At 43.3% G+C, this 144,179-nt stretch overlaps 1 protein-coding gene across 3 annotated transcripts; it reads left to right on the top strand.

Moving 5' to 3' along the window:
• The first annotated feature begins 49,036 nt into the window (after positions 1-49,036).
• Positions 49,037-113,352, top strand: TUBGCP5 (tubulin gamma complex component 5). 3 transcript variants are annotated; one of them, XM_075852570.1, is made up of 23 exons: positions 49,037-49,271; positions 51,976-52,029; positions 52,102-52,210; positions 54,922-55,015; positions 57,161-57,237; positions 57,467-57,599; positions 61,650-61,767; positions 62,013-62,102; positions 66,172-66,265; positions 66,853-67,099; positions 67,200-67,402; positions 79,854-79,969; positions 80,172-80,431; positions 91,736-91,934; positions 92,520-92,708; positions 94,472-94,654; positions 94,961-95,045; positions 100,123-100,243; positions 101,123-101,301; positions 101,752-101,877; positions 103,665-103,753; positions 112,073-112,173; positions 112,868-113,352. In XM_075852570.1, the coding sequence occupies exons 1-23, from the start codon at positions 49,138-49,140 to the stop codon at positions 112,912-112,914; spliced, it is 3,048 nt and encodes a 1,015-aa protein (XP_075708685.1). In that variant the 5' UTR covers positions 49,037-49,137; the 3' UTR covers positions 112,915-113,352. The 3 variants fall into 3 exon arrangements, with proteins under 3 accessions (XP_075708685.1, XP_075708686.1, XP_075708687.1); XM_075852572.1 differs by having other exon boundaries at positions 49,125-49,271; positions 51,976-51,994; XM_075852571.1 differs by lacking the exon at positions 51,976-52,029.
• The last annotated feature ends 30,827 nt before the right edge of the window (positions 113,353-144,179 follow it).

Below are 144,179 nucleotides of genomic sequence, written 5' to 3'. Positions count from 1 at the left end.
TGGAGGAGATCAGCTCCTTTGCGAGTGAGGTCCGTAAGAGGCTTAGCGATGACCGAGAAGTTAGCAATAAATCTCCTGTAATAATTAGCGAACCCCAAAAAACACTAACGCCTTCAGGGAGGCAGGTTGGACCCATTCCGCCACAGCCTGAACCTTGGCGGGGTCCATGCGGAATTCATGAGGAGTGAGGATTTGACCCAAAAATGGTATTTCCTGTACCCCAAACACACATTTTTCGGTTTTGGCAAACAGTTTGTTTTCCCGAAGGACCTGGAGCACCTTCCTGACATGCTCAATGTGGGAGGACCAGTCCTAGGAAAACACCAGTATATCATCAAGGTACACTACAAGAAATATCCCCAGGTAATTTCTCAAAATCTCATTTATGAAATTCTGGAAGACCGCAGGGGCATTACACAACCCAAAGGGCATGACGAGGTATTCGAAATGGCCTTCGGGCGTGTTAAACGCAGTCTTCCACTCATCCCCCTCTTTGATGCGGATAAGGTTATACGCCCCCCGTAGATCCAACTTAGAGAACCATTGGGCCCCCTGAACCTGATTGAAGAGATCAGGATTCAAAGGAAGGGGATACTGGTTCCTTACCGTGACCTTATTCAGGCTACGGTAGTCAATGCATGGCCTAAGACCACCATCCTTCTTCCCTACGAAGAAGAAGCCAGCACCTACCGGAGAAGTAGAGGGACGAATGTAAACCTTGGCCAGGCATTCCTGGATATACTCTCTCATGGCTTCACGTTCGGGACAAGAAAGATTAAATATCCTACCCGTAGGAAGCTTAGCTCCTGGTACCAATTCGATAGCGCAATCGTATTCTCTATGAGGAGTTAACACTTCGGAGGCCTCCTTAGAGAAAACATCAGCGAAGTCCTGAACAAACTCGGGTAGCGTGTTCGCCTCCTCAGGGGGAGAAATAGAATTAACAGAAAAACATGACGTAAAACATTCATTACCCCATTTGGTTAGCTCCCCAGTATTCCAGTCAAACGTGGGATTATGCAACTGCAACCAGGGAAGGCCTAGAACCAAATCGTACGATAATCCCTGCATCAACAGTACAGAGCACTGCTCCAAATGTATGGAGCCAACAAGGAGTTCAAAAACAGGGGTATGCTGTGTAAAATAACCATTAGCAAGAGGAGTGGAGTCGATACCCACTACCGGGACAGGTTTAGGCAAATCAATCAGAGGCATACCGATTGTTTCAGGCATCAACAATTTAACACAGAATGTGAGTACATATATAGATCAGGTGCTGCGTCCGTTTGTACTGGGTCTCACATCATATGTACGTAACACCATGGATGTTCTGAAACAAATTGAAGGTATTACTTTGGAGCATAACACACTATTGGCTAGTTTGGACGTAGAGGCATTGTACTCGTCTATTCCACATAAACTTGGTTGTGAAGCGGTAGAGTACTTCCTTAGATCCAGAGGTACTCAGTTTGTGGCCCATAACCAATTGGTTTTACAGTTATTACATTTTGTGTTGGAAAAAAATATATTTATCTTCGAAGACACGATCTTTCACCAGCAATGCGGTACAGCCATGGGGAGTCCCACTGCTCCCACCTATGCAAATTTATTTCTTGGCTGGTGGGAAGAGACAATTGTCTTTGGGGACAAGTTTGCCAAATGGACCTCATCAATAGGAATATGGATAAGATATATTGATGACGTGTTGTTGTTCTGGAACTCAACAGTTGAGGAGTTCAATAGTTTTGTAGCAGCCCTTAACAAAAATGATCTAGGGCTGAGGTTCACCAGCAAAATTAGTGACAAAGAACTATCGTTTCTAGATCTGAAAATCACAAAAACAATGGAGGGCACAATTAGTACAAAAGTACACCGGAAGGAAACAGCAACCAACAGTTTCCTACAATGGAACAGCTGCCATCCCTATCCCCTTAAACGTGGTATTCCCAAAGGCCAGTTCATGAGAATACGCCGTAATTGTAGCTCCATGGATGATTTTGAGAGACAAGCAAAGGAGCTCAAAAATAGATTGAAGGATAGGGGTTTTCCCATGGGAGTAGTGAGGAAGGCCTACGAGGGAGCGAGAGATGCGGATAGGCAGAGTCTTCTTGTCCCTAAAAAACGTAAAGAAGAAAAAGTTACGAGACTCATAGGCACTTACGACTCTAAACAGGGCGAAATTATGCAAATCCTCAAAAGGTACTGGCGTATCCTTAGCACTGACACAGACTTAGCAGATCAGATCACACCATGGCCTTCAGTCACGTTTAGGAGAGGAAAAAACATTAGGGATAGAGTTATGCACAGCTGTTTTGAGCCTATCACATCTAAGGGCACATGGCTGGATAGACAAATACCAGGCACATATAGATGCGGTAGCTGTAAGGCTTGTGACTTCATTTTAAGGGGAAACAAGTTCAGGAGTGTCGTCACAAAAGAGGAGTACGACATTCGTGATTTTGTCAACTGCAAAACAGCAGGGGTGGTCTATCTGATCACATGCCCATGCCCCTTAAACTATGTGGGCAAAACGATGCGACAATTTCGGCGCCGGATAAGGGAGCATGTCGGAGATATTGTCCATACAAGGGATACTCCGATATCTAAACATGTACATGCCAAACACCAGGGTCATGCAGAATGTTTAAAGCTTCAAGCAATTGAACTTATAAGACCTCCCAAACGGGGAGGCGATTGGGACAATCTCATTCTACGCAAAGAAGCCCAATGGATTTACAGATTGGCATGTACACAACCAGCGGGTTTAAATGAACAGACAAACTATACGTGCTTTATATGAACATACAGTTATATCATCCATTATCGGGCAGCCAAGTCCATATGGCTGTTTTTCTTCGAAAGGTGGCTTTCAAGCGAATTGATATGGCCAGTGGGTCATCTTGTGTGTTATCAATACTTTATAATGTGAGGGACATCGCACTTATCCTTTCAATATGTACTTACAGTGGAAGAGTTGTTTTTAAAGGCAGTCTTTTTGCGGTTTGGAACTGATCCGTAAAACCAATATCCTATATTCCATATCGTTATACTCCTTCCTTTTTCGCTGGTTCTGGCAGCATGGGCGATACGTCCGTGGCTTCCACTGCGCCTGCGTGTTCTTCTTGATGCGGTCGATGATGGTTCCGGGTTGTCAGCTGACGGCCGGGAGTCACATGGACAGGCGTCACGAATTCGGGGGACGCATGTGATTGGCTGGTTCGGTTAGCGCTGCCGAGAACAGGGGGTGGAGCTAGGTGTTTAAAGCAACTCATAGCCCCGTTACGAAGTATGCCGCGGACATCAATGCGAGCATCCTTCCGTGATGTACAGCAGAATATCTGCTGCTGAAAATATATATCGCTGGCAATCGGGCCAGAGTGACCAAGACACAGACCCCTGAGGATAAGTATTTGAAACGCGTAGGGTCTTTTTGATTAAGGGATTTTTTGCATAGGGAACGATAGCATTGTGTTATACCCAGCACTGGGAGCTTCCGGGGTGTCTATCTCGGACTCTGGTGTGTACCTGGGATTCAAACTATTGTTGTGCCCAATATTAATGCTGATCCCGAATGCATATCTGCAAAAACACTGTGCTATGTTCATGAAACTTAACAGTGTTTTATGTTTAATACGTTTTTAATACACACGGTGGGGCTTTTCACAGTGGTGATTTACCCCTGTTTTTAGTGAGTTACAAATAAAAGGTATTTTTTACTCTATTGTCACTTCAGTGAATTTACTGGAATTCCTATATTGTGGGAGCACAATTATATTTATCTAAATTAATACAGTGAAGTGCATAGCAAGAGACATAGCAAATTCCACAGACATGATATTAGTAGAGGACCCTGAATCCACGAAGGCACTGCCGGTAGCAGACCTACCACCAAAAGAGACCTGAAAGGGAAGCAAGATCTTAGTACGTTTCCTATTTACGGGAAATACCTGTGCGCCCAAGTGACCTCCCCGATGATCACTTAGGCGCGGAAGTTCTCTGGCTACATTCTTACGCTTAGGACAGTTGTTCACTTGATGCTTGTCATCCCCACAGTAGAAGCAGAGACCATTCTTCCTGCGGAATTCTCTACGTTGTTGGGGGGACACGGAGGCCCCGAGTTGCATAGGTATCTCTGAGTCTTTTGGGGAGGAACGAAGCAACGGAACTTCGGGAGGCATCATGGGGGAGTCGGAGGAGAAAACACATAAACGTTCACGTTGTCGTTCCCTGAGACGTCGGTCAAGTCGTACCGCTAAAGCCATAACCTGGTCTAGGGAGTCAGAAGAGGGATAGCTAACTAGCAGGTCTTTCAGGGCATTCGACAGACCCAACCTAAACTGGCACCTTAAGGCAGGGTCATTCCACCGAGAAGCTACGCACCACTTCCTAAAGTCAGAACAATACTCCTCAACAGGTCTCTTACCCTGACGTAAGGTCACCAGCTGACTCTCGGCAAAGGCAGTCCTGTCAGTCTCGTCATAAATAAGTCCGAGAGCAGAAAAGAAACAATCAACGGAGGAAAGTTCAGGGGCGTCAGGAGCCAAGGAGAAAGCCCACTCTTGGGGCCCTTCCTGGAGCCGGGACATAATTATACCCACCCGCTGGTTCTCAGAACCTGAGGAATGAGGCTTTAAACGAAAGTAAAGCCTACAACTCTCCCGAAAGGAGAGAAAAGCCCTCCGGTCCCCTGAGAACCGGTCGGGCAACTTGAGGTGGGGTTCAAGAGGTGAGGTGAGGGGAACTACCAAGGTAGCATCAGGCTGGTTGACCCTCTGAGCCAGGGCCTGGACCTGTAGGGAGACACCCTGCATTTGCTGAGCCAGGGTCTCACGGGGGTCCATAGTGGTGTCAGGGACCAGGGTAGACTAGGTATGGGCTTGTGATTATGTAATGACGGGGGGTAGGGAAACGGACAATTGAGCCCTAGTCTACCCGCCACTCTGTCCCTGCCTACTTGCAACGACCCGCCCTAGGCGACGGGGTACAACTGGGCGGCGGTCCCTGCGCTCAGTAAGTGCACGACAAACACGACAAACATACAAGGGAATACAAGCAAGGGAAAGGGGCAGTTGCCCACGGCAACACCGTGAACAACCAGAGTGGTGAACGAGCCGAGTCAAGCCAGGAGTGTGCGAGGTACCAAACGAAGAGCAGAAGAGTAGTCAGTAAGCCAGGGTCTGTATGGAGCAGGATCAAAATAGAAGGAGCTGTAGCTGGGCCAGGAAACCACACGAAAAGAATCACAAGCACCGAGGGACAGGAAGGGCAGGCTTAAATAGACCGAGGGCGGGAGCTAGCTGAGTCTGGCCAGGTTGCGATAGGCTCTCCCACTCCTAAGCCTGCCAGCCTGAGTGGTGGAAGCTGGAGTCAGTCTCAGGGATGTAGATTCAGGTGCTGACTGATTAATTATGGGCGTTAACCCCGAAGCTGTGCCTGGCAGATCCTTTACAATTATACTGTGTAGCAGCTATGGAGGCATTATACAGTGTAGCAGCTATGGAGGCATTATACGGTGTCGCAGCTATGGATGCATTATACTGTGTAGGACAGCTTTGGGGGCATTATACTGTGTCACAGCTATGGGGGCATTATACTGTGTCACAGCTATGGGGGCATTATACTGTGTCGCAGCTATGGGGACATTATACTGTGTCGCAGCTATGGGGGCATTATACTGTGTCACAGCTATGGGGGCATTATACTGTGTAGCAGCTATGGAGGCATTATACTGTGTCGCAGCTATGCGGGCATTATACTGTGTAGCAGCTATGGGGGCATTATACTGTGTCGCAGCTATGGGGGCATTATACTGTGTCGCAGCTATGGGGGCATTATACGGTGTCACAGCTATGGGGGCATTATACGGTGTCACAGCTATGGGGGCATTATACTGTGTAGCAGCTATGGGGGCATTATACTGTGTCGCAGCTATGGGGGCATTATACTGTGTCGCAGCTATGGGGGGCATTATACTGTGTCACAGCTATGGGGGCATTATACTGTGTAGCAGCTATGGAGGCATTATACTGTGTCGCAGCTATGGGGGCATTATACTGTGTCGCAGCTATGGGGGCATTATACTGTGTCGAAGCTATGGGGGCATTATACTGTGTCGCAGCTATGGGGCATTATACTATGTCGCAGCTATGGGGGCATTATACGGTGTCACAGCTATGGGGACATTATACTGTGTAGCAGCTATGGGGGCATTATACTGTGTAGCAGCTATGGGGGCATTATACTGTGTAGCAGCTATGGGGGCATTATACGGTGTCACAGCTATGGGGGCATTATACGGTGTCACAGCTATGGGGGCATTATACGGTGTAGCAGCTATGGGGGCATTATACTGTGTCGCAGCTATGGGGGCATTATACTGTGTAGCAGCTATTGGGGGCATTATACTGTGTCACAGCTATGGTTGCATTATACTGTGTCGCAGCTATGGGGACATTATACTGTGTCGCAGCTATGGGGGCATTATACTGTGTCACAGCTATGGGGGCATTATACTGTGTCACAGCTATGGGGGCATTATACTGTGTAGCAGCTATGGAGGCATTATACTGTGTCGCAGCTATGGGGGCATTATACTGTGTCGCAGCTATGGGGGCATTATACTGTGTCGAAGCTATGGGGGCATTATACTGTGTCGCAGCTATGGGGCATTATACTATGTCGCAGCTATGGGGGCATTATACGGTGTCACAGCTATGGGGGCATTATACTGTGTAGCAGCTATGGGGGCATTATACTGTGTCGCAGCTATGGGGGCATTATACTGTGTCGCAGCTATGGGGGCATTATACTATGTCGCAGCTATGGGGGCATTATACGGTGTCACAGCTATGGGGGCATTATACGGTGTCACAGCTATGGGGGCATTATACTGTGTAGCAGCTATGGGGGCATTATACTGTGTCGCAGCTATGGGGGCATTATACTGTGTAGCAGCTATGGGGGCATTATACTGTGTCACAGCTATGGGGGCATTATACTGTGTAGCAGCTATGGGGCATTATACTGTGTCGCAGCTATGGGGCATTATACTGTGTCACAGCTATGGGGGCATTATACTGTAATGGTGTCAAACGCCAAATTATCTCCCAAATTATATATTCCTGTAACTATTGTCTCAGGAGAAAGATCGCACACCTCCTCTGCCTATCTGGATTCTGGAGAGGCTGCAAATTTTATCCAGCAGGATCTAGTGGATCGCCTGCAGCTACCCATGGTTCCTCTGGAGAAACCTCTGGCTGTTGCCTCTGTGAATGTCTACCATTGCCCAATCATATTGTGCCCATCACTGAACTATTGACACTACAGGTCGGAGTTCTTCACTCGGAACAGATTGCCTTTCTCATCTTGCCTAAAGCTATCAACCCTATTCTGCTGAGCCTGCCTTGGCTTCGTTTACATGCTCCGGTTCTCGACTGGAGTTCCGTAAAAGTCTTCCAATAGGGATCCAAGTGCCTTCATCACTGTCTGCCACAGGTTCGTCCTGTTTTGCCTCCATAGCCTCAGTCACTCTTCGCTCTGCCCTCTCATTATGCCAATTTTGCGGACATCTATAGTAAGAAGGAAGCAGAGACTCTTCCTCCCCATCGCATCATGGAAGAGTCTATCCTCTCTCTCTGCCGGAGACCCTGGTCATGTCTGCTTATGTTAAGGAGAACCTTGAGAGAGGGTTCATCCGGAAGTCTTTCTCCCTGGCCGGAGCCGGATTTGTCTTTGTGAAGAAGAAAGATGGTGCTCTTCGTCCATGTATTGACTACCAAGGTTTGAACCAAAATCACGGTCAAAAATAAATACCCCTTGCTGCTCATCTCAGAACTCTTCAATAGGATTCGGGGGGGGGGGCAAAGTGATCACAAAGCAGGATCTGCGCGGGGCTTATAACGTGATCCGTATCTGCAAAGGTGACGAGTGGAAAACCGCATTTAACACCCGAGACGGTCACTGCGAATATCTCGTGATGCCTTTTGGACTGTGTAACGACCCAACCAAGTTCCAGGAGTTTGTAAATGACATCTTCTGGGATCTGCAGTATGTCTGTGTGGTGGTCTATTTGGACGACATCCTGATTTACTCACCCGATTTGGCGACGCATAGGAAGTACGCTCGACAAGTTCTGTTGCGGTTAAGGGGGAATCACCTATATTCTAAACTCGAGAAGTGTGTGTTCGAGAGGAACTCTCTGCCCTTCCTGGGCTATATTGTCTCTGACCGCGGACTCCAGATGGATCCAGAAAAGGTGAAGTCCGTCTTAGAGTGGCCATGTCCACAGGGTCTTCAGTCTATACAGCGATTCTTGTGATTTGCAAACTTCTACCGGCATTTTATCCCAAACTTCTAGTCTCTGACTGCTTCAATCTCTGCCCTCACCAAGAAGGGGGTGAACGCCAAGGTTTAGCCTCCGGATGAAGATGCAGCATTAACCAACCTCAAGAGTGACTTCACTTTAGCCTCAGTTCTCCATCACCCTGATGCATCTCGGCAGTTCTTTCTGGAGGTGGATGCGTCTTCTGTTGGTGCTGGAGCACTACTATGTCAAAGAAACTCTAAAGGCAAGTCGGTGGCCTGTGGCTCCTTTTCAAAATTATTCTCTCCTGCAGAGCGCAACTATTCCATCGGGGATCGGGAGTTGCTGGCCATCAAGTTGGCCATAGAGGAGTGGGGGCACTTGCTGGAGGGTGCTATTTATCCTATTATCATCTATACAGATCACAAGAATCTCACGTACCTACAGTCAGCACAACGACCACCAGACGCTGTTCTTCGCCCGATTTCAATTCTCTCTTCACTTCCGTCCTGCAGACAAGCACGTGAAGGCTGATGCTCTGTCTCGCTCGTTTGAAACAATGACTGAGGAAATTCCTCAATATATCATAGATCCTTCTAGGATTATTGCCGCTAACCCTCTGCCAATTTTGTTTGTCTTGCAGACAGGAAGAGAATCCTCTGCTGGGGACACAACTCTAAACTGGCTGGGCACTCTGGTGTCCGTAAGACACAGGACTTGATAGCTCGTCACTACTGGTGGCCCATTCTGCCTAGAGATGTTGCGGACTATGTCTCCTCACGTACAAACTGTGCCTCAAACAAGTCTACCCGCTCCAAACCTGCTGGTCTGCTCCTACCCTAATGCCCCTTGGCAAAATTTCGCTATGGACTTTTTTACAGACCTTAGTCCCTCAGATGGATGTATTGCGGTCTGGGCAGTAGTGGATCGTTTCTCTAAAATTGCATTTTATTCCATTGACTGACCTTCCGTCTGCTCCTCGCATTACAAATCTGTCTATTCTGCATATATTCCGTCTGCACGGACTTCCTCTGCATGTTGTCTCGGATCGGGGTGTACAGTTTACATCCAAGTTCTGGAGAGCCCTGTGCAACCTGTTAGATGTAAAGCTGGACTTCTCTTCTGCCTATCGCCTACAGTCCAATGGTCAAGTGGAGAGGACCAATCAAATTTTAGAGAATTATCTTCGTTATTTCGTTTCCGTCCAACATGACAATTGGGTACAACTTTTGTCTTGGGCGGAATTCTCTTACAACAATCACACAAGTGAGTCTACTGCCTCATCTCCTTTCTACATTGTGTACAGCCAGCATCCTCAAGTTCCTCTTCCTGTGCCAGCCATGACTCAAGTACAAGCAGCAAATTCTTCATTTGGAACTTTCATTAATATCTGGCAGCAAACCAAATCCGCGATCCTCCAGACAGTGGACTGCGTGAAAAGACATGCAGATAAGAAGAGAACAGCTCCTCCTCAATTCTCTCCTGTAGCTAAGGTCTGGCTGTTCTCTAGAAACATTCGTCTCAAGATGCCTTCGCATAAATTCCCTCCCAAGTTCCTCGGCCCTTTCGAAGTCTTGCAACGTATAAACTCTGTGTCCTATAAACTTCAAGCTGCCTCCTACTCTCAGAATCCCCAACTCGTTCTACGTGTCCCTCCTCAAGCCTGTGGTTCTGAACTGCTAAAGTAAGTCTACTAGTTCTGCAGTGTCTCCCAGCAGTGTTTTTGAGGTGAAGGAGATTCTGGACTTCAAGAGAGTAGGAGGAAGGACTTTCTATCTAGTGGAGTGGAAAGGGTTTGGTCCTCAGGAGAGATCCTGGGAGCCAGAAGAGAATCTTAATGCTTCTACCCACATTAAAAAATTCCTCTTACGCTCTGGACCCAAGAAGAAGGGGCATAAGGGGGTACTGTTATGGCTGCGGCCGCGGACCGCCGACGCTTTCCTCTGTCAGAGGTTCGTGACCTCAAACCCCAGGCCGCCTGCCAGCATCTCCCTTTTAGGAGACGCTGGCTCGTGCGGCCGTCCTGCCCTGTACTGTCTGTTATGGTGCGCGCTCGTCCACGGCCTCAAAGGGCCAGCGCGCGCTTACTAAAAATTCTCTATCCAATCCCCAGATCACCCTGGACTATAAAAAGGGCTCTGCCCTTCTATACCTTGCCTGAGCGTTGTTGTTTACCCATGTTAGTTCTGCAAACGGTCTTTTAGTTGTATCCTGCTCCCAGTGTTCCCATGCCCTGCTACCTGTATCCTGTATCTCGTGCCGTGTTTGTTCTTGTGCCTTATCTAGTATTGGAGTCGTGTTGTGTCATCTGCCACGCCTGCTGTCATACACTACGGCTAGCGCCACCTACCACATCAAGCTCCATCTGTGCCAAAGCCTCCACTACTGTCTGTACCCTTACAGGTAATGTAGCGTCCATGGCCACGGGCCGTCGGGTCTACTCACTTCCTGATGCCCGCAGTCATGGATCTGTGAGCGCTGGTCCCCACCTCCTTCCTAGGAGACGCCAGCGCTCACTTCCGCTCCGGTCCGCTGTGTCCCGTAACACACATGATTTCCTGGACTATAAGAGGGCCCCAGCCCATCTGATCCTTGTCTGAGCGTTGTTAGTTATCCCAAGTCTGTCTTGCAAATGGTCCCTTAGTGTTTCCCGTTCAATTTGTTACCCGTGCCCTGTTACCTGTTCCTGTATCCCGTGCTGTGTTCATGTTCCTATGCCTACCAGTTGGAGTCGTGTCTACTGCACCTGCTGTTTGCTACCTTCTGTATCATCCGCCACGTCCTGTGTCATCTGATACGTCCAGAGGGATTTGCCACGTCTGGCGCAACCTGCGGCACCTGCTGTCATCCGCCATGTCTGGCGTTACCTGCTGCACCCATCTCCATCCGTGCCAGAGCTGCGGCCACTGTCTTGTGCGGGACTTTGTATTGCTGGGGTTCCCTGTTTGGCCAGCTGCCTCCCTGCTACGGTGGTGCGGCCTAGTGGGTCCACATACCCACAAACCGTGACAGGTACCCTTGTGCTAAGGACTTTGCATTGACTTTGTATAGACTGTGATTTGGCCAGCTGCCACTCGGCTATGGCGGAGAGGCCTAGTGGGTCAACATACCCCGAGATCGTGACACAGCCGATGTGATCTGCCCTTTCAGTAATACATGCTGGATGTGAGGTCTTTGACACCAGGATGCTGCTGACTTCACTAGCTCTCATGTATCAGCACAGCTCTATACACTGACAGCCTGTGGGATTCCGGATATTCTCTACTTTCTGACAGCCTGTATTTTCCCATCCTTTTAATACATTTTGGATGATATCTCTGTGCATCCAGGATGCTGCTGCCTTCACTAGCTTTCATGTATCAGCACATAATTCTCTCTACACTAGCCTGTGGGATTCCCCATTTGCTTTCCTTCCTATTCACACTCTGACAGCCTGTATGATCTGCCCTCCCAATAATACATGTGAGGTTATAGACTCCAGGATGTTGCTGCCTTCATTAGGTTATTTTATCAGAGTTCAGTGTTGGATAAGAGGTGCAATGAAGGCAATACTAGAACAGGTAACAAGACAGCCAAAGGTTGAACAGAAAGTCTAAATCACAAAGCTAGCGTATTTCAGGAATAGCAGAGGTCGGTACCAGCCGGGAGCAGAAACCCCAAATCCGTAAGCAAAGGGTAATCCAGAGACAAGCCGAGGTCCAGTTCCAAAAAGTCCAAATAGTCAAAGGTACAGGGTTTAGTCAGAAGCTTGATCAAACACATGCAGCAAGGAAATTCAGAAACAAAGAACAAAGAAGCAAACCAGGTTTAAGTACTCCAACCTTACACCTGATAGGAAGAAAAACAGAGAACAGGGATAGGCTGAACAACTAAAACCAGAATCGCCCAGAAGCTAGACTAGTAGTCAAGGTAATCTTAAAGGGACGGACGTTTCCTAACGTCCTCACTATCTACACTAATACTGACAACCTGCGTGAAATGCTCTCCCTGAACACTTGGATATTTTCTACCCTCTCCACACTCTGATCTGCTGTGTACAACCTCCTCCGCCATCCCAACTTGTCACGATGGGTGTGTGGACCCACTGGGCCGTACTGCCATATAGCAGCTGGCCAAACAGGATACCAAGGCAAAGTCAATAGTTCAAATAAGGGTACCTGTGGCAATACAGACAGTAGCGATGGCAGACTCGGATGGGACTTTTGCAGCAGGCAGACACCAGGCGTGGTGAAATACAGCAGGCGTAGTATACGACACAGCACGACTCAAACTCTCTATGGCTCAGGTACAAGGTAGCACTGGATACAGGATACAGGTAGCAGGAACGGGGACACTGGGAACTGGAAAACACTAAGGGACCATTTGCAAAGACTAACACGGGTAAACACAACAATGCGCAGGCAATGAGTGAAGGGGCAGGGCCCTTCTTATTGTCCAGGGTGATCTGGGAGCAATCAGTCAAATCTAAAACATGTGTGTGCTATGGACCTTTAAGGCCGGGAATGAGCTTGAGCGCGCACCCTAGTGGTCACTGCAGGACAGGATGGCCGCATGTGCTGGCCTCTCTGGGGAGGAAGACATCTGCAGGATGATAGGAGTCTGCGGTCTGCGACCGCGGACGTTACACTGCTGCAGTCACTGAGAGAAGGAAGTGGGAGAACAGATTACATCAGCCAGTCAGGAGAAGTGGACTGATAGATTTGAGTTAGAAGCAGCAGTACAGACCGTTATCTACAGGTGCTGTACAAAATCTACAGCAGCAAAATGCTAGGACATTTTTAATGAAGATTATTTAGAAACAACAATCTAAAATAAAGGTATGACAAACATTTAGAGGGAGCAGTAGCCATCCCCCTTCATTTAGGGCCATGATCCCCCAGGTGTCGGATGTATCCTCTTTCCCAGGGTTGTAACTAGGAAAGACTGGGCCCCATAGCAAATTCTTGACCAGCGCCCCCCCCCCGGGCGCCACAAGCAGCCCCCCTTATAGATAGTGCCCCCTGTAGAATGTGCCATACAGCCCCCTTGTAGACAGTGCTATATAGCCTTGCCTATAGACAGTGTCACACCCCATTTGTAGATAGCGCCCCCACCTCCCCCTTGTATAGTGCCTTACAGCCCCCCTGTAGATATTGCGATAAAGCCCCCTGTATATAGCTCTATAGAGCTCCCACTGTATATAGTGCCACACAGCGCCCCCTTCCTTGTATATAGTGCCATACAGCCCCCCTTAGTAGATAGTTCAGCACAGCCCCCCCCCTTAGTAGATAGTGCCACACACAGATCCCTGTAGATTGCGCCACACTCAGCCCCCTGTAGATAGAGCCACAGCCCTCCCCCTTGTAAATAGTGCCATACAGTTCCCCCATGTGTATAGTGCCACACAGCTCCCCTTTGTGTATAGTGCCACACAGCCCCCACCTGTTGTATAGTGCCACACAGCTCCCCCTTGTTTATAGTGCCACAAGGCAATGACGCATCCGAGAAAGTTGTATCAGCCATGGAGATGTCAATCAAACATGGAAATGTGGGTTTGGAGGCAGGACTATGTGACTCTTCAGAATAGCGGCACCGCCCCATGACCGTTTAATGAGTAATTAGCATATAGTGTGCGCCGTTTTAAAAGTGAATTTTAAAGATTTTGCTGCATCTGAAAAAAACATACAAGGAAATGTTTGGAAATATTGTCAGGTCATGTATTACTGCATGGTGGCGGTTCAAGGGGTTAAAACTACCAGACAGATTTCCATGAAATATACAATGAATTGAGAACAATTCCATCTGCGCTACAATTTTGTTATTATAAATATATTCTAGATAATTACAGCTCCAGAACCAAGCTCTGACATATATACAGTACCACAACCAAGCTCAGTACATAAATACAGCACTAGAACGAAGCTCTGACATATATACAGCACCAGAACAAAGCTCAGTACATATATACAGCACTAGAACCAAGCTCAGTACAAAAATACAGCACTAGAACCAAGTCCATACATATATACAGCAACAGAACCAACCCCAGTACATAAATACAGCACCAGAACCAACCTCAGTACATAAATACAGCAAGAGAACCAACCTCAGTACATAAATACAGCACCAGAACCAACCTCAGTACATAAATACAATACCAGAACCAAGCTCAATACATATATACAGCACCAGAACAAAGCTCAGTACATAAATATATCCCCAGAACCAAGCTCAGTACATAAATATATTGCCAGAACCAAGCTCAGTACATATTGTAAGGGGGCAGCCCTCCGGATCGCTGTCTCCTGGGGTAGACAGGCACTTTTGGCACAGTAAGAACAGACTTCAGTCCAGTCACAGTGTGGTACTACTGGCCTCAGCCAGTTTTATTAGGTAAAAAAGCCGTAGCAGAAAACAAATGAATACATACAGTAAATCCTAGGCCGTCTGGCCACTAACTAAACATGCAGTTCCTAACTACCAAGAGCTGAGCCTAGAGCTCCAACTCCCAAACACAACACCACAGTTGCTTTACTCACATCCAGCTTTCCCAGGAGCAGAGAGAGAGACTGTGAACTCTGCCTCTGTTTTAAAGCACACCTCAGCTGTGCAGGTAATTAGCCACAATGCAATACCTGAAGTGGCTAGTGGAATAGGAACCCTCCCAACTCTCCCTATTCCAACAACCAGGCCCTTTTACACAGGTTTTCCAGAAAACCCTTGAGCAAGGAAAACAAATTTTCCTTCTAGCTCAATTCCCTGGCTGTTTTAAAATGTATATGACAGGAACCTGGGTGAGATGTACACTCCATCCACTACTTTTCCCCTGGTCCTGTCACAATATATACAGCAGCAAAACCAATCTCATATGCATATACAGCACCAGACGATAGCTCAGTACATATATACAACACCAGAACAAGAACAGCTAAATTTAGTACAACCCCTGCCGTATAGGTTTGTACGGCGTAAAACTACAGCTCCCAGCATGGCCCGAACAATGGTAAGGATATGCTGGAAGCTGCTGTTTCACCCCCCCAAAAAAAAATCATACCACCCATCATCTCGCTGCAGATCATACAGTGACTACAGTGCTGATTAGAGGCAGAATAAACATTTACATTAAGTGACTCACCGGTGACGTCTCAGATTCTGGTTCTGTTCTTCTCCCTCTGGTCCAGACATCTATGATGGATTTCTCCCGGCCATGACCCATTTCTGCAGTTTTCCGCTCAGATGTCTTCACTTCTCACTTTTAAAACATTTCTGCACATATAAACGAAGTTAAAATTCTCAACACCTCTAAACATAATAAAGCGCCATACACTGCACCTCTAACTTTAATAGCGCCATACAATGTGTCCCTGATTATAATAGTACTATACACAGTGTCCCACACACACACCGTGCCCCCTGTAGATAGTGCCCCCATAGCCACCTATAGATAGTGACCCCACAGAGCCTCTGTAGATAGTGTCCTACATAGAAGCCCCTGTAGTTAGTGTCCCACATACAGCCCTCTGTAGATAGTGCCCACATATGGACTCCAGGGCTGCAAGACAATAGTGCTAACCACTGAGCCACCATGCTGCCCTACATATAGCTTCCCCTATAGATAGTGCTCCACGTATAGCCCACCTCTGTAGATAGTGTCTCTCATATAGCTCCCCCTGTATATAGTGTCCCACATATAGCCCACCACTGTAGACAGTGCTCTACATATAGCCCACCCCTGTATATAGTGTCTCACAAATAGCTCCCCCACATATAGACCCCCCTGTTTATAGTGGCCCACATCCTCACATATAGACCTCCCTGTACATAGTGCCCCACATATATACCCCCCTCTGTATATAATGCCCCACATCCCCACATATAGACCCCCCTGTATACAGTGGCCCACATACACACATATAGACGACCCCCCCCCCCCGTGTAGATAATGCCACTCACAGTTTTATTAGAAAAAAAACAAACATTTTACATACTCACATAATCCCGTTCCTGCGCCGTCTGGTGGCAATGCAGATCTGCTCTCTGCTGAGCAGGTCTGCTGGAGCTGAACGACGCGTCGTTCAAAGGCGCTGATTGCCAGGGCATAATGACTTGCCCTATCAATTAGCGCCTTTCAAGCACGTAAGCGGCGCGGTGATGTCATCGCACCGCTAGCGTCGCTGAAAGGCGCTGATTGGCGGGGCAAGTAATTTTGCCCCGCCAATCAGCGTCATTGTAAGACGCTGAATGGTCGGGCACGGAACATGGCCACCTGCATGCTATAGACGCAGGTACAATTACTGAAAGACGGGGTGGCTGTCGCTAGCACCGGGGCCCCCTCCGGTGCTAGCGATGCCTACGGACATGAGAGGGCCTGTGTCGCCTGGCCCATACATCTTAGAGGCTCGGCAGCACGGGCCCTGTAGTAGCGGCGCTACCGCTGTTGCAGCCATAATGTCGGCATATGGGGGTGTGTGTCGGCTGGTGGCACGGTTCCCCTCAAGCCGCGGGCACCGTAGCAGCCGCTGTGGCTGCTACCGCGGTAGTTACGCCACTGCTCTTTCCCTACCAGAGACTGAAATTATGTCAGCCTCAATTAAAGAGAATCTGGAGGGAGTCTTTTGCTGCAGCGACAGGATTTTTATTTTTATTTTTTTAAAAGGATAAAGATCTTTGAGTCCTTGTATTGACTACTGTGGGTTGAAAATTATCACTGTAAAGATTAGATACCCACTTCCGCTAATCTCGGAATTGCTTGATCACATTGGGAGCCTGTTACTTATCTAAATTAAATCTGCGGGAAGCCTACTATCTAATTCTGATTAAAGAGTGAGATTAGTGGAAGACGGCATTCAACACTGCTGTCTTCCAACATTTTGTTAACAATATTTTTCATTTTGGGATGTTCCTTACCAAGATGTCCACCTAGACAATATCCTTATCTATGACAAGGATCTGAAGGCCCATCCACTGCATGTCCGCTCCGTGTTGCTACGGCTTCATGAGAATTCCCTATACGATTTGTTGGAGAAGTGACCTGCAAGCCACTCCACCTTCCTTAGGAGCCTGCGGTTCAGTGACTAGCGAAACTGCTCAGCTGCAAGCAGTACTCAATTGTATTTGCATCCTTCAGCTGCTTCTGCTGGCGGCAGCTGCATACAGAAGAACTGCTATGGACTTCAATAGAGAGAGCCTCCCACTACTCTATTTGGTCACTTCCTGCATATGGCCAATATCAGCCATCAGCTTGCAGAACAGGAGTCAGGGCATTCGTGTTTACCAGTTAGGCAGGGTTCCAGAAACGAAACCCCCACTTATTAGACATGGATGGCAAATCCTGTCATACATTTTGGACAAATCTATCTTTCCATCTTCTATGATAGAATGTATATTAGCTCTTTGGCACATGTGTGTGGCCCTTAAAAAGGCCTTTGAGTCCTTAAAGAGGCTCTGTCACCACATTATAAGTGCCCTGTCTCCTACATAAGGAGATCGGCGCTGTAATGTAGGTGACAGTAATGCTTTTTATTTAAAAAAACGATCTTTTTTCACAAAGTTAGGAGCGATTTAAGTTTATGCTAATGAGCTTTCTTAATGCCCAAGTGGGCGTACTTTTACTTTCGACCAAGTGGGCGTTGTACAGAGGAGTGCATGACGCTGACCAATCGGCATCATGCACTCCTCTCCATTCATTTACACTGCACTAGCGATATAGTTATATCACTATGTGCAGCCACATACACAAACCCTAACATTACTAGTGTCCTGATAATGAATACACATGAAATCCAGCCTGGACGTCATGTGTACTCAGAATCCTGACACTTCTGACTCTTTTTTGTGAGATTCCAGCAACGGATACGAAATCTCGCGAGATCTCGGAGCTAAACGAGATTTGGTTTCACTTGCCGGAATCTCACAAAAAAAAAGAGTCAGAAGTGTCAGGATTCTGAGTACACATGACGTCCAGGCTGGATTTCATGTGTATTCATTATCAGGCCACTAGTAATGTTAGGGCTTGTGTATGAGGCTGCACATAGCGATATATCTATATCGCTAGTGCAGTGTAAATGAATGGAGAGGAGTGCATGATGCTGATTGGTAAGCGTCATGCACTCCTCTGTACAACGCCCACTTGGTCGAAAGTAAAAGTACGCCCACTTGGGCATTAAGAAAGCTCATTAGCATAAACTTAAATCGCTCCTAACTTTGTGAAAAAAGATCGTTTTTTTAAATAAAAAGCATTACTGTCACCTACATTACAGCGCCGATCTCCTTATGTAGGAGACAGGGCACTTATAATGTGGTGACAGAGTCTCTTTAAGGTAGGTATGGAGGTTTTTGTAGTTTCTTGATGTACCAGCACGGCTTGGCCGGGATCTTGGGCACGTGTGAACATGCGCTAGGGAGAAAGGCAACTGTATGCCCCAAAGTTTGCAATTTATATCTGTTTCCTGGCGAAAACCTGGTTGTTGTACTTGTATAGATAGCTGGAAGATTATTATTTTTTTGCCTCTGCTCATTCTTAGCTATTACAGCCATAATTGTCTTAATTTCACGTTGATATAGCGCTATGAGGTCCTGTTTTTTATAAGATGAGCTGTATTTTTTTAGGCAACACACATTTTGCAATACACATAAGCGTTTAATTTATATTAATTTTTATTATGCAAAAAATAAAGCAATTGCACAATTTTTGTTTACAACATTTACTGATAACCATAAATGTGTTCGCTGTATTGTATGAGTTTTTACATTTACGGGGATAATAATTATATCTATGTAATTTACTGTTTTGTGATGTTTAATAAAGTGTATTAAAAAAAATGTGTTTATTATAATTGTTTTTGGCTGTTATTTTTCAGTAACTCTACTGAAAAAACTGTTCATAACAGTCTATTTTCCACACTGCTATGTGCCTATGTTCTTTTCTGTGCCCTAAAGACAACATAATTGCCCTTGTACTTTTATGTTTATGCACTTTGGGTTAATTTCCATTATTTTTGTTTTTTAGCTCCACTATATCTCTCTCTTGTTAGCAGTACTATTGTTGCACTAACTGTAACATGCACATCAATAAATGCAGTTAATGGTTAGTTGTGTTTGAAACCCAGATTGAAACAAGGTATTTCAGCAATGGTACTTGTGGTCTTTTTGATGACAAATGGACATATAAAAGGGTTATGTGGGGACCAAAAATTCTTGGCAGTGTACTCACTGCAATATGTGAGTACACTCGTTGATATACAATCCGGTCCCCCGTCGTGCTGATTCTGAGATTTTCATAGATTTTTATAGCGCTGCTGGGGGACCAGAAGTCTAGTTGCAGAGTCTGCCTTCATGACAACACGACTCTTCGTCATGGGACTGGCCCCACTCTACTCTAAATACAAGCAAGACACCTCCAATGGTGAAGTACCACAAGGCCAAGAAATCTTTACAGAAGACTTGTACTACTCACAAAAATCAGTAGGCCAAGCGTAAACTCGGGGTTTATTCTGCCTGACCCAAGTTTCGCTGTCTTGGATTCTGCAGGGGTTTGGGGACGACCTACTTTTTATAAGTCCCTTGCTGCATGTCTATCATGTAATTTTGACTATTACATGGATATTTTTTTTATCTAAGAACATCAATAAACAAAAGAGACATGGATACCCAAAGGTGCAAGATTGCCCAGGGCAAAAATAATATTCTATGGTTACTTATGCTCTATGAACAAACTAATTGTTAAAAAATTATCAATTGAGAGCATATATCGGCATGTGCAGACAAAATAGGAAAGACATAGTCACAGCTGTTTATTCCGAAACTTCATTTGTTTGGAGATGTTGGGTACTTTAGCATGCGGTAGCCTACTGTTCTATTTTATTTAAAAAAAAGGCAATTAAAATTAAAAGAATCATAATGGTATGCAGTGACAAGTTTCACAGTTTTTCCATACAGTGTGTGAATGGTATGTAGTGCTAAAACTAGCATCTGTGAAGAACCTCAACTAGTGATTATTTACAATGAGGAAAACGATTTTTTAGAACCTGTATTCCTTCTTTTATCCCTCAATTTATTTCGTAGCCATTAATAACTTTATCCAAAAGAAACAGACTTTTTGTCCAATGTCATTTATCTTTTCTTTTTCCCTTTTTCTTATTATTTTCATATCATACACATACATGATAAACAAAGAACAAAAAAAAAATGAAACTCGGTGTCCTATTCCCTTCCAACCAGAAACGCCCCAGCCTTTGGCCTCATGCACACGAACGTATTTTTTTCCTCCCGTAAATACTGGCGTAAATACGGGTCCTTGGTCATACGTATTCGACCCGTATTGCACCAGTATTTACGGACCCGTGCCCGTAAATACGGGTCCGGTGTCACCAGTATTCCACCCGTATTTACGGGCACGTTTTCGCTGCAAAATTGCACTGCACTAATCGGCAGCCCCTTCTCTCTCTCAGTGCAGGATAAAGAGAAGGGGCAGCCCTTTCCGTAGTAAAAGTAGAAGAATACTTACCTGGCGATTGTCTTGGTGACGCGTCCCTCTTTCGACATCCAGCCCGACCTCCCTGGATGACACGGCAGTCCATGTGATCGCTGCAGCCTGTGATTGGCTGCAGCGGTCACATGGGCTGAAACGTCATCCCGGGAAGCCGAACTGAAGGAAGAAGCAGGGAGTTCTGGGTAAGTATGAACTTCTTTTTTTTTTACACGTTGATCTATATTGTGATCTGTAGTCACTGTCCAGGGTGCTGAAGGAGTTACTGCTGATCGTTTAACTCTTTCAGGACCCTGGACAGTGACTATCCCCTGACGTTGCCTAGCAACGCTCCCGTAATTGCGTGTGCACACACGTAGTCACCCGTAATTACGGGAGCCCCATAGACTTCTATGGGCCTGCCTGTGCCATTATTACGGCCTGAAATAGGACATGTTCTATATTTTTCAACGGCACGGGCACCTTCCCGTAAGCATACGGGGAGGTACCCGTGGCCAATAAAAGTCTATGGGCCCGTAATTACGGGCCGTGATTACGGGCATTTTTACGCTCGTGTGCATGGGGCCTTTGGAAGCAAAAAAAAAAAAGGGGGAACTGACTTGAGCTAGAGGTTAAAGAAGATGAAAACAAAAAAGGCATCTTTAATCCAAACATTTAGTTCTTCACAAAATGTTGACCTTTTCATAGAGTAGTGTCCTACATTTTGTACCCTTATTTATTAGCTGGAGCAGCTACAAAGAGCATCTCTCACTCTGGAGGACCTGTCACCTCTGTGCACTAGATGGACAGCCCATTGGTTCCAAAAGGAATTGTGTAATGCTTCGGTGCACCTGTGGTGGAAATGCAGGGAAATTAATAATTTGCTGACGGGTTCTCCACAGATTGTAGTTAATCGCTGGGTGCCCCAGCAGTAGGGCACCCTGTGATCAGCTTATTGTCAGAGGAAACTACTAACCATAAGAAATTGTGCAAAGTAGATAACTGCTGTTATGCCTGCGGCTGCTGACCAATGGAATTCCCCTTCTTACAGGCAGCCACAGGACTGTTCATCCCCGCCAGTGTCTCCGTTCCCAGGGACGCCGGCGCGATCTGCTCTCTGCCTCCTTATTCCCCAGGCATCGTCCGTAGGGTGCGCGTGAGCTAGTACTTTTTCTGAAAGGGCCAGCAGGTACACTAGTAAAAGTGTCCCCAGCCTATCCCTCGAAACCCTGGTCTATTTAATGAAGTCTACCCACTAACCCATGCCTGAGCAATGCTGTTACTAACACAGAGTTAGTCTGCGAAGGTTCCGTATCCCGTTTCCTGAAACCTGTGTCCGTGACAATCCTGTATACTGAGTACAGTGTCTGTGACCATTCCTATATCCATGTCAAAGTCCTGTATCCTGAGTCCAGTGTCCGTGACCAGTCTTGCTTCCATTAATCCAGCACAAGCCTGCTTCCAGTAATCCAGCTCAAGCCTACTTCCAGTAATCCCGCACAAATCTGCTTTCCGTAATCCGGTACAAATCTGGTCCAGTAATCCAGTACAAGCCTGCTTCCAGTGATCCGGCACCAGCCTGCTTCCAGTAATCCGGCACCAGCTTGCTTCCAGTAACCCAGCACCAGCCTGCTTACGCTGCCTGCAATTGGACTGTGTCCAGCCTGCCACCAAGGTACCATCTACCTGTAACTGTCCTATATCTGTCTGGGCCAGCAGCTACTCCATTAAGGTGAAGTAGTCCAGTGGGTTCACATCCCCAGTGGACGTTATAACTCCTTTAACCAAATTAAATCCAAGTTTAGGTTAAGTATTCCCAGTTCTAGATGAAGTGAAAATCATATAAATCAAAATATAAATGCAAATATCTCAATGCAAATTTTGCAGAACCTGCAAAGGATCAAGTAAAAGTTTGCTGATTGGCCATTTAGTGGTTAGCACTATTGCCTGCAGCGCTGTGGTCCTGGGTTCAAATCCCACCAAGGTCAACATCTGCATGGAATTTGTATGTTCTCCTTGTGTTTGCATGCGTTTTTTCCAGGTACACTGGTTTCCTCCCACACCCCTAAAAACATACAGATTGGGAATTTAGATTGTGAGCCCCAATGGGGTACACTGTGACTTGTAAGTAGGTCAGGAGGACTGGTTACATTAAGCGTATATATTGCATTATACATCACACAATAACCCATATTTCTCCATATCTCATTCAACACCATTCTCCTATTATCCAACCACTCCTACTTTTGTCAAAAAGATCAAGTCAAAGTGCAATACTACACACCAGAGCTACCTCTAGTGGTCAGCGTGAGGAACTACCTTCAAATTAGGAGACCTCCTTCTGGTGACATGATTCAATTGGACTACAATTATAAGCCTCCTCCTTATCTACTCCTGAGGCCTGGGTGATGGAGCAATATATGAATGAGAACCTAGAGAAGGGATTTATGTGTCCCTCCAGGTCCCAAGCTGTTGCTAGGTTCTTTTCTCTGGCCATGGATGATGCCAACGTCCAAAAGTAGTAATCCAAAAGGTAGTTTGTAAAGAAAAGAGATTTAATAACATAACATGAGTGGCTACGCGTTACAACACTAAAAATAGGGTGCCGTTAAATACAGAGTAAACCATTCAAGAAAAGCGCCAAAACCACTTAAAATGACGTCATGAGTGTCAACAAAAAGAAAACACTCTAAGGCCCCATGCACATGTCCTTAAAAATCGTCCGTAATTGCGGACCGCAATTTCGGTCCGCAACTAACGACCCATTCACTTCTAAACTTCACGTTTATTTACGGGATGGGGTCCGGGCCGTAAACGTGTACCGCAAAAGATAGGACATGTCCTATCTTTTGCTTTTTACAGGGCCGTGCTTTGTTTGGGAGTACAGGCCAAAAAAACTGACGGCTGCCAGTGGCCGGCCATGCCCGTAAACGCGGCATGTGATTACAGACACGGCCGTGTGAATGAGGCCTAACTGACAGTTGAGATAACCAATAGAAACAGCAGCTAGAACGGTTTGGTCATAAATATATAAATAAACAATGCATGGGTAAAGAAAAGCGGTAGTGTACCTTAAAATGAAACATATAACTTATAATGAACCATCATCAGAACAGTTAGGCCCCATGCACACGATCGTATTTTTCATATGTAATTACGGACTGTAATTACGGACCCATTCATTTTTATGAGCTACAGACTCCTTTCCGTATTTTTACAGATGGGTGTCCGCTTCGTAGAAATGATCCGTAAAATATAGAACATGTCCTACTCTTGTCCGTAATTACAGCACAGACTCCCCAAAGAAGTCTATCGGCGCTTCCGTAATTACGGACAGCTACAGATATGCACCCACAGCCATCCATAATTACGGAAGTGTTGCTAGGCAATGCCAGGTTTGCAGATATTGCACATAATTTGTGGTATTCTTCTTTTTGCGGATCCGTATATACGGATCCATTACAGGTGCACTACGGACCATATTTGCGGACGTAAGTTGCGGATGACTGTATTTACAGATAGTACTTACGGATGGATGTAAATACAGTCATCTACATGGGGCCTTAGGCCTCATGCACACGACCGTAGCCATGTGCACGGCCGTGATTTTCAAGGTCGGCCGGCTGCGGACTGTCAGTAGCAAGCCGCCCGCAAATCACGGGCCATGCACATTATTTTCAATGAGCCCGGACCGCAGAAGACGGCCGTAATAAGGCATGTCCGTTGTTTCTGCGGTTCGGGCTCCCGGGCCATGCATGGACCGTAAAAACTACGGTCGTGTGCATGGCCCCATAGAAATGAATGGGGCCGCAATTCTCTCGTGGATTTTCGGGGGAATTGCGGCCGCAAAAGCATGTTTGTGTGCATGGGGCCTAACAGTGTAGCAGAAATAATCACTAGAAAGATACTGCTAATAAAACACAAGATTGTCATTGAATTAATATAAAAGTGAAAGTAAGAACCATCCGCAGAATAGTAATGCCCGTTGCACACGACCGAGTGCCACTCAGGCCGTTTTTCATGACATCCGAGTGGCACCCGATAGTTTTCACGGACCCATTCACTTTAGCGGGTGAGTCTGATCGGGGACATGTCCTATCTTTCCGCGGATCACTGGCGGGACCCGGCCTGCGCACATGGTCGTGGGCTTCAGGTATTACAGTTTAAACTGGGAAATGGCAGATACATACAGAAGTATACTACTATAATAAAAGCACGAACAGCCATTGCATATATAACAAGTCATAATACAAGACAAGCAACTGCTAATTGAGCAACAGCGAATTGAGTGACATCGGACAAGAGAAAAATTAAAAAATATTGGTGGTGATCTTTGTCCCTCTATAGATTGCAGGGAACAGAATAAGAATATCACCATACGTAACACATTACCCTCTTCCCCTCATCTCTGAATTATTTGACCAGTTTAAGATAGCAGTAATATTCTCTAAAATCGATCTGAGGGGAACCTATAATCTCATTAGGATTCGGAAGGGTTATGAATCGAAGACAGCCTTTAACATGCATACAGGGCATTATGAATACCTGGTAATGCCCCGAACAACATTGTTCCCATGTTAAAAGAGTTCTGTCCACCAAGCGAGCAGTGCGTGAACTCATAGATTTTATTAAGCCCGTACACCGCTCCAAGGAAAGCCGATCAGAAACTAAGCAGCAGAGCCCTCACTCGAGCACTTCTGCCTCCTTGTTTTAGTGATTGGTGGGGGTCACAGTGTTCGGAACCCAACGATCAAAACTTCTGACATGTCACTAGGACATATCAAAAGTTTTTTAAAAGTTTAGTTAGAACGGAGTAACTACCTTCCTTCAAGTTTAACATGTGTGGTACTTAAAATATTTGATGGTATTCTAAGAGATGAACTGCAAAAGTATACAGCAGTGAATAATCTAATAACTGATAGCCAGCGCAGATTCATGAAAAACAGGTCATGCCTAAATAACATGCTCGGTTTCTATAAGGAGGTAAGTGAAAATCTGGATGTTGGTCATGTAACTGATGTAATATATTTGGATTTTGCAAAAGCAAGTGATAATATAGTACACAACACTATTGGAAGTGCACTGTATTAGAACGCCAATCAAACAGTTGGACCTTCAAGTCCCCTAGTGGGACTAAAATAAAGCGTAAAAAAAGTTGTAAAAAATTCAATAAATATTTCACGTAATAAAACAAAAGACAATCGCCCTTTTTCCTTTATCAAGTCCTTTATTATGTCCATAACGGCCTGAACTATAAAAATATTATGTTATTTATCCCCCGCGGTGAACGCCGTAAAACCCCCCTAAAAACCAATGCCAGAATTGCTGTTTTTCGGTCACTTTGACTTCCAAAAATTTGAATAAAAAGCGATTAAAAAGTTGCATCTATCCAAAAATTATACCTATAAAAACTATAGCTTGTCTCACAAAAAACAAGCCCTCATACAGCTCCATCGACAAAAATATTAAATGTTATGGTTCTCACAACATGGCGATACATTCTTTTTACAAAAGTAGTTTTATTGTGCAAAAAGTTGTAAAACATAAAAAAGTGTTATAAATTTGGTATCAAGGGAATCGTACTAACCCGCAGAATAAAGATAGGCCCCATGCACACGACAGTATTTTCATCTATCCCGAAATACTGTCCCCAAATACAGATCCGTAGGCATTCGTATTTCATCCGTATATACGGAAGGGTGTCCGTAAATACGGTCTGTATTGTATCCGTATTCCATCCGTATATACGGATCCGTACAAAAAGAGGGAGGTTGCAAATGATGTCATAAACATGTTGCCTAGCAATGCTTCCATAAATACGGACGATTTACGAATGCACATCAGTAGCCGTTCGTATTTATGGAAGCTCCCATAGACTTCTATGGGAGAGTCCTTGCCGTAATTACTGACAAGAATAGGACAGGTTCTATGATTTTTTCAGCACGGACACCCATCAGTAAAAATACTGTAAGGTGTCCAAGGCCAATAGCAATGGATGGGTCCGTAATAACTGTCCATAATTACTGATGAAAAATACTGTGGTGTGCATGGGGCCTTAACATGTAATTTATAACGCATGGTGAATGCTGTATTAAAAAAAACTATGCCAGAATTGCTGTTTTTTGGTATATCTAGGGAAAAATTGCAATTTTTACTTTGCACCATCCGCAGCGCAATCATTTATGGAAAGGACCTGTGGGGTGAAAATGCTCACTACACCCCTTAATAAATGCCTTGAGGGGTGCAGTTTCCAAAATGGGGTAACTTCTCAGGGTTTTTTTTTATTATTTCAGATCAGAGCCTTTGCAATTGTGAACCAATACTTTGTAAGTCGCCAAATTAGGCCTCAATTTCACATGGCTCTCTTTCACTCCAGAGCCCTGTCGATCTTCCAGGCAATAGATTAGGGCCACATGTAGGGTGTTTTTAAAACTGGGAAACACAGCATAATAATTAGAGAGCTGTCTTTTTATGGCGGCACAAGCTGGGCGTCACATATTGGCACATCTATGGAACAATTGCCATTTTCACTCAACATCGAGTGTACACTAATTTCTGGAAAACACATGCGGGGTTAACAAGCTCACAACAGCCCTAGGTCAATAACTTGAGGGGTGTAGTTTCAAAAATGAGGTAACTTCTGGTGGGTTTCCACTGTTTTGGTTCCACAGGGGCTCTGCAAATGTGACATAGCGTCCAGAAACCAATCCAGCAAAATCTATGATCCAAGAGCCAAATGGCGCTCCTTCCCTTCTGAGCCCTGCCATGTGCCCAAACAGCCGTTTATGACCACATATGGGGTATTTACATATTCTAGAGAAGATTTTTTTAGCTAAAACAACATCTTATTGAAACAATTTAATTTTTTTTATTTTCGCGTCCAAATTCTAATAAAATCTATGAAACACCTGTGGGGTGAAAATGCTTACTACACCCCTAGATAAATTCCTTGTGGGGTATAGTTACCAAAATTGGCTCTTTTTTGGGGAGTTTTCTTTGTTTTGGCATCACAAGACCTCACATGGTGCCTAAAATATAAATTTACAAATTTCTTTTTTTTCTGTAACACAGAAGGTTTTGCCATAAAAATTAACTCAATATTTATTGCCCAGATTCTCCAGTTTTTAGAAATATCCCACATGTTGCCTTAGTGTGCTAATGGACTGAAGCACAGGCCTCAGAAGCAAAGAAGCACCTAGAGGATTTTAGGGCCTCCTTTTTATTAGATTATATTTTAAGCACCATGTCAGGTTTGAAAAGGTCTAGTGGTGCCAAAACACAGGAAACACCCTCAAAAATACCCTATTTTGTAAACTAAGCCCCCAAGGAATTAATCTAAGGGTATAGTGAGCATTTAAACCCCACAGGTGTTTTGCTGTCTGAATTTCTTGAAATTAAAAATTAAAAAGAAAATGAAAAAAAAAAAAATTTCACACAAAAAAAGGAGTTTTAGCTCCGATTTTTTTCATTTTCACAAAGAATAAAGAACAAGCACCCCAACATTTGTAAAGCAATTTTTCCCGAGTACGATAATACCCCATATGTGTTCATAAACTGCTGTTTGGATACACGGCAGGAGCACTGTTTAGCATGCAGATTTTGCTGGATTCGTTTTTGGGTGCCATGTCGCAGTTGCAGAGTTTCTGAGGTAACAGTACAGTAGAAAGGTGACTCGATTTTGGAAATTACACCCCGGGGGTAGTAAACGTTTTGACCCCACAGGTGTTTGAAAGATTTTATTAGAATTAGGCAGCAAAACTAAAAAATTCATTTTTTCCCAAACTTTGTTATTTTTGTTTCAAATTTTTCATTTTTACAAGGGGTAATTGGAGCAAAAACACCACACAATTTCTTACTCAGTTTCTCCCAAGTATGGAAATACCCCATTCGTCGCCCTAAACTGCTGTGGGCTCGGAAGGGAAGGAGCGCCGTTTGGCTTTAGGAGCGCAGATTTTGCTGGATTGGTGTTTGGGCTCTATGTCGGATTTGCAAAGACCCTGAGGTACCAGGGAATAGTGAAAAGCCCCGAGAAGTGACCCCATTTTGGAAACTGCCCCTCTCAAGGCATTTATCATTTTCCTGGACATATGACAGGGCTTAGAGGTGAAAGAGCACCATGCACATTTGCGGTCAATATTGGTGATTTTTCACAGCATTGGCCCCCAATTGCAGGGCTCTGATGTCAAATATTAAAACAAACCCCCAAGAAGCGACCCCATTTTTTAAAATATACCCCTCAAGGCATTTATTAAGAGGTGCAGTGAGTATTTTGACCCAATACTACTCTTTTACTAGAAAATAATGTGCAGTGGATTTTCCACTGATATGCCATTTTAGTGAACAATATGTTATACCCAGCTTGTGCCACCGAAAACAAATATCTCATAAACTGTTAAGCGGGTTCTTCCTGGTATGGCGATGCCATATATCTGGACCTAAATTGCTGTTGGGCACGCTGTAGGGCTCAGAAGGGAGGGAGAGCCATTTGACTTTTGGATCGCAGATTTAGCCTGGTAGTAGTTCTATTTGGGGTTTTGCTGGTATTTCAGTTTATAATATGGGGGCATATATAAGCTGTGTGGAGATCATCAGGGCATAATAAGAGGGCATAATAATGGGGTAAATAAATAATAATCCACAGTTCTATAGCCAGTATTGCCGTCACGAACAAATACATGGTAAACAGTGAGGTCCCTGTTCTTCCCAAACCTCTGTCCCTACCTACTTGTACGACCCGACGTAAACAACGGCGCACAACTTGGCGGCGTTCCCTATACTAATACAAGTGAAACTGACAAACGGATAAGACAGAGAGAGTACGAAATAACAAAGGGTCACCTGGGAAGTACACGGAGGGAGAGGCAGGGCAATTGCGCCACGGACAAGTCCGGGCGCAAAAGGCGGAGGCAGGCAGGAAGAGTCAAACTGGGAGAGTGCAGAAAAACAAAAGACAGGAGGCAAAGAAAAGTCAGGAGTCCATCCGGGGTCAGGGGTCACAAAGGAGTAAAAAAGCAAGTCGCTCAGGGGAGTCTGTAACAAGGGAAAGCACCAGGCTAGGTAACTCCAATTACAGGCAAAGGCCAACTACCCCTAGGCTGAACTAAATAAGGAGAGGGTGGGAGCTCAGGAACATCATCCAGGCTTTGATTGGCCTGATGCTCCTGAGCTCCTGGAGACCGAGGGAGCCGCAGGAAGGGAGTACGTGACAATCGCACTGATAAATGGTGTCCAATCTTATCCCCCTTTTGGAACACACGCTGTACATTTTGTGTCGCCATATTCTGAGAGCCATAAAAAAAAATTTGCGACTGAGCGGTGTGAGGGCTTATTTTTTTTCAGAACAAGATGTCGTTTTTATCGCTACCATTTTTGGGTACATGCAACTTTTTGATCGCTTTTTATTCTATTTTTTTTAGGGGCGTGGTAACCAAAAAACAGCAATTCTGCTATTCTTTTTTAATTATTTTTTACAGCTTTTACCATGCTGTCACGGCTGTGGGGTATGTGGACCCACTAGACCGCTCTGCCCTAGCGGAGAAGCAGCTAGCCAAACAATAGCCAATAATAGTCTCTTGGACAAGAGTACCTGGGAGGATGTTCAGGTAGACGATAATTGGTGAAGATCGCCTATCACACAAGACGCTCGGAGTAGCAGACACTAGGCGCAGTAAATACTTGGCATGGCAGATGACACCAGATATGGCAGATGATACCAGACGTGGCAGATGACACCAGACATGGCAGATGATACCAGACGTGACAGATGATACCAAACGTGGCAGATGAGGCACACAGACTCCAACAATAGGCTATGAACAGGAACGAAACACAGCAACAGGACATGGGAAACAGGAAACGGGAACACTGGGAGCAGGATACAACTAAGGGACCATTTGCATAGACGAACACAGGGAGACTAAAAACGCTCAGGCAAGGAGAGGCAGGGCAGAGCACTTTTTAAAGTCCAGGGTGTTACTGGGTTAATTGGGAAACTTTAGACAGTTGAGCGCGCTGGCCCTTTAAGGATGGGAGTGAGCGCGAGCACCCTACAGGACACTGCAGCTATGTGTGTCGGCGTCTCTGAGGAGAAAGACGCCGACATAAAGATACAGTCCTGCGGTCGTGGCTGCCGGTAAGTGGGACCTCACCGGGGGCATAACACGTGCGCTATAAATTTACTTTATTCTGCGTGTCGATACGATTTCGGCAATACCATATGTATATAGTTTTTTCACGTTTTACGGCATTTGCATAATAAAAATCACTTTTTTAAAAAATATATATATATATAATTTGTTTTTGTATTGTTATGTTCTGAGAGCCATAACTTTTTTATTTTTTCATCAAGACAAGAAAGCTTTTTTGAGGAACGAACTGTAGCTTTTATTCCATTTATTTTTGGAGATGAAGTGACAAAAAAAAGGGATTTTGGTATTGTTTTTTATTATTTCTTTTTACGGCGTTCACCACGCGGGATATATAACATAATCATTTTATAGTTCAGTCCATTACGGATTTGGCAATACCAATTATGTATAGTTTATTTTTGTAATTTTTGTCTAATAATAAATACCGCGATCGGTCCCTGTAGTATGAGCTGTGATAACTGCTGTGTGAGATAGCAGTTATCACAGCTCATGAATGTGTCAGGGGGGTATGGAGCTGACGTACTATTACCAAGCTGAGCGTGAGAGATGCGCTCAGCTTGACGTAATAGTACTGCTCAGAGCCGGAACGGGCTAATTGAGTGAGAAAGTTTGAACTTGATGGACCTGTGTCATTTTTCAACCTATGTAACTATGTAACCAGTGTTGCTTTTTACCTCCGATCAACTCAGTTAGCAGGCCATCTTGAATGTATGCCACAGCAAACATGCATGTACACCGCATTCCAAATTATTATGCAAATGTTATTTTTCGCTGATTTTCCTAAATAGTCGATGCAAATGATAGTCAGTATAATCTTCAAGGCATCAACCGTTAGTATAATGCGAATTTTATTGAACAAATCTCCTAATGATAACAGATTATTTTTTTAGGAGTAAAAAACTCAAAATGCACTGTTTCAAATTATTATGCACAACAGAGATCAAAACATTTTAAAGATTGTAAAGAGAACTAAAATGGTAATTTGTTGAATTTGCAGCATCAGGAGGTCATATTTACAGAAATCAAAAGCTCTTTCAATAAAAAAAAGACTTAACAGGCCAAGTTACATGTTAACATAGGACCCCTTCTCTGATATCACCTTCACAATTCTTGCATCCATTGAATTTGTGAGTATTTGGACAGTTTCTGCTTGAATATCTTTGCAGGATGTCAGAATAGCTTCTGTTTTCATGTGAACTGCCGCCCACCCTCATAGATATTTTGCTTGAGGATGCTCCAAAGGTTCTCAATAGGGTTGAGGTCAGGGGAGCATGGGGGCCACACCATGAGTTTCTCTCCTTTTATGCCCATAGCAGCCAATGACACAGAGGTATTCTTTACAGCAAGAGATGGTGCATTGTCATGCATGAAGATAATTTTGCTACGGAAGGCACGGTTCTTCTTTTTGTACCACGGAAGAAAGTGGTCAGTCATAAACTCTATGTACTTTGCAGAGGTCATTTTCACACCGTCAGGAACCCTAAAGGGCCTACCAGCTCTCTCCCCATGATTCCAGCCCAAAAAATGACTCCGCCACCTCCTTGCTGACGTCGCAGCCTTGTTGGGACATGGTGGCCATTCACCAACCATCCATCTATCTGGACCATCCAGGGTTGCACGGCACTCTTCAGTAAACAACACGGTTTGAAAATTAGTCTTCATGTATTTCTGAGCCCACTGCAACCGTTTCTGCTTGTGAGCATTGTTTAGGGGTGGCCGAATAATAGCTTTATGCACACTTGCAAACCTCTGGAGGATCCTATACCTTGAGGTTCGCAGGACTCCAGAGGCACCAGCGGCTTCAAATACCTGTTTGCTGCTTTGCAATGGCATTTTAGCAGCTGCTCTCCTAATCCTATTAATTTGTCTGGCAGAAACCTTCCTCATTATGCCTTTATCTGAACGAAGCCACAAATCTTTTCACAGTACGATGATCACGCTTAAGTTTTCTTGAAATATCAAATGTTTTCATACCTTGTCCAAGGTATTGCACTATTTCACGCTTTTCGGCAGCAGAGAGATCCTTTTTCTTTCTCATATTGCTTGAAACCTGTGGCCTGCTTAATAATGTGGAACGTCCTTCTTAAGTAGTTTTCCTTTGATTGGGCACACCTGGCAAACTAATTATCACAGGTGTCTGAGATTGATTACAATGATCCAAAGAGCCCTAAGACACAATACCATCCATGAGTTTAATTGAAAAACTAATAATTAAATGTTTATGACACTTAAATCCAATGTGCATAATAATTTGGAACACGGTGTATGTAGCCGGGGTTTGTGTCATTACATGTGCTTTGTATAACTATTTGTAGTAAGAACAGTATGAGGCCAGACTAAGCATGCCTCACAAAAAATGGCTGTTGATCTGTATGCAGTTCTACATTCCCCCGATGGGATCGCAATAATATAAATATTTTTTTAAGATGACTATCTGGGTGAGTGGCGCTTCTTTTCTCTACACACTCTACGTATATGTACAGTATGTAGTTAGCATATGTATCTAAGCTGGCGTGTATATACTAAGCATGCATTTGTGTATGTAATAAGTTTGGTATGTGTGAATGCCTATTTGAAGTGAGAGTGTTTTGAATGTGTGCACTAGTATAGGAAGTGAGTGTGTTGTAGGTGTGTGCCTCTGGATGTTGTGAGCCTGCGTATGTTTGAGTGCGCTTAAGTTGAGACTATAATGGTATTATTGTAGGACTTTAAAACTCATGGGACCCATGGGCGGCCAAAGTACATTGCAGTTTTGTCTCGTTTTTACCGCGAATCGACACAGAAACCGTGACAGAACTGCATTGTCTATGTCCTGCAAAAGGACCTGCAGACATAGGGTCACATGACCTTATGTTTGCAGTTCTTGTTACTGTTTAGATACCTGCAGGTCATTTGACCATGTAGGCTGGCCCTAGATCAGCAGAAAGACTCCATGGAGAAGACTATGTAAGCATAAGGGGATGGATTAGTTTAAGGGGTCTGGGGTCTGAATTTAGGGGGTCTGGGGTCTGTATTAATTTAAGGGGTCTGTTGTGGGGGTCTATATTTAGGGGGTCTGGTCTGGGGTCTGTGTTAGTTTAGGGAATCAGATCTGGGGTCATTATAAGCTTAGGGGGTCAGGTTGGGGGTCTGTATTTAGGGGTCTGGTCCAAGCTCTGTATTTAGGGGGTTTGGTCTACGGTCTGTATTTATTTAGGGTGCGTGTTTTGGGGTCTGTATTTGTTTAGTGGGGACTGAAATAGTTTAGAAGGTCTAGCGTCTGTATGTAGTATTCTAGGGTCTGGTCTGGGGTCCTAATTTATTAGTCTGAGTAAAGAGGGTTGTCTGGGCATGGACCGGTTTTTCATACTGAAAAAAATTCCACAGGAGGCAATCAGTATATAATCAGTGTGGGACCGATACTCGTGCCCTGCACAGATCAGCTGCTCCTGCTGCCTTCGTGCACCGAATGTCCATGTCGGAAGCAGATATCTCCAGCCGGAGTATAGCGGCCGAGTTGCAATACTTCAGCTCTGCTCCTATTCAAGTGAATAGAAGCAGAGTTGAAGTTCTGCAGCATGGCCTCTATGCAGTGTATGGAGCCATCTTCTTCCAGCACGCTGGGCACTGAACACTGCATAACATCTAGTGCTTGGAGGCAGCCAGAACAACTGATTAGTGCAGGGTCCGGGTGTCGAAACCGCACCAATCATATACTGATGACCTATCTGGTGGATAGGTCATTCATCAGTATGATAAACCGGTCTGTGCCTTGACAACCCTTTTAATGGAAGGGCCTGTGCCTTGGTGTCTGAATTTTTGTGTTTCTATAGAGGCTGGAAATGGCTGCAGAAGCGAGGGGCAAATATGTCTCAGGAAACTCTGCAGTCATTAGGAGAACTTGCCATAATGGTCTGTAGATAGGGCCCCCTATAGAGTCCCCTGTAGATAGTACTCCCTGTGCCCTCTGTAGATAGTGCCCCCTGTAGAGTCCCCTGTAGATAGTTCCCCATGTAGAGTCCCCTGATGATAGGGCCCCCATAGAGTCCCCAGTAGATAGTGCCCCCTAAAGCTAGTGCCCCCTGTAGAGTCCCCTGTAGATAGGACCCCCATAGAGTCCCCTGTAGATAGTGCTCCCTGTAGAGTCCCCTGTAGATAGGGCCTAATATAGAGTCCCCTGTAGATAGTTCCCCCTGTAGATAGTGCCCCTATAGATGTGGCCTCCAATAGAGTCCACAGTAGATAGTGCCACCTGTAGATAGTGCCACCTATAGATAGTGCCCCCTATAGAGTCGTCTGTAGATAGTGCCCCTGTAGAGGCCCCTGTAGATAGTGCCCGCAACACTGCCCACTGTAAAAGAAAAAAAAAACATTACATGCTCACCTGTCCCGGTTCCCGCGCCATCCTCCAGCGATGCCAGGCCTCATCCAGCGGAACGATGCAGCGGTGTGATGACGTCATCATGCCCACTGCATCATTGCTAAAGTGATGAATGGGGAGGCATCCTGTGCCTTGCCAGGCAGTGCTTGACAAATCAACTGTATCCGCGTCCTAAGGACACAGATACAATTGAGTGCAGGGGACTTGTTCCAGGTTCCTGCTTGACCCCGATTCTCTGAACAAGCTGCAATTTTAACAACCGGTTCGGGAGAACCGGGATGAACCGGCTGGATCCCACCCATGGCTTTGGGGGAACCCCAGGTCGCTACCCCTGGAGTAATCTCGCTTGGTGATGGTGGACGTTTGGAAGAAGCAGAGTGGTAAACATAGCAATATGTCTGGGCAGGCAGCAGAAGTTTAACACGATATAACAGGCTATAGGTCAAGGCAGGCGGCAGAGGTTTGTCACGGTAAACGTAGCAATAGGTCAAAGCACAGATGATCAAAAACAGGCAAGGTCGGTGCACAGGAAATCAAACTAGACAGCAGGGATAACTTTGGAACTCCAGGAATTCTAGGAAGACAAAGTAACTCAATTTCTCTGGCAATGTGTTCCAGAGCAGTGGAAACTTTTACATCCATGCAGGTGATGATTTTGAAATTGCCACAAGCTGGAACTTTAAGATGCAAGGGTCAGTGGTGTGGCTCTGCGGCTGGAGAGGCCACCAGACACCAAACAGAGAAGAGGAAGTGGACGGCGATGGGAAACGGTGAGCAAAGAACATCAGCAACGGGATTTGGGACTCATTACATCTTTTTTCAATTATTTGAGTATTGCAGAGGCCGCTGCAGGGAAATTGTAGTATTACATGGCGGAAATTCAGATAAATAGGATGGCTGTCCTTGTAATACAAGGATCGTTCGACTCTATCAGAATAGGAGCTGGTCGTTCAGTTCTTCTCTCCACTTTGGCTTATAGAGGGGGGTCCTGATTTGCCAAGCCCTTCTATGATGTCCATATGTCCTAATAGGGCATATAGACAAGGGTTGCTCTGTGAGACGCAGTAATTGTATTAAACCTAAACAACAAAAACATCCAATTAATTTGGATTCATGTCGGCCAATTTCATTAATTAACACTGATGTGAAGATTTTGGCAAAAGCTTTAGTGAATCGACTGACAAACGAAATGTCAAGTTTTATTCAAAATGACTTAACTGATTTTATGAAGGGGAAGTCTACCTGTAGTGTTATAAGTAGACCGTTTATGAACATTAAATTACAACCAGATCACCTGGGGGGAAGGATAATAATATATAATAGGAATTATTGGAATACATGGCCCGGTTTTTACAAATTGGATTAAATTACTTTATAGCAATCCAGTTACCAGTATAGAAGTTAATGAAACCGTGTCGAAGGTCTTCTCAATCAGCAGGAGATTAAGGCAGAATACCCTCTATCCCCCATCTTGTTGGATGGAAGCTCTGGCAACCCAAATAAGAAAATAAGAGAAAACCCCAATATAGAGGGGTGAGACGGGAAAAGATTACTTTACATGCATCCATATACATGGAATTATAATACAGTTGGACTATTAGAAACTGGGCTCCTGAGTCAACTGTCATGTTGGAAATATCCTATTCCCTTTATGAACCAAGGGGTGTGGGGTAAAACGAAAGAAATGATGGGAACTACTGTATTTTTGCAGTATGTTACCATCTAGTGAAATATCTATCTGGAGCATGAGTTCCTCTTTTTAAGGTATAAGTTTTGGATTAGTAAAGGGATTTACAAAATGCAGCATCTTTTTTAGAGAAGGCACGCTTAGATCCTTTAAGGACCTATGTAAAGAATTTTGGTAACCACTAGCTTTATTTTAGTATTTACAAATCTGGCAAGCCTTGTCAAAATGTAGATAGTGCCACCTATAGATAGTGCCCCCTATAGAGTCGTCTGTAGATAGTGCACCTGTAGAGGCCCCTGTAGATAGTGGCCGCAACACTGCCCACTGTAAAAGAAAAAAAAAACATTACATGCTCACCTGTCCCGGTTCCCACGCCATCCTCCAGCGATGCCAGGCCTCATCCAGCGGAACGACGCAGCGGTGTGATGACGGCATCATGCCCGCTGCATCATTGCTAAAGTGATGAATGGGAGGCATCCTGTGCTCTTTTCTGACTCCCAGGACCTCTTCTCAGGACTAAACCTCTCCAGTTCACTAAATGGAAAGTCCTTATTCCTATTCTCATGTAGTCCAGGATCTCCTTCACCTCGAACACATCAGAAGAACCGCTGGGAGCAAATGCAGAACTAGGAACTTTACTGTAGCGGTTCAGAACCACAGACTTAAGGAGGGACACATGAAAGGAATTGGGCATTCTGAGGGTAGGAGGCAGCTTATAGGAGACAGGGTTTATCTGTTGCAGGATCTTAATAGGTCAGAGGAACCTGGGAGCAAATTTGTATGAGGGCACCTGCAAACGAACATTCCTCGAGGACAGCAAGACTTTGGTTCCAGGAAGAAACTGAGACGGCTCTCTTCTTCGTGTATCAGCCTTTCGCTTCATTCGATCGACTGCCAGTAGAATAGAGGACCTGGTCTGTTGCCAAATGTGTAGAAAGTCCCCAAACGCAGAGTCAACTGGGGGTACCTGAGATGTAGCAGGAACAGGAAGAAGAACTCGTGGATGTTGGCCATAGAAAATGTAGAATGGCATGGAAGAAGTGGACTCACTTGTATCGTTGTTATAGGAAAATTCGGCCCATGGAAAAAGCTATACCCAGTCGTCATGCTGCACGGAGATAAAGTGACGAAGATAATTCTTGAAAATTTAGTTCATCCTCCCAACTTGACCATTAGACTGAGGATAGTAGGCCGAGGAAAAGTCCAATCTCACATCAAGGACTTTACAGAGGGCTCTCCAGAATTTTGAGGTGAACTGGAGCCCCAATCAGACACGATATGATGGCAGGCAGAAGATTTGTTGAATGAAGAGTTTTTGCCAGACAAGGAACAGAAGGTAGGCCGGTTAGCGGGATAAAATGTGCCATCTTAGAGAACCTGTCCACCACCATCCAGACAGTATTGCATCCTGCTGAGGAAGGAAGATCTGTGACAAAGTCCATTGCAATATGCTGCCAGGGAGCATTGGGCACAGGTAGAGGTTGGAGCAGCCTGCAGGTCTGGAGTGGGCAACTTTATTAGAAGAACATACAGTGCAGGAAGAAACATAGTCCACAATATCTTTGGGCAGCGTGAGCCTCCAGATATTACGAGCTATCAAGTCTTGTGTCTTACGGACACCAGCGTGCCCAGCCAGTTTGGAGCTGTGTCCCCAGCAAAGAATTCTCCTCCTGTCTGCCAGACGAACAAAAGTCCTCACCAGAGGGATGTCTCTAACTTGCAGGGGATTAGAAGCAATGATACACTGAGAGGTCTCCACAGTGTGCTCCATTTCAAATGGTCTGGACAGGGCATCGGCCCTCACATTTTTGTCAGCGGGACGGAAGTGGGGCACAAACTGGAAACGGGTGAAAATCAGCGACCACCTGGCTTGATGGAGGTTTAGCCGTTGAGCGGACTAGAGATAGGTGAGATTTTTAGTGGTCAGTGCATATCAGGATGGGATTAACTGCGCCCTCTAGCAGATGTCCCTACTCCTCCATTGCCAGCTTGATGGCCAGTAACTCCCGATCTCCAATAGAGTAATTGCTCTCTGAGGAATAAAAAAGTCTTGAGTAATAGCCACACACTACTCCCTTGAAGTTTCTCTGGAACAGAAGTACACCTGCACCAACAGAGGAAGCGTCCACTTCCAAAGAGAACTGTCGAGATACATCTGGATGATGGAGGATCGAGGCTGAAGTGAAGGCACTCTTAAGGCTATTAAATGCTGATTCTGCCTCCGGAGTCCACACCTTGGCGTTCACACTTTTCTTGGTAAGGGTAGAGATAGGAGCCGTCAGCGATGAGAAATTTGGGATAAACTGCCGGTAGAAGTTAGCGAATACCAGAAAATGCTGTATGGACTGCAGGCCCTGAGGACGTGGCCACTTCAAGATGGACTTCACTTTCTCAGGATCCATGAGACCTTGATCAGAGACGATGTAGCCCAGGAAGGGCAGAGAACTTCTCTCAAAAATGCATTTCTCCAGCTTAGCATACAGGCGATTCTACCTTAATCGCAGCAGGACTTGACGTACATGCCTCTGATGTGTCGTCGGGTCTGGGGAGAAGATCAAGATATCATCTAGATAGACCACCACACAGACATAGAGGAGATCTCGTAAGATTTCGTTCACAAACTCCTGGAAGACCGCGGGAGCGTTACATGGACTGAAGAGCATTACCAGGTATTCGTAGTGCCCATCTCGAGTGTTAAATGCCGTCTTACACTCGTCACCCTGACGGATTCGGATCGAGTTGTAAGCCCCACGCAAGTCCAGCTTAGAGAAAATCTTGGTTCCTCATATAGGGTCAAATAACTCTGGGATCAGTGGCAATGGATATTTATTATTGATTATGATCTGGTTGAGATCACGGTAGTCAATGAAGAATCGAAGAGATACGTCAGTTTTTTTTAACTAAAAAGAACCCGGCTCCCGCTGGGGAGGAGGACTTTCGTATAAACCCCCTTTGAAGATTCTTCTTGACATAGGCCTGGGTCTCTGGCAAGGAGAGAGGATATACCCCTCCACAGGGAGGTGAGGCGTCTGGGACTAGTTTAATCTGACAGTCGTAAGACCGGTGCGGGGGAAGCGTCTCAGTCTCCTTCTTACTTAAGGCATCTGCAAACTGTGCAAGCCTGGGTAAGAGTGGGTAGTCCCACTAATGACTGGTAGAGAAGAGGTTGGACAGGACGGATCTGTGACAGGAAGCGGTGGAGATATTTGTAGCCCCATTGGAGAACTTCTCTGGAATTCCAGTCAAGGAGTGGGGCATGCAGCCGGAGCCAAGGAGGACTCAGCAAAACATGATTGATGGCTTTAGGCAACACAAGAAATGCAATCTGTTCAGTGTGAAGGGTTCCAACTTGGAACCTCAGTAGCTTAGTCTCAGACATGATAGGATCAGACAGAGGAAGTCCATTCACCAAGGCAAGAGCCAGGGTCATCTCCAGTGGAACCGTGGGCAACTAGAGACGTTCCACTATCTCCAGTTGGATAAAGTTTGCCGCGGACCCGGAGTCCAGGTAGGCAGAGACCTGGTGCGTTTTCTTGCCGGACACTATGGTCACGGGAATGGACAGTTTGGGAGAGGATTTATTATTTAGCGCTGTTCCACCTAGGTTTGTTTCTCCAACCAATCATAGGTGCTGGAGTTTTCCGGCTGTTGGGGACACAAACGCACAAAATGGCCTCTGAGGCCACAATACAGACAGAGTCCTGAAGTGTGTCGGCATTGTTTCTCCTGGACTAACAACTTGAGTTGATCCACCTGCATAGGTTCCTCTGGCGGGACAACTGATGAGGGCAGCAGGGGTCGCTGGAATGTATAAACCAGCCTGTAGAATCCTCTGTCCCGGCGAGCCTCTTGGATCCATTCCTGGATCCTCATGTCAATCAGGTTGGCCAGAAGGATGAGAGCATCTAGAGTGGGTGGTAGATCTCGAGCGGCAAGCTCATCTTTAATGCAAGAGGATAGTCCCTGTCAGAAGGTAGCCACCAAGGCCTCGTTGTTCCAGGCTAGTTCTGCAGCCAGGGTACGGAACCGGATTGCATACTCGCCCACAAAGGTGTCTCCTTGGCGAAGGGTCAGCAGAGATGCAGCTGCAGAAGATGTTCCTCCAGGTTTCTTAAATACCGTATGGAAAGTCTGTAGGAAAATATGTAGGTTAAAGGTCATCGGATCCTACATTTCCAGATGGGGTTCGCCCATACCAGGGCCTTGCCAGTAAGAAGGGAGATTATGTAGGCGATCCACACGTAATCATAAGGAAATGAGCATGCGTGCAGCTTGAAATAAATCTGGCATTGATTTAAATATCCCCTGCAGGTCCTCGCGTCCCCATCGTTTCGAGGAGGTAGTGGCAGGAAGAGTCTGGGATCGGTACTAACAGGAGGTGTAGCAGGAGGAACAGCAGGGGCCACAGGAGCAGGTGCCATAAAGACTGCAGCTTGACCATCCAGACGATGTGCAATAGCGTTCACCGCCTGTAGGGGTTCATCCTGCCGTGACTGGAGGTCTCGCATGTCTGCCTGCATCACTTGAGAAGCCGTCATGGTCTTGGGTTGACCAGCGGGGTCCATGGCCTGAGCGTACTGTCGCGATCTGGGGGTATGTGGACCCACTAGGCCGCACCGCCGTAGCGGAGTAGCAGCTGGCCAAACAACAGTCGATAAAGTCTATGCAGAGTCCTTAGCACAAGAGTACATGTAAGAGTCCAGACAGTAGCAGAGGCTTTGGCACGGATGGAACTTGATGTGACAGATGACGCCAGACGTGGCGGATGATACCAGACCTGGTATATGACAGCAGACGCGGCAGATGACAAGAGGCGTGGTGGATGATACCAGATGTGGTATATGACGGCAGACGTGGCAGATGACACAACACGACTCCAACACTAGATAAGGGTCAGGAACAAACACAGCACGGGATTCAGGAAGCAGGGTACGGGAACACTAGGTACAGGATACAATTAAGGGACCATTTACTAAGATGGGTATACAACAACAATGCTCAGGCAAGGAGTGGAGGGGCAGAGCCCTTTTTATTGTCCACGTTAATCTGGGGATAATTGATAACTGTTTGAAAGCTCGCGCACCATAGAGGGCACTTCAGAGCGGGACGGCCGTGTGTGCTGGCATCTCCGAGGAGGGAGACGCTAGCAAGAAGACAGAGGTCTGCGGTCGCGGCCGTTACATGTATGGGGACAAGCAATCGTAACTACATTTGTTCATCCCCATACATTTTCATTATATCGGCAGCACATCTTTCTGTTTACACAGGGAGATGTGCCTAGCGACCATTTTATTTTTTGAGTGTGCACAGGGTAATGATTGCGAATAAGGGTTCATAGGAGCGCTTGTTTGCCTGATCATTGGCCCGTGTAAAAGGACACTTATCCACAGTTATCTGAGAACCCAGAAAATATAATTACTCAATTGTTTATTGTCTACAGATCTTATTATCCCCTCTACAGGATAGCTGAGTGTGATAATGATAAGGATCTGTGATGGCCCAAATGTAAAGGGAAAACTGGGGCCTTGTTTTATATGCTATGGGAATTTTTGGAGATTAGACTATTGTGGGAGGAAGAATTTGATTGTATAAAGTGAGTATATAATGTTTATGTTCTAGACAATCCTATGTTATGCCTTCCTCATGCGTACGCAACTTTTTAGCTGACTTTTCAGAATAAGCTATCATATACTAGTCCTTCTCAATGAATTAGAATATAATCAAAAAGTTAATTTATTGCAATAATTAAATTCAAAAAGTGAACCTCACATATTATATAAATTCATTACACACAGAGTGATCTATTTCCAGCAATTTTTTCTTTTAATGTTGATGATTACGGCTAACAGTTAGTGAAAATCCAAAATTTTGTTTCTCAGAAAATTAGAATATTATATAAGCCCAAAAATGGTTGTGAAGTGCTCTAAAATTTCCTGGTAGATGGCTGCGTTGACTCTGGACTTGAAATAACACAGTGGACCAACACTGTTGCTCAGTTGTCCAAAGTCCTGTTTTCAGATGAAAGTAAATTTTGCATTTCATATGGAAATCAAGGTCCCAGAGTCTGGAGGAAGAGTGGAGAGGCATCAATCGAAGTTGCTCGCAGTCCAGTGTGAAGTTTCCACAGTCAGTATGGTTTGGGGGAGCCATGTCATCTGCTGGTGTTGGTTCACTGTGTTATATCAAGTCCAGAGTCAACGCAGCCGTCTACCAGGAAATTTTAGAGCACTTCATGCTTTCCTCTGCTGACAAGCTTTATGGAGATGCTGATTTAATTTTCCAGCAGGACTTGGCACCTGCCCGCACTGCCAAAAGTACCAATACCTGGTATAATAACTACAGTATTACTGTGCTTGATTTGCCAGCAAACTCGCCTGACCTAAACCCCATAGAGCATCTGTGGGGTATTGTCAAGAGGAAGATGAGAGACACCAGACCCAACAATGCAGACGAGCTGAAGGCCGCGATCAAAGCAACCTGGGCTTCCATAACGCCTCAGCAGTGCCACAGACTGATCGCCTCCATCCAGTGGCGGATTAAGTAGACCATAGTCCCTGGGCTGTTCCACAAGCTTGGGCCCCCCTTCTCCACCACCGCCCTGCCACACCGTCTCTATATTAAACACCACCTTTCTGTGTGAGCATTGACAAATGAGTGTTACGATTCCCCTTGTCAAAGGGCTGTGTCCCTACATACTGACAGTCTTCAGCCATCGCTGACAGTATCACAGTATATCACACATCCTCTTCACAATGGGAATGGTAACACATATTTGTCTATTAGTCCTGGGTACACAAAGACTTTTTATATAATACAAGGATTTCCTATAACAGACATGTCAGGAGAGGGGACAGATCTATAAATCAAATGACTCAAAAGTGATTTCTTCTCTGATGGGAGTCGTTCTCTTTTCTTCTCTTCTCCATCTGACACAGGCCACTATGGTGACTTCTCCTGATGACTGCAGAGTTTCCTGATGAGAAATCTTTGCCCCTCGATTCTGCAGCCATTTTCAACGTCTATAGCAACACAAAAATTCAGAAACGAAACACCCTAAATTGTTTTATACCCCAGACCAAACTCCTAAGCAAATTAAGACCCCAGGCCCATACATTAACTCAGACCAAAAAAAAACAGTCCCCAAGGGGTAACTAAACTTTTAAAAAACATTTGGTGTGTCATAGTGACATGTCAGAAGTTTTGATCGATGGGGGTCCGATCACTGGGACCCCCACCGATCACTAAAACAAAGTGACAGAAGTGCTCAGGTGAGCGTTGTTCCACTTCATTTCTGATACACTTTCCTTGGAGTGGTGTACCGTCTCATAGACTTTCTATTGAGCCCGTACACGGCTTGCTTTGCTATCAGAGGAAAGATGGCGCTTCTGCCACTTTATTTTAGCGAATGGTGGGGTCTCAGTGCCCGGACCCCCATTGATCAGAACTTTTAACATGTCACTATGACATGTCAATTTTTTTGAAAAAAAATTGTTACCCTTTAAGCAGTCAGACACCCCTCCCCAGTGCGTCTGACTGACTACTGGGTGCTCTATGGGAGGGTCTGAACGTCTAACTCTTATGGCTCTGGGGGGGAAGGAGTTATCCCCCCATTGAACCCTCAGCAGTCATTCAGACGCTCTGACCCCCCCTTGCAGTATAATAACTACTGAGGGCTCTATGGGGAGATTATACTGCTGGGGATTCTGAGCATTTGACTTACTGCAGAGGGCTCTATGGGTGGGAAATAATTTCACACGTAAAAAAATTAAACACCCTATATACAAATCATACAAAACCACACACTATATATTCAAACCACACACTATATACACATACTACATGCACACACTTACACTATATAGACTTACATTATACACACTATAAACTATACACACAGCGCACACTATATAGACTTACACTATATACACTATACAGACACACTATATAGACTTACACTATATACACTTTCACACACCTACACTATATAGACTTACACTATATACACTATACACACACTATATAGACTTACACTATATACACTACACACACACACACACACTATATAGACTTACACTATATACACTACACACACACTATATAGACTTACACTACAGTATATACACTATACACACACTATGTAGACTTACATTATACACACAGCACACACTATTTACACACTATACAATATATACACACTATAAACACATATTATATGCAATATACACACACACAATTACATTATATACACTATATAGTCTTACATTTAACGCACTATAAACCCTATACACCACACACTATATAGACTTACATTATACCCACAGCACACACTATAAAGCCTTACATACACACACACACACACACACACACACACACACACACACACACACACACACACACTATATAGACCTACACTATACACACACACACACACACACACTATATAGACTTACATTATACACACAGCACACACTATACAATATACACACACACACACACACACACACACACACACACACACACACACACACACTATGTAGACTAACATTATACACACAGCACACACTATTTACACACTATAAAATATATACATACAGCACACACATGTTATATGCAACATACACACACTTACATTATATACACTATATAGACTTACACTATACACACACAGTATGTAGACTTACACTATACACACACTATATATACAGGACACACTATACAGACTTACACTATGTTCCCTATATACACATACCACACTTACCAGAGCCCCTTCCTCTGCGGTGCTTGTGGTTTTCTTGTGTGCAGCCTCCAGGACCTTGATCATGTGACTGTGATGTCACTACAGGTCCTTCACCTCCTGCTTGCAGTCTTGCCGTTATCAGGCAGCTGATGGACGTTTAGACAGATGGGACAGTGCACAGCAGCACAGAGGAGCAGACTGTCCAGCACCTGCCCATCAATCTCTCTGACAGACTGCTCTCTACAGCTGATGTGCTGTGCTGTCGGCCCCCTGTTCCCTGGCCGAAATTGACTCCCCCTGCACATGCCCTCCCACCTCCTCCTCATCAGCAGGTGGGACCGATGACCGCGACAGGCAGCAACCCGTTTTTTTTAACTTATGTGCGGTTTGGTTGGCCAAGGGCCCTCTGGGAGTCTTGGGCCCCGGGCGGCCGCCCGAACCGCCAATATGAGGATCCGCCAATATGAGGATCCGCCACTGCCTCCATGTCACGCCGCATTGATGCAGTAATTCATGCAAAAAGGAGCCCAGACCAAGTATTGAGTGCATATACTGTACATACTTTTCAGTAGGCCTACATTTCGGTATTAAAAATCATTCTTGAAATTGGGCTTATATAATATTCAAATTCTCTGAGACACTAAATTTTGGGTTTTTATTAACTGTTACCATAATCATCAACATTAAATGATTACATTTTTCAATAAAAATATTGATGGTAAAAAAAAAACATTAAAAGAAAAAAATGCTGGAAACAGATCACTCTGTGTGTAATGAATCTATGTAATATATGAGTTTCACATTTTGAATTCAATTACTGAAATAAATGAACTTTTTGATGATATTCTAATTCAATGGGAAGAACTAGTATGTGTAGATGAGAAACACCACTATTTCTGGCCATTATACGACTTGTATTCTGCAATGTTTAGCAGTTTTCCCCTCTGCAGGCTCTTTCTAATTCTCGTTTTTTTCTGAGCTACTGGCCGTTGCCTTACTCCTATCATGTCTACTGTACACTGCACACATAGGAGAGCAAGATTCTCCTGTTCTATCTCTATCTTTCACATATATAGAAGCTGAAGCAGCATTGAGAAGATTATACAGCAAAAATTAGCAGTGTAGCTGAGAATCCAGCACTGGGTTGAGACATAACACTCACCAGGAAGTCTGTCTGTGTCTTTCTGACTCTGCCCCCCTCTTTATAGACTTCTATGGGCAGCGTCTGTGTCTCTACTCCTGCGCCCTACTCCTGCTACATAGACATAGACTACATAGACTTGTATGGGCAAACTGTGAAGAGAAACACCTCCACCTTCTGCAGTCCGTCAATTCTGCTCTGTAACCAGGGACTGACTTTGCTTGACAACATGGGGTGAACAGCAGATTACAGGAAGAAAGACACCTATTGGCAGTAACTTCACACAGAATTTCCATGGATAAAATGACAAATTTAAAGAGTAAGTAAATTAAAAAGTTAATCTATTTAAGGTATACTATTAGATAAGCATAAGTCGTTTGAAAGCTGTTAGTTCCATTTCCTGTCACAATCTGGATATGGAGGGTCACGTACACAAAAAACTTAAATGATTGTTTTATGCAAGAAAAGTAATAATGTCTTCAGAAAAAATAATGGATTCAAAAGATGTGAATTCTACTTTGCAATTTGTGGGGGGGGGGGGGGATACAAACCCATTTTGAAATGGGGCGTGTCTGGATTTCATTACATGATTTTTTCCCCCCCATTGCAGGCTGGGACAGTCCCCGATTCCGGACGGTGTCCCGCTGACCCGGGCGGCCTCAGGACGCAGATACAGTTAAAATCCAATGTGAAGCAGGGTACCATCAGCTCCCTGCTTCAGGATTAGTACAGATCGGAGGAGCAGAGGGAGCTGCTCCACTCGTTGAGGACTCCCAGGCACAGCACTACTTTAAGCTGAGCCTGGGGAAGCCCTTAACGTCACTGTCAATATATGGACAGTGACGTCAGTGGCTCCTCCGGGAGTGGAATCCCCGGTGAGAGCGTTGCAACGCTCCGGCCGTGGAATTTGCTCCTAGAGGGAACCCCTGATGTCACTGTCCATATATGGACAGTGACATCAGGGGCTACTCCTGGAGCTGAATCCCCTGCCAGAACGTTGCCGACGCTCTGGCCGGGGATTCTGCCCCCTGCCATAACGTTGGGGCAATAATCTGTAAAGGGACAGCTTTGGGGCATTATGCTGTATGGGGGACTTTGGGCATTATACTGCATGGGGGCATCTGTGTGGGCATTATAGTGCATGGGGCATCTGTGTGGGTATTATATTGTATGGGTGCATCTATGGGGGCATTATACTGTATGAGGGCAGCTATAGAGGCAGTATCCTGTATGGTAGCAGCTATGGGGGGGATTATACTCTGTGGGCGCAGCTTTTTGGTATTATACTGTGTGGGAGGCACTATGTGAGCATGATACTGTGCGGGCTGAACCGGGTGTGTATTGGCGGGGATTGGGCGGGATTAGAGGCTTGGTTTAAAAGGAAAAGAGGTTGTCTTTCTTTACGATACTTGAAAACTGGGAGGTATGAGTGAGGGGTTAATATTTTATTGTACTATGTACTATATGTGTAATGTGTACCGTGTAATAACATTTGGATTATTTTTTGTAAATTCTCTTTTTATTGAAATGCAAAAAAGCAGATGAAAAATACAGGATATTGATAATCGCCTTCAATAGCGTCTGGTTCGGGTGAGTATACATACATCAGTTGACAGGTCAAATAAATGCAATGGATTAATGTCATCCCAACTTGTTACATACAATTTTAGGGTCAACTGAAAGTACAACATCGAAAGAGAGAAGGAGCGATACAATTCCTGCAACATTTGGATTATTTAATCGAATCACTATCCGCACAATTAGATTTTTTCGTTTTGAGTATTTTACACAGATTTTATTGTACTAGTTTATTAGTAAAGGTCTGATTGCTAAAATTGTTATATTGACTTCTTCCTCCATAGGGGAGCAGGTTGGCGATAAGCTAGAATCGGTCCTGTATATAGCTCTGTTTAACAAACAGCATGTCTGAAAACTTCTGGAGCCTTAAAACTCTAGAGAAGATGAAAACTTACGTAAAATATACTGTACATAGAGACACGCTTGTTAGTATGAAAAGATCAAGACTAGAACTTGTGTATTTACTGTCTGAGGAGCTGGTGTAGAAGCTTGGCTTACTTCAAACGCGTTATACATTGTCTCACCAGAAGATGGCGCCAAAGTCTGCTTGGTTTAAACCCCGTAGTTGAGCATATTTAGACCCAATCAAATCTGTCCATTTACGGTCTCTCCACCCCCTCGCGTTCTCTACTGACTATTGACTGCTATCGGCTAACGTACTGAAGGTTGGTGATTGGTTTATGGTTGCCCAATCCGTGGTCAGGTGACAGTTGTCGGGCTGCCTGCTAATGTACGGGACATGGCGCACTGGACCCGCTATGAAAGAGAGCAGGAGAAGGATGTCAGGAAGCTGATCTCCAGTCTGAGCGGCCTGGACGATGAGAGCGACAATAACTACCAGCTGGCGCTGCAGTACGCCTGGTCCAACTTCAGGTCTGTGCTTATTGGTCGCACACTATCTGCTGCTGTTGTGGAACTACAAGTCCCAGCATTCACGTCATTAATAATGGGAGAGAAGACGGTGACTTGCTCCCAGTTCTGTATCACCTCCTTCTGTCTGTAAAATGAAGTGTTATTGTTGTAAACGGTTCTGCAGCTTTATAATACCATTTGTATTTCAATTCCGAAATATTTTTAAGATCTCTGTTTGCTGTCAGTAAAGTGGAACGTTATTGTTGCTGGGTTGCTCTCTGATGGCCTGAATGGTGTAGTTTTCTGTGCTATTCATAAAATAATGGCCACCCGATGGACCCATGAAGTCAATAAGATCCATTAGGATCCATTCCGCAGTGAATCTATCATTGAAATACCGAGCAGAACCTGCTAATTCCCACAGCTGAAGGTTTGGTGCAACGTATCAGCAGCACAAATAACCTTCCTAGTCTTGTGTTTTGCTACAATGTATTTTTATGGAATATCGCCAAAACTGGATATGATTGTTGCAAACTTTCAGCTTTGTATTGGGTCTGTATGCGATTTTGTCCCATGAATGTAAGGAGCTGCTCCCATCTGCGTCGGAGGCTCCCTTAGGGCCCTCCGTCGTAGATTTGGCAGGAATTACCAGAAACAATAGCTCAGCATTTAGGAATATTGTTTCCGGTAAAACGACAGATGCCGGACCGAAAGCTGACGGAACCTATTAAAGTCAATGAGTTCTGTCGGGCGCCGGTGGAGTCCGCATTGCAATGGAACCGTTGCGTCCGGCATTCCCTTGTTCTAATCTTCTGACGAAGAACAGAATGCCCTGACGCAGATGGGAACAAGCCCTAATGCTATGTTCACATCGCGGTTTTTTTGCCTATGTATGACGTATATGTTACACGTAGGCTATGACAAATGCCTCACAGTGGCATCCGTCACCATACAGTTTAAAGGGGTTGTCCGGGCATGGTCAACTGATGGCCTATCCACAGGATAGGTCAACAGTATATGAACGTGGGGGTCCAACAACTGCACCCCACACTGATCAGCTGCCTCCGGGCACCAGATGTTTATTCCGGAACAGTTGGCTCTGGTCCAGAATAGCGGCTGAGCTGCAGTATTGGAGCTCTGCTCCTATTCAAGTGCATAGGAGCAGAGCTGCAAATCTTCAGCACGACCGCTATGAAGTATACGGAGCCAACTGCTTCCAGCTCCAAACTCTGCATGGCATCTAATCGGGGTCTGGGTGTTGAACCCCTCCGGTCATATTCTGATGACTTATCCTGTGGATAGGTCATCAGTCATCCGGGCCCGGACAACTTCTTTAATGGTATCCATTAAATGTATACGTCCTAAACTGGGGTCATGATGTAGCCGCTTAACAGATACCATTATAGTCTATAAGTGGCGAATGTCACGATTAGGCATCTGTCACCAATAAGCTATAATGATATCTGTCACGAAAAGCCCATTACTTATGTGTTAAATGTATACCTGTGATGTATTCCATACAGTGGCATACATCACCTATATGCTCCTATTTTATTTAAAAATATATGTAGTATCAACCCATATGCATTGTGTCCATAAAAAATGCAAAATCATTGTCAGAACTACGTCTTTTTTTTTTTTTTTTTAACCCGCAAAAATGTTTTAATAAAAGCTACTCAATAACTTATACAACTTCTCCTGCAAAAAATAAGTCATTCTACAGCTGCACCAATGGGGAAAACCAAAAAGTCATGGCTCTTGGAATGTGGTAATGAAAAGGTCCCAAAATAGGCTGGACCTTAAGGGGTTAAGGAAGACCTAGACACAAAGATTTGGCCACAATCAGATGAATGTTTGGATATCGGAAGGTCAGACCCTTTTAATATGTCCATATATTGTGCCAGCTGGACAAACCCAGAGATCTAGGTTGTGCCTAGAAATTGACTTCTGGTGCCTACCAGTTATCTGTGTTTTCTAGTTCTGTCTGAGAAAGTTCTTATTGCTGGACCACTATAAATAAGTGTGACTCGTCCCGGAGGGGTGTAACTGGCTCCTAATGTCTAGTTCTTTTTCTATCCTTGTTATGCTCATCAGTTTTCTCATGTAGGAAAGAGTGTACATTGTCCGGTCAGATAGGAAGGAAGCCGTACAAGAACATATAGCAAGTGTGCCAGCAGTAGTGTTCATATGTTAATATTCCTATGGGGCAGATTTACCAATGTATTAATGCCATCTGTCTGACAAAATGAAATTACAAAGAATGGAAGACAAATGCTTGATGTTTCAGGGTCTGCTGACCTTTCCTCAATGCAAACACCAATTGTATATCCTGGTGATGTTCAGCATCATACAGCTCCTTGGGTTATATGACGCATGGCACACTGTAAAATTAGGTGGGTGAACCCAAGAGTAGGTCTGCAGCATTTCTAGAAATCTGACCATATTAGTAGATATTGATAACCGACTTACCACAATGTCCTCCTGTGATCCTACTCTCAAGTATAGAAGAAAGGTCCATAGACAGATGTCTCGTTCAGTGCTGGTGGGACATTTCCTGTGCAGATCTTTCTCTAGGAAGCTACTTCCACTGGTCCTATTAGTTTGGGTTCATCACAGGTCTTGCAAAAGGGTGATCATATGGATGTTACCCATAAATATTGTACACCTCTGCATTGTGACTGACATGTAAATAGTTTCTCATCTGTATGTCTTCATTTCTTTGTAGATTCCATCAGTATCTTGATGTAAGCAGCCACAACATACACAGGACCCTAGACGGGTAACTTTTTATTTGTTATAGCGTGCATATACACTACTATGAAGGAGCATAAAAAATGAGCTTTGTTTACAGGATCTATGAAAAGTTTGTGATCCATTCAGATCTGAGTAAAGCTGAGAGCTGGAAGCGACTGACAGGGGAGTTCTTGAATCTTCCTCTTCCCAGCATAGAGGGGACACAGGTAACTCCCATTGTGTTGTCTTCTGTTTATTTCCTGAATTTCAATGACACAGACAGATGTTTAAAAAATAAATAAAAATGAAATGTGTTATTTTGTGGCGCTAATGTGATTTGTTTTTTAAAAAGACCTTAAAGGGAATGTGTCGCAAATTAAACCTTTTTTTTTTTAAGTAAGTTACTTATTTCTATTATATTTGTAACTTTTTTGCTGTATTTATTTTTTTTTCTTCCACAAGGTGGAAAGTATTAAAAATTAAATAATAACTTGACATGTTTTCCTATGTTGGCCACCAGAGGGAGCACTTCCCAGAATTACAGCAAGGTGAATAAGGCAAAGCAACCTGATTCACAGCTGCCGTAAATGTGGGAGGGAATCTCAATCCCCCCTCCTACAAGCCAGGAAAAGGTGTCTTCAAATTGCTAAGCAGTGTCCGGCTGCCATTTTGGGTGTGATTGTTGAAATGCAGCTGGCAGGAGCTATAGGACACACCAAAAGGCTAAGGGTATGTTCACACACTTACTAAACAAAGGGAAAACGGCTCCTGATTTTCAGCCATTTTTTAATCAAACTCTCGTTTTTGGCAGTGTTTTTTACGCCCATTTTTTGAGCTGTTTTTCTATAGAGTCAATGAAAAACTGCTCTAAAAACGTCCCAAGAAGTGATATGCACTTCTTTTTGGCGGGCATCTTTTTACGTGCCGTTTTTGCGTAAAAAAAGGCCCCGTTGGATCAGAACGCCGTATTTTCCATTGAAACCAATGGGCAGATGTTTGTAGATGCAGTGCTTCCGGTTTTTCGGGATGTTTACGGCCCGAAAAATGGCTGAAAACACTGCGTGTGAACATACCCTTAGAATGGTGAAAGTGAAGCGAATGACTTTTCAGTTGACCGGTTCACACGGCGTGTATTTGACACTTTTTTTTTTTTTTTCTGCATTTTACATGCCTCTCATGCTAAATGTCTTTATCCCTCCATCCTGCTGACAGTCTCCTCCAGCATCCCCACCCAATACTGCTGACAGTCTCCTCCAGCGTCACCATATAATCTTGCTGATAGTCTCCTCCAACATCACTGTCAGCAAGATTGTATAGTGACACTGGAGGAGACTGTCAGCAGTATTGGGTGGTGATGCTGCAGGAGACTGTCAACAGGATTGTATGGTGACGCTGGGTGGGGATGCATCACCATATAATCTTGCTGACAGTCTCCGCCGGGGGTCACGAGAGCGTGGGTCTGTGTGAGAGAGGGACAGACAGAGACACACACCTTACCTGCAGTGCAGCTGGTCTTCATAATGGCGCCTGCTGTCTCCCTACAAACCAGCTTCTCTGCTGTGTGACTCTGAACTGCGTCTGCGCAGTACAGAGCCAGATGGCAGAGGCAATGAACTGCTTGCGTTCATTGTGTCCTATGCCCTGTAGCTGCCGTATTCCATCTGTGTATGTGTCATTAAAATAAATTTTATTTATTTGTGTTTTTGTGTTGTACTTTTTTCTTTCTTTTACTTCTCTATGGGGGCTGCCAGTTTTTTTTCATCTCTGTATTTGTCGATTAACGACACATACAGAGATGGAATACGGCACATATATCCCCATAGAGAATGCGAACGGGAGCCGTTCCATTCACTATAGTGTACTCCGTCTGTGTGGGAACGGCGCATGCGCCGCTCCCACACAGTCCAAAAGGAAGGTCTTCGGCAGAGCGACATCCGGCGCCATTTTCATGTGGACCGGAAGCCGCGGCTGGACAGTAAGATGACTACTTCCGGTCGCGGCTTCCGTCCATATGTTCAGAAGCAAGGACAGGGAGCAGAGACAGCGCCGGCGGCAGGAGAAGGTAAGTAATGTTTGTGTATGTGATGTGTGTGTGTATGTTCGTGTTATACTGTGTGATTACCACTGTATCTAATTCTCCTACACTGTGTATTCGCTCAAAAAATGGCGGCACACCGTGTAGGAGTTTTGAACATTCAACCCCCTGCTTTCTTCTGGCACTAGTCAGGATTAAGGAGGGGGGATTGTTTGAGGACACTAGAGCGAGTGTGTCTTCTCCAATTTTGCAGCATAAAGCAATGAGGTTGCTTTACCACATGCCAATGCTGCAATTTTGGGAATTGCTACCTCTAGTGACCAGTACATGTAAATGTTATAAAAAAAGAATCTAATTTATAATATTTCCTGACTTGTGAAAAAATAAGAACAATGTGTAATCATTTATATACTAACTGTTTAACTAAAAAAAAAAAGACACATACAAAGATTAAATAAAACATGGCAGCCCCCAGTACAGTAAGAAAGTGTCAATACAAAAAACTTTGAGTGAAAAATGAAGTAAAGTCAATATAATATTTTATTAAATAAAAACACATAAATTAATAAAAATAAAATCATGACACTGTTCCTTTAACGATCATCTATAATAATACAAAGCCGTGCAGGGCCCCAAATATAGACATAAACAGTAATCTGCCACCCATTGATCCTGCAAATCCAGCACTGGGCAAACATTGTCCTAGTACCTGGTTAGTGGGAATTGACCTGATATTTTATCACTGGACCCCCTCTGTAATTCACTGTTCCTCCCTCTCTTTGCTCTGACATCACCAGCATTTGTGTAGCAGGTAGTTGTTTATCATGTAGTAATTTTATGTTGTATTTTTTATATATTTCAGCTACTCCTCTTTTTCTTAAAAAAATGTTTTCTCTTTCTCAGACAGACGTTCATTATGCCATACTTTCTCTTCTACTTTGTTTGTCTTACTCACCCAAAAATGACTTTATTGAAAAGCCAAGGAAAAAACAAGCAGGTAATTGGAAACTACTTATTTCTATGAACAATAAAGGGGTAATCCAATCTCGAACATTGTGGATATGCCATAAATGACCAATAGATGCAGGTCGCACCTCTTGGACCTGCATCTACAGTCCTGGCCAAAAGTTTTGAGACTTGGCACAAATTTTGGTTTTCACAAAGTTTGCTGCTTCAGTATTATCAGATCTTAGTCATATGTTTCTCTGGCATACTGAAGTACAATTATAAGCATTTCATAAGTTTGTAAACTTTTGACAAATACATACATTTTTTGCAAATACTCAATATTTACAGTGTTGACCCTTCTTTTTCAAGACTTCCGCAATTCGTCCTGACATGCTGGATATCGGCTTCTGGGTCAAATCCTGACTGATGGCAACCCATTCTTAAATAATCAGTACTTGGAGTTTATCACAATTTCTGTGTCTTTGTTTGTCCAACTGTTTTTTGAGGATTGACCACAGGTTCTCAATGGGATTGAGACCTGGGGAGTTTCCTGGCCATGGACCCAAAATGTCAATGTTTTGCTCACAGAGTCACTTAGTTATCACTGTTGCCTTGTGATTGGTGTTCCATTATACTGAACAAAGTATTGTTCACCACCAAATTGCTCCTGGATCTTTTGGAGAAGTTGCTCTTGGAGGATGTTTAGATACCATTCTTTATTCATGGAAGCGTTCTTAGGCAAAATTGTGAGCGAGTCCACTCCCTTAGATGAAAAGCAGCCCCACATATGAATGGTCTCCGGATGCTTTACCGTTGGCGTGACACAGGACTCATGGTAGCGCTCACCTTTTCTTATCCGGACAATCATTCTTCCAGATGTCCCAAACAGTCTGAAGTGGGCATCATCAGAGAAAATGACTTTACCCCAGTCCTCTGCAGTCCAATCATTGTACTTCCTGCAGAATGTCCGTCTGTCCTTGATGTTTTTCTTGGAGAGAATTCGCTTCTTTGCGGCCCTTCTTGACACTTGTGTCCGTTTCAAAAATTTTGCTCAGGACTGTATCTCTAGAATTGGGCCCCCTGACCTCCCGCCTTACCTTCTCCCAATATCGATGGGATCCAGGCACTCAGGAGGTGGCCGGGAGTAAGTAAACAGCGTAGCTTGCTGTGCTATGCTATTTATGTAACTCCCATTCACTTCTATGGGAGTTACAGAAACCGCATTGCTCAGCAAGCTATTCTGTTTACTTACTCCGGCCACCTCCTGAGTGCCTGGATCCCATCGAGCAGTGACAGCGGTTGAAGGTATTACGGGGGTCTGGGGCCTCCATTGTAGAAATAGGTGCAGGTATAAGAGGTGGGACCTGCATCTATCAAACATTTATGGCATATCTTGTGAACATGGCAAAAATGTCAGAGATAGAAATACGCTTTTAAAGCGTCCCCAAAATAGCCTAAACTTATAGTTAAAATTCTCAATTCCAATACTGCCACTCATCTCTGGTCCACCTTCAGGGTTAGATATGAACTAGCTACGTTGCTTCCATTCATTTGCTACTGCAGGAGTTTGTCACTTTGCTTAGCGTCACTGTAGCATATTGTGATATTAAAGGGTAACTGAACATTTCAAAAAACTTTTGACATGTCATAGTGACACGTCAGAAGTTTTGATCGGCGTGTGTCCGAGCACTGAGACACCCACTGAATGCTAAAACGAAGCGGGAAAAGCACTTGGGTGAGCCCTGTGGCGCTTTGTTTCTGATCGCCTTTCCTCGGAGCGGTGTATGGACTCAATTGAAAGTCTATGAGCTCGTACTCTGCTCACTTGGCTTTCTAAGGAAAGCCAATCCAAAACGAAGTGGCACAGCACTCACCAAAGTGCTATGTTTTAGCGATCCGTGGGGCTCGCCGTGCTCGGACCCACGCCGATCAAAACTTCTGACATGCCACTATGACATATTAAAAGTTTAGTTACCCTATAATAATTTTAACTATATGTATATTACAAAAATCAAATCTTTTTATTCTCTTATAGGTATTGGTAAATGTCAGACAAACCCTTTAATAACTGTGTAATGAATGTTTTGTTTTAATGTTATTTATAAAAACAAAACATATTTTATACTAGAGAATATACCGTCAAATCGATGTAAATAGTAAATTTTCCTGACCTGTTTGTGTGGATTAATCATAGAAGAGGAGGAGCCATTTGATTGGGGAAAATACTTGATGGAAGGGGAAGACATTGGTCTCCGTGCAGACGACACACCGGTAAGTTTTAGCTCCTCTTATGTCCCTGTAGAGTTCGTATTGCGACAATATTACTGTTCGTATGTGCACTCCATTGTTCCATAAAGGTCAATGATAAAAATGTATCACTACACATTCTGCCAACCCCACAAAAAAAAAAACCAGCCATGTGCTTGGCATGTACTAAAACATTTGTATCCTATGGTAAAGTGGAATTTGTGGACTGACCGGTAGTTAAATCTGATTTCAGGAGTGGTCTGATATTAGTGAGGAGGAAGATGATCAAGAGACCCTTAGTAGGGAGGACTCAGGAATTCAGGTTGATAGGACCCCACTAGATGATGGGGAAAAGAAGAGTGCTGCTCCTGTAGTATCATGGAAAGGTAACTATGTGCTATCATTTGGTCTGTCTGTGCAAACTCCTGTGCTCCTCTCTGTTATCCATCTCATGATATTCAGGATGGTCATCTTATAATTCAAGGGGTTATCCCACTACCTCTTCTGCTCATTAAACCTCCTAAATGTGTTATAAAGTGAATTTAATGTGTCCTCATAGCTGTATTGGCTCCCAAAATACCTCTTCTTCTTTTTCTTTTTTTCTTTTTTCCCTGGTAATATGCGCCCCATGGTAGTCACATGAGGAGGGATCTTCTGGAGGCACACGTGACGGATCTTGCAAGGCACTTTCCTACAAGCCCCATAATTCCGTTAGTCTGCCTCTGCATTATAGTCCCTCCGCCTGCCGCCATATCGCTGCCGGTGTATGATTCTCGCTCCCTGCTCTGCTCACTACAAACCATTATAAATAATCCCATGACATTCTGAATATCGGCATAGCAGGGATCCACTACTGCACACAGGAGGCTATACCGTGAGAAAGCTCAATCAAAGGCACTAGGCGAAGAGCATCTAGTGAATTCATCTGCCGCTAGGTGCTCTCTAGATCTGGACTCACGCTGAAACAGACTTCACATATGTATCCAGCTATAGCATTACTGGACGGAAGTGCACAGCGGCATACGTGCAAAACAGCAGGGGGCGCCATATAAGGAAACAAGGTCATGTCTATGGATTAATACAGATTTTATAATGCGTTTAAATTGGTACATAACTTTAATTTTTTACATGGGATCGTTTTATTAGCACTTGCTGTGGTCGGACAACCTCTTAAAGTGTTTTTTGATGGAGAGATTAGGGCTCATTTAAAAAAACAAAGTTGTTTTTGTTCATATCCTGACACCATAGTACTTTTTAAGAGGTGTTTTTGTGACATTTCCACATACACAGGCCTTGATACTGGAAGAAAATATAGATATAGTTGGTGTTGCTGAAACATGGCTGGACTCTTCACATGACTGGGCTGTAAATCTACAGGGTTTTACACTTTTTCGTAAAGACAGGACAAATAGGAAAGGTGGTGGTGTATGTCTGTATGTGAGAAGTGATATGAAGGCGAGTGTGAAAGAGACAATAGTGGGTGAAGACTGTGAGGAGGTTGAAACCTTGTGGGTGGAACTAGAAAGGGAGGTAAACACTGAAAAAATTACTTTTGGTGTAATCTATAGACCCCCCAATATAACTGAGGAGATGGAAGTTCAGCTATATAAACAGATGGAGCGGGCTGCACAGGCGGGTACTGTAGTGATAATGGGAGATTTTAATTTCCGGGATATTAATTGGTGTCATGGTTCGGCTTCAACTGCAAAGGGGAGACATTTCCTCAACCTGTTGCAGGAAAATTTTATGGGCCAGTTTGTGGAAGACCCGACTAGAGGTGAAGCTCTGTTGGATCTGGTCATTTCTAATAATGCAGATCTTGTTGGGAATGTCAATGTTCGTGAAAACCTCGGTAACAGTGATCACAATATAGTTACATTTTACCTATACTGTAAAAAACAAACGCAGGCTGGGAGGGCAAAAACATTTAATTTTAAGAAAGCCAATTTCCCCAGGATGAGGGCTGCAATTCAGGATATGGACTGGGAAGAACTAATGTCAAATAATGGAACAAATGATAAATGGGAGATTTTCAAATCTACTTTGAGTTATTATAGTGCAAAATTTATTCCTACAGGTAATAAGTATAAACGACTCAAATTAAACCCCACATGGCTTACACCTTCTGTGAAAGGGGCAATACATGACAAAAAAAGGGCATTTAAAAAATACAAATCTGAGGGTACAGCTGTAGCCTTTGTAAAATATAAAGAGCTTAATAAAATCTGTAAAAATGTAATAAAATTAGCAAAAATACAAAATGAAAGGCAGGTGGCCAAGGATAGTAAAACAAATCCTAAAAAATTCTTCAAGCATATAAATGCAAAAAAGCCAAGGTCTGAACATGTAGGACCCCTAGATAATGGTAATGGGGAGTTGATCACAGGGGATCAAGAGAAGGCAGAGTTACTAAATGGGTTCTTTAGCTCTGTATATACAACTGAAGAAAGAGCAGCTGATGTAGCCGGTGCCAGTGCTGTTAATATATCGGCTGATATACTGAATTGGATGAATGTAGAGATGGTCCAAGCTAAATTAAATAAAATAAATGTGCACAAGGCTCCGGGACCAGATGGGTTACACCCTAGAATTCTTAAAGAGCTTAGTTCAGTTATTTCTGTCCCCCTTTTCATAATATTCAGAGAATCTCTAGTGACTGGTATAGTGCCAAGGGACTGGCGCAGGGCAAATGTGGTGCCTATTTTCAAAAAGGGCTCTAGGTCTTCCCCGGGTAATTATAGACCAGTAAGCTTAACATCCATCGTGGGGAAAATGTTTGAGGGGCTATTGAGGGACTATATACAGGATTATGTGACAATAAATAGCATTATAAGTGACAGCCAGCATGGTTTTACTAAGGACAGAAGTTGTCAAACTAACCTAATCTGTTTTTATGAAGAGGTAAGCAGAAGTCTAGACAGAGGGGCCGCTGTGGATTTAGTGTTTTTGGACTTTGCAAAGGCATTTGACACTGTCCCCCATAGACGCCTAATGGGTAAATTACGGACTATAGGTTTAGAAAATATAGTTTGTAATTGGATTGAGAATTGGCTCAAGGACCGTATCCAGAGAGTTGTGGTCAATGATTCCTTCTCTGAATGGTCACCGGTTATAAGTGGTGTACCCCAGGGTTCAGTGCTGGGACCACTATTATTCAACTTATTTATTAATGATATAGAGGATGGGATTAATAGCACTATTTCTATTTTTGCAGATGACACCAAGCTATGTAATATAGTTCAGACTATGGAAGATGTTCATGAATTACAGGCAGATTTAAACAAACTAAGTGTTTGGGCGTCCACTTGGCAGATGAAGTTTAATGTAGATAAATGTAAAGTTATGCATCTGGGTACCAACAACCTGCATGCATCATATGTCCTAGGGGGAGCTACACTGGCGGATTCACTTGTTGAGAAGGATCTGGGTGTTCTTGTAAATCATAAACTCAATAACAGCATGCAGTGTCAATCAGCTGCTTCAAAGGCCAGCAAGATATTGTCGTGTATTAAAAGAGGCATGGACTCGCGGGACAGAGATGTAATATTGCCACTTTACAAAGCATTAGTGAGGCCCCATCTAGAATATGCAGTTCAGTTCTGGGCTCCAGTTCATAGAAAGGATGCCCTGGAGTTGGAAAAAATACAAAGAAGAGCAACGAAGCTAATAAGGGGCATGGAGAATTTAAGTTATGAGAAAAGATTGAAAGAATTAAACCTATTTAGCCTTGAAAAAAGAAGACTAAGGGGGGACATGATTAACTTATATAAATATATTAATGGCACATACAAAAAATATGGTGAAATCCTGTTCCTTGTAAAACCCCCTCAAAAAACAAGGGGGCACTCCCTCCGTCTGGAGAAAAAAAGGTTCAAGCTGCAGAGGCGACAAGGCTTCTTTACAGTAAGAACGGTGAATTTATGGAATAGCCTACCGCAGGAGCTGGTCACAGCAGGGACAGTAGATGGCTTTAAAAAAGGGTTAGATAATTTCCTAGAACAAAAAAATATTAGCTCCTATGTGTAGAAATTTTTCCTTCCCTTTTCCCTTCCCTTGGTTGGACTTGATGGACATGTGTCTTTTTTCAGCCGTACTAACTATGTAACAAAAGTTCCTGAAAAGCATAAATTTTTGGGCATTCGTCACGTGGCTGCTGCACTTGTATACACTGAAAACTTCTTGTTTGGCATGCACAGGACCAAAGTTGTTCCAGACTGTGGTACTTTTTTTTTTTTTTTTTTTTTTTTTTTTTTTTTACGATCTTGTTTCCTAATATCCAAATATCTGTAAACTGGAGCGTCTCTTGTACTATATATTTATTATGAGTGTGCGAAATTTTCAGGCTATAGGGCGGTTATTGATAGTTAATAGGAATTTAACAGTGTTGCGTTTCTACGTGGGCTAGGCTTTCTACTGACCTATCATTTTCCGTTTAGTTGGTGAGCCTGATGCACGCACTTGGCTGGAGCAGCATGTTGTCCCTCAGTACTGGACGCCTCGATCCAGCAGATTTTCCCACAGCTCACACTTACATTCTAATCTAGCTGCTATCTGGTAAGAAATATTTTCTCTTCCTATCACTGTGGTCTTCATTTCTGTATCCAGGTAAGTAGTTCATAAAGTGGTTGTGTAGAACAGATTCACTATGATCCATTTGGTGTAAGATTATTTGTGTGTGGTATTCAGCCAAAACAAGGAGTTTATACAAAAAATGACACGTAGAAGTCCGTTTTTATCTTTCCTTAATCTGTTAATTTCAACATGAAGACATAATAATGGAATTATTGTGTATTATCTAGGGATCAGCATTTATACACAACAGATCCTCTCTATACATCTGATGAGAAAACCTTTGTAACTGAAACACAAGTGATTCGGGAGACTCTATGGTAAGTATACCTTTCCAAGTTCTGAAGATTAGAGAACAAACCAAAAGAGAGAGACAAGTGTGCTCCACAAATTGCCCAATGAATATATCCGTATCTGGCATGGGGTGAGTTGTGAAAAGTTGCTGTTCAAGCTTTTTGCGTGACAGAAGTCGGGGTGTAGAGCCAGCCTTCTCATGATGCTTATCAAATGTTGATCAAGATTGGTATAGTCTGGAACCAAATAATAGCCTTGTGAGTGGCAGAATTACAGAATTAAAACCTTCCCCAAATGAAGAGCCTGCTTACACTTTCACAACCAAATAATTTTATTTTTAACTTCTTCAATACATGTAAAAAAAAATATGACGCTACTATGCGAATAGTCTTGAAACTATGAAAAATCTCTTTGAATTTTGAGTCTACAGCTCCTATGTTTTCATGATAATAGGCTACAAACAAACCCTGTGTAGTCTGATCCTGCAGTCCTACTCCTTGCCACCTGTATCCTACTCCTTGCTACCGTACCAAATGTTAGCAAGCTTCAGAGGTGGCATTAACACGTCTTCAGATGTCATTGACACCTTGGAAGTCTCTGGCATGCTTTTAAATCAGTCTCACGAGTTTTCCTACGCATGAGACTTAAAGAGGCTCTGTCACCAGATTCTCAAATCCCTATCTCCTATTGCATGGGATCGGCGCTGCAATGTAGATAACAGTAACGTTTTTTGTTTTTTTTAAAAAACGTTTATTTTTGGCCAAGTTATGAGCTATTTTATATATATATATATATATATATATATATATATATATATATGCAAATGAGGTTTGAAATGGACAACTGGGCGTGTATTGTGTTTTTAACTGGGCGTGTTTACGTGTATGACGCTGACCAATCAGTGACCAGTCAGCGTCATACACTCCTCTCCATTCATTTACACAGCAGCGATGTGCAGCCACATAAACAGAGATTAACGTTAATCAAGTGTCCTGATAATGAATACACATGATCATCCAGCCTGGACGTCATGTGTATTCAGAATCCTGACACTTCTGAATCTTTTATTTGAGATTTCTAACAAGCGAAACGAAATCTCGTTTATCTCTGTAATCTCGCGAGATTTCGCTTTCCTTGCCGGGGTCTCTCAGAAAAGATTCAGAAGTGTCAGGATTCTGAATACACATGACGTCCAGGCTGGATTTCATGTGTATTCATTATCAGGACACTTGATTAACGTTAATCTCTGTTTATGTGGCTGCACATCGCTGCTGTGTAAATCAATGGAGATGAGTGTATGATGCTGACTGGTCACTGATTGGTCAGCGTCATACACGTAAACACGCCCAGTTAAAAACACAATACACGCCCAGTTGTACATAACGAAAAATAAATTCCCAGTTGTCCATTTCAAACCTCATTTGCATATATATATATATATATATAAAATAGCTCATAACTTGGCCAAAAATGAACGTTTTAAAAAAAACAACAAAAACGTTACTGTTATCTACATTGCAGCGCCGATCACATGCAATAGGAGATAGGGATTTGAGAATCTGGTGACCGAGCCTCTTTAACTTCTTTTTAAACTGGAGATAACACAGCTGCTGAAAGACCGCGCAGGTGCCAACACCAATGGGCTGCAGCACTAGACGTCATCAGCTAAATAAGCCAGTCAGAGGCTGAGCTCATAACCTCTATCACCATGCTGCCAGCTGAATAAGCCGATCAGAGGCTGAGCTGGTGACGTCTATTGCTGCAGCCCAGCGGTTTCGGCACCCGTGCAGGCTTTTAGCCGCTCTTCTATGAGGAGACCCTTTCTTTGACATGCTGGCCTACTGTCCTAAAACATTGCCTCCACTCCGGGGAGTGAGGGTTGGTGGAGGTTCCCTGGCTGTGTGATTATGGTAACACACCAACGGCAGCAGCTGATCACGTTTCCTCGCTTATTGCTCCCCATTGCAGACCGGCTGGGAATGATGTGCATCTCTGGATGAGAATAGAGGTAACTTGCAAATTTTTTTTACCAATTTAGAGCCTGTATTAAGTGTTTTTATTCAACTTTTAAAATACCTTTTTATAACTTTTTTTTTGTTTTGTACTTTTCAATATAAAGCTTCTATCGTCATGGCTGAGCCGCGTCCGTCAGTTTAGCTGAACTAAAGGCTCTGCTGAAAGCTGGTCCTACGTGTCTCTGACACAAGATCCAGCTAATAACTATCACATCTACGTTGTGAACATGCAGGGCTGGCTTTCAGCTGAGTGATTCAGACAATATAATATAGCTTCTATGTGTACAGGACACATAGAAGCTGTATCTTGAAATGTAAAAACATTTATTTATAAAAGTGATTTTAAAAGATGCATAAAAAACACTAAATACATTAATTCAATTATGTGGCAGATTTGTTGCGGACATTTCTGTGACTTAAAGGGACTCTGTCACCTCCAAATCACCCCCCCCCCCCTAAATTACAATAATCAGTTAATGGCTTAAAAGACATTAGTTCGGAATCTGTAATTTTTATCTTTCTACTCACTTGCATTCCCTTGTGTCAGCCTGCAAACAGGCTGTGCGCTGCATGCTTATAAGTCCTTGGAGTCCTCTCCATTATATTGCCAAGCTTTGTAGTCCTTTCTGTGCATCAGCATGCAGCGCATGGCCTGTTTGCAGGTTTACATCGGGAGAATGCAAATGAGTAGAAAGATAAACATTACAGATTCGGAATTGAGTGTTTTCAAGCGATTTACTGATTATTGTAGTTTTAGGGTGTTCTCAAAGGTGCCGGAGTCTCTTTCAACTCAATACCATACATGTGAATGGGGATGTTTCTGTAGCAGGTTCATGACTTACTACAAAACCTATTCAGATGCATTCATTTCTGCAACAAATCTGCCTTGTGTGAACTTACCCATAGAAGGATGGATGACCGAAGGATCAGACTACACCTGGTTGGTTTGCAGTCTGTCTCCACTTTAGGGTATGTGCACACGGTAGCAGGCTTTTACGTCTGAAAAGACAGAATGTTTTCAGGAGAAAACAGCTGCCTCGTTTCAGACGTAATTGCTCCTCCTCGCATTTTGCGAGGCTTCTCTGACAGCCGTACATTTTGAGCTGTGCTTCATTGAGTTCAATAAAGAACGGCTCAAATTACCTCTGAAAGAAGTGTCCTGCACTTCTTTTGACGAGGCTGTATTTTTTGCGTCGTTGTTTGACAGCTGTCAAACGACGACTCGTAAATGACAGGTTGTCTGCACAGTACGTCGGCAAACCCATTCAAATGAATGGGCAGATGTTTGCCGACGTATTGTAGCCCTATTTTCAGACGTAAAACGAGGCATAATACGCCTCGTTTATGTCTGAAAAGAGGTCGTGTGAACCCAGCCTAAGATGCCTTTAAACATTGAATGAAAATTGGTTGCAAAGGTAGACATACTCTAGCTATTAAAGCTATATCCAACAGATCAGTAAGGTTTGCTTATTTTTCCTATAGATATTTTGTGAATATGTGGACTAATGTTTCACAGTATAACCAACCTTATTTTCCTTATTTATATTTTGCTTTGTAAATGAGAATTGTTCAGTGTTTTTCTGGTTTTCCTCCAGTTATTTATATTGTGACTGTTCTAGTTTCAGTTCTGCTGTGATTTCTGCCTGTTTAATGAAAAGTAAGGGTATGTTCACACGGCGGGGGTCCGTAACGGCTGAAATTACGGGGATGTTTCAGCCTGAAAACATCCCCGTAATTTCAGCCGTACCGGCGTGCAGGCGCTTGAACACCGCGTCAATTACGGCCGTAATTAGCGCTGCTATTCATTGGAGTCAATGAATAACGGCTCCAATTACGGCCAAAGAAGTGACAGGTCACTTCTTCTACGCGGGCGTCTATGTACGCGCCGTCATTTGACAGCGGCGCGTAAATATACGCCTCGTGTGAACAGACAAACGTCTGCCCATTGCTTTCAATGGGCAGATGTTTGTCAGCGCTATTGAGGCGCTATTTTCGGGCGTAATTCGGGGCAAAAACGCCCGATTTACGTCCGTAAATAGGCCGTGTGAACATACCCTAAACTGTATTTTGTGACTATTAGGCTACTTTCAGGTGTGAAGAAGCTTTTCATCTTTCATTTAAATGATGGGAAAGTCACTGTCAGGAATGACATCGTTGTGACCCATATGACACATGTAAGTTTACAAACGTATTTTTTTTTTTATCCTGTTGCGTTTCTAAATTGATTGCGGATGATTTTGCACGTGTAATTGTTTGAAATAAAGTCTCCACATGCTCAACATGTTTTCTTAGCACTTATAAGTCATATAGCTTTATGGTTTATAGGCTGCTGTAGAGATCCCTGTGGTGTGATTTCTTTAGCAGTAAATTGACTTTGCTCCCATCATGGCAACAGTGTTTTTGCTATAATAAGTTTTGGTTAAGGCATGAACACTAAAAAGACTGATACACTTCTCCAAAGAATAGGCATGCTATAGTGTGCGTATTACAAGAATGGGATTTGGAGATAGTGTTTCATGATTTATATGATACTGTGATGACGTGGATTAGTAAATTTTAGCCTCTTCAACATCAAGCGATTATTGTTACGATCTGAAAGATTACTGTCGTTTATACACGATCGCTTATTTACATGGGATGGGAATGATCATTACAAAGTCTCACTCAAGTTAATACAAAGTGCATAAAGGAATGGGTTTTCTTTACACTATTCCAATACTGAAATGTTTGTAGAAATTGTATGTCACATTTTTCTCTTCAGAATTGCCTTAAGTCTGTGCTTGAACAAATTGCCGCATATGGCCAAGTTGTGTTCAGACTTCAGAAATTTATGGATGACGTCACCGGTCATGGTGCTGAAAATTCATTGCCAGGAACCCTTCCAACCACCAAGAAAGGTGCTGAAGCTCCATTCCGAACATATCAGGCCTTTATGTGGGCTTTGTATAAGTACTTCATGAGCTTTAAAGCAGAACTTGCAGAGATTGAGAAATGTATTATTAATAAAGGTAATTGTACAATATTTGATATGACGGCACTCTAGATTGTGCTAAAGAAATTGTAATAATTGTTAAAGTATGTTTTCTTGTATTCATGTTTTGTATTAAGATGAAACAATCACTTTGGCAATGGTGGTTGACAAGTTGTCTCCTCGGCTTGCACAGCTCAAAGTCTTGCATAAAGTTTTCAGCACTGGCATTGCAGAGGTGCCTCCGGATACCAGAAACGTTGTGAGAGCATCTCATCTATTAAATACCCTATATAAAGCTATTCTGGAATATGACAACGTAGGAGAGGCTTCAGAACAAACAGTATGTAATCACTAAACCAATTTTGACAAAAGCACAGTGAGAATAAAGCTCCTTTTCTATCCAACGATATTCTATTTGCGTAGCCCATGAATGTGGTGTGAACAGGACCTGAATGCTGAAGCAATGTATGTTTGATCACGGTCTGTTGCAGTGGATTTCTAGAACACGTATTTGTCATATATTGATGTAAAGATTATTTTTTTAATAAGCGTAACATAAATCTGTGATGCAGAGCTGGAAGTTACTTGTCATGTGGCACGCAGGATATGTACAATGTTTGCTAGTGTTAGTTCTTCATAGCAGTTCTTGCTATGTTTTATATTGTTCATATTCATTCTTAGGGAATTTGCAGAGATGATGTATTGTTGACAACATTATTGCTTGTTTCTCGTTAAAGTATTCACTGGGGGACACAGTACCATGGGTATAGGCTGTTGTCACTAGGAAGCTGAGACTAGGTTAATATGAAAGTGTGGCTCCGCCCAGTGGGCTATACCCTCTGCTGAGGACTCCGCTCCTCCGTTATTAGCAGAGTGTCTGTAGAAGTAAGACGTGTCCTTCACTGCAGGCACATGTGCTAGATTTTTTATTTTTCAGGTGCGGGTCCTTCCTGTTTTCCCACTTGGTAAACCCCCCCCCCCCCCCTGCGGGCCCTGGGTGGAATGGATTCCCACTGGTTAGTGGATGCCCACCACTTAGGTGGATGTTCCCCGTCTTTGGTCACACAGTCCCATAGTATTACCACACCGACGGTCGAGGATGCCGAACAGCCACACCACTCATTTGCGTTTTCCGTGGGGGTGACAGGCTCCGCCCATAGACGACTGACAGGTAAGTCGTCCCCCCCCCCCCCCTAGTGTCCCCACACCACCATCAGACAATGTCAGCAGGTGCCATTAACTTAGGCCCGGACTTCGATTCTCTGCTAAACCACAAGCTGGCCATGCCCCTCCGCGCTCCCTCCCAGTTTACCCCCCCCCCCCTGTCGGCTTCCCAGAGGGAGGGGTTTTCCTCAGGCGCGATCTTCACTCTCTCACCAGTAGTGAACGCCACAGTACACTGAGCTCGGTGTGCAGAATTCTTACAGCACTGGGAACGGTTTTGCTTCTTGGGGGACACAGCACCTAGGGGGTCCGGTAGGATAGCCACTAGCTATAGTTTTTTGTGTGAAGACGCCGACCATCCCTGCCATTGTAAAGCACTTTGCGTGTACACGGTGCACTACAAAGTTTCAATGCAGGCAGGCTGACCTAGTCTGTGTTCAGTGCCACCCGCCTAAACCACCGCAGGATGCCCCAGCTCCTACAGCTCGCGAGTATGTTACCGCTCAATGGTCGGCTTCACTCACCCAGGCGGTTGATAATCTTGCATGCCTCTCTCAGGCCACAGAGGATGCTTTGCAATGCCTTCCTCAGCAGTTAGCATCTCAAGAATCTGGCCCCTCTCAGGCCTCAGAGACCATTCAGGCTCCTAGGCATTCTTCCCTCGATCACACTCATTCTAGTTCTCCTAGTGCATCCCGCAAGCGGGCCAAGAAACCAAGAAGATATCATTCCTCTTTGGACAGAAATGCAGCAGGTGGCCTTGATTCCTTTCATTCAAGAGATATGTCTGAACCATCTTCTTCAGGGGTTGCCTCTCTCTCCGATTCTGAGTGTAACAGAAGCGAATCCACTCCTCCTGCAGTGAAGGACCTTATTCAGGCAATGAGAGAGATCCTTAAAAAGGTGGATGATACTGCTGAATTCCCTCAGGATGAGGTACTATTGCATCGCCACAGACGGCCCACCTTGTTCTTTCCAGATCACAAGGGATTGGACATATGCATGTGTCCAAGAGTGTGGGCTATGTATGCTCTCATTCTCTGAGGAGTTTAGTGCAAAATGGTAAGCTCACCCCAAGGTGGATGCTACCATGGCTCGGCTTTATGAAAATACTACCTTACTGGTTGCAGATGCTTCCACCTTTTTAAAGATTCCACTTGATGCCAATGTGGAGTCTATGGCAAAGGTTACTTTCAGTGCGGCTGCGGCTTCCATTAGACCCTCTTGCCGCATATTGTCAGCTCGGCTAGTATTGAACTAGCTACTCAACTACAGGACGCAGTTAATTCAGTGGACTCTCCAGTAGACACCTCCCTGCTAGCTACACCGCTTTTGCAGATGTCTAATTATGTCTGTGACGTCTCTGTCCAAGCAGTCGGCTAAGGCCATGGCTAATGCGGTGGGTGTCCGCAGAGCCATCTGGACTAGGAACTGGGATGCGGACTGTGCCTCTAGAAAGGTTTTCGCCCTACTGTTTACCCAGGATCTCTATAGCCCTGACCTGGGGCTACAGGAGGAAGGAGCACTTTACTGCCACAATGTCGTCAAAGGTGCCGGCCAGTTCCCTCAGCCAGTAGATGAAGGTGGTTTCATTCATTTCAGAACTCTACTTTACGTCAGAGGCAAAATTAACGTGACCCCCACCCCTTCCGAACACAGAGTTCCTCCTTCCAGTCTTGAAACTCCTGGCAGCCCCGCAACTGACCTGCCAGACCTCCAGCCCAGTGGGCTTCTACAGTCTGAAGGTTTGCCCTCACCTGAGCTGCTCCCTCTGGTGGGGGGACGTCTGCTCTCCTTCCAGGAAACCTGGTTTGAATATGTCAGACGCCTGGGTGCGGTAGGTTATGTCGACAGGCTACAAGATAGTTTTCCCCTTTCACCTATGACAGTACCTCTGGAGAGACTTCCCATCTGCTGGACAGGAAACCTGAGGATATAAAAAGGGGCACACCTCTCCACACACCCAGTGGGGTTTCCTGTCCTCCGGATGTAAGGATTGTCCTGAGGAAAACACTTCACACGGGGTTGCAGACCCCCTAGCAAGGTCTTACCTTATTTTCACTAGAGGTGCTCTCGAAGGTGTAAGTTTCCTTTTGGAGGGAGCAACCTTAAGCCTGGTATAGGTACTCCCTCCTCTTCCGGTCCATCGCCTCCCTCCTTGGAGGTGGTTTAAGGTCCACACAGTGGTCCTTCCTCTGGCGGGGAGCGGTTTCCCGGGGTCATGTTCGGCTCTATGATCTGGACGATGCCCAGCGTTGGCGGCTTCCGGCGCGTTCATTGGAGACTTCCGGTCGCCGCGACGCGTCACTTCAGGTGGGGTGACACGTCAACACTCCAGGAGGCGGTGGTAATGGTGACCCTGGCGTGGAGGAGGCGCTCCAGCATCTGGAGCTGAGGGCCTCCCAGCCAATCCAAGGCCTATTTAGGCCTAAGCAGCAGGAGCTTCGGTCTCCAGTCTTCTTCCTCCACTATGGAAACGCCAGGAGAAGCACCAGGACGCACTGACCGCTCGAACGCCACCAAATCCTCCAGTCCGGTACTTGAGGAAGGCAGGACTATGGGGGTAAGACAAAAAACTTTCCTTACTAACTACTGTTCCCCTTTCTTTTGTACATATATTTCGGCCAGGGATTGTTCTAGGAAAAAACAGGATAAGGCCCACAACAAGGAATGTGCTGTGTGTAAAAAGAAACTAGCATGATCCTATAATAAAAGGCTTTGTCAGAAATGTTTAGACAACGTTATCTTGGAAGAGTCTACAAACTTAGCCTCAAGTATCAAAGATATTGTGAGGGCAGAAGTTAGAAACTCCCTAAAGTCCCTTAAAAGGATTTAACATCTGCCTCTTCTAGCCGGATAGGTATTCCGGATTCCTCAGCAGAGGAGGATTCTCTACCACAGGAAGAAGGAGTACAGCTCATTAGATTCCTCAGGTGAAGACGAGGGGAGGGGGGGGGGGGGATGAATTTGTTCCCAACAGAAGACATAGATCTACTCCTCAAGGTTGTAAGGGCTACTATGAACATTATTGATCCTAAAGAACCTTGGTCTGTCCAGGACATAATGTTTCAAGGTCTAGGGCATAAAAAGAATTAAAACTTTTCCCGTCCATAGGAACATAACCGTCCTCCTTAAAAGAGAATGGAAAAATCCTGATAGGAAAGCATGTATTCCTAAATTCCTCAAAAGGAAGTATCCCTTTTGAGGACGATGTATGTAAAGACTGGGATATCGCCCAGACATTCAGAAATGCCTGGAAACTGAAAGGATAATCCTAAGGCAAAGAGGATTCTCAGAATCTGTCATTTCCACCCTACTAGCCAGTAGAAAACAGGTTACCTCAAAAATATAACGGAGAGGCTGGAAAGCATCTTTGAATTTTGCAGGCAGAGATATTAATCCTTTAACCAAACCCGATATCCCTTTAATATTGGATTTTCTCCAGGCAGGATTAAATAAAAACCTTAGGCCTAGCACGTTAAAGGTTCAGGTTTCTGCTCGAAGTCCCTTTTTTTAAATTCTTAATTAGCAGAACACCCCCGGATTAAGAGATTCCTAACCGCTTCCTGCAGACTTAAACCTCAGATAAGATCTCCAGTTCCTCCCTGGGACTTAACCCCTTAAGGACGCAGCCTAGTTTTGGCCTTAAGGCTCAGAGCCCATTTTTCAAATCTGACATATTTCACTTTATGTGGTAATAACGTCGGAATGCTTAAACCTACCCAAGCGATTCTGAGATTGTTTTCTCGTGACACATTGGGCTTCATGTTCGTGGTAAAATTTGGTCGATATATTCAGTGTTTATTGGTGAAAAATTGCAAAATTTAGAGAAAATTTTGAAAAAATTGCATTTTTCAGAATTTAAATGCATCTGCTTGTAAAACAGACGGTTATACCACCCAAAATAGTTACTAGTTCACATTTCCCATATGTCTACTTTAGATTGGCATCGTTTTTTGAACATTCTTTTATTTTTCTTGGACGTTACAAGGCTTAGAACATAAACAGCAATTTCTCATATTTTTAAGAAAATTTCAAAAGCCTTTTTTTAAAGGTACCTCTTGAGTTCTGAAGTGGCTTTGTGGGGCCTATGTATTAGAAACCCTGATAAAACACCCCATTTTAAAAACTAGACCCCTCAAAGTATTCAAAACAGCAGTTAGAAAGTTTTTTAACCCTTCAGGCATTTCACAGGAATTAAAGCAAAGTGGAGGTGAAATTTGCAAATTTCATTTTTTCTTGCTGAATTTCAATTTTATTAATTTTTTTTTCTGTAACACAGAAGGTTTTACCAGAGAAACACTACTAAATATGTATTGTCCAGATTCTGCAGTTTTTAGAAATGTCCCACATGTGGCTCTAGTGTGCTCGTGGACTAAAACACAAGCCCTAGAAGCAAAGAAGCACCTAGTGCATATTGAGTACTCTTTTTTTTATTAGAATATATTTTAGGCAGCATGCCAGGTTTGAAGAGGTGTTGAGGTGTCAAAACAGTAGGAATCCCCCAATAGTGACCCCATTTTGGAAACTACACCCCTCAAGGAATTCATTTAGGGTTGTTGTTACCATTTTGACCGCACAGTTTTTTCACAGCACGTATTTGAATTGGGCTCTGAAATGAAAAAAATTTCATTTTTTCCAATAAAATGTCATTTGTGATCAAAATTTCTTATTTTCACAGGGAACAAAATACCCCATTTTGTTGCCCAATTTGTCCTTAGTGTGGCAATACCCCATTTGTGGTGATAAACTGCCGTTTGGGCCCATGGGAGGGCTCAGAAGGAAAGGAGCGCTATGTGTTTGTTGGAGTCCAGATTTTGTTGGATTGGTTTTCGGGTGCCATGTCGCATTTGCAGAGCCTCAGAGGTATCAAAGCAATGGAAACCCACCAAAAGAGACCCCATTTTGGAAACTACACCCCTCAAGGAATTCATTTATGGGTAATGTGACCATTTAGACTCCATAGTTTCTTCACAGAACTTATTTGAATTGGGCTGGGAATTCAAAAAATATATATTTTTTCCAATAATATGTCATTTTAGCTCAAAAATTCTTATTTTCACAAGAAATAAAATACTCAATTTTGTTGCCCAATTTGTCCTGAGTGCGGCAATACCCCTTTTGTGGCAATAAACTGCCGTTTGGGCCCATGGGAGGCCTCAGAAGGGAAGGAGCGCTGTGTGTTCTTTGGAGTACAGATTTTGCTGGATTGGTTTTCGGGTGCCATGTCGCATTTGCAGAGCCCCAGAGGTATCAAAGCAATAGAAACCCACCACAAATTACCCCATTTTGGAAACTACACCCCTCAAGGAATTCATTTATGGGTGTTGTGACCATTTTGACCCCATAGTTTTTTCACAGAACTTATTTGAATTGGGCTGGGAATGAAAACAAAATTATTTTTTTCAAATAATATGTAGTTTTGGCTGAAAATTTCTTATTTTCACAAGAAACAAAATACCCCATTCTGTTGCGCAATTTGTTCTGAGTGCCGCAATACCCCATTTGTTGTGATAAACTGCCGTTTGGGCCCATGGGAGGGCTCTGAAGGAAAGGACCACCATTTGGCCTACTGGGGATTTTCTAGTGCGAAGTCATGTATGCAGAAGCCCCTGAGGTACCAGTACAGTTGAAACCCGCAAGAAGTGACCCCGTTTTAAAAACTACACCCTTAAGGCATTCATCTAGAGGTGTAGTGAGCATTTTGACCGGAGACCTACACCCCATAAACTGTAATGTGGGTTCTCCCGGGTATGGCAATACCCTACATGTGGCTGTTATCAGCTGCCTGGACACACAGCAGGGCCCAGAGGGGAAAGACGAGGGGGGATAAGCTGTGTGGAGTGCATCAGGGTAAGTAAAATTGGGGTAAATTATAAACCAAGGGATGTATGATAAATTTTAAAACACTTTCATACAGAGCTCTGGTTATTCGGGACACGTGTCACATTGATATATTGTGTCATCCATTATCGCCCTCTTATAGCAGACTTTGCACCTCTTTTGACTTTTTCCCTTCTTGCCAGTTTGGGGAACTTCTCCTGGAAAGTGTTGCCCTGGTACGATGCGTGTGGGCTCGCTACCAGAAGTACTGGGTGCCCCCCCTTCTTGGTCCCTAAAGATTAGGTTCTTGATAATCACCTCTTGAAATTCCAGGAAAGTTCCCGTCTGGCCTGCACATCGACGTAGCATGTACGCATTGTACAATGCCATCTGTATGATGTGCCCGGCCAGCTTCTTATACCACACCGCATGGCGCTGTAGGGCTTCAGGGCTTGATCTTACAAGTCCACCCCTCCCCATGTACCTATTGTAGTCCAGGATGCAGTCTGGTTTGGGGGTGTCCTTTCCTTCATATATCCTAAACCTGTAGGTATACTCTGATGCACTCTCACAGCTTATACATCTTCACGCCATACCTTGCCCTCTTACCCGGCAGGTACTCGCGGAATTGAACCCTCCCTTTAAAATGTACCAGGGACTCATCAATAGAAATACACTTCTCGGGGGTGTATGCTTGGGAAAAAAGGGCACTTGAACGGTCTAATAGGGGTCTCCGTTTATACAAACGGTCAAAACTGGGGTCATCTCGGGGTGGGCACGGCTCATTATTAGTATAATGTAAGAAGCGAAGTATTGCCTCATTTATTTATTTTTTTAGGTTCCAGTTCAGTTCTGAAGTTGCTTTGAGGGGTCCATATATTAGAAACCCCTATCAAACACCCCATTTTAGAAACTAGACCCCTCAAAGTATTCACAACAGCATTTAGAAAGTTTATGAACCCTTTAGGTGTTTCACAGAAATTTAGAGCAAAGTAGATGTGAAATTAAAAATTTTTTTTTTTGTCAGAAAATCCTCTTTATACCATTTTTTTTATAACACAAAAGGTTTTTTTCAGAGAAACGCAACTTAATACGTATTGCCCAGATTCTGCAGTTTATATAAATATCCCCCATGTGGCTCTCGGGCGGTAATGGACTGAAGCACCGGCCTCAGAAGCAAAGAAGCACCTAGCGGATTTTGAAGCGCCTTTTTTATTAGGCACCGTGTCAGGTTTGAAGAGGTCTTGTGGTGCCAAAACATTGGGAACCCCCCAAAAGTGACCCCAATTTGGAAACTAGACCCCTTGAGGAATCCATTGTAGTTTTTTTGGGGTGCATGCGGCTTTTTGATCAGTTTTTATTCTATTTTTAGGTGGCGTGGTGACTAAAAAACAGCAATTCTACTATTGTTTTTTTATTCTTTTTTTTTTTTTACAGCGTTCACCGTGCGCTATAAATGACATATTCACTTTATTCTGCGGGGCGATACGATTACGGCGATACCAGATGTTTATAGTTTTTTTTTATGTCTTATGGCGTTTGCACAATAAAATACGTTTTGTAAACAATCATTCACTTTTTGTGTTACCTTATTCTAAGAGCCATAACGTTTTTATTTTTCAATCAATAAAGCCGTGCGAGGACTTATTTTTTGCGTAACGAACTGTAGTTTCGATCAGGACCATTTTTAGGTACATGCGACTTTTTGATCTCTTTTTATTCCATTTTTTGGGAGGTGAAGTGACCAAAGAATTGTGATTGTGGTTCGGTTTATTATTATTTTATTTTACGGCGTTCACCGTGCGGGATAAATAATGAAATAATTTTGTAGTTCAGGCCATTACGGACGCGGCGATACCAATTATGTATAGTTTATTTGTTTGTTTATATATTTTTATTAATAATAAAGGACTGATAAGGGAAAAGGGGGGATTTTTACTTTTATTACTTTTAAATCTTTTATTTTCTTATTTTTACACATCTTTTGTTAACTTTTTTTTTACTGTATTACTTTGTCCCACTAGGGGACTTGAGGGCAGGAGGCCCTGATCGCTATTCTAATACACTGCACTACATGCGTAGTGCAGTGTATTAGAGCTGTCAGCTACTCACTGACAGCAAGCATAGTGGGTCCTGACGTTGTCAGGACCTACTAAGCTTCCGTCTATGGCATAGCCGGACGCCATTGTTTGGTGTCCGGTTGCCATAGTCACCATCGCCGGCCGCTATCGTGTAGCAGGCCGGCGATGGCAGCTTAACCCCTAAAAAGCCGCGATCTCTATGGAACGCGGCTTTTAAGGGGTTAATCAGCGGGGACACAGCGATCGGTCCCCGCTGTAGGAGCTGTGACAGCTGCTGAACAAGACAGCAGCGTCACAGCTCCTGTATGTGTCGGGAGGACGGCCGAAACGGCCGTTACTCCCGAGACGTACTATTACGGCATGGAGCGCAAACGATACAGCTGCCATGACGTAATAGTACGTCAAGGAGCGGGAAGGGGTTAAACCTTGTTCTCCAGGCTATGATAAATCCACCATTTGAACCAATAGATTCTATCTCCATGAAAATGCTGACACTTAAAAAGATATTCTTGTTAGCCATTACATCAGCCCGTAGAGTGAGGTGAGATTCAGACCCTATCTGCCTTTCCTCCACATATGCTACTGTTAGTTGATAGTCATCCTAAAAACCTTACCAGGATTTCTTCCTAAAGTGGTCTCTCCCTTTCATTTAGACCAAGAGATTATTCTTCCCTCCTTTTGCGACTCCCCAAAAAATCCGAGAGAACAACAGTTTAACTGCCTAGACGTAAGAAGATGCCTAGTCCAGTACCTAAAGATTACCAAGGATCTAAGATCCTCAGAAAGTTTTGTTTATCCAGTTTCAGGGTCATAACAAAGGTTCGGCAGCCAGTAGAGCCGCTATAGCTAGGAAAAACCGATTACTGGTAAGTAATCAATCTTTTCTTTTCTTCTCGCTTCCTCCATCAAGGAGTAACTTCCAGCGCCAACATCAGGACTGTTCAATGGGTTTTACCCAAATCTCTTCCCTGTACCAAAGAAGGGCGTATTCCTTCGACCCTTTTTGGATCTAAAACGTCTCAACTGACGTGAAGATCCGAAGGTTTCACATGGAGTACCTGTGATCGGTTGTGGCTTCGTTAGAAGTGGACTAATTCCTATCCTCAATAGACATAAAGGATGCCTATCTTCACGTTCCCATTTGTCGAGCCACACCAGTTTGTGGCTCTTCTCTTTGGGCTGGCCACCGCTCCAATGGCCTTTACCCTGGTCATGACGGCGCCCATGGCTCTCCTCTGATCCAAGGGGAAATCGATTATACCATACTTGGATGACCTTCTGGTGAAGGCATCTTTGAAACAGGACAATTTGGACCTTCTCAACATTACCCTGGATTGTCCTCGCAGATTCGGATGGCTGATCAACCGCACCATGTCCTCTCTCATTCCTACTTGGAGAATGGAGTTTCTAGCGATGGTCCTGGATACACAGGCAGCCAGGATATTCTTACCCAAGGACAAGATCACCACCCTCAGACATGGAGTGACAGTACTCCACAGAAATGCTCCTTGTTCTGTCCGCTCCTGCGTGAAAGTCCTGGGGACGATAATCTCAACCTTCGAGGCAGTCCCATTTGCTCAGTTTCACTCCCGATCTCTACAGCTGGCAATCCTATCTCGTTGGGACAAGTCTCCGGACTCCTTGGATCTAATGATCCGTCTGACCCCTTCAGTCAAGAAGGAACTGCTGTGGTGGATGTCTTCCCCTAACATTTCTCAGAGAAAGCCCTTCTCAACTCTCCACTGGCTGTCTCACAGTCCAGGGCACCTGGTTTGGCCCAGAAGCTCAATTCCAGATCAACCTTCTTGGAACTGAGGGCCCTCTTCCTGGCCCCGTCTTACTGGATGTCTCGCATCCAGGGTCTTCCCGTGCGGATACCGACAACTCTACAGCATTGCGTACCACAATCATCAGGCTGGTACAAGTAGCAGGGCTGTGTGGAAGGGAGCCGCCAAGATTTTTCGTTGGGCGGAAAAAACGTCCCCGCAATCTCAGCAGTTCATATCCCAGGGACGTCTGGACCCCGGAGAATAGTCTCTTCATACAGAGATATTTCACCGCATTTGCCTTCGGTGGAGCTTCACAGACGTGGATCTCTTTGCCTCTCATCTCAACCACAAGTGTCCAGACTACGTCACCAGAACCAGGGATCCCAGAGCCATAGGAGCCAATGCTCTAGTTCTTCCCTGGTCGTCTTTCAGCCTCCTTTTATCTCTTTCCTCCTCCTCCACTACTGCCTCGAATTCTGAGGAAAGTCAAGGACGCAGGATTTTGTGTTCCTGACAGTCCTCGTAAGGGAGGTCCGTCTTTATGAGCCACCATTGCTAGCTGGATCTGTTTGATCATCAAAAGAGCCTACTCTGCTAAGCGTAGGGAACCTCCCTTCTGGGTCACTGCTCACTCTACTAGGGCAGTTGGGGCCTTATGGGTAGGACGGCATCAGGCTTCTGCCCTTCAATTCTGTAAGGTCGCCAGCTGGGCTTCGTTACACATCTTTTCAAGGTTTTACCAGATCCATTCCCTGGCTTTACGCCAAAGCCAGTTTAGGTCGGATGGTGTTGCACGCAGCCGTGGTTTAGGCTGCTCGCATAGTTATGATTCTTTTTGCTTTAGGACGTCCCATGTTACTGTGTCTCGCATTGAATACTTTAACGAGAAAATAGGATTTTTGTACTTGCCAGTAAAATCCTTTTCTTGCTGAATTCATTGGGGGACACAGATCCCACACTATTTCTTTATTGTTATGTGTTTCGGTTTCTTGAGGTTGTTTTTCCCGTTGGAAACATATTGTATTGATCCTTCTCTGCTCTCCTACTGCTCTTGGTACAAACTGCGGAGCTGAGTTCTCTGCAGAGGTTATAGCCTACTAGGTGGAACCACACATCCCTTTTTTTTTTCCTTTATATTATATTAACCTAGTGACAGCAGCCTATACCCATGGTACTGCCCCCCCCCCCCCGCCACCAGTGAATTCGGCGAGAAACTGATTTTTACTGGTAAGTACAAAAAGCCTATCTTTGCGTGCCTAGCACTTTGGTAAACCCACACTTCTATATGAGGGAATTGCATACTGCAGACCTCCTGTTTACAGGCTGTCATTCATCTTGTAATTGGCTGACAGTCATCTGAAATACTGAAGCCTGTAGTTAATTACTCTGTAGGACTGCATATTGAATGTTCATAGTATAGAAATTATGTAAGTATTGCTTTCCAGCTTTAGGATTGTGGGATTCTGGTAAGGAGGAGAGATTAAGCTAAAAGGGGACATTTAAAATGAGAGAATCCTTGTATTGTCGGAATGGGCAAAATATTATAGGCATTAGGAGCCAGTCACACAAATTTAGGAGCCAGTTTGGCCAGTAGCAAATTTATAGGCATATATGGTGGAAGTTTACGAACAGCTTTACACCGCATTTGTGGCATAAAAAGCTGTAAAAAATTATTTTTTTATATCTCCATTACCCATTGATAAGGGTTTTATATTGGTTCCCCCCCCACATAGAATATTATTTTTTTTACATAAATCTGCATTGTAGACCTGGAAATGCATTTAAAGGGGACCTGTCAGGTTTTTATCCTTCCCTGCGGTTTCAGCGGTCTTTCACTTTGTCAGTAACGTTCAGTAATTTTGGAGAATTTACATGTTATGTTTGCTGTGCGTGTCCAGTGCTGCAGAGAAGTCCAATGATATGCCCACTATATATAACACTGCTGTGTTTGCAGGTATCGCTTCTATTTTTCCTTTGGGTAGAAACAGTGAGGCCGTATTTAGAAATAGTAGATGAATGGATTGTCCATGGAAACCTCTTTGATCCAGCAAAAGAATTCATTATTCAACGGTATGTGAAGCTTGTGTATCATCATTTTACCAGGAGGAGGATAATGATGTAATACAATAATATTTATTGAATTCTGTATACTTTCATGTTTTTATCTAAGATTTTTTGTGTGTACATATATCTCCTCAGATAGCAGGCATTATGAAAGTATATTCTGTAAGCTGAACAGTTATAAAGGTAATTGATTTGTCCTTTTTCGTAGAAATAAAGATGTTCCTGTTAATCATCGAGACTTTTGGTATGCCACATACACTTTATATAGTGTCTCAGAAAAAACGGAAAATGAGGACAAAATGAGTGACAGTGCCAGCTCAGGTAGTGACCAGGCTCCAGCCAGCAGGCAGCACACTATGGTCTCTTTCCTGCGGCCTGTACTAAAACAGATCATTATGGCTGGGAAGTCCATGCAACTGCTTAAGAACCTCAAGTTCAAATTGTCCCAACAGCAAGATTTCTCAAGAGGTGAGTGTAAGCTTAATTTAGAGTAAATCCTAATTTATAGGAGTTTTCTGGGAAAAAAATGATGGGCTATCCTTAGGCTGCAGTACCAGGCACAGCAGCATGTAGAGCTGAGCCGCCGTGCCTAGATAAACAATGATGGTGACCCATCATTGATGGTCGGTGCTTGTCTCGGTAGTCAGATGCCCACGGTCACACATTGATGGCATATTGTTAGCATAGTCCATAGTTTTAATTTGAGTATTTAACAGTATGTGCTCATCCAGCCTCTATTTATTAATAGTATATACTGACAATGTATATTTCTCATTAAAGTTTTCACTGGGGGACACTGTACCATGGGTATGGGCCGCTGTCACTAGGAGGCTGACACTAGGTAAATATTTAAAAAAAATGTGTGGCTCCGCCCAGTGGGCTATACTTTCTGCTGAGCACCTGGCTCCTCCGTTTCAGCCTAGTACCTGTAGGAGGCAGAAATTTCCTGCACTGCAGGCAGTTCTGCTAGATTTTTATTTTTTAGGTGCAGGTTGAGAGTCCCTCGTGTTCCACTTTGGACTCCCCTACGGGCGCTGGGTGAACTAGAATTCCATCCGTTTCAGTGGATGCCTGCCATTTTGGTGGATGTTTTTCCCACTAACTCTCAGTGGATGCCCGCCTCCCTGGTTTATGTTCCCCACCTTGGTCACTCAGTCCCCTATTACCGCACCACTAAGTGTGTGCGTCCTCTGAAGGTGACAGGCTGTGCCTGAAGACGACTGACCGGTAAGTTCCCACCATTGGGAGCTGCTGTGACCCCCCCCCCCTCTCTTATACAATAGAGGGGAAGGAGCAATTCAGACTGTCAGCGAGTTTTAAGGCATTATATATAGAGGGGGGGTTTTATTCTGAGGTGTTGTCTTTGCTAAGGGGTTTCTAACACTTATGTGCTGGCAGACATGCTTTCAGCGTTCTCTTCCGTTTTATTTTACTACAAGCCGTGGCGTTCCAACGATGGCGCTATTAATTTAGACCCCGGCTTCAGTTCTTTTCTAGGCCGCAATCTGGCCATGCCCCCTTCCGCTCCCGCCTGCTCTCCTCCCCGCCCTTCTGTTTTCCCGCACCGATTTTAACGTTCTGAGTCACATGCCTGCCCTGTTCAACCAGCGTGGCGTGGGTTTGGCTGGATGGGAGGGAGGGGTTTTCTGTTTTACAATTGTCCAAGATAAGAAAAATATCGGCACTGCTTTGGCTCTCTGAGCACTATAAGGCTCAGCAATCAGACGACTGCACAGGTCTAGACAGATTGAATTAGAGCCACAATAGGTGGTAGCCTACGGCCGTTTCGCGTGCACCAACGCTTTGTCAAGTCCTTGGCAAAGCACTGGGTGCACACGAAACGGCCGTGGGCTTGAGCTCCAGATCCATACTGCTTTTATCGGTTTTGCCGCAACAATAAAAGAAAATTCAGTTAGGATAGCCATTGGCTATAGTGTTTTTTTTTTTTTTTTTTTAAAAGGCTCATAATGTCTTCAAAGGGCAAAGCTCCTAAGACCCAAATCCCCCCACCATTGTAACGCACTTTTCGTGTACGCAGTGCGGTACAATGTTTGCATGTAGGCAGGCGGACCCAGTCTGTGTTCAGTGCCCTCTGTCTAAACCACCACAGGATTCCCCAGCTCTCGTGGTGGGGAGCATTTTACCCCCCAACGTGGACAGACAGGAGTAGTTCTACGTCCCATCCCAAATAATTTGGAAGGTGTATAATAAATTTTGTGGAAAAATTTTAATTGAACAAGTTAGTCTCTTGTGGATATTAAGGACCTGTTAGAGTGGATAGCATTTCTTCATGATAATCAGTAGATATGGAAGAAAGAGTCTGAGACCAGTGGTCCAGGGCTCTATCAAGTTTATTAGAAGATACGGTTAACAGCTGTCTATAAAGTATGGACAATGGTTTAGCCAACGTCTCCTGTGTCACCCAATTTTCCACCGGGGATGTACATAGTCTGGCATTATATCCTGCTAATTGTGACCAAAGAGTGTGTCTAAGCTGGAAATAACGGAACCTGAGATGGGTCTAGATCTGGTGTTTGGACCTAAGATGTGTAAAAGTGGCTGCCTAATCTTCCACATCCTCAAAGGTCAATATACCCAGGGTTGCCCACTCACCAGGGTTAGGGAGTCTTCGTAACTGTGGCAGAAGGAGGTTATACCAAAGCGGTGTGCTGGGCGACCAGAACCGCTCCTCTGAGTTAAAGAGCAGCATTGATCTCTGCCAAACCTTCAGAGTAGTCTGCATTGGGACTGCCAGTGTCTATCCACGGGGAAGGGGGGGGGGCTGTCTAGAAATAGAGTTCACCAGGGCTAGGAACCAAGAAGTGAAGCTTCCAGCTCCGTACGGAGATGAAAGTGTGTATGGGTAAACCTCCATTCAACATACACCAGTTGGCTAGCAAGCAAGTAAAGATATAGGTTCGAAAGGGCCAGTCCACCCTGGTCAGTGGGTAGTTGTTGTGTGCCCAGAGCAATTTTAGGAGTACCGCCTGCCCAAATAAAAGATCTAAGTCCCTGTGTCAATATTAGAGTACAGTGATAATGGTAGCCATGCTGGGGAATTGTGAAAGAGGTACAAAAACTTATGGAGGGACTTTATTTTTAACAGATTAATTCTGCCTGTGAGGGGGAGGTGTCTCCATCTATCAAGGTCTATCCTGAGACGTTGTACCAGAGGAGTGACATTGTCCGGTATAAAAGTACAAGTATCTGAGCTAATGACTATACCTAGATAAGTAATTTTGTCTGCCCATTGTATCGGGGAAGGAAGTATGACATTCCTAGCCGCATCGTCTATCGCCATAACCAAAGAGTTTGACCAGTTCACACGGAGCCCAGAGAAAGATGTAAATAAATCAAACCAAGACAATAGTGCCTGCAGGGCTGGACCCAGATGATTGAGGAATAGAAGTGTATCATCTGCATAAAACAAGAGACCCGCTCCTCACTCTCCCCCATCTTGAAGCCCTTTATATCAGGAGAGGCTCTTATAGCTATTGCTAGCGGCTCAATGGCCAGTGCAAAAAGGGAGGGAGGCAGTGGGCAACATTGCCTAGTCCCTCGAGCTAGTGTAAATGAAGGGGAAATGTGATAATTAGTTTTAATACTTGCTGTAGGTTGGCAGTATAGCAACTGTACACAGTGGATAAATATGGGGCCAAATCCAAATTTGCCTAGAACAGACCAGAGGTAGGACTATTCCACCGAGTTGAATGCATTCACAAGGTCCAAAGAGGCTACAACTCTGGTGCCATCTGACTCTATATTAAATGATATGTTGGTAAAGAGCCTCCAAAGATCAACATTGGTGGCTTTCATGGGTTATGATCTTTGCATACAAATCGCCAGAATTTTGGCCAATATTTCAATATCACAATTAAGGAGGAAGATAGGCCGGTATGAGCCACGTCTCTAGGATCTTTACGGGGCTTGGGGATCAACACCACGAGAGCCTCTATCATAGAAACTGGGAGGGTAGTAGCACCACTAAAGGATTGAAAAAGGGCAAGCAGATGAGGGGCAATCAGGTCAACATATAATTTATACCATTCTATTGGCAGACCGCCCAGACCCTGGGTTTTTCTGTTTGGAAAAAAGTTAATAGCCCCAGTAATTTCCTCTATGGTCAGATCAGCCTCCAAAGAATTGACATCCTCACTATCCAGGGTGGGGAACCTAATAGTATCTAAGTATGCCTCTAGTTTAGATGTATTGTTTGTAACCTTAGAGGAGTATACTCGGGCTCTACGTTCTGCTAACAACCTTACATTAAAATCCTCCATATTCCGAACCTCCCACTCCCGTCTCCAAGATTTTTCTCGTGCTGCACCCGTCCCCTGGAATGTGCTACGCCAGATAGTCAGATTAATTCCCAATATCCACAGTTTTAAACGTGCCCTGAAAACACATTGTAATGGCAGGAAGGAGGTGAAGGGAACAAGTGAGCCCTAATCTACCCACCGCCCTGTCCCTGCCTACTTGCAACGACCCGCCCTAGGCGACGGGGTACAACTTGGCGGCGGTCCCTACGCTGTCTAAGTGCAAGGGAGTGCAAACAGGGAACACGCAAGGGAAGGGGCAGTAGCCCACGGAACGCCGCAAGGAAACTGAGCGGTGAATGAGTCAGTCAGGATCAGGATGTAGTGGAGTATACCAACGAGAGCACGGAGCAGGAAGCAAGCCAGGGGCAAAGCGAAGCAGGATAAGCGGAACTGAAGCAAGGCAGAAGCACGGCAGAAGCAGGCTGGAGCAAGGCAGCAGTGGGGCCAGGAATCCAAGAAGAATAACAAGCACTGAGGAAGAGAACATGGCAGGTATAAATGGACAGGGGGCGGAGCTAACTCCGACTGACCAGGCCGCGATACGCTCTCCCACTCCTGAGCCTGCCACCCTGGTTGGTGGGAGCCGGTGTCAGTCTAAGAGGTCTGGCCTCAGGTGTCGACTGATTAATCCCGGGAGTATACACAGACGTAGTACCTGGCAGATCCTTTACACACATCTATTTAGACAGGCCTATAACATTCCCTAATCTGACTCCTTTCCATGGACCTCCTTTTAGATTAGTCATCAGAATAAGATTCCCTCATACTCCTTCTCTTCATGTCCGTCATACACGGATACTGGCTGGTGACCGGCTCATGCAGCTTTATGTGCACCACCCCATGTGTATAAAATTGGCTGGACTATTGTACTGAACAAACACTGTTACACTTTGTGTCTCCCTTATTTCCTCATAGATTGTAAGCTCTTGCGAGCAGGGTCCTCACTCCTCAGGTTTGAATTGTAAATTAACTTTGTCACTATGTAATGTCTGATATTGTTTGTTTCATGTACCCTCTAAATTGTAAAGTGCTGCGTAATATGTTGGCGCTATATAAATAAAGATTATTATTATTATTAAATCAGAATAGAACATAGCAAAGAGGTCATTGTTTACTAACGTGTCACTCGCAGGCATCCCAGTTGATGAGGTGATTTCTAAACTCGGATTCAGTGCCGTGTCTTCTCTAGGCAAGTAAGCCAGCAAAAGGCCATTATTATTACCCTGCTCAAAAACTCTCTGCTGAGAATATAAGTCTCTTTCTGGTGAGTTCAGCTAGTAAAAGGGTATATTCACGTTGCTTTGGCGTGAATGTAATTTAAGGCTGAGGCGTCCCTAGTCCGAAGATATTCCTCCTCCGCCACAGCCAGTTCAGCCTCCAATCCTATACGTTGTTTAGCTAGTCCTTTTCTATGTGTGGATATTGCTGGTATAATCACCCTTCTGACATATTCTTTAAAGACATCCCACATCAAGTTGCTATCAGTCGAACCAATGTTAGTATTCCAGAAGTCAGGATTTTTCTTTTCTAAGGAGGTCGTGACCTCAGTGCAGGAGAGCCACAGGGGACTCGACCTCCATATTTTCCATCTTGCAACTTCTGGAAACCCCAGAGTGATCATGAGGGGAGAGTGGTCTGAGATACCCCGATGGAGGTCTTGAGCATATACCATATATATTCGAGAAGCATCATTTCTGAATGCCAGGTCAATTCTGGTAAAAGGACCTATAGGCAGGTGAGTGGCATGAATAAGCTAAGGAATGAGGGTAACGAGTCCGCCAAATTTCCTGCAAATGTTAAGTGGCAGCCCAAATAGCCAAAGGGGAACTAGAACCCAGGACTCTAACACCCCCCCCCCCGCCATAGTTTATCCAGTTCAGAGAAAAACAAAAGGTTAAAATTCCTGAAGGGTAAAGGAGGAGCAGGGCCCAATTCAGTCACCAGCAGCATTATATCTGTGAGCGGTTGGACAGTGGCACGAGGAGGATTATAAACCTTAACCATGATAAAGGACGTAAAATGGATTTGACATAGCGTCACAATGAATCTCCCCCTAGGATCTGTCTTAACCGATGTAACGTCACATTGTAAAAATTTGTGGACCAGCAACGAGACCCCACAGGAGTAACTGGAATAAGAGGCATGATAGCCATATCTTACCCATGGCCGAATTATTAACTCCAGTACTCCCGGAGACCAGATCACCAGTCCACATGGTCAGACAAGTCATATATAAATAAGCAGATATGTATGAAAGGCAAAAAACAATTTAACCCCACCCTACCCATCCCCCCTGAACTTGAGACAGGTTTCATTCCCAAATGCAGCATCTAGCAAAAAACAAGTACAGAACTACAGGGTATGCTTAACTCGTTAGTGAAAGGGGGCAATCCTCTTCCCCTGGTGTGCAATAAGGATAGAACTATTCGGCTCTATAAAGCTACAACACAGAAGATCGGAGCATTGCGGCAATATATCCAAGTCGCGGTAGATCTTCCGACACCCTGAAAACCTGACACTGGAAATTCCAAATCTTTTCAGAAGAGCAAAGTTAGGAACACGTTTCATAATGAGTAATATCCCTCAGCTATATTCGTCCAACACAACCTAGGACAGCTGCGAGGAGAATCGAAATCTTTACAGAAGAGCAGAGTAGGAGCATGTTCCATGGTGTATATTGGTTATATTTACTTGGTTATAATTACTTGGTTATATTTCTTTACAGCATATGGAGATATGGTGGCATAGAACTAAAGTGCAGAGGTTGTGAATCAAGAGTCCATAACATTTCAGCCAGGTAAAGACCTCTTCCGGCTTGTCGAGGAATATTGTAAGAGCCGTTGTGCACCAATCTGAGTTTGGTGGGGTAAACCATAGAATAGATGATGTGTTTCTCTCTCTCTCTCTGGCACTTCTTGGCCCCATAAATCTCTGCCTCTGTTTTTTACCTCCAATGAATAGTCCGAGAAGACTTTCACATCCTGGTTAGTATCCAGGGTACAAGTTCCAGCAGTTTGTCTCTGTCTTAGAAATTCAGAAACTTGGCAATGAAAGTGCGTTGCGGCACTCCAGGTGGAGGAGCTCTAGTCTGGAACCGATGTGCACGTTCCACACAGAACATCGGAGAGAAGGCAGTATCCCCAAATGTTAACTTCAGCCAATTTTCCAAGAATTTCGCAGGGTCAGGTTTTTCCACACCTTCAGGCAGGCCGATGAAGCAGATTAGACACCTTCACAAACGGTTCTCCATATCATCGATCTTCGCCCGCCATGTGGACTGTTGCATTTCCAAAGTACAGTCGACTTTCAATCTCAACGGAGTGACCACATGTTCCAAATCAGAAATACGCCTCTCAGACTCAACAGCTCTTTCACGTCGCAAGTGTATATCAGCTTTGAGAAGGCCAAGGTCCGTCTGAAGGGCATCAATTTTCCCAGTTCGAGCCGTAGGAGATTCCGTAATCGCCTTCATTACGTCTTACATGGATGGTTCAGGAGGGGAGTCAACCGGAGTGGAAGGAGAGTTGGTGGCCTCAGAAGACCGCGATGCACGGGGCCGGATGCTAGGCCAGCAGATTTATCCATGTCTGTAACTTTAGATTGCTTAGAGCGAGCCTTTGTGGAGGTACCCGAATAACAGGATGGTGTAAGAATGATCAATTCGCTCCGATCAGTGCACAGTCAAACATATGTTAGATGATTATGAATGAAGGGGAAGATCCTCCATGCGTTTCAGTATATCCAGATCACATCTTTGCAGCATAGGGAGAGGCAGCAGGGAGGTCGCAGCGTACCCAAAATGTCGTCTGCAGCAAGCTGCAAAAAGTTACTCGCCACTCACTGGCACAAGATGGAGGCCCCACGGTCTGCCCCTTCCTGTCCCAATGTTCATTTTGTTCTAAACCTCATCCATGAGAACGTGCCAAACATTGATAGGATGTCGTTAGAGCCCTTTGGGTCTACATGGCAGCTATGTCTGGAAGACGGACTCCTTATTTGTTGTTCCTGAGGGCCCTCGTAAGGGTGGCCCAGCTTCAAAGGCAACCAATGCTAGCTGTATACGTATGGCCGTTTAAAAAGGCCTACTCTGCTAAGGGTCACTGCTCATTCTACATGGGCAGTTGGGGCCTCCTGGGCGGTGCAGCATTAGGCTTCTTCCCTTCTGGTCTGTAAAGCCACCACCTGGTCATTGTTACATACTTTTTCGAGGTTTTACCAGATCCGTTCTTTGGCTTCTGCTGATGCCAGTTTAGCTCAAATAATGTTGCAAGCAGTCATGGTTTAGGCTGCTCGCATGGCTATGATTCTTTTAATCCACCCTAAGGGACTGCTTTAGGACGTCCCCATGGTACGGTGTCCTCCAGTGATTACTTTAACGAGAAAATAGGATTTTTGTACTAGCCAGTAAAATCCCTTTCTCGTTGAATCCACTGGGGGACACAGTCCTATTTGTTTACGGCCATGTTTTTGGCTTGAGGTTGCTTTTCTCATTGGAAACATATTGTGTTAAACCTTCTCTGTTCCCCCTACTGCTCTTGGTACAATCGGAGTGCTCAGCAGAGGGTATAGCCCACTGGGCAGAGCTACACTTTTTTTTTTTTTATATTTACCTAGTGTCAGCCTCCTAGTGACAGCAGCCTATACCCATGGTACGGTGTTGCCCAGTGAATACTTTAATGAGAAACAAGCAATAATGTTGGCAACAATACATCATCTCTGCAAATTCCCTAAGAATAAATATGCACAATATAAAACATAGCAAGAACTGCTATGAAGAACTAACACTAGCAAACATTGTACATATCCTGCGTGCCACATGACCAGTAACTTCCTTCTACTTGTAAGTACAGTAAAAAATAGTGTAGTACCGTGTTAGCCAGAAACAAAATGCAATGTTAAAGAGGCTCTGTCACGACATTATAAGTGCCCTATCTGCTACATAAGCAATTAACAATACTGAAGTGTTTAGACAGTGAGTAGACATTCCACGGGATGCCTATTCACAATCCCTGCACGTCGTTACTGTTTCTATGGTAGTTACAGCAGAGGAAGCGTGATCTCGTTGTAACCTGTCATTTACAGCGAGATCTCGTGAGATCACGCTTCCTCTGCTTTAACTACCATAGAAACAGTAACGAAGTGCAGAGATTGTGAATAGACATCCCGTGGGATGTCTATTCACTGTCTAAACACTTCAGTATTGTTAATGTGTTTAGTATAAGACAGCACATAAGGATATAGCAGGATCCCTATGCGCTGAGTAAATGAATGGAGAGGAGTGCATGATGCTGATTGGTCAGCGTCATACACTCCCTGTACAACGCCCATTTGGTCTAAAGTAAAAATACGCCCACCTGGGCATTAAGCAACTCATTAGCATAAATCTAAAATCGCTAATAAAGTGAAAATGGATAGTTTTTCTAAATAAAAAGCACTGCTGTCATCTACATTATAGCGCCAATCTCCTTATGTAGGAGATAGGGCACTTCTAATGTGGTGACAGAGCCTCTTTAAATAATTTTGTGTCAAAAAAGACAAAAGTATAGTAGGTATGATCCCTTTATTGGCTAACCATAAAAGTTCTATATGCAAGCTTTCAGAGCACAGAGGCCCCTTCTTCATGCAATTTATAAATTAATGACTGAGAAAAAAGCACAACATTTAAGATGTTACACAAAGATAATTAGTACATGAGGTGATATATCATTAAGATAAGCCGAAACAATAAAACTGAGGTTATAGGGGTGATGACTTAGGAGTTAAGGGATCTGGAGTCAGTCTTATGGGGGATGTACTTGTGACCATGTAGTGGCTCATAAATCCAGGTGTTAGATTGAGGCCTTGTGTCAATGACTGGAATTTTATCATCTGCTTGAATTCCCAAATTTTTCATTCTCTGTTTTTAAAATGATCCTTCAGAATTAGGACCCTTTTAAATCTGCCAAACTGTGGTCTGATCCAGAGAAGTGTTTATCCACCTCCTGTTTTATTGTATGTCTGTGAAGATTCATCCTGGTTTGTAGTTTTTGTATTGTTTCTCCAATGTAGATTCCTTTATTGATGCAACTTGTACACTACATTGGAGGATGTATAGGAGAACGTGCCAGTGATTTTATAGTCCTGCTGCGTGTTTGGTATGTGGATGGTGTTTTATGACCAGCTGTTGGTACAGGTCTTGCATTTTCTAGTGTTGCAAGGAAAAGTGCCAGTCTCTGATGGTGATGAGGGGGCACTTCTGACCAGGAGATTCCTTAGGTTTGGTGGCTGTTTGTATGCAAGGAGAGGTAAATCCGGGAATATTTCCTTCAGTTTGTCTTGGTTGAATATAGGTTGGAAATCAGCAGCAATTTTCCTCAAGATGTTAATTTGTGGGTTGTATATGACCACTAGGGGCACCCTGCTGTTGTCTTCCTTCTTTTTGAACTCCAGAAGATTGCTCCTTGGAATTCTTGTGGCTTTGTAGATCTGATCATCTATAATCCTTGGATGATATCCCTGTTGTAAGAATGTGTTCCTCAGTGATAGCAGGTGTTGTTTTCTGTCTTCACTGTCTGAACAGATTCGTATGAAGCGCAGAGCCTGGCTGTAGATGATGGCTTTCTTTTGTGTCTCGGATGGAAGCTGTTCCATCTCGGATATGCTGGACGGCCTGTAGGTTTATAGTAGATAGTTGTTTGTATGTATGGTATTGTTTCTCATATATATGGTCATGTCCAGGAAATGTATTTGAGATGTAGAGTAGTTGAGTGAGTTTGGTAGGATGGAACTTGTTGAAGTTTTTATGGAAAGAAAGCAGTTCATGATCAGAGCCTGTCCAGATTATCAGCAGGTCATCAATGTACTGGAAATATTCCAGAGGTTTAGTTGTGCAGGTAGATAAAACTCCTCCTCTAGTTTGGCCATGAACAGGTTGGCATATTGTGGTGACATTTTGCTACCCATAGCGCTTCCCATACATTGCAGATTTATATCTTTGTCAAATAAAAAATAATTGTGATGGAGTACGAACCTGATGAGTTGTAGGGCTGGCTCTGTCGCTAGATTGTTCTTTTGAAGAAAGTGTTGGCATGTGGCTATGCCATCCTCATGGGGGATATTAGAATATAGAGACTCCACATCCATAGTTAACAATATTGTTCCCTCTGGTAGTGGACCTGGGGCTGAGAGTTTGCAGAGCACGTCTGTGGTGTCCTGGACATAACTGGGTGTGCAACTCACCAAGGGCTTTAGAAGATTTTCCACCCAGCCAGAAATATTCTCAGTTAAAGTCCCAACACCTGAAATGATTGGTCTCCCTGTATTGCCTTCTTTATGTATTTTAGGTAACATGTAGAATGTACCCATTCTGGGATTGTCCTGTATAAGGTCCATTAAACTGTCTGACACAGTGTTGAAACTATTGATGATATGGACAAAAATAAGTACAAAATTTTTCTCTTTTCTCATGAAACAGACGCAGATAGAAAAAGTTTGTACACCCTCTTCCTAGAGTCGGTGCAATCCCGACTACAGCATGGAAAAGAATCAGGACCTGACAGCATTACAGAACAGCAAGTGAACAAGCAGAGTCTGATAAAGATGCAGTCAATAGTGGCCAAGCACCTGGAATTGAATGATGTGCATGATCCACTATTGGCCATCAACTTTGCAAGGTAAAAAGCCAATAATTTTAGCTAGACACCTTTTAGTCTTCATATGTGTTTGAAAAATACAACTTGATTGTCAAAAACATTAGCCAATGTTTTTATGGTATAGAATGAGAGCTTGTCACAGCACTGAGTAGTAATACAACCTTCAGCACTCCAGCTGTTGCGAAACTACTACTGACAATCAAAGGACTTATTATTCCAGCCAAAGACTGTCAGGGCATGCTGGGAATTGTAGTTTCACAACAGGCTGGAGTTCCGAAGGTTGCTGACCCCTGTAATACTGTTTTAAGTCTTAACCCATATCAATATTAGTAAAATAAAATGATTTCCCCCAAACATTTCTGTAACTTTGATCAGTTTTGTACCTTGGTAATCAAATAACACAGAGGCTGGGTAGACAGACGTGTGTAACATTTAGTTTTTTATTACACTCCTGTAAATCTATTCTTCAGTCAGTATTCACACAATATGAGGCAGATAAACAGTGGCTGAAGGTTATGCTTGGTGGTGATAGCTAGAAATTCTAATAAAATAATTGTAAATTGTTTACATCAATTATTCAATACATTTTTAATGTCTACCTTGAAGGTTATACCTGCAGCAGAGTGACTTCCTTGAGACGTTTACCTGTGAAGAGATCAGTGTGGATAGATCTTCAGAATCGGTTACTTGTCAGTCATTCGAACTAACCCTCCGGTCATGCCTTTACCCCCACATTGACAAACAGTATCTGGAGTGCTGTGGAAATCTCATGCAGACTCTGAAGAAAGATTACAGGTAAGTCAAACTTCAATTAACTGTCAAAAGTCTGTGACCACTATGTTACCATCACAACAGCTTAGTTCAGTTATTTCTGTCCCCCTTTTCATAATATTCAGAGAATCTCTAGTGACTGGTATAGTGCCAAGGGACTGGCGCAGGGCAAATGTGGTGCCTATTTTCAAAAAGGGCTCTAGGTCTTCCCCGGGTAATTATAGACCAGTAAGCTTAACATCCATCGTGGGGAAAATGTTTGAGGGGCTATTGAGGGACTATATACAGGATTATGTGACAATAAATAGCATTATAAGTGACAGCCAGCACGGTTTTACTAAGGACAGAAGTTGTCAAACTAACCTAATCTGTTTTTATGAAGAGGTGAGCAGAAGTCTAGACAGAGGGGCCGCTGTGGATTTAGTGTTTTTGGACTTTGCAAAGGCATTTGACACTGTCCCCCATAGACGCCTAATGGGTAAATTAAGGACTATAGGTTTAGAAAATATAGTTTGTAATTGGATTGAGAATTGGCTCAAGGACCGTATCCAGAGAGTTGTGGTCAATGATTCCTTCTCTGAATGGTCACCGGTTATAAGTGGTGTACCCCAGGGTTCAGTGCTGGGACCACTATTATTCAACTTATTTATTAATGATATAGAGGATGGGATTAATAGCACTATTTCTATTTTTGCAGATGACACCAAGCTATGTAATATAGTTCAGACTATGGAAGATGTTCATGAATTACAGGCAGATTTAAACAAACTAAGTGTTTGGGCGTCCACTTGGCAAATGAAGTTTAATGTAGATAAATGTAAAGTTATGCATCTTGGTACCAACAACCTGCATGCATCATATGTCCTAGGGGGCGCTACACTGGCGGATTCACTTGTTGAGAAGGATCTGGGTGTACTTGTAAATCATAAACTCAATAACAGCATGCAGTGTCAATCAGCTGCTTCAAAGGCCAGCAGGATATTGTCGTGTATTAAAAGAGGCATGGACTCGCGGGACAGGGATGTAATAATGCCACTTTACAAAGCATTAGTGAGGCCTCATCTAGAATATGCAGTTCAGTTCTGGGCTCCAGTTCATAGAAAGGATGCCCTGGAGTTGGAAAAAATACAAAGAAGAGCAACGAAGCTAATAAGGGGCATGGAGAATTTAAGTTATGAGGAAAGATTGAAAGAATTAAACCTATTTAGCCTTGAAAAAAGAAGACTAAGGGGGGACATGATTAACTTATATAAATATATTAATGGCACATACAAAAAATATGGTGAAATCCTGTTCCTTGTAAAACCCCCTCAAAAAACAAGGGGGCACTCCCTCCGTCTGGAGAAAAAAAGGTTCAAGCTGCAGAGGCGACAAGGCTTCTTTACAGTGAGAACTGTGAATTTATGGAATAGCCTACCGCAGGAACTGGTCACAGCAGGGACAGTAGATGGCTTTAAAAAAGGGTTAGATAATTTCCTAGAACAAAAAAATATTAGCTCCTATGTGTAGAAATTTTTCCTTCCCTTTTCCCTTCCCTTGGTTGAACTTGATGGACATGTGTCTTTTTTCAGCCGTACTAACTATGTAACTATGTAACTATGTAACTATGTAACTATGTAACAGTTACTTTTCTTCATTGAACTAAGAATAGAATTAAAGGATTGGATCCAACAATTTATTTATATCATTTTTATTACTGCAGTTTAACCCCTTTAGTGTAAAGGTGCAAACTATATGTTACTGTATAATTCTCCTCACTATTACTTGTTTAAATGTTTTCTTTTTAGATTGGTAGAATATCTACAATCAATGAGACATTTTTTCCTATTAGAAGCTGGAGACACTATGTATGATTTCTACACCTCAATATTTGATAAAATCCGAGAGAAGGAACAATGGCAGAATATTGTTTTTCTAAATGTACAGCTGCAGGAAGCTGTCAGTCAACGGTATCCAGAGGACAGTGCTCGGTATGAAATTTATGTAATGTGAAACTGAATAGCAGGTGGCATGCCGCTAGTAAACCAAGTGTTGGCATCACAAACGACACGATTGAGGAAATTGTGTCGGTTATCAATGACTTCCCAAAATTACACGTGTGCATATATATACAATGGCTGAACTATATATAATATGTTCTACTCATACTTAAATACAAGTCATAATTTATGAAGCATTCTTTGCACAACACTATACACGTACATCTGTTCTAAATGTATTTAAGTTCTTCCATAGGATACGGATATATTAAAATTGTCTCTCTTTTTCACATACAGGTTATCCATCTTCTTTGAAAATGTTGACTTGGCTAAGAAGAAGCTTCCAGTACAAACATTAGATGGCCTTGTACTGAGTTATAAGGTAATACTATATTGTATATGGCCTTGTACTGAGGTATAAGGTAATACAATATTGTATCCAGCACATACTGTATATGACTGTGTACAGAGATATAAGGCAGAGGCGTAGCTAGGTTCTCCAGCATCCGAGGCAAAGATTCAGTTTGGCGCCCCAACCTCTTTCCCGACATCTCCTTCCCCCTCGCCATGTTTGTTTTCTCTACCAATCAATGACGTGTCCTTTCTTTTCCACATTTTGTTTTTAATGTAACTTGAGCATAAAAACATTTGTACATTTTACAAGCAATATTGTTCTATACACAACACCAGAACCAAGCTCATTACATATATACAGCACCAGAATAAAGCTCAGTGCATAAATACAACAGCAGAACCAAGCTCAGTAAATAAATACAGCTCCAGTACCAAGCTCTGTCCATCTATACAGCACCAGAACAAAGCTCATTGCATATATACAGTACCAGAACCAAGCTCAGTACATAAATACAGCTCCAACACCAAGATCATTACATATATACAGCACCAGAACAAAGCTCAGTACATAAATACAGCCCCAGAACCAAGCTCAGTACATATATACAACACCAGCACAAAAACAGCTCAATTTAGTGCAACCCCTGCCGTATAGGTTTGCACTAAATTTATTTCCAGCTCCCAGCATGACCCGAACAATGGTAAGGATATGCTGGGAGTTGCTGTTTCACAAAAAAAAAAAATCATATCATACAACCCATCATCTCGCTACAGATCATACAGTGACTAGAGTACTGATTAGAGGCAAAATAAATATTTACATTAAGTGACTCACCGGTGACGTCTCAGGTTCTAGTTCTTTTTCTCCATCCGGTCCAGACCTCTGTGATGACTTCTCCCGCTCACAGCCCATTTCTGCAGTTTGCCGCTCAGATGTCTTCAGCTTCTCACTTTTCAAACATTTCTACACCTATAAACAAAGATTAAAGTTCTCATAGCCCACCCCTGTGTATATAGTTCTCCGCATACAGCCCACCCTTGTTTATAGTGCGCCACAGATAGCCACAGAGCGGGCTGCCCTGCTTGCTATGCCAGACCGAGGTCTGGTCTTCAATGCTGGGAGAGCATGGTGTGTTACGGTCTGGCATAGCAAGCAGGGCATACTGCTCTATGTATTATCATGGTGTTACAAATAGGCTGCTACCAGGCTATATAGACTGTGCCTCATGATTTACGCATTAGCCCTCCATGTTTTACACACTGCACCCACACTTCACGCATCACTCACGTTCCTGACCCTTTCAGTACTGCCCCCTATATTTTACACGTTATTCACCACTCAATATACTCAGTACTGCCCCCTATATTTCACAAATATTATTACTACTTGCACATTATACACTATTCATTTACTTTTTACTACATATCCCATGCACCACACGCCACTCCCCTCAAGGCTAGTGGGAGTGGCTATTATTATTTAACACACCTGAGCACTTTCCTTCAGCAGCATTTTTGACCTGGCTGCGTCCTGTTGGGATTATACCTGCCCAATTTGTGAGTATGGCCATTTTTTGTGTTTTTAAAGGGAATGTGTTGCCAGCAAAACATGTTTTTTTTTTTTTTTAAATTAAACAGTTAGTGTATAGGTGATTAAACATTGTTCTCATTTTTTTTATTTTTTTTTTCACGAGTCAGGAAATATTATAAATTGGATTCAATTTATAATATTTCCCAGCACTGGTCACTAGATGGAGCCATTCCCAAAATTGCAGCATTGCATGTGGTAAAGCAATTTTTCCTTCTCTTTTCCCTTGCCTTGGTTGAACTTGATGGACATGTGTCTTTTTTCAGCCGTACTAACTATGTAACTATATAACCACATTGCTTTATGCTGCAAAATTGGGTTAAAAGCCCTCGCTCTAGTGAGCTCTCAGAATCCCCCCTCCTTTATCCTGGCTAGTGCCGGGATAAACGAGGGGTTTGAACGGTCTAACCTCCTACACTGTGTGTCGCCATTTTTTGAGCTAACACACAGTGTAGAAGGTTAACATACAGTAGTAAACACACTGAAACACGAACATACATAGAAATAACTTACCTGCTCCAGTCGCCGCCGCTCCCTCCGGTCCATCCGCTCCGTCTGCTGCCGCTGCTCCATGTGCACAAGTCCGGAAGCCGCGACCGGAAGTAGTAATCTTACTGTCCGGCCGCGACTTCCGGTCCACAGGAAAATGGCGCCGGACGGCGCGCATTTCAAATTGAACTGTGTGGGAGCGGCGCATGCGCCGTTCCCACACAGCGGCGTACACGAAAGTGGATGGAACGGGCCCCGTTCGCAGTCCCTATGGGACTGGAGCTGCCGTATTCCATGTCTGTATGTGTCGTTAATCGACACATACAGAAATGGAAAAAAAAATGGCAGCCCCCATAGGGAAGAAAAAGTTTAAAAATAAAAAAAGTAACACACAAACACACAAATTAATCCAAACGTTTTTAATAAAGCACTAACATCTTTAACATATTAAAAAAAAAAATTTGGTGACACTGTTCCTTTAATCTTATTATGTCCCACTTTTTTCTGTGGTTCACCCCTCTATATAGTTCTCCACATATAGCCCCCCCCCCCGTAGATAAAGCCACCCCCAGTAGATAATGGCACATACTTTTTTTTTTTATTAGGATAAAAAAACAAACTATACAAACTCCCCTTAATCCCGTTCCCGCGCCGTCCGACAGCAATGGAGACCTGCTCTCTTCTGCGCATGTCTCCAGGGGTTAAAACGACGCTAGCAGCAGCAGAATGACTTTCCCTGTCAATTAGCGCCTTTCAACGACGCAAGCGGCGCAAAGTATCGCGCTGCTTCACTCGTAGAAAGGCGCTGAATGGCCGGACATGGAACGTACCCGGCCGTTCATTGCTTCTAATTGTACCTGTGTGCTATAAAAGCAGGTAAAATTATAGTGCAGGAGGGGGTGGTGGCGGCTTGTTTCAGTGGCGCCACCAACCCCTCAGAGAGGCAGCAGGCCACCGTCATGGACGGTGTGGCCCTGGCGCCCCCATCTAATTTGCGCCCGGTGCACATGCCCCGCCTGCCCCCCCCCCCCCTAGCTGCGCCCCTGTATAAGGTAACACTATATTGTATCCAACACATACTGTATATGGCCTTGTACTGAGGTATAAGGTAATACTATATTGTATCCAGCACATACTGTATATGACCTTGTACTGAGGTATAAGGTAACACTATATTGTATCCAGCACATACTGTATATGACCTTGTACTGAGATATAAGTTAATATTATATTGTATCCAACACATACTATATATGACCCTGTACTGTTACAAGAAAAATTATATTGTTTCCAGCACATACAAAGCCTTATACTGAGTTATGAGGTCATACTATATTGTATGTAGTGTATACACAACCTTGTACTGAGTTATAAGGTTATACTACTGTATATTGTATGCAATATATACACAGACTTGTACTGAGTTATGAGGTTGAAAAAGGACTCGGTATATATAACTATATATATAATGAATACTCACTACACACTCACCCACGTGTGTAAAAGGGCTGGTATAATAGCTGGGTTTCACCTACTTTGGTCGCCCACTATTACTACCCCCTTTATAATCATGGTCACACGGGTTATGCCTAGTTCCCCTACCTTTTTCTTATACTAACGTCTACTTGCTTTGCTTCTACTCAACGGAATAAGACCGTACAATAAATACAATTGTATAGTAAATAAAGGGTAATTTTTATTACTAACAATAATCACACTTACATATAAAATACACCAAACTGAACACAGTAACTGATCACCGTATAGTATCAGTATACCCCAATACATATAACACGTTAATATATACTGAGTATACTCACACTATACGTAGTACAGTATAACCACGATATCACAATCCTAATTATACCGCCACCCACTTATCTAAACATACATATGAATACAGTTACGTTACAATACAATACACGCTACCTAATATCACTTTCCCTATATTCTAAGGGTTCAGCAATGGGTTAACAAGGGGAATGGGTTGCTGTGTAAATGGTAGGAAAGGGTTAAACAGGTAAAGCAGGTCTAGCAAGTTACTCAGGGCAGCAAGGGTAAACAGGGACTCAGGGCTACAAGGGTTGAAGTAAGGAGAGGGGAGAGCATAACGTGTAGCTGCTGCTACACGTGGATACTTAGCAGTCCATGTGGTACAAGTTGGTGAGGTCTCTCAGGAAGGGCCATGAGGCAAGAGCAGGCCAGGAGGGAAGAGGAGACCCTTAGTGGAGCCAGGTAGCAGGAACAAGAGAGAGAACTTTGGGACCGTTTGTCCTTTTAAACCTCCCCGTGCACACCTGTGTGACATCACAGGCTCATGCACGAAAAGGAGGGGGGCCTGGGCCTCATGGAATACCATTATCTATTAGGAGGATGGGTATACACCCTTCTGGAGGGACCAATCTATATATATCTACACTCACATGTATATAGATATAAATATATAAAACACTTCCCTTTACAGAGGTCATACCATATTCTATGCAGTATATACACTTCCCTGTGCTGAGTTATAAGGTTATACTACTGTATGAAGTATATACAGACTTGTACTGAGTTATGAGGTCATGCTATATTGTATGCAGTATATACACGGTCTTGTACAGAGTTACAAAGTAAAGTTTATTGTATCCAGTACATACACAGATTTATGCTTCCTTTATAACTTTCCTCTCCCTATTTAATTGTGCATTTTTTAGAGGGACTAAGGCTGTGTTCACATCAGTCTGTGTTCCGCTGAGGGGTTCCGTCAGAGGTTTCCATTGGGTTAACCCCTCACCCCATTGATATTAATGGTGAGGGAAACGGAAGCTTAGGTTTCCATTTGCCTTTCTGTTGAGGGGTTAAACCGACGGAAACCTCAGTCGAAACCCCAAAACGGAAGGGCAACTGTGATGTGAACAGGCCCTAAGGGGGACATTACTGAGCATTTGGCCAATGACAATCATGTGTATAGCTGCCTTAAATATTCTGTCATTTACACATGCTGTGTGTCTTCTCAACTGCTCCTCTTGTTTTATTGGTCTAGGTGCCTTGGCCTGTTGATATAGTTATCAGCTCAGAGTGCCAAAAGATTTATAATCAGATCTTTCTACTTTTGTTACTAATAAAATGGGCGAAATACAGTTTGGATGTCCTGCAATTTAATGGTAAGTACACTCTCATTCTGTTAAGAGTAAAGGCTATGAAAACCTTTTGATAGCGGTTCTTTTTTTTTTTTTATGCAATGTATCTGTTTTTGCACACTAATCATTTTTCTAATATAGTTTTATTAAAATGTTGTTTCATTTTAGCAATGCAGCGTCTATGTACCCACTATACATAGAAGCTGCAGTAAGCCAAGTTTTTCAGTCAGCTGGACTGTTTGCTTGTCTGACAGCGGCTTCTGTGTGTCTCGAACACAAAATCTTACCCTAATACCGATCAAATCTAAGTTGTTCAACGTAGAGCTGATTGTTATTTGGGTTAGATTGTGTTTCAGAGGTGCACAGGAGATGCTGTCAGTCCAGAAAGAAATCCAATAACTACCACCAATTTGGTATTTATTTATTTTTCTGTTGGAAATGCCTTGTTTTTGTTTAAAAACTTTTAGGCTTTAATAAATTAAAGTATAATGAATTAAAGGATTTTACGATGATGGCCTGTCCTGAGGAATAGGTAATCCATGTGTAATCAGCGGGGTTATAACACATGGGACCCCACTGATCAGCAGAACAAAGGGGTTATGGCGCTCGCTGGAGCACAATGTCCCTTTCACTGTAGTACCCAGCACATTTAAGCAATGGCATTAATGTAAAATCCTGGAAATCCCAGTGAAGACTGAAAATTTCAAGTGGAGCCAGAAAAAATAATAATTTTCCAGTTTTGACCATTTACTATTCCTGGAGCCTTTATTTGTAACTTCAGCAGGGAGGGAGCACAGTATTTGACTGTATTGGCAGCTATGTTTGCTGTGCCCATAACTTTGTTCCTTTTTGTCTTATTTTTGGTATGCCTGTAATTGTTTTTAATTACCAATATTTTCATAGAACTTGTAAGCACATCTGAGAAGGAATCTCTAAAAGCGGAGTCTGGATCTGAACCACAACTTCTTCCTCATCTAGTAACTCCAACAGAGCCTAAGGAACAACAAATCCATCGCATGTTTCTCCTCCGAGTCAAGCTTATGCATTTTGTCAACAGCTTGCACAATTACATGATGACCAGGGTTGGCAGTTTTTATTTTTTTATTAATTCAATGAAAATGATGTGAAGATATGTCGTCGCCCCCCCCCCCCCCCCCCCCCCCCCATTTCTGATTTTTCTTTTTATTGTATTAAATGGGCTTTCCCATAGTAAGAATTTATGGCTACCTCTTAGACCCTTACCTATAAGGAGAATGGGTGCGTTGACCCCCATTTGCTGATATCCATACATTGCACTCTCCACACAGCTCAATAAAGGAGCGGTCGTACTTCTACATTGAAGTGTATGGTTTAAAAAATAAAATAAAATAAGCTGCAAGGACCCCCATTTTTCTGTGGATGTGTCATAAATGCTTAAGATGGGAATACCGCCTTAATATTAATAACTGTATTTGATCATTTATATATTTAAGAAGAGATAGTAAATCACAATATATCTAAAGTTATTTAATAACATTATTTTTTTTTCATAGATTCTTCATAGCACAGGACTGGAGTTTCAACATCAAGTAGAGGAAGCAAAAGATCTGGACCAACTGATTAAAATTCACTATAGATATCTGTCTACCATTCATGATCGCTGTCTTTTAAGGGAAAAGGTAAAGAAAGGTTTTATTGAACTTTGACTATCCATTCATACCCTATTATTAAAAGATTATATAATACCCTAAAACTCATTATAGATATTAAAGAGGCTCTGTCACCACATTATAAGTGGCCTATATTGTACATGATGTGATCGGTGCTGTAATGTAGATTACAGCAGTGTTTTTTATTTAGAAAAACGAGAGAAGTGTATGACGCTGACCAATCTGTGACTAATCAGCGTCATACCCTTCTCTCCATTCATTTACACAGCACATAGCGATATAGCTATATCGCTATGGGCAGCCACATAAACACACTATAACGTTACTGCAGTGTCATGACAATGAATATTCATTACCTCCAGCCAGAACGTGATGTCTATTCCGAATCCTGACACTTCGCTAACACAATCCTGACACTAAAGCACAGCAAGCGTAATCTCGTTTGAAATGACCGTTTACAGCGTAATCTCGTCCCGGCTGGAGGTAATGTATATTTATTGTCAGGACACTGCAGTAACGTTATAGTGTGTTTATGTGGCTGCACATAGCGATATAGCTATAACGCTATGTGTTGTATAAATGAATGGAGAGAAGGGTATGACGCTGATTGGTCAGCGTCATACACTTCTCTCCACAACGCCCACTTGCCCATATAGTAAAACATGCCCAGTTGTCCATTGAGAAACTCATTAGCATAAAGCTAATATAGGTCTTAACTCCGTCAAAAATGATTGTTTTTCTAAATAAAAAAACACTGCTGTAATCTACACTACAGCGCCGATCACATCATGTACAATATAGGCCACTTATAATGTGGTGACAGAGCCTCTTTAAATATGCATCTGATGCCTGATCTCTCATTCATAAAAATGCATACTATTTCTGTGGATGCAGAAAGGGTAATGGCAGCGGTTGTCTGCAGTTATATTTCGTGACTCACACACAAACCTGTGGCTGATCCCTTTCAAAATGGAGAGGGAGCAAATTGAAATTCAGAAGGCATATGACTTGAATGGTTGGGCTGCCCGTATACCTATTAGATGGTCCGTCAATCCCACTGAAATAGTCAGGTAATGCTGACATCTAAGGTACAGCTCAACCCTGTTGAAAACAAGATGATCAGTCATATTTATCAAAATGGCGCAAAATGTGATATATTTGGTGTAGCTCAATAGACATGTTAGACACTTTTTTTTTTTTCCTTTTTTATACCAGCTCATGTCTGGTGTACATAAATACTAATAGTTTACACCCCAAAATTTGTCAGTTTAAAACTTTTAGTGTAGGTGTAAAAGGGGCACCATACATACTTTTCTGATAGAATTCTGTGTCTGTTGTGTATGGACGCTTCTCACATGCCACTTTGGTCATAAGAAAGCTCCAAAGAAATATGTTTGCTATGTGTTTTAAAAGATGGCATTGCGACTGGTAAGAGATTAAGTATTATACAATAGAAAATAGACTGGATTCTTAAAGCATCTGTCATGGCGACAGACCTTTTATATTAGGGCACTCTCGATCATGTGTTCTGCGAGTGCAGTATCAGGTCTCTTGCCATGACAGATCCTCTTTAACCAATTATAACAATTCCCTTTTTCCAATGAAAATCTCAACAGAAAAATAATGTGATATGCACTGCTCAATAAAAGTCTATATTTAAAAAAGTCCAATGCCGCTCCTCTCGATGTATATTGATCCATTGATATCTGTAAGGAGGGAAGTAGACTCATGATTTTAATGTTTGAGTCTATTATAACTAAAGTATTTCTTAAGTGTAATATTACTTTTGCTTTCAGGTGAGCTCTGTAAAAGAAGCAATAATGAAAGTGATGAATGTTGTGCTGATGTTTGCAGACCGCTGGCATGCTGGTTTTGGAGCATGGAAGTAAGTAAGGCAATGTAAACTTGAACCGAACTCCAAAGTTAACCCCTTCGTGACCATCCTATTTATTTTTTGTTTTTCCATCGTCGCATATAATGAAAGACCTATAACTTTTTTTGAGCAGACATAGCAGAGGACTTTTTTTTTTTTTTTGCGAGATTAGTTGTATTTGTAATGACACCTATTTGGGGTAGATATAATCTTTTGATTACATTTTATGAACTTATTTTTGGGGGGAATAGAAAAAAACAAACCAGCAATTCCGCCATACTCTATGCATTTTTAATTTACGCCGTTCACCTTGCGGGATAAATAACATGTTACCTTTTATTCTATGGGTCGGTACGATTACGACGATACCACATATGTATAGGTTTTTTTATGTTTTACTACTTTTGCACAATAAAAACACTTTTGAACTCTAATTATTTGTTTTTGGCATTGTCCCGTTCCAAGAGCCATAACTTTTTTTATTTTTCCGTCGATTTAGCGCTATGCGGGCTTGTTTTTTGCGGGACGAGACGTAGTTTTCATTGGTACTTGTTTGGGGTACATGGGACTTATTGATTAACTTTTATTACTTTTTTTGGGGGGGAATGGGAACAAAATAGCAATTCCGCCATATTTTACCTATTCATCTATGACAGCACCCCTAGAGAGACGTCCCATCCGCTGGACAGGAAACCTGAGGATATAAAATGGACACACCTCTCCACACACCCAGTCAGGTTTCCTGTCCTCCGGATGGAAGATTCTCCTGAGGAAAAAAGCACTTCTCTGGGATTGCAGACCCCCTAGCAAGGTTTACCTTATTCCACTAGGGGTGCTCTGGAAAGGTATAAGTCTCCCCCCTGGGAGCAACCTTAGTCTGGGATAGGTACTCCCGCCTCTCCCGGTCCATCGTCCCCCTCCTGCTGCAAAACAGGATGGTGGTTTAAGGTCCACAGAGTGGGCCTTCCTCTGGCGGGGAGCGGATCCCCGGGGCTCGTTCGGCTTGGGGAAGGGCCGGACCAGACCCAGCGTTGGCGGCTTCCCGGCGCTCTCACTGGCATGTCCGGTCGCCGCGACGCGTCACTTCCGGGCGCGTCCAACACTCCAGGGGGCGGTGTTCCGGTGGCCCATGTGGGGAGGTGGTGCTCCAGCGTCCGGAGCAAGGGCCTCCCAGCCAATCCTTGGCCTATTTTAGGCCAGTAACAGCAGGACTCGCTCTCCAGCTTCCACAGTCATGGAGTCTAGATAATATTATATCAGAAGAGTCCACAAATTTAGCCACAAGCATTAAAGATATTGTAAAGGCTGAAGTGAGGAGCTCACTAAAGTCCCTTAGAAAGAGAAGAGATCCTCCGGTCGCCTCTTCTAGCAGGTTGGATTCGGATTCCTCAGCTGAAGGGGACCCCCAGCTAGGCGAAGAAGGGGAGTACAGCTCCTACAATTCCTCAGGTGAGGAGGAGGGAGAGAGAAATCTATTCCCAACGGAGGATGTTGACCTACTCCTAAAAACGGTGAGGGCGACTATGAATATAGACGACCCCAAAGAACCACGGTCCATCCAGGACATTATGTTTCAAGGGCTAGGACCTAAAAAGAATAGAACCTTCCCCATCCATAGGAACATATCTAACCTTATTAAAAAGGAATGGAAAACTCCTGATAAAAAGACAAGCATTCCCAAGTTTCTCAAAAGGAAGTATCCCTTTGAGGAAGACACATGCAGGGACTGGGATAACATCCCCAGGCTCGATGCTCCAGTAGCCAAGATCTCAAGGAAAAACTCCTTTCCTTTTGAAGACCTAGGCTCCTTGTCTGACCCTATGGATAGAAAGGCCGAATTCTACCTTAAGAGAACCTGGGAAGCCTCTACGGGGGGTTTCAAATCAGCCATTGCAGCCACCTGCGTGGCCAGATCCCTGAAAGTGTGGCTCGCACAACTGGAGGTACATCTGAAAGACAAGATCAAATCTTAGCCTCCCTCCCAACACTTTCTAAAGCAGCAGACTTCTTGGCAGACGCCCCAGTAGACGCAGTACGCCTTTCCGCCAGATCAGCGGCCCTGGCGAATTCAGCTAGACGTGCTATCTGGCTAAAGACCTGGAAAGAGGACACCGGATCCAAAGGGAAGCTGTGCGCTATCCCCTGTTCAGGAGATTACCTTTTCGGGCCCCACTTGATGACATGCTAGAAAAGGCATCAGACAGTAAAAAGGGGTTCCCGTCACAAACAAGGCCAACAAGAGAGTCGTTTCGTCCCAGAGGGCCAAGTAACAAAAGAGGGGGGTATGCTAACCCTAGAGCACAGGAATTTAGACCCTCGAGATTTACAAGAAAAAACAAGTCCTTTCTTTTCAGGCCCCAGAAGGACCCTAAAAATAGGGACCAACAATGACGCCAAGGGGGCAGTGGGGGGTCGCCTTTCCCTGTTCCTCAAACATTGGCGGAAGATTTCATCGAATCCTTGGATTCTGGGAATCATAAAAACATGATACATACTAGAGTTCACAACCCCTCCCCCAGACAGATTCCTTCCCGCAGGGGTCCTAAGGAACCCAGTCCAACAATAGATCCTAGAAGTAGAAGTTCTGTCACTTATAAAAAAAGAGGTCCTAATACAGGTTCCAGACACAGAGATAGGTCAGAGCTTTTATTCCCCCCTCTTCCTAGTGAAGAAACCAGGAGGAAAACACAGGGTCAATATAAACCTAAAAAAACTGAACTGCTATCTGACCTACAAAAAATTCTGCATGGAGAGTATCACGTCAACTATAAACCTCCTCTCCAAAGACTGCGTGATGGCCTCAATAGACCTAGAGGATGCCTATTATCACGTACCCATATGTCACCGTCCTCAAAAGTATCTAAGGGTAGCAGTAACACTCAACGGGTCCGTATGCCACCTACAATACAGAGCCCTTCCCTTCGGCATCTCTCAAGCCCCAAGGGTATTTTCCAAACTGATAGCGGAAATGACCTCATACATCAGGATGAACGACATTCTCCTGATTCCATATCTAGACGACTTCCTGGTGGTAGCAGAAATGGTTCCAACTCTGACCCTACACATACAGATAGTCCGGGATATACTGACAAGATTAGGATTGAACATAAAATTAAAGAAATGAAATTTAAATCCATCGAAAAGATGTATATTCTTAGGAACCCTGCTGGATTCCTCCAAACAGATGACCTTCCTCCCAGAAGAAAGAATCGGGCCCCTGATGAACAGGATATCAGAGATCTACCTGAACCATACGACATCTTTCAGAGAAGCTATGTCAGTCTTAGGCCTCATGACGTCATGCATCCCAGCTGTACTATGGGCTCACTTCAAGTCCAGACCACTGCAGTGGGACATCCTACACCAATGGGACAGGAGCAGTTTCTCCCTGGACCAACCCTTTCACATCTCTTCCACAGCAAGGCTGTCCCTCAGATGGTGGTTAAACAGGGCAAATCTCACAAGGGGTATTCCATGGAGGTTAACCCCTACTCTCAATATGACCACAGATGCGAGTCCCTGGGAGTGGGGAGCCCATTACGACTCATCTTTTCTTCAGGGTCAGTGGGACCAGCAGACCGCTCTCAGATCCTCCAACTTCAGGGAACTAGCAGCAATTCTTCAGGCCCTGAAGGGATCCATACAGGTAATCTCAGGTCAGCACCTAAAGATCTATTCGGACAACACAACTACAGTATCCTATATAAACCGACAAGGGGGTACGAGATCGGCCTCACTGATGGGCCTAGCCACACAGATATTTTCTCTGGCAGAACACCACCTGTTGACTCTATCAGCTGTTCATCTCAGAGGGAAGGACTACCTGGTGGCAGATTTCCTAAGCCGGGAAAGGCTTCACCAATCAGAATGGTGCCTGAACACCACAGTATTTCAGGAGATCATTCTCAGATGGGGAACCCCATCCATAGATCTGTTCGCATCCAAAAGAAACAGAAAAACCCAGAGGTTCTTCTCCAAAAATCCCTCAGATCACCCAACAGCAATAGACGCACTCTCCCAGTGCTGGAGTCTAGAGAGAGGCTACGCTTCCCCCTGCCCCCTGAACCTACTTCCAAGAGTCTTAAAAAAGATTAGAGAAGACAGGGCCAGCGTGATACTGATAGCCCCCTTCTGGCCAAAGAGACCATGGTTCACGTGGCTAAGAAAAATGTCATCACCCCAACCATGGGTTCTTCCAGACAGGCCAGATCTTCTATATCAGGGCCCAGTATTACACCCAGATATTCAGAAGCTCCACTTGACAGCATGGAAACTGAAAGGATAATCCTTAGGCAGAGAGGATTTTCAGAATCCGTCATCTCCACCCTACTAGCTAGTAGGAAACCGATTACCTCAAAAATATATCTGAGGTAATGGAACGCATTCTTAAACTTCGCAGGCAGGGAGGTTAATCCTTTAACCAATCCAGATATTCCCCTAATATTGGATTTTCTCCAGGCGGGACTAAAAAAGAACCTTAGGCCTACTACATTAAAGGTTCAGATTTCGGCTTTAAGTTCCTTTTTCAATTTTAAATTGGCAGAACACCCCTGGATCAAAAGATTCCTAGCGGCCGCCTGCAGACTTAAACCCCAGATAAGGTCCCCTGTTCCTCCCTGGGACTTAAACCTCGTTCTCCAGGCTTTGATAAAACCACCCTTTGAACCCATAGACTCTATTTCCAGGAAGATGCTAACACTCAAAATGACCTTTCTATTAGCCATTACATCAGCCCGTAGAGTGAGCGAGATCCAGGCCCTCTCTGCCTTTCCTCCACATACCCTACTACTAGATGATAGTCATCTTAAAAACCCTACCAGAATTCCTTCCTAAAGTGGTTTCACCCTTTCACCTAAACCAAGACATTGTCCTTCCCTCCTTTTGTGACTCCTCAAAGAATCAGAGGGAACAACAGTTTAACTGCCTAGACGTAAGAAGATGTCTAGTCCAGTACCTAAAGGTTACCCAAGATCTGAGATCATCACAAAATTTGTTTATCCAGTTTCAGGGTCACAATAAGGGTTCAGCAGCCAGCAAAGCTACCATAGCAAGGTGGATCAAGCAGGCCATACGGCTAGCCTACATAAACCAAAAATTCAAACCCCCAGAATTCTTCGGGGCACACTCCACTAGGGCCGTATCCACTTCATGGGCAGAAAGAGCAGATGTATCCCTAGACCAAATATGTAAGGCTGCCACATGGAGTTCTCCTCACACCTTCTTTAAACACTACAGATTACAACTACATACAGCCTCTGACTTGGCCTTCGGTAGAAAGGTACTACAAGCTGTGGTCCCACCCTAGAAATAATGATTTCTATTTTAAATCTTCAGGGGTGCTGTCATAGGTGAATAGGTAAAAGATCGATTACTTACCGGTAATCTGTTTTTCAAGAACCTATGACAGCACCCCGCTGTTACCTTCCCATGTCTGTAGTACATGACCCTCATAAACTGGATCGCTACCCTTAATTTGAGCATCCCTGTAAATATTGTACATATTAAGGTGTGAGGGACTTTCACCAAAAAAAAAAACAAAGAAACACACATACAAACTAAACTACTTCTCATCCTGAGTTCTTCCTAAAGACTGGGTGTGTGGAGAGGTGTGTCCATTTTATATCCTCAGGTTTCCTGTCCAGCGGATGTGACGTCTCTCCTGGGACGTCTCTCCAGGGGTGCTGTCATAGGTTCTTGAAAAACAGATTACCGGTAAATAATCTATCTTTTTTTGCGGTTCTTTTTTTTACGGCGTTCACCTTGCGGTTTAAATGACAAGTTAACTTTATTGTTTGGGTCGTTACGGTTGCAGCCATACCATATATCTGTACTTTTATTTACTTTTTTACACTTTTACTAAATAAAACTGCTTTTTTTAATGGAAAAAATGTTTTGTTTTTTTACTGTAATTTTTATTTAACATTTATTACTTATGTTTTTTAGTCACACTAGAGGACTTCACTATACAATGTTTAGAACGCAGATATAATGCTTTGGTATACTTAGTATACAAAATTATTATTGCCGGTCAGTGTAAAACTGACAGGAAATCTATTAGGACGTGCCTTTGGCACGGCCTAGTTGGCATATAGCCAGGGCAGACCTGGGGGCCTTTGTTAGGCCCCTGGCTGCCAAGACACCCCATCGGAGACCCGCGATTGCATTTTCAAGCCGCTGATGGGTTAGAGTGGGAGCTCCCGCTCTCTGTAAACAAGTTAAATGCTGCGGTCGCTATTGACCGCAGCATTTAACGGCTTAAACGGCCGCATTCTAAGTAAACTTTGATTGCTACCATTGGAGCAGGAGCCCGGCTGTCAGAAAATCGGCAATGAAGCCAAAGGCCCCTTAGTGACCGCCGTGAAAAGGTGCATTGGTGGTAACTAAGGGGTTAATTGTGAAACAAGACATTTTAACAAAAATGATTGTCCCTTAGCATAGAATTGACAATGAATTGCATCCGTAGCTTCAAAACTCTTTTAAACTAGTAGTGTAATCTTTAGCTTATTGATTTATCAGTTGGACGTTTTAAAGCAATGGACAAATCAATCCGACTCGTCAGATGTACAGTTTGTGCTAGAAACCTGCTGGGGGGAATACATTAAAAGGTTTACGCCAGTTTACTGGCGTTAATTAGTTGCAAATTTTGCCGCACGCCATAGTTGCACCACAATTTGTGACTTTTTACTTCTCTCGCTACTTTCCGGAAGGGGCACAACGGATTTACCGTAACTTACGCCAGAACTGGCATAAGTTATGGCGCAAGTTTTACACCTGCTCATAGTAGGTGTAGATTTGCATTTCTGTCACACGGACTGCCCAAGATGTGCACCGCTCAGTTAATTTGGTGTTTCCTACCGACGTACAATGCATTCGGAAAGTCTTCAGACCCTTTCACTTTTTTCATATTTTGTTATGTTGAGGCCTCGTGCTAAAATAAAAAAAAATATCTGTTTTTCCCCATCCTCCTTCGCTCAATGCCCTATAATGACAAAGTAAAAACAGAATGTTAGTGATCTTTGCTAATTTATTGAAAAGGAAAAACATTGCATTGACATAAGTATTCAGACCCTTTACTCAGCACTTCGTTGAAGTACCTTTGGCAGTGATAACAGCCTCCAGTCTTCTTGGGTATGACGCCACAAGGTTTGCACAACTGGATTTGGAGATTTTCTGCCATTGCCATTCTCTGCAGCTGTCGCTGGACAGCCATTTTGAGATCTCTCTAGAAATGTTCAGTTGGGTTTAAGTTAGGGCTCTGGCTGGGCCATGCAAGGACATTCACAGAGTTGTCCCGAAGACACTCCTGTGTCGTCTTGGCTTAGGGTCATTGTTGAGGTCTGAGGTCCAGAGCACTCTGGATCAGGTTTTCATTAAGAATATCTCCATTCGTCTTTCCCTCAACTCTGACCAGTCTCCTTGTCCCAGGTGCTGAAAAACACCCCCACAGCATGATGCTGCCACCACTGTAGGGATGGTATTGTGCAGGTGATGAGTAGTGATGGTTGATCTTCTGGAAGTTTCTCCCATATGCACACATAATCTTTGGAGCTCCGCCATAGTGACCATTGGGTTCTTGACCACCTCTCTTACCAAGGCTCTACTCCCCCGATTACTTAGTTTGGTGGGGCGGCCAGCTCTAGGAAGAGGTTATTCAAAACTTCTTCCTTTTAAGAATTATGGATGCCAATGTGCTCTTGGGAACTTTGAGTGCAGCATAATTTTTTTTTTTGTACCCTTCTCCAGATTTGTGCATCCACACAATTATGTCTCGGAGCTCTACAGGCAGTTCTTTCCTCCTCACGGCTTGGTTTTTCCTCTAATATGCATTGTCAGCTGTGAGACATTATATAAACAGGGGTGTATTTCCAAATCATGTCCAATCAAGCGAATCTACCCGAGGTGGATTCCAATCAAAGTGTAGAAACATTTCAAAGATGATCTAGAGAAAAGGAAAGTGCCCAAAGGAAATTTACAAGTGTCATAGCAAAGGGTCTGAATACTTATGTCCATGCGAAATTTTAGTTTTTTTATTTGTAATAAATTTGCAAAAATTTCTACAATTCTGTTTCCACTTTGTCATTATGGGTTATTGAGTGCAGAATGATGGGAAAAATATAGATTTTTTTTAATTTTTTTTTAGCACAGGGCCTCTACGTCACAATATGTGAAAAAAGTGAAAGGGTCTGAAGACTTTCCGAATGCACTGTAAATTCAATTTGAATTTAAGACTTGGCCCAGTCTTAATATACTCCCCACGGTGTGTATGTAAAATGAGTAAACCTCTTGTGCTAATATATTTAATGCCATTTTTTTTTTGTTTTTTTTATCAAGGGCAGAATCTATCCTAAAGATGGAATCTGATTTTACAAATTGTCACAAGTTTCTTGTGAAAGTATTAAATAAAGCAGTCTGCAGAGGGTCGTTTCCACACTGTAAGTATAGAGCATATATTTTGTACTTTATTAAATATTTGCTAGAAAAGTCTGATTTGGTGCCTTATGTCTACATAAGCAGACCTACTTATGGAGACTATTCATCTCTGTATTGACATTTCACTATATCTGTAAAGGTTATGCCTTAATGAGAGACCTATTGTATATATGCTCCAATATAAGTCAATCACCAGCCAAAAATCTGATCACTTCTCTTTGGCTGGAGATTGAACCTCTTTCTCCCCTTTTTCTTTTGAGTCCTTCCATTTCTAAAGCTTGCCATAGACATTTAGAATCTTTTCTTTCAGGGTTCAAAAAATGCCTGTCACTCTCCTGGGGGAAAGAAGGGTTCAACAGGTTGTATTTTTCATAGTTAGTGGAAATGCTAGACTGGGATAGGATCTGCAGCGGGTGGATTATTTAATGACAGATGACAGGATTATTATAATGCTGGGGCCTAAATAAGGCAGAATAGCAACACTATACACACCCTTATCTCCCTCTATAACATACAAGCTCAGCTGAGTCAAACTTGCCTGTTTATGGGTTGTCCTGTCTACAGCTATCACATACCTGTGGGTGGAGTTGGTTTGGTCTCTTATGGCAGGTATCCCACTTTAAACCACTTTAAATATTGTAAAACAAGCTTTTAGATGCTACAACTGAGTTGTTTTTTTTTTTGTTTTTGTCACAGTGGAATCGTTGGCTTTATCTCTTATGGCTGGCATGGAGCAAAGTTAGTCCTGGTTGACTATGAATACGATTTAGTCATGAATGCAAATTAAATTGTGTTTATAGTGTTGTGTGTATAAATTTGCTGTATATAAAACAGTGGGGAGGCTTATAAAATCTAGCCCTAGTGATTCTTATAGCAACCAGTCACGTCCCAGTTTTTATTTCCAACCTACCTAGTCACTATGGATGACACCACCGTTCTTGTTTGTACTCGTTTTTAGAAATGTCCCCCTTTATGTTATATTGAGCTATCACTGTATAGATGGAATTTGACACTGTAAATATTATGATTTACAATAATATTTCTGGTTTCATCTATAAAGATTGATGTTTTATAAAGCTCTGCTGTATAAACTGTAATGATGATATACAGATACCAGCTGCTGTAAATTTAGAATTTTATTCATGCCTGTACACGATAAAATTTGTGTTTGCTCTAAATAATGTTTCCTTTTTTTTTTCTGATCTAAATTGTCCATTCAGTATCTCTCACAAAGAATAAATAAAGCTCTTGATAGATTTGTCTTTAGTCCAGAAATGGGCAGTATTGGTTTTCCTGGTCTTGGAAAATTCCTTGCTTGCGTCAGGGCTCTGTAGTTGATCCTGTCAAAACTACGGAACCCTTGCACAACCGAGACATACGGAAACCATTGGCACCGATCCGTCACCATTGAAATCAATAGTGATGGAAACGGAAACCTGTGGTTTCTGTTTGTCCGTCAGGTCTCCGTTCCGACGGAAAGCTCCGTCGGAACGGAGCCTTGACAAGGATGTGATCGAAGCCTTAGCTGTTAATAGTGAGCAGCTATTTGCTTCCCAGTAAAAAGAAAAAAAATCTCTACAGATTCGAAGTTTTGAGTATTAAAATCCAGGTTTATATGCAGGCTTTTTAGAAATAGCGACACACTTTTGCACCAAAAAACACTATGGCCAGATGTTCGCTCGAAGTCCATAGGGAATTTTTAGGTCATGTTCACACAACATATTTTCAGGCGTATTTTGGAGTGTAGAATGCTTGTATTTCACGCTGAAATACGCCTTCAAACAGCTTCCCGTTGACTTTAATGGGAAATACGCTGTGTAGTTCATACGAAGCGTATTTTTACATTGCTAAATTACAAAAAGCACCTAGTAAAAATAAGCTTTGTAAACCAGACGTTTTACAAGCTGATTTTTCCCGTTGACACTTAAAAAAAAAATAATAAAAAAAACCGCTTAAAAAATACGCTTCAAAAACACTTTTATGCTATGTTCACACGGGGTATTTTGCCGAGCTTTTTGACGCGGAAACCGCGTCGCAAAAAACGGCCCGAGAACGCCCCCCATTGATTTCAATGGGAGGCGTCGGCGTCTTTTTCCCGCAACCAGTAAAACTGCCTCGCGGGAAAAAGAAGCGACATGCCCTATCTTCGGGCGCTTCCGCCTCTGACCTCCCATTGACTTCAATGGGAGGCAGGAGAAAGGGTATTTCTCGCTGCTTTATGCCTGCGGCGCTCAATGGCCGCGGGCGAAAAACGGCGCGAAAATCGGCGTGCAGGGAGAGGAATATCTGCCTCAAAGTTCCAAACGGAATTTTGAGGCAGATATTCCTCCCCCAAAATACTCCGTGTGAACATAGCCTTAAAGATAGAAATGCTTTGAAAACTAGCTCCAAAAAATGCTGGGAATCAAAGGGTATGTTCACACGGCCTATTTACGGACGTAATTCGGGCGTTTTTGCCCCGATTTACGCCCGAAAATAGCGCCTCAATAGCGCTGACAAACATCTGCCCATTGAAAGCAATGGGCAGACGTTTGTCTGGAACGTAGTTTTGATTGGTACTGTTTTGGGGTGCATGGGACTTATTGATTCATTTTTATTATGACTTTTTTGGGGGGCAATGGAAAAAAATTGCAATTTCGCCATCGTTTTTTGCGTTTTTCTTTTTACGGTGTTCACCTTGCGGTTTAAATGACATTAACTTTATTAATGGAGTCATTACGGTCGCGGCGATACCATATATGTGTACTTTTCTTTACACTTTTACTTAATAAAACCACTTTTTATGGAAGAAAATGGTTTTATTTATTTTTTTACTGTACTTTTTATTAATAATCTTTATTTCACATTAGTGACTTATTTTATTAGTCCCACTAGGGGACTTTACTGTGCGATCTTCCGATCGCTGCTATAATGCTCTGGTATACTTCGTATACCAGAGCATTATTGCCTGTCAGTGTAAATCTGACAGGCAATCTGTTAGGACGTGCCTCCGGCGCGTCCTAACAAGCATATGTCCAGGGCAGACCTGGGGGCTTTTATTAAGCCCCCGGCTGCCATGACACCCCATCGGAGACCCGCGATTACATTTGTGGGCCGCCGATGGGTGACAGAGGGAGCTCACTCCCTCTGTAAACAAAGTTAAATACCGCGGTCGCTATTGGCGGCATTTAACGGGTTAAACGGCCGCGATCGAAGTAAACTTCGATCGCGGGCGTTGGAGCAGGAGCTCAGCTGTCATCAGACAGCTGAGCCCCGGCTCCAGCCTGCACGGGAGACCCGTGCCGAACTTAGACTAGACAAACGTGAAAAGGCGTCAGCCTAGCCTAAGGCCCCTTAGTGAGGAACGTTAAAAGGCGTATTGGTGGTCACTAAGAGGTTAACACATGTTACAAATGTATAGATAAAAACAAAACAAATGCTTGAAGGTGACGCATGAAATTCATCCCATTTTTTTACCAGCCACAAAAACTTTTTTAAGAGTAATGGAAAAAAAACTTTCATTCTGTTCTGCGTCCTAAATTTATGCTGTTTACTGTGTGACATAAATAACCAAATTGGTAAAGTTGTTGTTTTGGTTTTTTTTGCTGCTTTTTAAAAAAAACCCTTTCAAACATCCGCCGTATATACTGTATACATTTAAGATGCCGGAATCCCTGGCAAGAACTGAGCCCCTGACATCACTGTCCATATATGGACAGTGATATTTGGGGCCTTGAGGTGCCGGAATTCCCAACAGAGCGTCGGCAATGCTCTGGCCGGGGGAATCTGCTCCCGGAGGAGCCACTGACAGGGATGTCAAGAACTTTCCCTGCTTGCATTGCTATGGCCGGGCACTCCGCAGTGGAAATCCCGACATCACTGTCCATATATGGACAGTGACGTCAATGGCTTTCCCGGGCTTAACGCTTAAAGTAGCGCTGTGCCCGGGGAGTCCTCGATGACAGACAGGCGTGATGACGTCACTGCATCGCACCTGTCTGTGCCGAGTGGCTCACGCCGCTTTGCACCGTAAATGCTAAAGCAGGGAGCTGACTGTTCCTTGCTTTAGCATTGGATTCAACTTTATTTATTTCCTGATCTCGCTCGTTGATCAGTGCACGTTTGCTCCTTTCACAAGGAGCTATGTATCATTACTAGGATCGCTCATTCCCATACATCTCTATCATGTCAGCAGCACATATTTACACAGGGAGATGTGCTGCCGACAACGATATTTATTTTCGGCTGCATAAACGATACAATCAGCCGATGAATGAGTGCCTGCTCGTTCATCAGCTGATCGTTGCTACGTTTACACAGGGCAATGATCGGGAACGAACGTACTGTGAACTCTCGTTTGCCCGATTATTGGCCTGTGTAAAAGGCCTTTTAAAAGCAGGAGTGTATCGTAAAGGGAGATAAAGTATAAAAGGCAGATACTACTTCTCTTACTTAAATCAACTCCTGGTTTTGGCTGTGAAAACGGCATAAAAAAACCTGAACAAAACCTGCGCATGTGAATACATCCTAAAACTGCGCAAATCTAGAAGCCATTGTATCTGAGCTGTACTCTATTATAGTGATTGTGGGGTACAAGCTGATTTTCATGGTTCACTCTGATACAGAGGCTCCCTGTTGTGTTGTAGTACAAATCCATCACTCACTTTTCTTTTCCCAGGACTCTAGTTCTTTGGGGGGACAATTCCTGTTGCTGCTCAGGAACTCTAGGGGCAGTGGCGCATCCTGTCATCCAGCCACTGAGATTAACTGCTCTCCTGCACATAGGCTGCTATCTTAAAGGAGTTGTCCACTTCCGGACAACTGATAACCTATCCACCGGAAATCGGTATATGATCAGTGGGGGTCCGGATGTACATGCCGGATTCAGATAGCTCGGGCCATGGAATAGTGGCCGAGCTTGAAGTACTGCAGCTCTACTCCTATTCAAGTGAATAGGAGCAGAGCTGCAGTTCGGCAGCACGTCCACTATGCAATGTACGGAGCAAACTTCTTCCGACTCCGTACATAGCATACTGTGCAATGACATCTAGTGCCCGGAGAAGCAGCTGATCGGTCTGATTATCGGACCCCCAACGATGATATACTGATGACCTATGTAATGATGGGGTAGGGAGACAGACCGGTGAGCCCTAATCTACCCGCCACTCAGTCCCTGCCTACTTGCAACGACCCGCCCTAGGCGACGGGGTACAACTGGGCGACGGTCCCTACACTCAATAGGTGCACGACAGACACACAGACAAAGGTACAAAGAAGCCTGGGAAATGGGGAAGTTGCCCACGGGAACACCGTGAGCAACAAGCGAGGTGAACGAGTCGAGTCAAACCAGGAGATGAGCGAGGTACAAAACGCAGAGCAGAAGAGTGGGCCAGGAAACAAGCAGAGAAGAATCACAAGCAAAGGAGGAACAGGAAAGGCAGGTATAAATAGAAAGAGGGCGGGAGCTAGCTCCGTCTGGCCAGGCTGTGATAGGCTCTCCCACTCCTAAGCCTGCCATCCTGAGTGGTGGAAGATGAAGTCAGTCTCACAGACATAGAAGCAGGTGCAGACTGATAACATATGGGCGTTGACACAGAAGCTGTGTCTGGCAGATTCTTTACAGTACCCCCCCCCTTTTTATGAGGGGCCACCGGACCCTTTCTAGGTGGACCTGGTTTATTGGGGAAACTAAGGTGGAACCTCCTGACCAATACCCCAGCGTGAACATCCCGGGCGGTTACCCAAGTCCTCTCCTCAGGCCCGTATCCTCTCCAATGGACCAGGTACTGGAGGGAGCCTTGGACCATCCTGCTGTCCACAATCTTGGCCACCTCGAATTCTACCCCCTCAGGGGTGAGAACAGGGACCGGAGGTTTCCTCGAGGGAGCCAAGGACGGGGAGCAGCGTTTAAGGAGGGAGGCATGAAACAAGTCGTGTACTCAAAAAGACGGGGGCAACTCCAGTCGGAAGGAGACAGGATTGAGGACTTCAATGACCTTGTACGGCCCTATAAACTGGGGAGCAAACTTCTTGGACGGGACTTTAAGGCGCAAATTTTTTGACGATAGCCACACCAGATCCCCGACCACAAACAAGGGGTTAGCAGAACGTCTTCTATCTGCCTGAATCTTTTGTATGCTCTGGGACGCCTCTATGTTCTTCTGAACCTGGGCCCAGACTGTGCACAGTTCCCGATGAACGACCTCTACCTCGGGATTGTTGGAACTACCAGGTGAAACGGAGGAGAACCGTGGATTAAACCCAAAATTACAGAAAAAGGGGGAGACCCAACTTTTTACAGAAGGCTCTCCAAAACAATGAAACAAATTGTACCCCTCTATCAGAAACAATATTGACAGGGACCCCATGGAGACGCAGGATGTGTTTGACAAACAAGGTAGCTAACGTCTTAGCATTGGGTAGTTTCTTGAGGGCCACTAAGTGGCACATCTTACTGAAGCGGTCTACTACAACCCACACCACGACTTGCCTTGAGATGGAGGCAAATCGGTGATAAAATCCATGGAGATATGGGTCCAAGGTCTCTGGGGAATGGGCAAAGAACATAGTAAGCCCGCTGGTCGGGACCTGGGAGTCTTGGACCTAGCACAAACTTCACAAGCGGCGACGTAGGCCTTAACGTCTCTAGGCAACCCAGGCCACCAATAGTTTCTGGCAATGAGGTGCTTGGTACCAAGGATGCCTGAATGTCTAGATAGTGCGGAGTCATGATTTTCCCTAAGTACCCTTAGCCGGAATTGCAGGGGAACAAACAACTTGTTCTCAGGAAGGTTCCCGGGAGCTGAACCTTGATCAGCCGCAATTTCAGAGACTAAATCAGAATCAATAGAGGAAATGATTATACCTAGAGGCAAAACACAAGCAGGATCTTCCTCCAAAGGAGGTCTGGCCATGAAGCTACGCGACCGTGCATCAGCCTTAATATTTTTAGACCCAGCCCTACCCTTAGGGAGCTGAGCTCCTGGTACCAAATCAATTGCGCAATCGTATTCTCTATGAGGAGGTAACACTTCGGAGGCCTCTTTAGAGAAAACATCAGTGAAGTCCTGAACAAACTCAGGTAGAGTGTTCACCTCCTCAGGGGGAGAAATAGAATTAACAGAAAAACATAACGTCATGCATTCATTACCCCATTTGGTAAGATCCCCAGTATTCCAGTCAAACGTGGGATTATGCAACTGCAACCAGGGAAGGCCTAAAACCAAATCGGACGATAATCCCTGCCTCACCAGTACAGAGCACTGCTCCAAATGCATGGAGCCAACAAGGAGTTCAAAAACAGGGGTATGCTGTGTAAAATAACCATTACCAAGACGAGTGGAGTCGATACCCACTACCGGGACAGGTTTAGGCAAATCAATCAATGGCATAGCTAGAGACATAGCAAATTCCACAGACATAATATTAGCAGAAGACCCTGAATCCACGAAGGCACTGCCGGTAGCAGTCCTACCACCAAAAGAGACCTGAAAGGGAAGCAAGATTTTATTAAGTTTCATATTTACGGGAAATACCTGTGCGCCCAAGTGACCTCCCCGATGGTCACTTAGGCGCGGAAGTTCCTCCGACTGGTTATTCTTATGCCTAGGACATTTGTTCACTTGATGCTTGTCATCCCCACAGTAGACGCAGAGACCATTCTTCCTGCGGAACTCTCTACGTTGTTGGGACACGGAGGCCCCAGTTGCATAGGTACCTCCGAGTCTTCCGTGGAAGAACGAAGCAACGGAACCTCGGGAGGCATCATGGGGGTGTCAGAGGAGAAAACACAAAAACGTTCAAGTCGTCGTTCCCTGAGACGTCGGTCAAGTCGTACCGCTAAAGCCATAACCTGATCTAGGGAGTCAGAAGAGGGATAGCTAACTAGCAGGTCTTTCAGGGCGTTCGACAGACCCAATCTAAACTGGCACCTTAAGGCAGGGTCATTCCACCGAGAAGCTACACACGACTTCCTAAAGTCAGAACTATACTCCTCAACAGGTCTCTCACCCTGACGTAAGGTCACCAGCTGACTCTCGGCAAAGGCAGTCTTGTCAGTCTCGTCATAAATGAGCCCGAGAGCAGAAAAGAAAAGATCAACGGAGGAAAGTTCAGAAGCCAAGGAGAAGGCCCATTCTTGGGGCCCATCCTGGAGCCGGGACATAATTATACCCACCCGCTGGCTCTCAGAACCAGAGGAGTGGGGCTTTAAGCGAAAATAGAGCCTACAACTCTCCCGAAAGGAGAAAAAAGTCTTCCGGTCCCCTGAGAACCGATCAGGCAACTTGAGGTGGGGTTCAAGAGGTGAGGTGAGGGGCACTATCAGGGTAGCATCAGGCTGGTTGTCCCTCTGAGCCAGGGCCTGGACCTGTAGGGAGAGGCCCTGCATTTGCTGAGCCAGGGTCTCAAGGGGGTCCATAGAGTGGCAGGGACCAGGGTAGACTAGGTATATGGGCTTGTGATCATGTAATGATGGGGTAGGGAGACAGACCGGTGAGCCCTAATTACCAGCCACTCAGTCCCTGCCTACTTGCATCGACCCTCCCTAGGCGACGAGGTACAACTTGGCGACGGTCCCTACACTCAATAGGTGCACGACAGACAAACCGACAAGGGTACAAAAAAGCCAGGGAAATGGGGAAGTTGCCCACGGGAACACCGTGAGCAAAAAGCGAGGTGAACGAGCAGAGTCAAACCAGGAGATGAGCGAGGTACAAAACGCAGAGCAGAAGAGTGGTCAGTAAAGCCAAGGTCAAACAAGCAGAGGGTCAGTAGTTCAAGAAGCTGCAGCAGGGCCAGGAAACCAGCAGAGAAGAATCACAAGCAAAGGAGGAGCAGGAAAGGCAGGTATAAATAGAAAGAGGGCGGGAGCTAGCTCCGTCTGGCCAGGCTGTGATAGGCTCTCCCACTCCTAAGCCTGCCATCCTGAGTGGTGGAAGATGGAGTCAGTCTCACAGACATAGAAGCAGGTGCAGATTGATTACCTATGGGCATTGACACAGAAGCTGTGTCTGGCAGATCCTTTACACCTATCCAGTGGATAAGTCATCGGTTGTCTGGTAGTGGATTTCCCGTTTTAATAAAACCTTCCTCTGCTCCCTTAAAAGCTCCCCCCCTTCCCTACTCTTCACAAGAACCGCTCTTCCTGCTGTAATATGATACAGCTTAGCAGTCGGGATGTGAGGGAGGGGGCAGGGTAGAGTGTCTGCAGGCACAGTGCCTGGATGTGAGCAGATATGCTGGAGAGGAGGCTCTAACCCCATCAAGCTGCTGAACTTCTACAGTGTGTGTGTGTGTGTGTGTGTGTGTGTGTGTGTGTGTGTGTGTGTGTGTGTGTGTATATATATATGTAATGTGCATTTTAGTGTGTCTCTGTGATGTGTACATGTACAGTAGTGTTAAAAAAATTAAATAACTGAGTTTAAAAAAGCAAAATCATTATAATAAGTTTTATTTTCGTAAATGCAAATGCATTGGAAATACTACACATTCAATTCCAAATCCAAACCATAACAAAATGTGTCCAGTTTATGTTAATTATTTAAAGAAAGTAAGGGAAACAATATTAGGCTGTTCAAAAAAATAGCAGTGCCAGCATTTTTCTTTAAAATCTCAAATTTACTGTATAAACTGAAAAAAATGTTTCAGATTTCACTTTACTGAGCTAATATTTAGTGCCATATCCGTTGTTTCTGAGGACTGCTTGATATCTGGGTTGCATGGAGTCGACCAACTTCTGGCACCTCTGAACAGGTATTCCAGTCCAGAAAGATTGGACGACATTCCACAGTTCTTATGCATTTTTGGGTTTTGCCTCATAAACCACATTTTTTATGTCGCCCCACAAATTCTCTATGGGATTGAGGTCAGGGGATTGAGCTGGCCACTCCATTACCTTAATCCTGTTAGTCTCTAACCAAGAAGTTGTTCGCTTACTGGTGTGTTTTGGGTCAATGTCATTGAAACACCCATGAGCATTTCTTCTTCGGCATACGGCAATATCATCACAAGTAATTTGGTATATTCAAACTGATCCATGATCCCTTGTATGCGATAAATAGGCCCAACGCCATGGTATGAGAAACATCCCCATATCATGATTTTTGCACGACCATGCTTTACCGTCTTCAATGTATGTGGCTTGAATTCAGTGCTCGGGGGTCGTCTGACATACTGTCTGCGGTCACTAGACCCAAAAACAATTTTGCTTTTATCAGTCTACAAAATGTTGTGTCGTTTTTCTTTGGGTCAGTCAATGTGTTTCTTGGCAAGTTTTAACCTATTCAGGACATGTGTTTTTTTTCAACAGCGGGGAGTTCTTGCTGGTAACTTGGCTTCACCTAATAATCCACTAGTACTCCCTGGTAACTTCACATCTTCTTTGATCTTTCTGGAGGTGATCATTGGCTCAGCATTTGCCATTTTGGCTATTCTTTGATCCATTCAAACAGTAGTTCCCCACTTCCTTCTGCGTCTTTCGGGTTTTGGTTGCCACTTCAAAGCATTTGAGATAATTTTAGCTAAGCAGCCTATAATTTGATGCGCTTCTCTAGATTTTTTTCCCTCTCCAACGTTTTAAATCAAAGTACGTTTTTCATCAGAACAATGTCTGGAATTACCCATTTTCCCCAGTATTTCAGAAGGAAAAGCACTATAAACAACATTTGCCACTCTCCTACCTTAAACCCTTCCCGCTTTGGCTACTTTTGACATTTCTGACAGAGCCTCATTTTTAGAATCTGACATGTTTCACTTTGTGTGGTAATAACTCCGGAATGCTTTTACCTATCCAAGCGATTCTGAAATTTGTTTTCTCGTGACACACATTTGCTCGATACATTCAGTATTTAATTGTCTAAAACACCAAAATTTAGCGGAAAATTCCAAAAATTAGCATTTTTGTACATGTAAGACAAATAGTTATACCACACAAAATAATTGCTAATTAACATCCCCCATATGTCTACTTTAGAGTGGTATCGTTTTTTTTGAACATCCTTTTATTTTTATAGGATGGGACCAGGCTTAGAACTTTAGCAGCAATTTCGCACATTTTCAAGAAAATGTCAAAAGGCTATTTTTACAGGGGCCATTTCAGTTGTGAAGTGGCTTTGAGGGCCTTCTATTTTAGAAACCCCCAATAAGTCACTTTAATTTTAAAAAACTGCACCCCCTCAAAGTATTCAAAACAGCATTTAGAAAGTTTCTTATCCCTTTGTAAATTTCACCTCTACTTTTCTCTAATTCCTATGAAACTTCTAAATTTCTGTTTTTTTTTTGCAGAAATTCAGTTTTAATCCATTTTCTTTGGAACACACAAGGTTTAACCAGAGACGTGCAACTCAATATTTATTGCACAGATTCTGCAGTTTTTATAAATATCCTACATGTGGCCCTAGTGTGCTTATGGACTGAAGCTCAGGCCTCAGAAGCAAAGGCGCACCTAGTGAATTTTGAATTCTTATTAGAATATATTTTAGGCACCATGTCCAGGTTTGAAGAGCTCTTGAGGTGCCAAAATGTGGAAATCCCCCAAAAGTAACCCCATTTGGGGAAACTACACCCCTCAAGGAATTTATGGGTATGGTGAGCATTTTGACCCCACGTTTTTTTGCAGAAATTATTGGAAGTAGGCCATGAAAATTAAAATCTAAATTTTTTTCAAAGAAAATGTAGGTTTAGCAAAAAAAAAATTTCATTTCCACAAGGACTAAAAGAGAAAAAATCACCAATTTTGGACACACGGTAGGGCTCAGAAGTGAAGGAGTGCTATTTGGATTTTGGAATGTTTTTTGGGTGCCATGTCACATTTGCTGAGCCTCTGTAGTACTAGTTTAGTGGAAACATCCCAAAAGTGACTCCATTTAGGAAACTACACCCCTTTTAGGAATCATCTAGGGATATAGTGAGAATTTTGACCGCCAAAGGTTTTTTGCTGAATTAATTAGAATTAAGCCGTGAAAATGAGAAATGTAATTATTTTTCCCCAGTAAGATGTAGTTTTAGATTAACATTTTTCGTTTTCACAAGGAATGAAGAAAAAGCCCCTGAACATTTGTTAAGTAATATCTCCCGAGTATGGTAATACCCCATATGTGGTTATAAACTGCTGTTTACATATATGGGAGGGTTCAGACAAAATCGTGTGGTATTTGACTTTTGGAGCGTAGATTTTGCTGGAATGGTTTGCAAACGTCATGTCACATTCGCAAAACACCTGATGTAACAATAAAAAAGGAACCCCATTTTAGAAACGACACCCCCAAAGGCATTTATCAAGGGGTGCAGTGAGAATTTAGATCCCACAGGTGTTTTTCAGAAATTAATACGCAGTGGATGATGCAAAGTAAACATTTTAATTTTTTTCCACTGATATGCCTATTCACTGCACAATATACACCGCACAAAGAAAATAGACTGCATGGCACTCACCACTTTCCAAAGGTGCTTTTAATTCAGTGAACCGAGGTAGGCATAACACGGGAAACATTGACAAGACAGTTGGCCTATAGCCGTTTCATGTACTCCAGACGCTTTCTCAAGTCATAACACGGGGCTTTCCCGTGTTATGCCTGCCTCTGTTCATTGAATTAAAAGCACCTTTGGAAAGCGGTGAGTGCCTTGCAGTCTATTTTCTTTGTGCTGTGTATCTGCTTATACCTCTTTTCTACGAGCACTGACCACCATCGACTAAAGGTTATTGGACCACAAATCCCAGCAAGCACATAATCTTGTGATGCCACAAGTGACGGTAGTGCCAATCATTCATTCTCTTATTTTCTGAGTTCACCGCACAATATGTTGTGCCCAGCGTGCCACTGGAGAATCTTAGCCCATAAATTGTTAAGCGGGTTCTCCCAGGTATGGTATTGCTTTACTTGTGGACATAAACTGCTGTTTGTGCACACTGTTAGGGCTTATTTAGATGAACGTATAATACGTCCGTGCAATGCGCGTGATTTTCACGCGTGTCGCACAGACCTATGTTAGTCAATGTGGCCGTTCAGACTGTCAGTGATTTTCACGCAGCGTGTGTCCGCTGCGTGAAACGCACGACATGTCCTATATTTGGCCATCACACACCCATTGAAGTCAATGGGTGCCTGAAAACCGCACACGGACGCACTTCCGTGTGCTGCGCGTGATGCGTGCAACAGTAGTCAAAACTAGGAATGAAAACCGAAAAGCACCACGTGCTTTTCTGTTTACCAACATAAAAACAGTGTGTCATAATCACACAGCCACGCATCATATGCTGCTGACACATGGAGCTTTTATGGACCTTTTACTTTTGCAAAACGCGCGTTTTTTGCGCGCGCAAAATGCACACGCTCGTGTGAATCCGGCCTAAGGCTAACAAGGGAAGGAGCGCTATTTGGAGCATGGATTTTGCTTGGTAGTAGTTTTGTTTGTGTATTACTGGTATTTCAGTTTATAATTTTGGGGCATATGTAATCTGTGCGGAGTACATCAGTGCATAAGAGGGTATAATATTGGGGTAAATAATACAATTATCCATAGGTGTGTGTTACGCCGTGAATCAATCCGTTATTCACAGGCTCGTGTCGCACTGATAAATAATGTCCTTTCTTATCCCCCTTTTGTAGCACTCTGCACCTTTTGGGGACTTTTCCTCCTTTGTAGTTTGGGAAATTTTTGCTGGGAAAGTGTTGCGCTGGTATATTACGGGTGCCCTCGCTTCCAGCGGATGTGTTATGTCCCTTCCTAGTTCCTAAATTCTAGGGCTCTGAAACTGAAGGAATGTTCCCCTCCAGTCTGCACATCAGGATGTTTTTTCATCACCGCGTTACTTGTGCCATAACTTTATTATTTATTTTTCAGTTGATGGAGCGGAGTGCGGGCTTGTTTTTTGTGAGCTAAGCTGTAGATTTTATTGGTACAATTTTTGGACACATACGACTTTTTGATCACTTTTTATTTCATTTTTTGGTAGAGGAAATTACCAAAAACAAGCAATTTTGGAATAGTTATGTTTTTTTCTGCCATTCACCGTGCACCATAAATGACATGTTAACTTTATTCTGCGGGTTGATACGATTACAGCAATACCAAATCTTTTTCATGTATTGCAGCTTTTGCACAATAAAATCACTTTTTAAAAAAAATAATTTGTTTTCTGTGTCGCCATATTCTAAGATCCATTTTTTATTTTCGTGTGGAAAATGCTGTGTCAGGGATCTTGTTTTTACGGGACGGGTTGTCTTATTTATTGGTACTATTTTGGAGTAAATGTGATTTTTGATTACTTTTTATTCCATTTTATGGGAGGAGATGTGGCCTAAAAACAGACTCTGGCTTTGTTCTTCATTTTTTGGTTTTCTTTTTACGGCGTTAACCGTGTGGGATAAATTACATAGTCGTTATATAGCTTGGGTCGTTACAGATGCGGCAATACCAATTATGTATAGTTTTCTTTTTATTTTTTACGTTTTTGTGCAATAATACTTTTAATGGGGAAAAAGGCACTCTTTTTTTTTTTGCTTTTATTTGAAACTTGATTTTAGTAACAGTTTTTTTTCTGATCGCTATTTTAATACACTGTGTAGTGTAATAGAGCTGTCAGGTTCTCACTGACAGCAAGCGTATGTGGACCCGCCGGAGGCTTCCATACAAGGCAGACACGGGGGACCATTATATGGTTTCCTTGCCATACCAACCCAGCGGTTGTGTCGCTGAGGTGCCAGTCGGGTAAAAACCCCTCAGATGCTGCACTCTCTATTGAGTGCAGCATCTGAGGAGTTAATCGTCCGGATCGTAGAATAGCTCCGGGCCTCGCCATTACAGGAGTGTGGTAGCTATACTATACTACTGAACCCGGCGGTGATGGAGCGGGTTCCGCTTCTGAGCCTGCCCCGTCACCGCGACGTAACTGCTGTGGTTTGCGGGAGTGCCTTCCCAACAGTGCCATATATATATATATATATATATATATATATATATATATATATACGGCGGATGTAGTGAAGGAGGTTAAATAAGGGCCCTGGGGGGTGGAAATCCAAAAGCAGTGAACAAATCCTGTATTTCCAGGAAGCAGGAAGTTCCCACTGCTAGCCCCCCCCCCCTTGCCAGATTCCATGGGGGGAGCCATAAACCCATGTTCCCCCTTGCACGAGATGTCACACAGATGTGCACGGGAGGGTTTAATAGGACAAACTGTCCCCCACTCTTCCCTCTTTTCCTGCCTCTCTCAACAGAGACCAACTCATCAACTTTGGACCACATGAGCCGCTAAGTATCCATGTGTAACAGCAGCTACACGTAACCCTCTCCCCCTCCTTACTTCAACCCCTTTATCTGCATATCCCCTGGTACTTGTACATCCCCTGGTACCTGTTTAACGCTTTCCCACCATTTACCTGCTATCCCCTGGTATACAACAATCCATTCCCCTTGTTAACCCTTTATCCTCCTTATTCCGTGTTAACCCTTTAGTTCACAGCGGCAGTTATTGCTAGGAGGGCGCGGGACAGAAACAGTGCGCATGTGTATTGTATTGTAACGTAACTTCTATGTATAATTAGGTAAGTGGGTGGCGGTATAGATTAGGATTGTGATACCATGTTTATACTGTACTACATATAGTGTGAGTATACTCAGTATATATTAACTTGTTATATGTATTGGTGTATACTGATACTATACTGTGATCAGTTACTGTCTTCTGTGTTTGGTGTATTTTATATGTTAGTGTGATTATTGTTAGTATTAAATATTACCCTTTTATTTACTACACAATTGTATTACTTAGCAGCAAAGCGAGTAGACTAACGTTCGTACAAGAGAAAGGTAGGCGAACTAGGCAGAACCCCAGTGACCCTAATGATAAAGGAGGTAGTAATAGTGGGTGACACGAGTGAGTGAACCCCGCTATTATACCAGCACTTTAACAATTCTCAAGCTGAGAAAAATAAATTTAATGACCTATCTACCTAAATGTTATTTTCCATGATCCGACAGGGGCGTAGCGCGCCACATTCCTCTTCATCCTACGAAGGAGCGTTCTTCTGGTACCAATATTAGTACACTATTGCTCTTCTTCCTACAACAAATTACCCATTCTTTGCCCACAATGTGAGAATTAGGGGCACAACGCCAATTCGAACTAAAACACATTCGCCGACTCAACGTGCGACAAACTTCTAAATATTCTGGACTATCAGGCTGAGAAAAATGTATTTAATAACATGTATGTAAGCATTCAGAACATTCACACATGCTGTTAAAAGAAAAAAAGCCGGCCTCTTCCTACCCCTTCAGCCGGCCATTCCATCTCCAGAATTGGTGCATTTTTTAGAAGTGTTATCACACCAAGAATTCCTATCATGTAGGTGAAAGATAGGATAGTGCCTGATGGCCCAGAAAGTCCGACGCTCTCGAATGCAATTGGTGTCCATATCTTCCTAAATGTGATTCTGCATGATCCAATGGGGGCGTAGCGCGCCAAGTTTCTCTTCATCCTATGGAGGCGCGTTTTTCTGGTACCAATATTAGTACACTATACCTCTTCTTCCTACAACAAATTACCCATTCTTTGCCCACAATGTGAGAGAGAATTAGGGGCACAACGCCAATTCGAACTAAAACACATTTGGCGACTCAACGTGCAACAAACTTCTCTATATTCTGGACTATCAGGCTGAGAAAAATGTATTTAACAACATGTATGTAAGCCTTCAGGACATTGACACATGCTGTTAAAAGAAAAAAATCCAGCCTCCTCCTACCCCTTCAGGTGGCCATTCCATCTCCAGACTTGGTGCATTTTTTAGAACTTTTATCACATCAAAAATTACTATCATGTAGGTGAAAGATAGGATAGTGCCTGATGGCCCAGAAAGTATGACGCTCTCGAACGCAATTGGTGTCCATATCTACCTAAATGTGATTCTCCATGATCTGACTGGGGCGTAGCGCCACATTCCTCTTCCTCCTATGGAGGCGTCTTCTTCTGGTACCAATATTAGTACACTATTCCTCTTCTTCCTACAACAAATTACCCATTCTTTGCCCACAATGTGAGAAAGAATGAGGGGCACAACGCCAATTCGAACTAAAACACATTTGGCGACTCAACGTGCAATAAACTCCTCTATATTCTGGACTATCAGGCTGAGAAAAATGTATTTAACAACATGTATGTAAGCCTTCAGGACATTGACACATGCTGTTAAAAGAAAAAAATCCGGCCTCCTTCTTCCCCTTCAGCCGTCCATTCCATCTCCAGAATTGGTGCATTTTTTAGAAGTGTTATCACATCAAAAATTCCTTTCATGTAGGTGAAAGATAGGATAGTATGGGAGGGCATGATGTGCTGGCGTTTGGTTTGGAATGCAGAGCAGCCCGCTTTAGCTAACACTAGCGGCGTTACAAATAGGCTGTTATTCGGCAAGATACGCCATGCCTGACGACCAGCACATTATCCCTCCACGTATTACACATAGTACTGACACCCCATGTACTATTCACAGCACTGACCCCTATTCATCACATTTATTTATTTATTTATTTTTATTACATTATTACACAGTTCTGACACTTTCTTACATACATATTTATTTTTTACCATCCATTCACACCCTAGCACTACACTGACACTCATTTATCGCACACCTTTGAGCACTTAGTTCGCCACTCCCCTCAAGACTAGTGGGAGGGGCTATCACTATTTAATGCACACTCCTTCTGCAGCATTCTTTGACCCGTCTGCGTCCTGATGGGAACGGGTTTTCACCCACCCACCTACCTAGTAAGTATGGCCTTTTTTGTGGTTTTGAAAGATAGGATAGTGCCTGATGGCCCAGAAAGTATGACGCTCTCTAACGCAATTGGTGTCCATATCTACCTAAATGTGATTCTTCATGATCCGACGGGGGCGTAGTGCGCCACATTCCTCTTTATCCTATGGAGGCGCGTTCTTCTGGTACCAATATTAGTACACTATTCCTCTTCTTCCTACGACAAATTACCCATTCTTTGCCCACAATGTGAGAAAGAATAAGGGGCACAACGCCAATTCGAACTGAAACACATTCGCCGACTCAACGTGCGACCAACTTCTATATATTCTGGACTATCAGGCAGAGAAAAATGTATTTAACAACATGTATGTAAACCTTCAGGATATTCACACATGCTGTTAAAAGAAAAAAAAACGGCCTCCTCCTACCCCTTCAGCCGGCCATTCCATCTCCAGAATTGGTGCATTTTTTAGAAGTATTATCACACCAAAAATTCCTATCATGTAGGTGAAAGATAGGAAAGTGCCTGATGGCCCAGAAAGTGCGTCGCTCTCGAACGCAATTGGTGTCCATAGCTACCTAAATTTGATTCTCCATGATACGACGGGGGCGTAGCGCGCCACATTCCTCTTCATCCTATGGAGGCCCGTTCTTCTGGTACCAATATTAGTACACTATTCCTCTTCTTCCTACGACAAATTACCCATTCTTTGCCCACAATGTGAGAAAGAATTAGGGGCACAACACCAATTCGAATTGAAACACATTCGCCGACAGAACATGCGACAAACTTCTGTATATGCTGGACTATCAGGCTGAGAAAAATTTATTTAGCAACATGTATGTAAGCCTTCAGGACATTCACACATGCTGTTAAAAGAAAAAAAATCTGGCCTCCTCCTACCCCTTCAGCCGGCCATTCCATCTCCAGAATTGGTGCATTTTTTTTTTCTTTTTTTTTTCTTTTTTTTTTTTTTTATTCAATACAATATAAAATTCCATACAAGTAAGGAATAAAGAAAATACAATTATGCACATTTTTACATTTTCCCCCTACTCCCACCCCCACCCTCTCAAGACCGATCTTGGTAAAAGAAAAAACAAAAAACAAAGAGAACAAAAATTCTTACCACTCCCCCCAATAGGTTTTACGGTGTTTGCCTTGATTATAGATTTTCTCATATTTCATTATAATTTTTACATTATTTACCCAAGCATTAAACTCCGGTGGGGAGCTAGATATCCACTTTCTAACTATTAGTAATTTTGCAATAAATAATAGTTTTATTAATCCGCATTTTTTTTCCTTAGAAATTTTTAATTTGGAATCATCACCCAGCAATACCAGTTGAGGTTGAAACACTATATCTGGATCTATTTTTTCCAAAATGTTTTTAAAAATTCTATCCCAGTAATCAGCAATCTTAATACAATTCCATAACATGTGCAAATAGTGTGCGTCCGCTGCACCACATCTGGGGCAGTTAGAAGCTTTATTAATCGAGAACTTACTCAAAAGGACTGGCGTATAGTAAAGCCTATGTATCAAATTGAACTGAATAAGCTGATGGTTCATGCTTATCGATACTTTAGAAATATTTTGAAATATTATGTTCCAATCAAGAACACAATCGTTATTCAATTCCTTCTCCCATTTTATAACACAATTAAATTTTATTTTCCTTGACTTTATTTCCATCAGGGATTTATACAACCTGGAGAGAGGTTTTTTTTCACATTTGTATTTTCTCAGTTTTTTGTAAAAGTCATCCATATGGTCTTTATTGAGAGGGTTGCCATCTTTAAATTTATCAAATGCGTGCTTTAATTGGATATAGGAGAATCTTTCCTTCTCCATCAAGTCAAAATCAACTGATAATTTTTCCCATGTTTTGATTTTTCCTTCTTCCATTATATCTAATACATATCTAATCCCTTTAAGTTTTAACAGTGGCAACTCTGGGATAGCCTTACATTCTTCTATATTAAGATTGTGCCATAACGGGGAAAAGGATAAAAAACCATTTCGACCAGTCATATTTCTTAAACTATTCCAGCATTCATGCAGGAGTTGTGCTGTCAACACGTTTTCCATAACTCCAGATTTTAATTGACCAGATTCTAACACCTCATAAATATCTGAAAAACGGCCCTTAATGTTAGTGATCAACCATTGTAAGAACTCGGCCTTATCCCATTCTTGTATGTATTGTAATTGTGCTGCGAAGTAATATACTCGAATATCTGGAAATGCTAGTCCTCCTTGTTCTCTTGAAGGACATAAGTAGTCTAGCTTAATCCGAACTCTCTTCCTTCCCCAAATCAGGTTATTAAAGATAGTTATGATTTTCTTAAAATATTTATCTTGTATCCACACCGGGGTAACCCCAAAAACATATAAAAGTTTGGGGATTAGAACTGTTTTAATCAAGACAATTTTATCAGCTTTTGATATTGGCAATTCGTTCCATATTCTTATTTTTTTTTCCATTTCGTTTATAAGGGGGAGCAAATTATAATCCAAAAATTCTTTTATATTATCTGAAATTTCTATACCCAAATATCTAAAACTTTCTCCTGGATATATGATTCGAATTTTTGTTTGTAGTACTAAATCGCTTTTATCTAGTGGCATTAATATGGATTTTTCCCAATTGAGCTTTAGACCAGAATAGAATCCAAATCTTTGAATAGTAGATATAACATAATCCAATTTTTCTTCCGGGTTCGTCAAAAAAAATAAAAGGTCGTCAGCATATAAGATAATTTTATCCTCTTCCCCCCCTAGCTCCAAAACCCACAATATTTCCATCCTCTCTGATCAAACAGGCGAGAGGTTCCATTGCCAATGCAAAGAGTAGGGGAGAAAGAGGACAACCCTGTCTTGTACCCCTACTTAAATTGAAAAATTCTGAGTTCTCACCATTTATGTTAATGTTTGCTCTAGGACCATTATATAATAATTTAACCATTCCTATAAAAAATTCTCCAAAACCTTGCTTTCTCATGACTGCCCATAAATAGCCCCACTCCACTCTGTCAAATGCTTTGACTGCATCGAGAGACAGAATGGAGCGGGGGGCCTCTCCTGGTGTAACTTGAATATTCCCAAATACCCGACGAACACACTGGTTGACCGTTCTACCAGAAATAAATCCCTGCTGATCACTATGTACTACAGTAGAGATTACTTTAGCCAACCTTCCCGCCAACACTTTGGCGAAAAGTTTAGCATCCGTGTTCAACAGGGAAATAGGTCTGTAAGATTCCATCCTTTCCGGGCATTTACCTGGTTTCAATATCAAAGCTATATTAGCGTCTACCATTGAGCTTGGCAATTTGCCCTCTACCACTGCCGAACCCAATGTTTTTAACAGGGCTGGTAATAGTTCTTCCCCAAATGTTCTATACAGTTCAAATGGGAAACCATCCAAACCTGGAGCTGTATTTCCTTTAACACTAGTCAATGCATTTCTTAATTCTTCCAGGGAGATTGGTCGATCCAACTCATCTTTCTGAATATCAGACAAGGGGGAGAAAGACATTGAATCTAGAAAGAGCTCCAATTGTTCTTCATTATACTTTTTTCCGGAGCCATACAATTCTGAATAATAATTCAAGAATTCTGATCTAATTTCATAATCTTGCTTAATCATATTCCCTCTTTTATCAAGAATTGCCAAAATATTATTCTTCTGACTTTGATTTTTAATAATACTCATTAACAGTTTATTTGGTGTTCCTGATTCACAGAAATTTTTCTGCCCCAGAAAAAATAATTTATTTTGTGCTTTCTCGATTAACCAGGCCTTATATTCCTCTTGGGCCTGAAGCCACAACTTTAAACTATCTTCCGTAGGGGTTTCAAAGTAATTTGCCTCCAACAAATTTGCACTTCGTTCTTTTCCCTGCTCAATCTTATTATATTCTCTTTTTAATCTTATTATTCTTTCAAAAAGGATACCCCTTATACAGGCTTTTAATGTTTCCCAGACAATTAAGTCTGGGGCAGTCTCCCAATTTAGTGACAAAATATTATGAATTTCAACTTTAATATTTTCAAGGTCTTTTAATAATGAGAACCAATGTGGATTTATTTTTATAGGCTTAATAAATTCATTTTTTTCATTTATTTTTATGTCCACAATAAGTGGCGTATGATCCGAAATGCTTTTGTTGTCATATTTTATTTTCCCAATAGTTGTAACAAGTGATTCACTACACAATACCAAGTCAATACGTGACATGGTATGGTGTGAACCACTATAACAAGAGTACATTTTCTTTTTAGGGTTTTTCAGTCTCCATATATCTACTAGACCCATTTCTTCACTTATCCTCGCCAATGATGTTTTAATTGGGCTCTTATTTCTTCCCTTAGAGCTAACCCTATCCATTACCTCGTCCATAACACAATTCATATCCCCCAAAACCATTACAGGACAATCGCTTCTACTAATAATATAATTACATAATTTCCTGAACACCACGGATGAAAACGGAGGTGGAATGTATACAAAAGCTAAAATACAAATTAATTCCTTTAATCTACAGTGAATAAAAATGAATCTACCTTCGTTGTCTATATTTTTATCAAGTATTTCACATTGCACTCCCGAGTGAATAAGAACACTCACTCCCCTCGAATAGGAGGAGTGTATAGAATGAAACTGTTGTGACCACCACCTATTACCCAATCTTGGGATTGTTTCTTGTGTCAAATGTGTTTCTAACAAACATGTAATTGATGGAAACTGTTTTTTTATATAATTCTTAATAGTAAAACGTTTTAATTTTTCCCCCATACCCCTAATATTCCATACCACAATTTTAGTGTTCATCCGTGCGTTTTAACAGAATGAAAAGTGACAAATATTAGAAATTTTATATAACATATTCGTAAAAAATTCTTAATGTATACCAATACCAGACCGGTCTTGCCCCACCCCCCTCCCCTTCCCTTCCGTTGACTTGTCATATTTTTAACAAGTCTCTCAACCAACGCATGTTCCCCTAATACACCATTAATTAATTCATAATGATTTCAAACTTGCTAACCACTTAAATGTCTCTTCCTGTGACGAATGAAAATTAACCTTACCCTGATATTCTGTTCTCAATTTTGCTGGATACATTAAAGAATATTTAATCCCTGCCTCTCTGAGTTTTTTCTTGACTGGACCAAAAGCTTGTCTCTTTAATTGAGTGTCATATGAGTAGTCAGGATAGATTGCTATTTTTGAATTGTTATGGGATAGATTTTGTAACTCCCTTGACTTTCTCAATATATTATCTCTATCCCGGGAGTTTAGAACCTTGGCTATTATAGCTCTAGGTCTAGAACCAGGGATAGGCACTCTTGCTGGTACTCTATGAGCTTTCTCTATGCCAAACAAAGGAGACAGATTTTCAATTCCTATTTTGTTTTTGATCCAATTTTGGACAAAATTTTCAACACCTTCCCTTTCTTCCCCTTCTGGAAAACCCAATAATCTGATGTTACTCCTTCTGGAGCGATCTTCTATGTCAACCATTTTATTTTTTAGTGTACTATTTCCTTCCACTAACCCCTTCATCTCCTTTTTCAATTGGGTAACTTCATCTTCAAGTAAACTCACTCTATTTTCCACTTCAGTATATCTTTCTTTAATTTTACCCATATCATCTCTTATTATTGCAATTTCTATACTAATGCTACCTACTTGAGAGGATACTTTATTAATAGCGTCTAAAATCTCAGTCAATGATGGTAGAGCTTGGTCGCTCAAAATCTCCCCAGTTGTCTTATTTGCTGTTCTAGTTTTCCCTGCTACAAGGGGGGACATCATATATCTGTCCATCTTGCTTGTATTCTTACCCTCCTTACTAGGGCTCAAAGATTTCCTACTTTTAGCTGGCATTTTCCCTGGTTCTTCCTTCCCCCCCTTACTCTCTCCAGACGCACAATACACAAAACACAAAAACAAACAAGACAAAAAAAAAAAAAAATCAAAAAAAATATGAATATAAAGTTATAAAATAGAGTCTGATCAGAGACTACCGATTTCAAAAAACGCGATTCAAGCAGCTTGTAAATGAGAGAGAGTTCCAATGTAATCTTCCCATTGGCATATTCCGACTTCCGTCTCTTACAGGTTCGAGGGTCCAGAAAAAAAAACAAAAAAAAAACAACCAGGGTGCTTTATATGCTGGAGCAGCAGGCAATATGCAGTTGACTAGATGAGTTTCATTGTGTCCCCTTCCAAAGATTCCAGGAATGCCTTAAGAATATCTGAGCTTCTTAATCATACCAATTCTCCTCAGAGAAATAGGCCATATAGCTCTTGTATTATCACTCTTTAATAGCAAGTAAATAGCAAGATAAGAGTCATACTTGAGGCTGTACTAAAGTATATACTTGCAGTTTGTGCTTTGCAGTTTTTCCAAAGTAAGCACAGCAAGCCTTTAAAAGAAAAAAATCTGGCCTCCTCCTACCCCTTCAGCCGGCCATTCCATCTCCAGAATTGGTGCATTTTTTAGAAGTGTTATCACACCAAAAATTCCTATCATGTAGGTGAAAGATAGGAAAGTGCCTGATGGCCCAGAAAGTACGACGCTCTTGAACGCAATTGGTTTCCATATCTACCTAAATGTGATTCTCCATGATCCGACTGGGGCGTAGAGCGCCACATTCCTCTTCATCCTACGGAGGCGCGTTCTTCTGGTACCAATATTAGTACACTATTCCTTTTCTTCCTACGACAAATTACCCATTCTTTGCCCACAATGGGAGAAAGAATTAGGGGCACAACGCCAATTTGAACTAAAACATATTTGCCGACTCAACATGCAACAAACTTCTATATATTCTGGACTATCAGGCTGATAAAAAATTTATTTAACAACATGTATGTAAGCCTTCAGGACATTGACACATGCTGTTAAAAGAAAAAAATCCGGCCTCCTTCTTCCCCTTCAGCCGGCCATTCCATCTCCAGAATTGGTGCATTTTTTAGAAGTGTTATCACATCAAAAATTCCTATCATGTAGGTGAAAGATAGGATAGTGCCTGATGGCCCAGAAAGTACGACGCTCTTGAACGCAATTGGTGTCCATATCTACCTAAATGTAATTCTCCATGATATGACTGGGGCGTAGAGCGCCACATTCCTCTTTATCCTATGGAGGCGCGTTCTTCTGGTACCAATATTAGTACACTATTCCTCTTCTTCCTACGACAAATTACCCATTCTTTGCCCACAATGTGAGAAAGAATTAGGGGAACAACGCCAATTCGAACTAAAACACATTCGCTGACTCAACGTGCGACAAATTTCTATATATTCTGGACTATCAGGCTGAGAAAAATTTATTTAACAACATGTATGTAAGCCTTCAGGACATTGACAAATGCTGTTAAAATAAAAAAATCCGGCCTCCTCCTACCCCTTCAGCCGGCCATTCCATCTCCAGAATTGGTGCATTTTTTATAAGTGTTATCACATCAAAAATTCCTATCATGTAGGTGTAAGATAGGATAGTGCCTGATGGCCCAGAAAGTACGAAGCTCTCGAACGCAATTGGTGTCCATATCTACCTAAATGTGATTCACCATGATCTGACTGGGGCGTAGCGCGGCACATTCCTCTTCATCCTATGGAGGCTCGTTCTTCTGGTACCAATATTAGTACACTATTCCTCTTCTTCCTACGACAAATTACCCATTCTTTGCCCACAATGGGAGAAAGAATTAGGGGCACAACGCCAATTTGAACTAAAACATATTTGTCGACTCAACATGCAACAAACTTCTATATATTCTGGACTATCAGGCTGATAAAAATTTTATTTAACAACATGTATGTAAGCCTTCAGGACATTGACACATGCTGTTAAAAGAAAAAAATCCAGCCTCCTTCTTCCCCTTCAGCCGTCCATTCCATCTCCAGAATTGGTGCATTTTTTAGAAGTGTTATCACATCAAAAATTTCTTTCATGTAGGTGAAAGATAGGATAGTATGGGAGGGCATGATGTGCTGGCGTTTGGTTTGGAATGCAGAGCAGCCCGCTTTAGCTAACACTAGCGGCGTTACAAATAGGCTGTTATTCGGCAAGATACGCCATGCCTGATGACCAGCACATTATCCCTCCACGTATTACACATAGTACTGACACCCCATGTACTATTCACAGCACTGACCCCTATTCATCACATTTATTTATTTATTTATTTTTATTACATTATTACACAGTTCTGACACTTTCTTACATACATATTTATTTTTTACCATCCATTCACACCCTAGCACTACACTGACACTCATTTATCGCACACCTTTGAGCACTTAGTTCGCCACTCCCCTCAAGACTAGTGGGAGGGGCTATCACTATTTAATGCACACTCCTTCTGCAGCATTCTTTGACCCGTCTGCGTCCTGATGGGAACGGGTTTTCACCCACCCACCTACCTAGTAAGTATGGCCTTTTTTGTGGTTTTGAAAGATAGGATAGTGCCTGATGGCCCAGAAAGTACGACGCTCTCGAACGCAATTGGTTTCCATATCTACCTAAATGTGATTCTCCATGATCCGACTGGGGCGTAGAGCGCCACATTCCTCTTCATCCTACGGAGGCGCGTTCTTCTGGTACCAATATTAGTACACTATTCCTCTTCTTCCTACGACAAATTACCCATTCTTTGCCCACAATGGGAGAAAGAATAAGGGGCACAATGCCAATTCGAATTAAAACACATTCGCCGACTCAACGTGCAACAAACTTCTTCATATTCTGGACTATCAGGCTGAGAAAAATGTATTTAACAACATGTATGTAAGCCTTCAGGACATTTACACATGCTGTTAAAAGAAAAAAATCTGGCCTCCTCCTACCCCTTCAGCCGGCCATTCCATCTCCAGAATTGGTGCATTTTTTAGAAGTGTTATCACACCAAAAATTCCTATCATGTAGGTGAAAGATAGGAAAGTGCCTGATGGCCCAGAAAGTACGTCGCTCTCAAACGCAATTGGTGTCCATATCTACCTAAATTTGATTCTCCATGATACGACGGGGGCGTAGCGCGCCACATTCCTCTTCAACCTATGGAGGCGCGTTCTTCTGGTACCAATATTAGTACACTATTCCTCTTCTTCCTACAACAAATTACCCATTCTTTGCCCACAATGTGAGAAAGAATTAGGGGCACAATACCAATTCGAATTGAAACACATTCGCCGACAGAACATGCGACAAACTTCTTCATATTCTGGACTATCAGGCTGAGAAAAATGTTTTTAACAACATGTATGTAAGCCTTCAGGACATTGACACATGCTGTTAAAAGAAAAAAAATCCGGCCTCCTTCTTCCCCTTCAGCCGGCCATTCCATCTCCAGAATTGGTGCATTTTTTAGAAGTGTTATCACACCAAAAATTCCTATCATGTAGGTGAAAGATAGGATAGTACCTGATTGTCCAGAAAGTACGACGCTCTCGAACACAATTGGTGTCCATATCTACCTAAATGTGATTCTCCATGATCCGACTGGGGCGTAGCGCACCACATTCCTCTTCATCCTATGGAGGCCCGTTATTCTGGTACCAATATTAGTACACTATTCCTCTTCTTCCTACGACAAATTACCCATTCTTTGCCCACAATGTGAGAAAGAATTAGGGGCACAACACCAATTCGAATTGAAACACATTCGCCGACAGAACATGCGACAAACTTCTGTATATGCTGGACTATCAGGCTGAGAAAAATTTATTTAGCAACATGTATGTAAGCCTTCAGGACATTCACACATGCTGTTAAAAGAAAAAAATCTGGCCTCCTCCTACCCCTTCAGCCGGCCATTCCATCTCCAGAATTGGTGCATTTTTTAGAAGCGTTATCACACCAAAAATTCCTATCATGTAGGTGAAAGATAGGAAAGTGCCTGATGGCCCAGAAAGTACGTCGCTCTCGAACGCAATTGGTGTCCATATTTACCTAAATTTGATTCTCCATGATACGACGGGGGCGTAGCGCGCCACATTCCTCTTCATCCTATGGAGGCCCGTTATTCTGGTACCAATATTAGTACACTATTCCTCTTCTTCCTACGACAAATTACCCATTCTTTGCCCACAATGTGAGAAAGAATTAGGGGCGCAACGCCAATTTGAACTAAAACAAATTTGCCAACTCAACGTGCGACAAACTTCTATATATTCTGGACTATCAGGCTGAGAAAAATGTATTTAACAAAATGTATGTAAGCCTTCAGGACATTCACACATGCTGTTAAAAGAAAAAAATCCGGCCTCCTCCTACCCCTTCAGCCGGCCATTCCATCTCCAGAATTGGTGCATTTTTTAGAAGTGTTATCACACCAAAAATTCCTATCATGTAGGTGAAAGATAGGAAAGTGCCTGATGGCCCAGAAAGTACGACGCTCTCGAACGCAATTGGTGTCCATATCTACCTAAATGTGATTCTCCATGATCCGACGGGGGCGTAGCGCGCCACATTCCTCTTCATCCTATGGAAGCCCGTTCTTCTGGTACCAATATTAGTACATTTTCATCTTCTTCCTACGACAAATTACCCATTCTTTGCCCACAATGTGAGAAAGAATTAGGGGGCACAACGCCAATACGAACTAAAACACATTCGCCGACTCAACTTGCGACAAACTTCTATATATTCTGGACTATCAGGCTGAGAAAAATGTATTTAACAACATATTTGTAAGCCTTCAAGACATTCACACATGCTGTTAAAAGAAAAAAATCCGTCCTCCTCCTACCTCTTCAGCCGGCCATTCCATCTCCAGAATTGGTGCATTTTTTAGAAGTATTATCACACCAAAAATTCCTATCATGTAGGTGAAAGATAGGAAAGTGCCTGATGGCCCAGAAAGTACGACGCTCTCGAACGCAATTGGTGTCCATATCTACCTAAATGTGATTTTTCATGATCTGACTGGGGCGTAGCGTGCCACATTCCTCTTCATCCTATGGAGGCGCGTTCTTCTGGTACCAATATTAGTACACTATTCCTCTTCTTCCTACAACAAATTACCTATTCTTTGCCCACAATGTGAGAAAGAATTAGGGGCACAATACCAATTCGAATTGAAACACATTCGCCGACAGAACATGCGACAAACTTCTTCATATTCTGGACTATCAGGCTGAGAAAATGTATTTAACAACATGTATGTAAGCCTTCAGGACATTCACACATGCTGTTAAAAGAAAAAAAATCTGGCCTCCTCCTACCCCTTCAGCCGGCCATTCCATCTCCAGAATTGGTGCATTTTTTAGAAGTGTTATCACACCAAAAATTCCTATCATGTAGGTGAAAGATAGGAAAGTGGCTGATGGCCCAGAAAGTACGACGCTCTGGAACGCAATTGGTGTCCATAGCTACCTAAATGTGATTCTCCATGATCCGACTGGGGCGTAGCGCGCCACATTCCTCTTTATCCTACGGAGGCGCAATCTTCTGGTACCAATATTAGTACACTATTCCTCTTCTTCCTACGACAAATTACCCATTCTTTGCCCACAATGTGAGAAAGAATTAGGGGCACAACGCCAATTCGAACTAAAACACATTCGCCGACTCAATGTGCGACAAACTTCTATATATTCTGGACTATCAGGCTGAGTAAAATATATTTAACAACATGTATGTAAGCCTTCAGGACATTCACACATGCTGTTAAAAGAAAAAAATCCGGTCTCCTCCTACCCCTTCAGCCGGCCATTCCATCTCCGGAATTGGTGCATTTTTTAGAAGTGTTATCACATCAAAAATTCCTATCATGTAGGTGAAAGATAGGATAGTGCCTGATGGTCCAGAAAGTACGACGCTCTCGAACGCAATTGGTGTCCATATCTACCTAAATCTAATTCTCCATGATCCGACGGGGGCCTCTTCATACTATGGAGGCGCGTTCTTCTGGTACCAATATTAGTACACTATTCCTCCTCTTCCTACAACAAATTACCCATTCTTTGCCCACAATGTGAGAAAGAATTAGGGGCACAACGCCAATTCGAACGAAAACACATTCGCCGACTCAACATGCGACAAACTTCTATATATTCTGGACTATCAGGCTGATAAAAATTTATTTAACAGCATGTATGTAAACCTTCAGGATATTCACACATGCTGTTAAAAGAAAAAAATCCGGCCTCCTCCTACCCCTTCAGCCGGCCATTCCATCTCCAGAATTGGTGCCTTTTTTAGAAGTGTTATCACACCAAAAATTCCTATCATGTAGGTGAAAGATAGGAAAGTGCCTGATGGCCCAGAAAGTACGACGCTTTCGAACGCAATTGGTGTCCATATCTACCTAAATGTGATTCTCCATGATCTGACTGGGGCATAGCACGCCACATTCCTCTTCATCCTATGGAGGCGTGTTCTTCTGGTACCAATATTAGTACACTATTCCTCTTCTTCCTACAAGAAATTACCCATTCTTTGCCCACAATGTGAGAAAGAATTAGGGGCACAACGCCAATTCGAATTAAAACATATTTGCCGACTCTACGTGCGACAAACTTCTATATATTCTAGACTATCAGGCTGAGAAAAATTTATTTAACAACATGTATGTAAACCTTCAGGATATTCACACATGCTGTTAAAAGAAAAAAATCTGGCCTCCTCCTACCCCTTCAGCCGGCCATTCCATCTCCAGAATTGGTGCATTCTTTAGAAGTGTTATCACACCAAAAATTCCTATCATGTAGGTGAAAGATAGGAAAGTGCCTGATGGCCCAGAAAGTACGACTCTCTCGAACGCAATTGGTGTCCATATCTACCTAAATCTAATTCTCCATGATCCGACGGGGGCCTCTTCATACTATGGAGGCGCGTTCTTCTGGTACCAATATTAGTACACTATTCCTCCTCTTCCTACAACAAATTACCCATTCTTTGCCGACAATGTGAGAAAGAATTAGGGGCACAACGCCAATTTGAACGAAAACACATTCGCCGACTCAACATGCGACAAACTTCTATATATTCTGGACTATCAGGCTGATAAAAATTTATTTAACAACATGTATGTAAACCTTCAGGATATTCACACATGCTGTTAAAAGAAAAAAATCCGGCCTCCTCCTACCCCTTCAGCCGGCCATTCTATCTCCAGAATTGGTGAATTTTTTAGAAGTGATATCACACCAAAAATTCCTATCATGTAGGTGAAAGATAGGAAAGTGCCTGATGGCCCAGAAAGTACGACGCTCTCAAACGCAATTGGTGTCCATATCTACCTAAATGTGATTCTCCATGATCTGACTGGGGCGTAGCGCGCCACATTCCTCTTCATCCTATAGAGGCGCGTTCTTCTGGTACCAATATTAGTACACTATTCCTCTTCTTTCTACGACAAATTACCCATTCTTTGCCCACAATGTGAGAAATAATTAGGGGCACAACGCGAATTTGAACTAAAACACATTTGCCGACTCAACGTGCGACAAACTTCTATATATTCTGGACTATCAGGCTGAGAAAAATGTATTAACAACATGTATGTAAGCCTTCAGGACATTTACACATGCTGTTAAAAGAAAAAAATCTGGCCTCCTCCTACCCCTTCAGCCGGCCATTCCATCTCCAGAATTGGTGCATTTTTTAGAAGTGTTATCACACCAAAAATTCCTATCATGTAGGTGAAAGATAGGAAAGTGCCTGATGGCCCAGAAAGTATGTCGCTCTCGAACGCAATTGGTGTCCATATCTACCTAAATGTGATTCTCCATGATACGACGGGGGCGTAGCGCGCCACATTCCTCTTCATCCTATGGAGGCTCGTTCTTCTGGTACCAATATTAGTACATTTTCCTCTTCTTCCTACGACAAATTACCCATTCTTTGCCCACAATGTGAGAAAGAATTAGGGGCACAACGCATATTCGAACTAAAACACATTCGCCGACTCAATGTGCGACAAACTTCTATATATTCTGGACTATCAGGCTGAGTAAAATGTATTTAACAACATGTATGTAAGCCTTCAGGACATTCACACATGCTGTTAAAAGAAAGAAATCCGGCCTCCTCCTACCCCTTCAGCCGGCCATTCCATCTCCGGAATTGGTGCATTTTTTAGAAGTGTTATCATATCAAAAATTCCTATCATGTAGGTGAAAGATAGGATAGTGCCTGATGGTCCAGAAAGTACAACGCTCTCGAACGCAATTGGTGTCCATATCTACCTAAATGTGATTCTCCATGATCCGACGTAGCGCGCCACATTCCTCTTCATCCTA

Source organism: Rhinoderma darwinii, chromosome 2 (genome assembly GCF_050947455.1).
Source record: "Rhinoderma darwinii isolate aRhiDar2 chromosome 2, aRhiDar2.hap1, whole genome shotgun sequence".
Classification (NCBI taxonomy): Eukaryota; Metazoa; Chordata; class Amphibia; order Anura; family Rhinodermatidae; genus Rhinoderma; species Rhinoderma darwinii.
The sequence above is the reverse complement of the archived record's forward strand: the minus strand, read 5'-3'. Positions and strand labels throughout refer to the sequence as shown.

Coding starts and splice junctions, on each gene's coding strand:
- TUBGCP5 (XM_075852570.1), top strand. CDS start 49,138: ATGGCGCACTGGACCCGCTATGAAAGAGAGCAGGAGAAGGATGTCAGG. Junction 49,272..51,975: donor TACGCCTGGTCCAACTTCAG/GTCTGTGCTTAT, acceptor ATTTCTTTGTAG/ATTCCATCAGTATCTTGATG. Junction 66,266..66,852: donor TTGTGACCCATATGACACAT/GTAAGTTTACAA, acceptor TTTTCTCTTCAG/AATTGCCTTAAGTCTGTGCT.